At 39.8% G+C, this 123,541-nt stretch overlaps 4 protein-coding genes across 6 annotated transcripts; 2 read left to right on the forward strand and 2 right to left on the reverse strand.

Moving 5' to 3' along the window:
• Window positions 1-5,141: 5,141 nt before the first annotated feature.
• On the forward strand, window positions 5,142-9,054 carry HTR1E (5-hydroxytryptamine receptor 1E). The gene has a single exon (XM_079299083.1). The coding sequence runs from the start codon at window positions 5,144-5,146 to the stop codon at window positions 6,236-6,238; it is 1,095 nt and encodes a 364-aa protein (XP_079155209.1). The 5' UTR covers window positions 5,142-5,143; the 3' UTR covers window positions 6,239-9,054.
• Window positions 9,055-36,290: 27,236 nt separating this feature from the next.
• Window positions 36,291-39,040, reverse strand: CGA (glycoprotein hormones, alpha polypeptide; the record flags this gene model as incomplete). The annotated part of the gene is made up of 3 exons (XM_079298681.1): window positions 36,291-36,368; window positions 37,818-38,002; window positions 38,941-39,040. 3 exons carry the CDS (start codon window positions 39,038-39,040, stop codon window positions 36,291-36,293), a joined length of 363 nt encoding a protein of 120 aa, XP_079154807.1.
• Window positions 39,041-59,142: 20,102 nt separating this feature from the next.
• On the forward strand, window positions 59,143-109,389 carry ZNF292 (zinc finger protein 292). Of its 3 annotated transcripts, XM_079326632.1 has the most exons (8): window positions 59,143-59,522; window positions 85,960-86,114; window positions 86,591-86,669; window positions 88,046-88,181; window positions 95,177-95,379; window positions 98,102-98,238; window positions 99,408-99,549; window positions 101,293-109,389. In XM_079326632.1, the coding sequence occupies exons 1-8, from the start codon at window positions 59,361-59,363 to the stop codon at window positions 108,463-108,465; spliced, it is 8,187 nt and encodes a 2,728-aa protein (XP_079182758.1). In that variant the 5' UTR covers window positions 59,143-59,360; the 3' UTR covers window positions 108,466-109,389. The 3 variants fall into 3 exon arrangements, with proteins under 3 accessions (XP_079182758.1, XP_079182759.1, XP_079182760.1); XM_079326633.1 differs by lacking the exons at window positions 59,143-59,522; window positions 85,960-86,114; window positions 86,591-86,669; window positions 88,046-88,181; window positions 99,408-99,549 and having other exon boundaries at window positions 95,240-95,379; XM_079326634.1 differs by lacking the exons at window positions 59,143-59,522; window positions 85,960-86,114; window positions 86,591-86,669; ... (1 more) ...; window positions 95,177-95,379; window positions 99,408-99,549 and adding an exon at window positions 97,200-97,265.
• A 2,527-nt stretch (window positions 109,390-111,916) lies between these two features.
• Window positions 111,917-121,109, reverse strand: GJB7 (gap junction protein beta 7). Its single transcript, XM_079327269.1, is given in 4 exon segments — window positions 111,917-115,156; window positions 115,158-115,239; window positions 115,242-115,908; window positions 121,056-121,109. Coding segments are annotated over 3 exon segments (789 nt in total). The 5' UTR covers window positions 115,882-115,908; window positions 121,056-121,109; the 3' UTR covers window positions 111,917-115,089.
• Between the last annotated feature and the right edge of the window lie 2,432 nt (window positions 121,110-123,541).

A 123,541-nucleotide genomic window follows, 5' to 3' on the forward strand; every position in this document is an offset into this window, starting at 1 on the left:
AGGACTGAAGCACAGATATCCCTGTGTCCCTAGAAATCTGTGTTACACAAAGACAGGCTCCAGACCATTATATCCTTGATTAGAACATACAGTGCTTTGGTTATTTATGACAAGGTCACTACATGTATGAGTGATAGTAGGATGTCCACAGATGCAAACACACAGCTATGCCTCCACACACCTTGCTTACTGCTCAGTCCTTCCAACCTGTCTTTCCATCATGCTGCTTGTTTCACTGGTGTGTACAGGATAAATCTTAACTTGAAGGTCAATTTTATAGGTCAATTCATGCAAATTTCATAGTAATTTAATTCCTGGCCTCATTCAGTCTGTGCAGGAAAAGGTTGCATCCCTAAATCTATGGTCCCATAATGCAGCTGGGAATTCCTCAGACAGCTTCTTGTAAAATTTTGGTTTTCACACAAAAATAGGGATTTCCTTTACTGTCCTACCCCAGTTTGCGGTTCTGTAAGACGACTCCAATGCACCTTTTGATAGTTTGCTTTCATTTTGCCTACAGCTGGCATCAAAATTTCATGTTGTGAGCTGTCTGGTGACAAGAATATTTTCTTTTGCTGACAATCTTTCCACAGGTTGGTGTGATTCTGACTATCTCCACTTTCTCAGCTTTTTCATGCTGCTTTTCCAGATATGACATGTTACAAACAGCATCAATGCCTACATGGATCCATAATGTGACCTCTGCAGCACTGACATCCTTAGAAATCCAAAGCAACACCACCATGCCAGAGTATAATACTTATTATTTGGAAAGATATGACTTTCAGTTAAACTCAGTTGTATCATTTGATTACCAAGGAGCCATGAAGTCCAAGATTTGTTGACTTTGCAAAAGCAACACTAGAAAGTTGCAAGTGTAAGGCCTGCATTTCAGGGCTTTGTACATAAACTTGGAAGAGAAAACCTCTTTGAAGGAAGAGGAGGATCACTGAAAGCTTAGTTTGAAATAGTAGCATCACCATAAATGTACTAAGTCATATTTTCCATAAACTGTCTCACAAATCATGGCACAGATTCTTGCCCTTCAGAGCTCCAATTGTGGAAATATTAAAAGTAAAAAGCACTCAGACCAATTCAGAGTTTAACAAAGTTAAACTGATTCATTGCTATCAAGGGCACAAAGATGTAGCAGTGCAATAATTGCTTAGAGAAAAGGTAAAACCATGGATGTAAAGGAACTAACCTGCCTGGTACATACACATGTGCAACGCCAGTTCCACTTGTTTGTTCCAACTGATATTATTTAATTTGTTATGAAATGGTGGTGGTTATGAAAGTTCAGTGGCCAAGGAGTGGGAGTCAATCTGTCCAGCAGATTCTGCTACACTGTGGTCCTCTGAGAAGAGGGAGATATTTTTTTTTTGGCAAGAGCAAATATGGACATTGCTATCTCACAACCTAAAGTCATCCAGTTCCTTTTAAGGAACAATGAATCAAACTCTTTCCTCTTTCTTCCTCCTAAACAGCACTCAAAGCCATTAACAATAATCAGCTAATATGAAGCATGATTGATTCCCATTTGGAGGAAGCCAGATGAGTTTCTTGCACCAAATGTGAGAAATTAGTCTGTGTGTGTAAAATTCTCTCTGTAGGAAGTGACTGACAGCCTAAAGCTATACAGCTGCAAAACATAAACACAGCAGTGCTTTTAGTGAGAGCACTTTAAATAACTGTTATTAATGTCCCTTCCAAGATGTCACTTAGAAAACCACAATCAATTACTGTAGTGATAGCAATACTATATATAACAATTGTATGCAAGTGATAGAGATGCTGGAAACCAGCTATTATTGCTTAGACATATTAAAATTCTCCTTGTTAATACTCATGTCATGACCACAAACACACCTGCATTTTTGAAAGATTGATGATAAGTAGCATTAAAATCCCTTTACTAATAAGCAAAGTCAATTGCTGGCATCTCTTTGTAAATCATTTCCCAGTTTAAAACATCATTTCTTTCCTGGGCCAAAGATACTCTCTATCTGTGTCTTCTAACCCAGAAGTAGAGAGAAGATAGCTGGACAAGAAAGGACAATGGGAGAGTGGCTGGGGAGGAGGCACTGGAGGAGGGTGGCATGAGCCTGGCTGAGCCCTTGGAGGCTGTGCTGAGATGGCAGCAGCAGCTCAGGAGAGTCTCAGGCTGCTCTGGCACAGGAGGTGATCTGGGAGGTGAACAGCCAGGGCTGCAGTCTAATAATAATAATAATAACAACAATACTACTACTAATAATAATAGTTATGATGCCAGTGTGTATCCTCATCATGTGGGTAAGGGCAGACAAGAGGCACAAACTCCAGCTATAGAAGACACCTTCAGCTCTCCAAAGCTGAAATGATTTTCCAGCTTTTAAACATGCTTCCTTAATAATACAGGTTTAATGCCATTTTCTTGTGTGGTATTTATGTTGTATGAATTGCTAAGGCTCACTTCCTATAAGGAACATAGGAATTATGACCGAATTAACTCTCCAATGATGGGTTTGGACATGAAAAGATGGGCTTGTGGGGTCTGAGGTACCTGCAGGCAGGGATGATGCTTTGTTTATATTTTTCCCTGTTTTCAATTATTGCAGTGTTTTCCAGGAAAAAAAAAAATGTTGGCTTGTAAAGCCAAACTCTCCTATGTTATCAGCAGTATCCTTTGTCCTAAAGGAAACCTGATATTTGGATCTAAGTTTGTTTGAATACTGAATTAAACATGTATATAGTGCTCAGCAGAGAAAAAGGTGGGTACCACCCAGGGTGGGGAGATGTCCCAGGGCCATGAAACTTCAGGGCCCCAGAGGAGTGAAGGATGAGCAGAAAGAAGTGCTGCTTCCATCAAGAAGCATCACAAAATCTCCTGTGTGTGCACTGGATCAATAAGTGGCTGTGGAGGAGGTGTGAATTCCATGGTGCCTTCCAGTGTCTTTGGGTGAGCTTGTGGGCCAGGGTACCCTCACTAAATGAGAGTGCTGAAGGAAGGATGTGGATTACAATTGGGTTTGCTCTGTGCTCCAGGAGTGTGAGACAGGGGAGAGGGAGAGAAAACCTCTTTGCTTTATGCTCTGATCAAAACATCAGACATAATAAGAGTGCAAACTAAGGAAATCAGAATCTGGCTTGACAGAAAAGACTCCCATGAACAATTTATGAAGAAGGTTTGAGCTGATGTTTTGGCTTTAGGCCTAAACAACCGAATTGACATTTCCCTGTGCCATAACCACATGAAGACTTGATGGATAGATTTCCATCTGACTTCTCCAGTCAATTTTCTATATGCAGGCCTAATATTTCTTCCAAGGTTATTCATACTTTAAAGCTGTTTAAAGTAGTTTCTTATGAGTAGAGTATGTTTTGGAGGGAAGGCAGTTCTGCTGCTCCTTGGGCAGAATTAAAACTCACATTTTGCTCACCCAGAGGCTAAGGAAGTATGGATCTGCTTTCCTAGAGCCTATCCACAAATAGAAGTTTTTATCTAAAGTTTCTATTTTTAATTTTTCCTCATTCAGCTCATTCTGAAGATGGCACTCCAATTTCTGAAGAAGAGCATATGTACACAGAGCTAAGCTGCCAACTAACTAGCTTTAAATGCATAATTCCTCATTCAATTTCTTAATTCCTCATTAGCTTGCATGTGCAAACCCAGAGCCTAATCCAAGTCCCACTGGTGTCAATGAGAATTGGTTTTACTTCTCAGATTTAGCCATCTAAAAATCAGGCATTTATTCTAAATGCAACTGTGGAGGAGCCACTTGTAGTGAAAATAGAGAAAAATCAGCATTTCCAGGATATAATTCATAACACCTTCCTTAAGGCTTGTCCTGAGAGGGGACAAGTGTATTTCCAGCAGCCATTATCCTTTTCCCCTGCTTGTGAAGGGAGCCTGTACAACTAACCTAGAAACTTCCTTCTCTGATAAATGAAGCCAGGGGAAGGAATCTTTCTGTTTATTTCAATAGAAAAGGAGTCAGACTTTCAGTTTTCCACATTCTTTATGCCAAGATAAATTACAAATGAGTAAGCAAGGTCCCAGAGGTTATCCTAATCTGCATCTCATGGACTGTTAACTCTGGCTTCAGCTATCTCTTGGGATGAATGGAAAAGACATGTGAACTTCTGAAACAAAATCAATTTTTTTAAAAAAAAATTATTGTTCCTTGCATCACACTGGACTCCCTGACAAGGAGCACAATTAGATGGAAATCTCAAAGCAATGGCAGAGCTTTTTGTCTGTCTCCTCTAAAGACATTCACTCAGTGGGATATGTGAAATGTCAGGAATAATTAGACAAAACTATATGAGCTCCTAGCAACACTGATGTGCTGTGTAAAACCAAGCATTTGCCATAAAGCTTTAAACATTGTTGAAAACCTGCATGATAAAAGTAGCCTGAGAAATTTTTAAGTTCAGTTTCTAATATATTAATATAGACATGGATATGAAAAAAGCAGAATAGAAAGCTATGAAATCCTGGCATGACTTTGCTGAGATAGGCTGCTCTGCTGCTTTTTGTTCCAAAGGTGGTATATAAAAGTAATTGATGCCTCTCATATAGCAATTAAAATGAAAAGGCAAATTCCCTCAGCTCTTCATCTGCTGGAGTGTATTTTAACAAGCAGAAAAAGGACTAGCTGCTGGTATCAGTATCACAGAGATTATAGACATGTTTGTGAAAAGGGACCTCTGGAGGTCTCTTAGTCCAGCCTCCTACTTTAAGTAAAATCTCCGAAACCAAAGAAGGAATACCCATTTCACATCAGCAGGAAATCTGGCCCAAATTGCCCTTTAGAGAAGAAAAAAATTGATGATAAATGCAGAGAAAATGGAAGAGAAAATGGGAGAGAAAATGCAAGAGTAGAGAAGGGAAAACAGACCAACATTTTATTTGAGATAATAGTATTTGAAATGTGAAACTTTTTTACCAAAAGGTGGAATTATTCTAGATTGACTAACAGATGTGTTTTTATCTTCTAGGAAAACAATGAGCAGGAAGAAAACCTGGATGGTTTTTTGCCGCTCTGTTGAATATCGGATTATAAACTACTTTTTAAAATTGCACATAGGGCATCTCTTTCAAATGGATAACTTGTGAACCTGGAACTCTTCCTTATCAACTCCTTGCATCCTGGAGGGGAAAATGAATTTCACAAACTGCACCACTGAAGCCAGTGTGGCTGCCAAGCCAAAAACAGTAACTGAAAAGATGCTCATTACCCTGACCTTGGCCACAATCACAACCTTGACAATGCTGCTGAATTCTGCTGTAATTGCAGCAATCTCCACAACCAAGAAGCTCCACCAGCCAGCAAATTATCTCATATGTTCACTGGCTGTGACAGATCTCCTGGTTGCTGTTCTCGTCATGCCCTTGAGCATCACTTACATAATGATAGATAAATGGACTTTGGGGTACTTCATCTGTGAGATCTGGCTCAGCGTGGACATGACGTGCTGCACGTGCTCCATCCTTCACCTGTGTGTCATCGCCCTGGACAGGTACTGGGCCATCACGGACGCTATCGAATACGCCAGGAAAAGAACGGCTAAAAGGGCTGGGCTGATGATAGCCACCGTCTGGACCATCTCTGTTTTCATATCAATGCCCCCCTTGTTTTGGAGAAACCACCACAGCATCAGCATTCCCAGCGAGTGCCGCATTCAGCACGACCATGTCATCTACACCATTTATTCCACATTTGGGGCGTTTTACATCCCCTTGACTTTGATCCTGATCCTGTACTACAGGATCTACCACGCTGCAAAGAGCCTTTACCAGAAGCGGGGCTCCAGCCGCCACCTCAGCAACAGGAGCACCGACAGCCAGAACTCCTTTGCCAGCTGCAAGCTCACACAGACATTCTGCGTCTCGGACTTCTCCACATCTGACCCGACCACAGAGTTTGATAAAATCAACGTGTCCGTGAGGATCCCTCCTTTTGAGAACGACTTGGACCCGGCTGGCGACCGGCAGCAGATCTCCACGACACGAGAGCGAAAGGCTGCTCGCATTTTGGGGCTGATTTTAGGTGCTTTCATTTTGTCCTGGCTGCCCTTTTTCATCAAGGAACTGCTTGTGGGCCTCCACATTTGCACTGTCTCTCCAGAAGTAGCAGACTTCTTGACCTGGCTTGGGTATGTCAACTCGCTCATCAACCCTCTGCTGTACACGAGCTTTAACGAGGATTTCAAGCTGGCCTTTCGAAAGCTCATCAGGTGTCGAGAGCATACTTAAAAGGACTGAGAGATGATGATGCTGGCATGACTCCTGGCCTTAAAAATGAGCAAAATGATTTGACTCTGCCACCGTTTCCCTTGATAAAGGGGATTTTTGTGTTTGCCTATTTCCTTGACTGTTCTTCAGCCTGCAATTCATTATGCCATTTTTTAATCTCTAGTGTTACTCGTGGTAAAGGGTTTGAAATAAATTTATTCCACAAAGGAAAAGATTTTTTAGAAATGAAACAACAAAAAATACATTATTAGTATTAGGTATTCATGTCTAAGACATTTTGTGTAATCAATGATTCAAGAAGCAAACAACAATATTAACTTTTATACTTTTTCCATTTAAGAATCAAACATCTAAACTATGTACTGTATAAACTGAACCCCATAAATACATATTCAAAAATGAATAAACACTTCATGGTCATGACAGCTAAACAACACCTCTTTACTGTGGCATTGAGAAAGCTGTTACAGCCATTTAGGAGAAAAATTACCACCATTTCCACCTTGGGTTGAGGCAGAATAAACTATTCCTTTCTTCAGGAATACACTCCCAAAACAGAAAGGCAAGTTCAGTTCATTGTATCTAGAAATGATCCCATTTTGTAACCCAGAGGAATTATTTAAGTGGCTCTCTTTATGCAATATTCCAGATTTACATTCAAGGTGTTGGGCAGGCACCTGTGCAAATCATTTGGCAATTGAAAGATGCAGCTAATAAGTGTCATACCTGTGAAACTAACTGCACATCTGAATGGTCACATTTTCAATATCTCTAACCCTATTTCTTCAGGCCTTGTGCCTTAGTCAGTTCTGGGGTGGCATTATTCACTTTTGCCACACTTCATCTGAATCTTGTGGTGCACAACCCCAAGGTTCTATGGATCTTACCCCCAACAATTTAGACAAATGGATATCTTCTCAGCAGGCCAACAATATACAGAAATTCAAAAACATCAGTTAAAACCTAATTATTTCTGAGTGCCAGAAAAAAAAATCAGTAAAACTATTTATTTTAAATAGCCATCTGCACATATGCCTTGTTGTCATCTCACAGTTTGCTATGGCAATCTTGCCCACTTAACCTATGGTCAGGTGCTCTGGTAGGATTTCTTGTTCTGGGAGTCCTTCACAGACCCACTTCCCCTGTCCTGAGAGACAAAGAGTCCTTTGTATCCTGTCTTTTGTGTTTATGAAAGTTTAAATTTTCTGATTCAAATATTGTGGAAATCAGTCTGGGAAGGGACAAAAATCAAAGCTGAGAATTTGGTATTGTCCATTAGCAACTTTTAAGCACCATTTAAATATTTATTACTCGCCTTGCACCCTAATTTTCTCCCCTGTCCATTTTTCTGGACAAATTCTTTTTGAGTTACACTGATACACAACAGAGGAAATACCACATATGTCAACCTGACGTGCAATAGCAGTGAAAACTGTAGTATGGCAGCTCCAAATCCATCAAAACAAATACTAGAGGTAGCAAAAGTGGTAACAGCACTGGAAGCCATCTCTTAAAAATGTTTTTAAAATTTACAAGATGACAATCATTTTTCTTATCAAGAGTCAAGGAAGTGTAAGTAATGTGTGAGTAATAAACTGCAAATGGAACTGAGAAATGACATCCTTATTGGTGAGAGGAAGCATTTGGCTGGAAAGATGCAGTGCCATAAGCTGAGCTTAAACCAAGTCTGAAAGTGACAAAAGCATGACCTGGGGCTTACCCACATGCAGTGGGATTCTTCTTTCAGGATTCCCTGCCCGAGTCTGGTTCATCTCCAGCTGCCCTTCTGAAGCTACTGTTGCTGTTGCCTTCTCCAGATGCCCTTGGGTTTCCTACTAGCAAACATTAATACCTAAAAAGAGAGGGAAATTATCTCAGCCACTGAAAATTTCTTTTAGTGAGGAAGCACAGGCATCCATTATGGTTTTACATTTTTGCAGCCTGTTGGAGGTGGAAATTTTTGACTGAAGTCAGGGAGGTGTGTTCTGACCCTGCCTATCAATAAAACTTCCAAAGCAGCTCCCTAGAGTACATATGCTATTAAGGGAAAAAAAAACCAAACAAACAAAAAAAAAAAACTGGAAACTAAAATAAAAATGTGGTATTTGCAGGAAGTGCTGCAGAATATTTTTTTTTCCTTTCAAAAAACACAATAGAATTTATTATTAAAGAACAAAGATTCAGCACAATTTCTGAAACAAGTTGACTGTGGCACAGAAAACAGGACACACAAGCAGTTATAGCTAGAAGAGAGTAGGTTTTGGTGTCTCTTAGGTACACAAGGGTGCTCAGCTGCTGTGGTGACCAGAAAGGGAAGAGTGAATGTGCAATATTGCCACAGCAGCCTGTCTGAGCCATCCAAGGGAACTCAGCTGAGGCAGAATCTGCACCCCAGCCAGGTGCTTTGGGGCTGTCTCTGGGGCTCTGGCTCAGCCATGGGGTGGGCTGCTCAGTCCTGTTTCTCATGGAGTAAAACCAGCTCAGTTAACTCTGTTGCCAAGACTGATGCTCATTTAAAGCCATAAGAGTGGCTGAAGGGCTGGAAATGTTGAGTGTGACCTCCACAGCAGCTGTCACAGGCAGGTAGCAGTGCTTCAGAAACATGGATGAAAGCTGTAAAATACAGGAGCTGCATCATCTTTTTTTCTGCTAATGGCTTCTTGTTAGTATGTGAATATTGTTATTACCACTCAAACTACCAATCAGGTTGAAGGCTATATTCAATTTTAATATTTAGGGGTAATTAACAGGAAAAAACAGATGGATGGTTAATTTCCTTGCTTTCCTGTTAAATAAAGACTCACCATTCTCTGCCAGCTGACTACTGATTTTCTAATTAAGTCATTAGCTAAACACAGAGAATGTTTTCCAACAAATGTCACTAGATTGATGAAGATGTATGTTTTCCCCATGCTCAGAGTCAAAGTCAGGAACAATATAAAGGATTGGCTACTTAAAACAACTCAACTTGATCAGAAATTACTGGTCTCATGAAAATAAAACCTTTTGCTAGTCTGACACCACTGTTTGATGACATCATTTTATTTTCTATGTTAAGTTTTTGCTGCTTTTACAATGGATTGGGAGACATTTCTTGACCTGTCCGTGGCAACTCCCCATTTACACCTATGAATCAGGTGTTAATTCTGAATCAGGCCCACCCACACCGTGTTCTGCAATACCAGGTCCTCCCAACAGTGAAGTATTTAAGACCTACAGACTACCTCCATCTCCCTTAACCTCTCTAAACCATCCTGTGACATGCAAGCCTTATTTTCTCCAATGGTGCCCTTGCAAAGTTGCCTTGCTTCACAACCCTAACTCCCTGCTTGTCCTGCCTTTGGGTTTCTGACTGTCTCTAATCCCTAAATTTATTGTGGTCCTACTAAAATGAGCCCCTGTTCTCTCTCCATCTCTCAGCAGTTACCCGAATTCCCATAATTGTGATTGTTCAAGTTTGCAAGATGCCTTACATGTATCCAGGCCCTATCCAGAAGTTTTTGCTCTCTGTAAGCAGCCAGTGCTTTGGAGTGAGTTCATACATCCCTGAAAATTGCACCAATCAACAAATTGTCCTCCCCAAAAGACAACTCTTCAGATGCTATTTTATCTACTTTTTTATCTTGTTGTCTTTCTTCTGTACCCTCTCCTTTTGTTCCCTTTCTTCCACATCAAAATTGACCCTAGAATTATTACTTTATGGACCTGTATCTTTGTATTTAGGGACCTGTCCCTGCACAGGTTACTCAGGTTTCACTCAGTTCCTGCTCTTCTGCCTGTGCCAACCACATCTCTCTTCTCTGCAAGCTTTGTCCTCACCACCTCCAGGATCTTTCCACATCTCCCCATTCCTTGCAGCTGATGGGTTTTTTTCCTTCTCAAAACCATTTTTGATATGGTAAAACTCCTGAATGAAGAGCAGTCTTTGTGGACAGTGGAGGAATTGGTCTGTGTGTATTGCCCGTCTTCTTTTCTCCACCTTTCCCTTACAGACCACATCCTCTTCTGAGGTGAGCTCTCTGTAGTGCACAGCATGCACAGGCACAGCAAAACACATTAAGAGTTGCCTGTGCCCTGAGCCACCTGGATTTAGCTCATATACAGTAATTTAAAGTTGTGGGTTCCTCACCACTATGATGTAGCAAGTCATTCACAACAGGAGATTAATTTTGATCATCCTTCTTGTATGGAGAAAGATGATGGGATTGAATTTACCAAAAGGTTTAAAATAAAGCCCCCACCTCACCAATTTTACATAAAAGGCTGTCACTATTCAGACTTCACTGCCATGCACCTGAGCTGTCCAGTTTTCCAGAGTTATCACTCCTTATTTCTTTGTCCTTTGCATGTGTGAGAAGGAACAAAAAAAAAAACCAAAAAAAATCACAAAACAAAACAAAACAAAACAAAAAAAACCCCAAACAAATGAAAAACCAACTTAAAAATTTTGACTTATCCAAGACAAGATGCTAAAAGAATAAAGGAATTTTTTCTAAGGACTTTATTTTCACTCCTCTGTTTTGAATTCCAGCTATCAAAAGGTAAAGAGCATTAGAGTGTTGAGGTGAAATACAAGCTTCCAGCTTAGGTGAGGTAGTCCTTGTGCCTGGGTACTGTTTAACCATTGCAAATATCAATAAGAGACAAGCTGGTTTATATTCATCCTTTAAACACCCAGATGATTTCTATGAAGAATTATCTCAATTTGCTTTATTGCTTAAGTAGACACAGTAAATCTTGTGATAACTTTAATTGTTCAAGTAGTATTTTATAAGAGTCCTACGCAATATATAGTCACCTTTTCTAATTGCTATCTGTTTTTCACTTGGGGCCAAATTTTCTTTTCATTATCTGTCTTTGGATAAATTCCAGGTTTATCAGCTGTAAAATTACTCTTCAGCATTCTCTATTTTACTCTATGTACATTTGCAAACATTGCTCCTTTCTTCTCTTACACTGCCAGGAGATCTTTACTTTTTCATTAATCCCATGCAGGTGATCACCTCTAGATGATGTTATATGATTAAATTACTCCTTCCTACTCAACAAATTTCTATGCTTCTATGAATCAGTGCTTAAATATAAATTTTTGATGTTTCTGCTGTGAGTAGAAGATGTAACCATAAATGAGCTGTGTGGAAAAAAAAAAACTATTAGAAAATTATATAAACATCTCAAAGACCTAAGGGAGAGAGACTAATTTCAACTTTTTACCATCTTAATCGCTTTTCTTTCCTGCTCATTTCACTATTTCCTGGTCTGTGAATCCTGTTCATTAATTTTTCCCCCTGTTTACCTTTTTCTCCTTCTTTTCCTTGGCAGCCTTCCTCAGCACCACAGCGGCATCTAGTTACTTTTAGCAAGAAGCAAGGCCACTTTGTGCTATGTTGATCACATCACCTAAGCATCTCTTGTTTCAGGAAACCAGGTTGCAGGCTCTGTTCCATGACACTGTTGTGTACAGCCTCTACTTCAGCTTTATTACAGTTTTCCTACAAATCACATTTCTAATGTGCATCCAGGTGAAAGACGCTTGCATTAACCCATGGTTTCTTCCCGTGTGCCATGATTTTTGAAGCTATCTTTTTAATAATTCCCCCTCTCTTCTCCTCACTCATGGGGTTTCTATGAATAAAAACTAAAGCCACAGCTAGTATGGTCTCCAGATGCAATAAATGGTGCTGGAAATGCTCACTCCACTCCTCCCACTGCCCCTCATATTTCACGGTCTTCCAATTGCTCCCACTGCATACTTAAGAGCACATTAGCATATAGAGCAGCTTTCTGAAGTTTTTGTGGGTTAATTTCCTGCATGACAAGTTCTAAGCCTCATTTCTACCTGGTGCAAGATCCCTTGTCACTGAGATACTCAAACCTTCTAATGTGCTGCATCTCCCATATTCATTTTGTACACTGCATGACTGCAAATGGCACACATATCTATGAGGAGAGGCATAAAGCACTTCCCCTTGCAAAAACACTTCATAAAAGACACACGTTTTGCCAATCAAGAAACAAAACATAACTATAGGGAAAGGGGGGGACAGAATTCCCATCCCTTTGTAAATTGTTCTGCGCACAATTTAAAATTAGTTCCAGGTATTAATTTTAAAAGAGCACTAAGAAACAAAACATAAAATCGCATGTGCATGCCTGAACAACTTGCAACAAGCAGAGTGACCAGCAGATTTTACAATAAAAAATTGTTTCTATCGAAATCTTTCTACAGCGACTTTTCCAAGAGAATAGCAAGTTCCACACAAATGACTTCCACCTTTGTGATCCACTGGAAATATTATCTCAGTCCTTTATAGCAGGAACAGCTTGCCAAGCTGCTAGACTTCTGGATTGAGCCTCAACAAGCTTGTTTCTATAATAAATAAAATATGAGGCTAACACCTCCAGCTTGAGAGTTTTAAATTGAATTGACCACTAAAATAACGTCTATCAGCTAGATTTTTCCTTTTGTTCATACATATTTCAGTGCAATTCCTCATTTTTTTATTGCCAAGCCTGCATATGAAAACTTAAAATAATCACTTTTAAAATTTAGAATAATAATGAAATACTCTCTCTCTTATTTTTCTGATTTCAGAACATTTCTGTATTATGACTGGACAGTCATTTTGAAGATGCCAGATAGAAAAAAAATAATCCAATTAGATTCACAGAAGTTGATCTAGGATTGCAAAATTAAGTGTGGTTGTTTTGGTCTGCTGCTTGCATATACATGCAAGCCACAGATCAAAATCCTTTAATTTTTCAGCACAGCAGTTTCTCTACTTGCTGAGGAGCAGGTTATCTGTGGTTTTAATTAGGATGGGTAGGAGGCTGTACCTTTTCTACCATGCTTGCAGAGCCCATGGGCAGGAAGGGGACTGAGACCCAGGCTCTGTGGCTGGCACAGACTGTGCACTGGGGACACGGTGTCACTGCTGCTCCCTGCCTTCCTCAGAGTCCAGATTTCCCCACACAAACCATGCTTCCACCTTCACCCAGAGGACTCAGGGCACCTCTGACCAAATAAAGGTGAGAAGTGTGAAGGACTGACCCACAATTCCTCCTGGGCCCTGCACTAAGCACTTGGCTGGAATTGGGTTCCTCACCACCGTGGCAACAACAGAGCAACTCATGGGGTAAAACAGTCACATGAGGGACAGTTTCTAAACCTCCTCATTCCCTAAAGCAGACTAACAAGTTCTGACAGTCTACAGATCAAAACAGTCCCAAGCAGAAGATTCAACTCTCCTGTAAAAGGAAGCGTTGCTGTCCTCCACACCCAGAGGTCCTGGCTGGAAACAAGCCATGTCACTCCTAGAGACACTGCAGTGACTCTTCTGGCTGACAGGTGCTGACAGTGCTACTGAGACCAAGCCTAGCTCCCACACAAAGCCAAGGCACACAGAGACACAGCTGAAAGGTTGTGTGGGCAAAACCCAGCATCCAGTGACAGCATTAATCCCCAAGCTCCACAGCTGGGATTCCTAACACCTCTCAATGTTCCCAACATCAGCCTTTGCTGAGGCTTTACCAGCCTTGAAGTGCCTGTTGAGGTGGCAGCAACTTCTCAGTTTGGTAGCCAGCTTGAACAGCTGAGAAACACAATGGAAGACATCAAATGCTTTTTTTTTTTTTTGCCCCAGGCTAGGGAACAGCAAGCTGCTGTCACTGCAGCTCCAGAGCAACCACGAACTTGTGGCTTTGCTGCTCCTTACCCTCAGGATGGGCACAAGCATGGAATAAGACAGTTTTGGTCCCTAAACTGATAGCTTACCTGTGCCACATGGCATCCACCAAGGGCAGCCTTGGCACTCAGCAGCAGTCAGGCACGAAAAGCTCATGGGGCACAGAGAGCACTGAGCAGCTCCCTCTGACTCTCCTGGCCAGTTGCCATCCTCTCCTCCTTCCACATCTAAGTTTGCTCCTTCTCCTTTCCCTCTTTTGAAACTCAGTCATTATTGATGGATCCTGATAGAGTCAGCACAGTCTGACACTGACACATAACTCTGATAGTCTTCATATCAAACCCCTCAAGGTTTGAATCAAACTTTGTAGGTTTTTTTTAAATAGCTATAGCAGGACAGTTGTGATTAAGCAACTGCATTGTGAACATTGTATGCTTGGTTAATCTTTTGTTTTAAGGAAGATGGAAGACAATCCCAAGATGAATGGGATGTCTGGGAGCCTCCAGGAATGAAGTCAGCAGAACTGGGCATTAACTGAGGGAAAGGTAATTCTGGCAATGGGACATTGCAATCCCTGACTCGTTGGCCACCTACTCAAAACAGACCCCAGACTCAAATGGAGGGGGAAACTCCACACACGGCTAATTAGCATGTGAAACGAGATTTAACTGGCAAATAGGGATTTGAGTGTTATTTTTTTTTTAATGTAATCTCTATGATTTGGTAATTTCAAAAAAATATGTAATCTCTAATGAATACTGAGGCCTTTGTTATTAAAAGGTAATAGTGTAAAGTTTTGATGACCAGTGAGTCAGCCTTTTGTGGGTTACCACCTAGCTCCCTACTTTGACAAACTAGAATGGAAAATGGAAATACCTCACCTTGGTGTGTGAATTGGTGCATCAGGTAACGAGCCTACATTTGGATCAACAGTTTGACACTGACACACCAAGTCAATGGAAATGACTAACAGCACACAAAGTGTGGAGGTCTCTGGCCCAGCTGCACTCCCTTTGGAGATTACAGCTATTTCCATACTAAAGAAACAGCCTGTAAGGTATCTTCTAAAGGAGAATTCTTCTGAGAGGACAAAGTACTGAGTTCTGCAGTGTGGTGATGTGCTTGTCATATTTATGTTTTATATATTGTACACCCATAACATTTTGGAAACTGGATCCAAAGTCAAAAAAGTCAGTGTTAGACTTAGTATTGTCTCAATTACCTTTGAATAAGTCTCTTGGTGTGAAAATTTAGAGCTATTTTTGAAGGCTGTTTGAAAACTTGCTTTATAATCTCCATTTTGGAGTTACAATAACCAATTATGTCTGAATGCTGATTACCTTAGATGAGTGGCTTTTTCTTGGTCCTCTCTATTTTCTCCGTCTTCCACACATTCCTTTGTTGTGATGTGGGATTAATATTTTACTGGGAATTATTATCTTCTATCCAGTGGGTCAGTTTGACTTTGGCAGCAGCACAGAGATTAGAATGTGCATTTCTCAAACTTTAACCAAAAGCCACAAGAAACCTGAGAAGCAGGATGTTAAACAGCAGCAGAGGGAGAGGTGAGGGCTGATGTGCCCTCTGATATGCTCCTTACATGTCCACATTGTATTTCTCAGCAATTTTGTATCTCTGCAAGGCACTCCGCAGTTGGTGGCACCCTGAGATCAACTCTTCTGTCATCATAATGACAGGGGAAAACACCAAGCAAACTGGAGAAGTGACAAGTGAAATGTATTATGCTTTCATATATATATTATATATGCACCATGAGGGACAGAAGTGCCATCACCAGCATGAAACCCACAGGCTGCTGTCATCTGAGCTAAAAGGAGTGCTTTCCTAATAAAAAGTTCTGCCTCCTTGGCAGGCCATCATCTGGAGGCAGAGGGAATGCCATGCCCCACACAGAGCCTCGGTGCAGGAGGCAGGGAGGGCTGCCCAGCCCTGTGCTGGGCTGTCACTGCTCTGCCACCCCACAGCACTCACCAGGGCTGGGTGCTCTGAACAGTGGCACAGCTCACTGGATTTGGTTCACAGTCACTGAGTATTGTCTTCCCCTGCACAGGAGTGTGATTGCAGGGTGGAGAAAACACATTGCAGAGAAAGTAAAGGTATGGAAGGGAACCTGCTGCCAAGGACTGTTCCACATTCATCCAGCTGCAATAGACTTTGCCGTGAGGCTGTGGATCCTAAGGAAGCTGGATAAAGTCTGTGCATCCTGGTGTACCATGTGCTATAAGCTAGAGAAAAAGAACTTTTACCTGTACTGGGTTTGACTTCGCTTCTGCCATTGCAACTGATGTCACATATTTTTAACACATCACTCAAGAGTTTGATTTGAAGAGGCAGCCAGTGACCAACCCCACCAGGCACAATCCCTGGGTTCAAAAGCACAGCTGCTAGCCCCTGGTGCACATCTGTGTCATGGATGTCACCCCTCTGAGCTGGGGCAGGCAGTGGGAAGGCAGCAGCTTCATGCCTGGCACTCACACTTGAAATTCCATTTCTTAGGATGGCCATGAACCAGCCATCCTCAGAAACACTCCCAAGTTACAAGTTTATTAAGTTAACTAGTAAGTTCTGTTTATTAGGAGGATGTATTTCACAAACAGGCTTCAAACATCATTTGTTAGATATGTAACTTGCCAAAATGTTATCAAAAATGAACATGCACAAGTCTAAAAATCATACAGATCCCAACAATTGTTATTTTTAAGGGAATTTTGAGCTAAGTAGAAGGAAATAGCCAGGGGGGCTCTGGAGATGGATCTTTCCTACAGTCTTTCACTTTGGTTGATGAACTGTCTCCATGCTCTATTGTTCCCTGCTACTTTACACTGAATACTTTCCAATGGTAGTTTTCTGGCTTCCAACCAACTTAAAATACATGTTATCTGCACAGCCCATCAGGTCTGCTAGTCACACAGTTCTTTACTTATGTCTTTCCATTTTTCCTGGTAATCCATCATTTCATGATCTTTTTAACCTATCTACCATCATATGTAAGGTGATTGGCAAGTAAGCATCTCAAGAAGCTATGTTAATTTAAAGCAAAAATCAAATACTTCCATGGATGTAAGACCTCTGTCTGGCTCTAAAGTAGCTTTTCCACTTATCTTTCGAATTCCTGCCAATGTAATTACTACATTTTGCCTTACAATAAGCTAATTTTCTTGCTAGCACAGGAAATGTGGTACTTGACTTTCTTGGGTTTCTAAGCTTTTTGGTGTCCAATTCATGAATGCTTTGTTTTCTAAAGGCAAAAAGAAAGTTATGATCATTTCACTTACTCTTCTGCCTAAAAAGAAGAAAGCTCAGTTGTTCTTTGCCAGTGATACAAAATGTATTATCAAAGCTGCATCATATGCACAGCTTGATGAGGCTGAGATTGGGAGCACAAGAGGGATACCAGAGACTGTCTGGAATGGAGACAGATGGCTCAGGATATGGCTGCTTATGAAAACACAAAATGTATATGTATAGAAACACCTTTGTGAGCTGGGTTTATCTGCTCCCTTTACATCCAAGAGTGTTCACATTCAGTGTTCACTTGAAAACTGAAACAGGTCATGCAAGAATAAGTTTTCTACTTTGACCTTTTAAAAATAAAGTCTTTTTAAAATACCCCACACTCCCTGTGAAAAGCTTTTTTCTTAGGGAAGAAGAGCTCTCTTCTTTTTCCAACTAAGCACTTGATTTGGTCTTTGAATCACATAAAAGAATTTTCTACTGCACATTTTCAAGTTTGTCATGTGTAGATCAACAGGATGCTAGAAACAGCAAGGCTATCCAAGGAAATAAAGGTGAAAAAATAAAGATAAAGGAAATAGCCACATTTTTGTAATGAATACATAAACATGCTAGAGGAAAGGGATGCAAACAAGGCCAGTATTTTAGGTCACTTCAGATTTCAAAACCTGGAGACAAAAATAAGTTTCTGCACACACACACACAAAAAGAGAGGGTTAAAAGTAATTGTGGAAAGGTAAGAAGTACAACTTTTCTACTCACAAGCTCAGGTGATGCATGTGAGGCTGTGTTAACACTGGTCTTATGGAGGGTGGGTTTTTAATCTGGTAGAGTATCTGTGTTGGTGAAATATTTGTTAATGATCTTTTGGTCTACAGGTAGGGGCAGGAAATGCAAACATGGTGGAAGCTCCTTGTCTTGCCAAGGCATGAATCCATGTGTGAGCTCCAGCCTGCTGCCCTCCAGGGCAGCCCAGTTCCACAGCTGCACAAAGAGAAGCACCAGTGCTTTGGGGAGCAGCACAGTTTGGGGATTGGTCTCCACAGGTCCATGGCTTCACCTGGCTTTGTCAGGACTTTAGGACCACATCAACACCAATGTGTGACCATGCACTTCCACAGACAGGGTAATATCAGTCACAGAAGAACTCCCACAGATGTTTTTAACATTCCACTTAATTCCCATCCTTGTCTAACCCCCAGTCAGAGGCTTGTGCCTGCCCACATACTCCTTATCTTGCTGTGTTGGCCTCCCTATCTGCTAAAAAAAGAAGAGAAAAGGAGCAGGTGATCCTTGCATATCCCAGGCACGGGAGCATGTCACAATTCTCTGTCATCTGCACTGCAGATATCCCAGAGCTATTTTAGGAGCTGGAGCTCCAGCACCAGCCAGTCTTGCACACACCAGAAGTATGGCCTGTTGATGAGAGCTGTTGCCATCAAGAGTAAATCTACTATGTCCTGACCACAGTGGACAGCACAAGCACCCTGTTGGGACTACCCTGTACTCCTGATTCAGGAGAGTGCCAGGCTGCTCACCAGAAGATGTGGATCTTCATGGAACTGGGCTCAGAGTAGAGTAGCCAGCAGCTTTGGGGTGGCAGTTCACCAATGCCCAGCCTCAATCCCCATACAGATACAGGTAACTGCTGTCTTCTGAAAGCTCACAGCAGTAATCTATCCCCACTGCCTCATGCAGGTGCTGACCATCTGCATCCTTACCACAGAAGCTACAAGCCATGCTGTCATCTGCTGCTCTGCTCCCCCTGTCCCAGCCCAGGTCCCACCAGGCCCCCTTCCCAGGTAAGCAGCATGTCTGTTTTGGAGCTGGTGGCACTGGACATCCCTCCCAGTGAAGCAGTGGTTATCACAATCACAATTTCTTCTTAGACTGAGGCTTCACCAGTCACTGCCAAATTCACTCAAAATCTTTGACAGATATGGTGCTGGCATACTCTGGAACCCTGTTCTTCCTCCAACACATGTTCCTATAGTGACACCTAGGGTGTAGTGATGATGACACTTGCCAATTTTACACCACTTCTGTCATCCCAGCAATCCTCATGCTCCCTGGGAGACCAACCTTGTTGTCATTTCCCAGCTGATGCTGTCAAGCACAGATTTTGGTGGCCAAAGGCCATCTGGCACTAACTACAAAACCACAGAGAACTGAGGAGGCTGCCTAGATCACTGTGACCAAACTGCAGCACACACACCACGGGAAACTGTGGGGAGCAGATGCTGAGTGGGTGGAAGCTGACTGGATCCTGGGGATGGTACTTGCCCAGCCAGCTGATCACCCTGGACACAGCTTTGATCCAGGTGGCTTCTGTAAAAGTTATACATCATGTCACCTTAGGCTCTGTTCAAAAATCTGGTGAGAGAAGGAGAGACAGAAAGGGAAGCACAGGGAGCATGCAGGGAAGAGGCATCGTGCACCAGCAGGATCAGGAAGATGTAATTCTCACAGGTCTGTTGTACACTCCTCAGGTCCTGAATCAATAATAAGTCATACTTGAAAATAACCAACCCTCCCCTCTCCTGCTCAGCTCTTTAAAAACTGCAGTGCTGTATGAGCCAGTCTGTAATATTAGAAGCAGCAAGTATTACACTCAGACTTTTTAGAATAGACTTCCTAAATAGATTCCTCCATCCTTTGTTTCATTTTAGGAAATTAACTTCAGTTAAATGTGAAGCACTGAACTCATGTCTGTTAGGCTGACTGTTTGTACTCAGAGTGGTCCAACAGTCTGACAAACACATTGTCGTGGTGTTTATTAAAACAGACTTGTCTGAATTAGATAATCCATCTCAGAAGGAGCAGATCATAAGGCTGGAAGGTCCTCATCCTTCCCTAGCTTCAAGGCAGGGTCACCTACAGCTGTGTCACTTCTGACAAATATTTGTTCAATCTGTTCTCAGAGTTATTCAGTGATAGAGATACCTCATCTTCCTCAGACAGCCAATTTCCCTGCTTCATTTCCTTCAGCAACAGAAAGCTTTATTCACTATCTAACCTGAATCTCCTCATTTGCTACAACTGGCATCCCATCTCCCACCAACAAAGAGAAAAAAAATGCTCTATTCTTTGCAACAGCTTCTGAACCCTTACCATCTGACAAATCCAGCTTCACATTGGGGTATGTCTTGCCCATAAACAGATTGCAGCTATTTGGACTTTGCAATCTGAAAAATTTCCCTCAAAATGTCATGCATTTTAAAAGCTTCCACTGTGCAAACTGCTGGTCTGCTGCATTTGCTTCACAGACCTCCTGAGACCCCTTCTTCTCAGCTCAGCCATGGAAGGAAGCACTGACACTCCAGTCTCTGCTGAGAGTGTTTGCTGACAGCAAACTTCAAATTTGCTTAGTATCAGTAATTGCTGAGTAAACTTTGTCTGCACAAAAGTATATGAAAAGTGAACCAGAAAAGTTGGCTGTAGACAGATATTTGCTGTTCACTGGGGGAAACCATGCACTGCAAAAGAAGGTATTTAAGAACAGTCACTTCCTATTGCACCTCATCCAGGGTCTGCCTCCTGAGATTCTCAGTAATCTCCTGACCCATCAGCCTTCTCCTTGAGGCATCAACCTCATCTTCTTCCATGACCCTTTCTCTGCCTCAGCCCCAGCAGTGCCACTGCACAGGCCAAGCTAGCAGGTTTGGCACTGCTTAGCAGGGCAGGTGCTGCTCTACCATCATGATACATAATGGTGACAGCACTTCCAGGTTCATCTCACCAGTTAGCCAACACTCAGCTGGGATTTATTTCACCTAGTTTTAGCCACACAGAAAAGAGACACCTGAGTTACTCATGTGATCTTGTTCACAAGACAAGGGTACAAATGACCCCTTGTACTGGGACATGTCTCTCTGTACTGCTTATAGAGGCAATTAAAAAAATTTCCCTCCTAGTGAAGAGAAATAGTTTCTTTCATCAGTGCCAAAGTCATTGGACTTCACACAGTTTCTAGAAAAATTCAAACAAGAAGCAGTGTTTGAAGAAAATACTAGTATCTCACACCTAACAATGGAAAGGGCAAGGTCAGCATCAAAGCCTCACTGCATAGACAATTACTTTTTATTCAGATGTCTGTTTTTCTGTGGCTCTCAGTGCACAGGGAGCCTGAGGCCCATGAATTGCAAGTGAAAAAGATCATCAACTTCACCTCAGGTCAGGAGGAATAGAAGACAAGAAACCAGCCTACATTCAGCAAATAGTTCAGAATGGCACACTTTTTTATTATTCCTCTGCAGCTGGGTGCCTATTACAAGAAGTACTTACAAGTTTGAAATACCCCACATAGCCTACATTTAACTATCAGAGCACTCTTCAGCAACCCTTATTCCTGGAGATAAGTATTATGGGAAGCACACAGCTTAAGAAAGGACGTGTTTACCAGAAAAGAAAAAAAAAAAAAAGAATTACCTTTAGCAGCAGGAGAAATCTCTGATGCATACATCTGAGCTCCAGGCTTAACAGCCAATTATTTTTCATATGCCTCATATATATGCATGAAATAGTTTCTTTTTGATAAAGTACATAAGCCCTGCACATAAAATAACCACTTATCCTCAGGTGGCATTCTCAAATATCCCTGGCAGGCACTGACTAGGAAAGGAGAGCACAAGTGACTCCCTGCTCAGCTGGCAGATGGGTGGCAATCCAGGAGTACAGCAGGTCTAGGACTAATTGTACAATAGTGACAGCCCTTCTCATTTGAGGTAGTTGTTAGTTACACAGAGGTGGCTTTGATTAGTTCTCCCCATACTTGTTCAATCAGATGTGTCCAGCCTGACATCAAACTTACACATTCTTTACCCATTCTTTCAATTATTTTTAGTTTATCCTTGATCAGTCCTTGCCCTGTCACACCTTGATGTGCAGAAAAGCAGGGAAAGTGCAAAAGAATCAGGACTGTCCTCCCCTCACAAATATGTGCTTCCTCATGAGGGGAAGAGGAGGGGCAGGCAGTGATCTCCTCTCTCTGGTGATCAGTGACAAGGACATGAGGCAATGAAGTTGTGTCAGGAGAGGTTCAGGCTGGGTATTAGGAAAAGATTCGTCACCCAGAGGGTGGTTGGGCACTGGAACAGGCTCTCCAGAGAAGTGGCCACAGCACCAAGCCTGACAGAGCTCAGGAAACATTTGGAGAATGTTCTCAGGTATAGGGTGTGACTCTTTGGGATGGTCCTGTGCTGGGACAGGACATTGATAATTCTTGTGGGTCCCTTCCAAGAGAGGGTATTCTATGATTCAATGTAGCTTCTGATGTTTGATTAGTTTTGATGGCACCTGCTGGCAGACACAGGCTATGCCACTGCAAGCAGAGAGGAGCCAGCAGACAGACACAGACTATCAACTGGAATACTTGCACCCCCATGTCAGAAAGCAAAGGCAGAACTGAAAGGATGGGTCCTGGCAAAAATCGTGATGTCTTGTAAGGAAATTATCTCCACCCAGCACCCAAACTTGTTTCTGTGCTGCTGGAGACAAGATTTTAACTGTACTACACACAAATAGAGAGGAACACTTCAAGCAGCACAACACTACCCAGAGTGAGAAATCCAAGGAGTGGCTCTAGGCTGAAGCCCAGCTGAAAGGCAGAAAACACACCTGTGGCAATAGAATAGCATGGGTCTTGATACAGCTGTACAATGTGTCTGTCAGCTTCTTCAGACATGAGAACCACAGCCTCTGATTGTGCAGGACTGACAGGAAAAGGCCATCTTTGGCACCAGCTGCTAGGCCCTGAGGTCTGTGCTGCCTGCTGGTATTGGCACCATCCTGAGCACCAGCAGGACATGTGACAATGGCTGCAGGCACTGTCCAGGCAGGAACAAACATCACACACATGGTACCTGGGTCAGGATTAACTCAGTGTAGCAGTTACATTCCCTCCCTGCTTCCTGAATCACCTCCCTTTACCCTTCTGCTTGGATTAGTGGCTAACCCCAAAATTGAGTGAGTGAGGTACTGAACTCCCTGGACAGCCTGAAGTGAGGAGCCAAGTGAGAAGGTGGAAGGACCACAGGCAGCCCTGCCAGCCTCTGCTTGTCTCTCTGCACAAGGGTACCATTAAGGGTTGTAAAACTAGCAAGCAAACAAACTTACAAACTATTGTTGTGAAGAATGAAATTATTTTTACACTATGTTCTTAAATGTTGAAGCTTGATCTGTACTTATTTTTCAGCACTTGGAGAGCTGCTATGAATTCTGGTTTCTAAGAACACTTTGTTGCTTGAGAGATGTGGCAGATAAAAGAGAGATGCAATTTGTCTCATCAAGAGAATTGTATGCAAGATCCTAATGGAAAAGGCATTGGGAATATCTCTGTCAGAGCAAAGAGTAAAGAAAAGTAGCAACAACAAAGCTGAATGATAGCTCCTTCCTGGGATTAGTGTTCAGTGACAGGCATACTTGGAGTGTGAATCCCAAAATGTATGTCACTGCTGCAATAGTTTCCCTGAAAATTTTACCTAGGGAATTCAGTGGCATTTCTGACCCCCAACCCATAGCAGTCCTCACAAACATGCAAATTGTTTTAAACACTCAGGATGAAATTAAAATTTATTTTGTGCCTCACTGTAACAGCTAAGGAGTAAGTAGCCATTAAGGCCAATGCCAGACACAACTATAAATAGTGTCTGGGATTCAGGAGATATTTGGGTACTGTATTCTAGAAGATCAGGACCTGCACACCAAAAGTACAGACACTCAGCCCACTAACACCACTAATCCTTGCTTCCAGCTCCTGAGGAGATCTCAGGAGTTCTCTGCCCCTCTCCAAACTTTCCTTCCAAAACATGAACCATGCTGGAACAGTCCCAGGTGTTCTCTGTTGAACCGGATCTGGGATTTGTGATATATGGCATAAACTGGCACAGTGTCCTGGGTGTGCCAGCAGGCCAACAGTATGAATGTCCAAGTAGCTGGAATCTGCTCTGGTGTTGTCAGATAGTAGCCAGGGACAAGGGAATTGTTAGGTGGAAGACCATGAATATACATTCATCTCTGCACTCCAAATCCTTGCAAAGCAGTCCCTGAGGAAGATAGAGTTAAAAGCCTGAGGCTTCAGGACAAGGGCTGACCTTCATTGTTGAATTGGTGGTTTAGCACCAGGCACCATAACTGGTCACACCTCGGGCACAAATGGGGAATTCCACTGGAGGGCAAGAAATCTGGGCAATAATCACTGAAAATCAAGTAACTGGGCAGAGAGTGTTTTAAATAAAAAAAAATACCCAAATGTAATGAATTTTAAAGGAATGAAAATTCAGTTTTACATAGATAGAAAAAAGAAGATGCTCTTCCATGTCAGAAGAAATAAGAAAATGATGCTTCGGTGGGATTTTGTTGTTTTAGAGTGGCTTTTTGAAACTTTTTTCTTTTGTTTTTCCAGCCACTTCCTCGTTGTTCATTCTACATTGTCATCATTAAATGGCAGTGGTGGGACAAAGCAGAAACTGTGTGAGGAGAGAAAACAGTGAAAAGTGACTTTAAAGCGTGATTTAAAAACTGAGTCATATAACTATTTGAAGAATTGCACTTATTCTATATGTTTGTTATTTCGTGGTTTTGGTTTTTTTTTTTTTTAATTTTAAAAACCCTTCAAAATATATTCTTGACTTCTAAACAAACCTGGTGTTTATTTAACAGGCTGAACTGTCTTTGTTGTCATCTGCAGTCTGTGTTTCTGTAAGTGCATAGTATCAAATACTTACTGAATCCAAACCATAGGAAGGGCAGAAAATGCTGTCACTAAATTAACAATGTACTCTCAACAAGGCACATCTTGCAATCTCTGCACGTTAACTTTCCAAAACACCCAGCTGTTCCAAAGCCCTGAATGGAAATAGTTAACAAAGCTGTGTCCCTCCACAGCAGCTCACATTTTAGCTCTCTTGAGCAAGCAAATCCCAAGAGAAAATTCTGCCTTAAAAAATCATGATGAAGATGAAAAAGTCAGCCCTTGCAGTTGTTTGAAGCTTGAGCTTTAAAGCCAATTATAATACAAATTATAAATACAGTCTATTTCTGTCTCACATTTTAAAGAGCTGTGAAACGCCAGATGGCTTTTCTGTCACTGTGCCCTGCCATACAAAAATATATTTTTATGGTTTCTGATCTCACTACAAATAGGGCATGAGAATGATAAGCTGTGAATGTAAAAATAATTTTCCGTGTGAACTTGTCGTGTCTGGAGGCAGTTTCTCAGCAGGCTGGGAGATGCCCTGCTTTTCCACCACTGGATGGCATTCAAGGGCCATAGATACTCACACTGGGAACCGCAGCAAAAGAAAATTAAACCACAAAGCGTCCAAAGCCTTTGGATTTTTGGTAATGCTTCTGTAATATATTCACGCTTTCAAGGTTCCTAGGAAATAAATCTGGAAAGATTAAAAAACGGTTTCGAAGTAGAAAGGAGCTTTCCTCTGAGACAAAACTGAATATGCATGTAGGATGTGGGACAGGAGATCTGAAAGCAGCATTCCAATTAGGAGAATCCAACAGTCATATCTCAGCATCTCAGCCTGCATCAACATTAATACAGGTTGGCAGGAAACAATCCGATGTGTCTTGTGTTTTTCCTACCCAATATAGACCCAACAGGGAGAGAAAAAGCGAAATGTATTAATTTGACCTTGGTCTACACAGGCACAACGCTGTGGTCGCGCAACACCCGCACACACAGAAAGCTCTTTGAAGCATTTCTGCCTTTGTATCCCCTCTTTAATAGCTCGGCGCCGTCCTAGCGGCAGAGGATGATTAAATCCACCCCATCCCGCAGCTGAGCGGCGGAGGCTGGGCTGGAGACCCCCGGGGCTCTCCGCACCTGAGCGCCCCGCGCTGCCAGCGCTCATTAGGAACCGGACAGATCGGCATTGCCCACGGGTGAGAGGAGCCCCCGGAGCGGCAGCTGCGTTTGTGGGGCTGCAGCCGAGAGGGTCGCGTTCGTTGGAGGCTCTGACACCCCAGCTGGTGTGCCCGGGGACACGGGAATCTCGGCAGGACGGGAAGAGCGCAGCTCGCTGCGGGCACCCGGCGTTTGCTCCGTCTCACCTGCTAACACCTTGAAAGGAACACACTCCGCACCTCTGCGGTACAGAGGAAAGTTTGGGAGAGGAGAGATGACAGAGCCATGGCCTCTGCTGTGTGAAGACGGAATACAAGCAACAAAAAACTCATCAGGAAAAGCTGTGATATTCTGGGCAGCCAGCGCTGCTGCAAAGTCTGTAGTTTTCGCTGTGAAGTCTAGCTATGAATTTTATTTCCTCTTTAATTTTTGAAGTCTGCCTTGGGAAACCAGTGTTGCTGCCACTTGCTGAGAGTGTGGCTGCTGGTGGTGTTCTGGTCTCGCTTTTCCAAAGGTGTTTGTGTTTCTCAAGCTGTGCTGCCTGGAGTGTTGGTCACGGTGTTTGTGGTGATGTGCTCTTTGCTGCAGGTTAGCTCAGTTTGGGGTATGATGGCAAATGGATATGTTTCCTTCTGGTGAAGACTTAATTCAGGGGACAGGTGCCTGTCAGGGGGGAGGTCTGAGAATACCGAAGTTAAAATGTGATCTTCTCCAGCTTCACAGCAAAAAGAAGCTGATGTGGCTTAATCTTCCTGTTGCAGTGAATGAGTCTGCAGTATTCCAATACCTCATTAGAAATATATATACTCTATAATAAATATATTATAGAGTATTTAATAAACATATAAACATATATGATGATATATTTTTATAAATATTCATGTCCCTAGAGATGTATCCTTTGTTCAGAGAAGATCCCCAGCGGTATGTGGGGTACAGTCCTCACAACAGCCTGGTGGAATATTAGCACCCAGCTAAAGACAGCTTTCAGGGGTGCTTGACTGCTGGAGCTCACATGGGTCCCTGGACCTAATATAATAACGTGTAATTATCTCTCTAATGTAGCTTATGGGGCCTAAAAAGAAAATAGAGGAGTTACAACAGTCCTGTATGTAGTCCATACTCCATGTACAACCTTGTTCTCCCAGCCTGGGCACTGTTGTTCAAACCAGGACTTGAGGGCAGGGAGAGGCTCCCAGGGAGCAATCTTCTGGTCTTCTTTCTTAGCAGTCTGCTCAGAAGACTCACATCAGATACAGACCTTGTCCAAACCCTCTTCCTGTCAGGCCTATTATATCTTAACTGAAGGGGGGGAAGGGGTGGAGTGGTTATCAGCTGCTGTCAACCATTCACAAGATTTTCTACCCAGCCCATTGAAACAGCTTTTAAAATAACAGAAGCAGAGCAATTTTTTTTTTTTTTTTTCTTCATGTGGAAGAAAACAGTAACAATGTTTTTGACACTTTGTAGTACGGTGTAATGTAAAACAGAAGAAATAGGAAATATCAAGGGCGGAGTTTTAACTCTAAGTATCAAAACACTGACTTTGAATTGTGTTTTGGAAACTACAAAGCACAGTTCAAATACAGAATAATTTCTCAACAGAGATTATGTGTACAACAAAGGCATTGTGTTTTTTCTCTCTCACATTCCTCATGTGAGAATGCCAGCATTATCTATGCCCCATGGCCATTCTCTAATCAAGCAGCTAAAAAGGAACAAATCTCCATTAGCTGCTCTACCACTCACAGCCGTACGGACACCCAGAATCACATCGGCCCCTGAGATGTGTGGTTCTGTGCTCATCACCTTACGCCTGCAGAGCCAAATTCGTTCTTGAGGTGATCTGCAACACAGTTGCTGGATGGAACCAGAGCATAACACCTGGACTGGTGTTGTCACCATCTTTCTCTTCCCAAGCACTTCACAGAAATCTACTGCATCCATGGCACCAGCAAACAGCCCCTGGGCTGATGCTGCCCAAGGATGGAGAAAATGAAGAGCTCAGAAAGGCGATTTGCTGCAGTAAATAGCGCCATGCTGTCTCTGTGTTTATTATTCTGAACACTCTGCTGGTTTTCAGTCTCCCCACTGCTAGACCACACGTCTAGAGCAGAATTATATTTTCTCTTCTGCTTAGGACAGAAAGTATTCAGTAATGCTAAGAAACTAGAAGAGATCCTTATCAGGAATACTGTTGCACTATGAAATCCTGTATCATTGCCTCAGCAATGGTTAATGCCTCATGCTCAAAAAAAGGAAAAAAAATTAATAACACCTATCACAAACAAATATTTGATCTGACAAAAAAACATTCCTTCTAATGCCTACAGGGCCAACATCTTGAGCAATGGATTTGTTTACGCTTCCCATTATCTTTGCATTTATGGCTGTAAATGTTACTAATGGCTATGCAATTACCCATCTCTTTTAAACATTAACTTAGAGCTCTTTCAGATTTCTACCTCCAGCTCTGTGCTTGGAGACCCCATCAGCTGGAGCTGCTTCCCCTGGGCTCTCAGGCAACTGTGCACCCTTATATCTTCCAATAATACATGGCTCAGTTTTTTGCCCTTTTATTTATTTTGTGACTTTTCAGAATTGTTTTGCTGTTGTATCCTCCTCTGGGAGTATATTGACATGAAAGGAACATTACGAACCACTTAGTATAAAGACTTAAAAGAAGTGAAATGACAAACACATGTAAAAACACAGTTATTCCAAATCAAGATAACTCAAAAAACTCAAAAACCTGCATTGGAAAGAAAAAACATTCTCTCTTCATGCCTTCACCTGGCCTTACCTTACTTAAATTAATAAGAATACTCTTGTGTTAAGGAGTGAGAACAAGGAAAAACATTCTCTATCCCTGTCTGCTTAGGATGACACCTGATGGGCCTTTGTACTCACTAGAGTATCACTATGAAGAAGATGAGCAGAAAATAATGATGGGGAATAAAATGGAAATTTATAAAACCAACAACAAACAGAGAAATGGAGCATGTTGGCTTTTCCTCTTTGAACACTGATTCCCTTAGCTGTGACTGTGTGGTAAAAGTTACCATGTTCATACAGGCCAGCAGTGACTTACCATATTAATTTCTGGAAGCAGGAGGAACAGGGATAGGAGCTGTGACTGGAGTGGTAGTTCTCTTTCTGGACTGACACTTTCTCCAGGCTGTTTCCATGCAAAGCTGTAGGAGGTTCAAACCTTGCTGTCTCTGAGCCATACTATAGCTAGGCTTGCTCCAAAAGAAAATACCCTAACAAAATTTTCAAGAAATGAAAACTGACTCTGCTGTAAGGAGGCCTGATTCCAAACCCTGTAGTAGGGTAAAGGCAGTCTTTGCAATCACCAGGGGGTTGTTCAATCTCTGCCAAGCAGCAGCTTGAGACAACTAGAACTGGACACTAAGACTTGGGGTAGTTTACTATAATAATACTGCAGAAAATGGAGATATGCCAAAATAATACCTAAAGAGTGTTTTAGAAAACCTTAAGTTGCCATAAGGTTAGAGAAAAAGTTTCTTTTACAAAGTAAAAGCTAGCTAAATGTTAGGAAACAAGGGGTAGGGCTACCTTGTACCTTTTACTTTCAAGAATCAATTTTATTCAGCATAACAATCAGAAAACTAGAGAAGGAAATCCTCTGTGACATTTCCAAATTCATAGATTGTACTAAACCCTTGTTCAGGCAGCCAACACATGCTGATGGTGAAGAACCCCAGAAAGACCAGACAAACCAAAATGATCTAACAGGTGTCAAATAAACTTCAGAGCATATAAATATAAGTAAATGCATTTAGGGAAAAATAAGCCAAACCATAGATAATGCTGAATGTAAAACTGGATAGAGACAACAACACTAAGAACAGGAACAATTGACTATTACAAAATAATTAAGGGAATATCTAGGGAATTATTTTAAAATAGATTAATAATTGTTATACTTCTCTAACTTACTAGACAGGAAGTTGTGAAAGCACATAATATCAGCAGGTTCAAACCAGAGTGGATAAACTAATGCAAAAGAAGTGCATGGGTAGATACTAAAAGAACAAGGCAGGCATGCAATCCCTAGCAGCCTCCAGTAAACCAGTATGGATACTGGCACATGTGGGAGTGATTCTGTGACACTGTGGGAGTGGCACAAGGGAACCCAAATGCAAGAATTGGGTAGAGTCTTGTGATCCCATAAACAGCATCTGATACTGCCAGAGTCAGAAACTGAGTGCTTGGGCTAGAAGGATGATTGATCTGACCTGAAAGATGTTTCTCATGCCTTTAGACCATCAGAAAGACCGATTATTTTTTAAACAAATTATAACACCCATAAACCCCAAATTTTGAAGGAATTAACACTGAGCTGAAGTCCTCTCCCAAGGTAAATTTTCTGGCCTTTTGTTTTCCTCAACTAAAATAATAGTGGTTTCTTTCATACCCCCAGACCCAGAATGGTTTGGCAGAGCAGTAACTGTTAGATTTACTGCTTATACATGTGCAGATAATGAGATGGCATCTTACTCCAACCTGACAGCAGGCCAAGTGCTGGGCTAACATATGTCAGAGACATGGAAACTGCAGAGCAGCAGGGAAATCCCTTAAATGATGAAATCCTCCAGACACCTGTTATAACAGACACCTGATTAACTGTTAGTTTTATTTCATCACCAAATGAGTTTACAAGTTTCCTGGCATCATCTTCAAATCAATCATTTTTCATGGCAATCTTCATTGATGCCCATCCCTCCACTGCAAGACACTCCTGCTATATATGATTATATTCAAGTGAATTCCAAGTTAGTAATGAACTTTTTACCCAGCTGTAAAAGGGGGACACATAGCCTCTGCTTTTCCAAAACAAGCCCTGGGATAACATCTTTCCTCCTCACCACTGTTTAAAAACACTGTTTTTAGGTGGGGTGAAAGGGAGGGGAAAGGACTCCTGCTCACTTGAACTTCACAGTCCTGCTGGGAGTAAGAGGTCTGGTCTGAAATGTGAATTCATTAAAATCTCTACAGCTCAAGAGCTTTATCTTTCTGCCAAGACCCTTCCTGCTTTCAGCTGTGGACTGAAAATCTCAGTACCCAAGAATCACTGAAAAGTTTTCCAGCCTGGCACCTGGAAGCAGTGAGGCACTCACACTGTGTCTGTCCACACAGGGGTCTGACAGCTGCCCCTCAGCAAATCTTTAACCCTCTGGTCAGCTTTGAGTATCTTTGGATAAAGGGTAATGACCTCAGCCCTTGGGAGATCTTAGCAGCTCTGTGAAAATCAACACCTACTAATGCCAAAATATAAAAATTGGGATCTGACCAAAAAGAAATTGGGAGCACCCCTAAGAAAACAGGCTGCATGGACAAACAGCAGCCCTGGCTCTGGCTAATGACTCTGCAGTAGCTCAGGAGGGCACCTGATGGGACCACCAGGCAGGAGGAAGAGGGGTTTGCTGAGGACGTGGCAAAATGGATTTTAAATGAGACATGGCATAGATAGGAAATCAAGCTTCACTAGTCCCTCTGCTCACAGAATGAATTTGTTATTAGGACTGTGGTGATGTAAGTTTATATAGGTCACTGTGACAGCAAAAATGCATCATTTTTATCTTCAGTCTGCTTGATCTTCAGCATTTTTAAACCACAGGATCAGTCTGATTGATTCATTGTTACTTATAAATCACACTGACATGTATGGTTACTTATAAACCACACTCCATGCACAAATACCCTCTACCCAAAATATAGGAGGTGTACATTGGCTATCTATGCAAACAAGGGATTAGTTTTTCTTCTGATTTTATGACATTGTCTGTCTGTGCCCTCTTGAGTATATATGACCAACTGAGCCTCTATTTCAGCCATTTTATAATGCAAGGAAACTGTATAGTGATTTTTTTCTGTTTTTCTTTTTTACTGCAAATATGGTATTTAATGCCTACAAATATGAATCTAGATAGTCTTCCAGTGTTCCTATTTGTATCCCATCTCTATTGTGGTTAACTATATCAGCTTCCATGTAGCATGCAGCATTGTTTTTCCTACTCCTGATTGTAAGTGGGGCCACTGATCTACCATTACTGCTCTTCCAACCACAGCCTGGGTTTTCACACTCACTTGAAAATATAAACAAACACACTCTGAGAGCGACAATGACCAAAAAATGTATTTGTATAATATATATTAGAGATATGCAGGTAGGCTGCTGAATCCTGTGGACTCCAGGACCCAGGGATCTCTCTGGGTTGACTGCTGCAGCCCAGCTGAGGGCACACAGGGACTCTGCATCCCAGTCTGTTGGATGGAGCTCCTGTCTGTGTGCAGGTTTGTCAGCAGCAGAGCTGAGCATCTGTCCCAGACAGGCACACAGACAGCACCAAGCAACTGCACACAGAGGTTTCCCAAAAGACCTCTACCTTCAGCCACACTGGCATAAACACCAACAACCCCTCCTCCTCTTCAACTAATAAGGATTGAAATCCTCTGTAGGTGTCCTCACTTGTGAGATTCACAAGTGCAGTTACATTCACAGATCCTTGAGTATCAGCCCAGCTTATAAAGCCCTCTAAAACCTATGCCTGGGCTCCCTTACCAGTAAAGGGGTCTCCTCCTAGTCCCCAGACAGTCCAGTTCGCTAGCAAGAAAATGTGTGGACAACACACCCGTCTCACAGTCTCTCCACAGTCATGGACTCCTTGTATTTATCAGTTTCTCTGTCCATCCATGCCCAGACCCTTATTCAGCACTTATGTCCATTTATTCAGCATCACCTCAGACCTTGAGTCCTTCCACATTCTGGCTTCCTCCTGCTCATCAATTAGTCCAGGTTAAAATTTGTCATACAATTGCATGTACACATGCATACAAGATTAGGTTAACTGGAAGAAAGATAAGCATATTTTGTTATTTACATGTGCTAGTATTTAAACCTCTCCATATAAATATACACCCTGGTCCCTCTAGTTTCTGACAACTTGACCTACCCATTCTCCCTCCAACTGGGACAATCCTGGTGTCTAGAAGAAAATAATTTCATCCCAGATGATGGGATATTCTTTTTTAGAATAATAGAATCATTTCAGATGGAATAGACCTATAAGATCATCTAGTCTAACCATTAACTCAGCCCTGCCAAGTTCTCTACTTAATCATGTCCCTAAGTGCCACATTTACACATCTTTTAAATACCTCCAGGGTATTTAAATACCTCCACCACTCCCTGGGCAGGTTGTTCCAGAGCTCTATGTGAAGAAATATTTCCTAGTATTCAATCTAGACCTCTCCTGCTGCAACTTGAGGCCACTACCACATGCCCTATCATCTGTTACTTGAGGAAAGAGACAGACCCTCACCTGGCTGCAGCTCCACCTAGGCAGTGTCAGAGGTTGATAAGGTCTGACCTTATCATGCTGATCTCTGGCATATTGGTCTTGCAGTTTCTGTCACCAAGATCTATGGGTTATTTCTCCAGTTTCTAGCACTTTGACATTGCAGCCACACATGGGATACAAAGCTTTGCCCAGTCCCCAAGCAGCCACGGCACCGACTGCAGGCTCATTCCCCCTTCCCACTGCTTAGGGAGCCCAGGATCCCCCCCACCACCTTCCCGACGACCGTCTCTAATGGCCCATCAACCAGGGGCAGAAGGGGCCAGGTCTGTCTTCTTGTTTTCTTTACCACCCGCTGGTAAATTTGTGTATCTGCATGCTTATTCCATCCCTTTCTTTGTTATGTGTTGCTACTTCTAAACTGCCAAGTTAGAGCCAGGTAACTTAAAGAAGTTAATGCTCCCCCATTCCACACAATACTCGCAATACACATTTTGCAAATTCTTGTTGACAGAGGTCGCCTGAGGGGGGAGAGGGATCCATGTGTTGAGGGGTTCACGTCTAAAAAGGTTTGGTAAAAGCAAGAGGGGAAAAGCCGCTGAAAAAATGCCAGGCATCCTCGCAGGACACAGGGCTAGAGCATCTCTGTTTTTTTGTTGTTGTTGTTGAGGTTTTTGTTGGTTTGTTGTTTTTTGTTTTTTGTTTTTTTTTTTTTTTTTTTAAGCATGGATTTCACTCTAATTGGCATTTATACGGTTTTACAAAGCGCAATATGGAAGTTGACTCAGAAATTCCAAGCAAAGTTTTATTGTGCTGCAATTGCGGGCAGAACAGAAGTAGGCAAGCAAGTGCTCAGTGCTGCCGGCGGAGATTATTTGAGTAAGATGTTATCCAAGAAGGCTGGCAGCACAAAAAGGCACATTGCTCCTGCAAGCCAGCTTCAGGGAAGGTATCCCTGTTCTCCTTTTCATTCCTGTAAAAGTTATGAGAAAACGCAATACCATTCCCGAAGGTAATCATTCTGCAGCTTCAAATCAGTCCTCTCTCGTCGCCCAGGAATCCCAGGCAGGACCTGGCTTTCCTGCAAAAGTAGCCACATCCATCACGTTTAATAAAATTGTACAGCAGCTTGGAATTGTGAGTCAGCTACAGCAGCTGCTTGGCATGTATTCCCATAATGTTTGAGTGATGATCCGGAATGAGAAATTAGACTTCTCATGCTGAAGCCCCGTGCTGCTGGCGCTACTAACCCTAAATCTAATCTTAAAGAGCATCCTATTGAACTGTCCCTCCTTTGACCAAAAGTAACATGGAAGCAAATGAGATTTAGATAAGGGAAAACTTTCCAGAATATTGAATTTTTCTAGAATAGTAAGAATAATGAAGCAACGAGGTCAGTCTCCTTCACAAAATCCGGTTTTTTTCAAGACCAAGTCAGGCAAAACCTCTCCTAGGAATGGCACGGTGAAGCTAAGACATAAGAGGGGGTTAAGGGGTTAAGACGTAGAGATCGGGTTAGTAAAGTTTATTGAATACACACTGGAAAATGCTTCTCTAAGAACCTAATCTCCTCTACATACAAAAAGTATTTTCTTCTCCACAAAGACCCATGTGTATTCTTAGCAAATAGCACAGAATTTGCACTCCAATAGGCAGGAGGGTGGGTGATGATGGATTTAAACGATCATTAGGAGCTTATCTTCAGCTCCTCAAGTTCCCCATCACAGCTTAGCCCCGGGGCTCTGTCTGAACCACTTTCAGCCATGGCCATGGCCCGGGACAGACCAGCCACCCCCGCAGACTCACTCCGGGAAATCTTCCCTATCCCCACTGGAATCTCTCTCTGCTGTCCTCACAGCTCCAACTGCAGGGAAATCCTTCACAAATACATCTGAGGCTTTTTGAGTCAGCACATTTAAACTCCTGCAGCCAGTGACCAATGCAAGGACAGTGTTGTCACCCCAGAAATTAGGATGAAAAGCAAGGAACTTCATTCACTTCAGTTCCCATGGGCAGGCTGCATACCTGTGAGCAGTTCCTCCAGAGACCCCGATGAAACCCACCACAATTAAACTAGTTTTTGACACTAATGTCGGATGTTATGAATACATATTCTGTGGTCCTCTTCTCATCTAACACATTCCCTCCCTTTTCCACTTGTATACCTGTGTCTAGCACAAGGCATTTGGGAATTACTAAAGCCCAATGCCTAGATGAAGACAAGCAAAAGGTAAGCAGCTTAAACAGCTAATACTGTTGTATGACTACTCTATTCCACCATTGTTACATGAAAACGTACAAAAATTCATTATAATGTTTGATTTAGCATCATTTGCCCATCTATATGGAAGGAGGTTAAATTCAGAGAAATATAAAAGATGGCATAGAAAGACAGAGTACTGTGCATAGATGATATACTGTTATAGTTTCTGCCCCATTAAGTAAAATAAAAATGGAAGGAAAGAAGGAGAAACAATACATTGCATCTTCAAAAAAATCTAATCACTAAGTGAATAAGGGGAAAATAATTCTTCTTCTAACAGTTTACCATGCTTCTCTTCCTTTCCCCTCTCTCCCCATAAAAAAAAAAGTCTAGAAATTTTAATTGCATCAGAATCTATTTTTGTCTGTTAAGCTAATAAATCACTATTTCTCCTCAATAAACATTGATGATTTAACTGACAGTTTATTTTAAAAATAGATCAAGCATTTGGTCATGCAAGTGCTGTATTTTATCCCTAATGGAAATAATTACACTTACTTAAATGCTTGAAGAAGCAAGGAGGAAATAAAATAGCCATCTATTTTATCCAGAGGTCTACCCAGAGTCTTTACCAGAAAACAAAAGGCTTTACACTGTGGTGCTATAAAAGCTGAAAAACAAATGTTCCATTCACCGTTGTCCTTGACCATTAACAAAGGGACAGGTTTTAGGATTTATGGTAGTAGCAGGTACTGCAGTGACAATCTGTATGGTTCTCTATCTTCACATTGTCCTTAAGGGTAATCTTAAAAAAAGAAAACACACACATATAACAAATAATTAGGATTAGCTGCACAGTAAAAACAACATTGTCAAGTAAAATGTATCTGAAAACTTTTTAACTACAAAGTACACAGGCCCTTTGGGGTACATGTACTAGAATGACCTCAACATCAACCCATGAAGCTGCACCATTGCTGTTTCTGGAGCTGTAATGTGAAGGTTTTCAGTAGAGACATGCATAGTGAATAATTTGCTGTTCTTTAACATGGACACTCCTTAAATTGTCTAATTTTCCAAAAGTGTCAAGTAACCAATCTATAAAAAATGAAAAAATATCCTTGAAATAGATTGCATGAGAATTATAAAAACAAAGGCAGCAAACACAAGAATCACCTTTATATTTAATTACCACCAAATTCTAGCTGCTGCCTCAGGGCAAGTATAGCATTGTCAATGTAGACTAAGATCTATGTTCTCCTCAGGTGAAGAGCCAGGACTGGTTCAGCATAAAGTCAGGTATCTGGCTCTCATCACAACCAGTGGAGACTTCACTGCACCCCCTGAGCTGTCACTTGCCATTTAAGGGGTCAGAGGGGATCTCACCAAGCCTCCAGCTGTCACTCTAGAAACACTTTCATGGTTCCTATGTCTGCCAGCCATATCCATATGGCTTAAGTACCCTAAGGTATTTCAAATGCACCAAATCTGTGAGTGGGTCACTCAGCTGAACCTCTAGTTGACACATTGAATGAGCTTGGTTTAGGTCACTATAGGATAGATACCTTAGCTTGCTTCAGCTAGCTCACCATTTATTACATAAAATGTAAGGTTTCTTCACTTGGACTAAAATCATTCCCAAAATAATCAGATTTAGAAGAATCTCTAAAAGAACCTTCCACATAATGTTAAATGGCCACAGTACTTGTACACATTTACAGTTTCATCTTGGTTATACTATTAAAAAGTAGAACACCATCTCAATTAATCTAACGAGCACAGATGGTTTCTTTGGTCCATCATTCCCACATATGCAATTGATAGTATCGATCAGACACCTTCCTGGAGAACTCCTGTCTATGCAGGAAAGACACAAGGCAATTGACTTATTAAAATCAAATACACACTGCCTAGCATTTTAGGGGAGGGTGCACACCCAGGAGAGTTGAAAATAGTGGGACAAGTCCATCACCAGAGCTGCAGGTGTCATGAGGAAAAGCAGTTTCATAGAATTCAGTGGAACTGCACCAGTTTCCTCATCCCAGCTGAATATCACACTTCCTACTGGTTGTTGCTTTAATTTCTTCTTAAGAAATAAGAAAGAACCAAGGTACAAAGGGCATAAATACTGAGGATTCTTCCCTTAAACTGTTCTGCAATATCCTCCAGTAAAACCATATTCTTTACTATTCACTGCTTCAGCTTAATATTGCATTCTAAAAGAAGGTTAATTAGACCTCATTCTCACCCTCACCTTGGTAAAAGCCTTTGCTACGCAGCATGTTGCCTCTGATGTAATGTTCTTTGGAACCAGCATGGTCTTCTTGGACCTCATTGGAGTGGGATAGGCACGGGAGAAACAGCACCCAGTGCACTGGTAAATGGGTGCTCCTGGCTTGGAAAAGAATCTGTTCTCCCCTAGTTTGCACTCAGGACAACCTGCAAGAGAAATAAGAAGAAGAGAATTTAACTTGGTTTCCAGCTGCATTTTCATTTTCAAAAAGAAAGGGAAAGTGCAGGCCATAAGAGGAAGCACAAGCCACATTCTGCTGCTTGATGTCTGCAGAACAGATAAGCACAGCCACCAAAGTTCTCCTCTACAGGTTTTTTCAACTCTTCAACATAAACCAGCTGTAAAACTAGGCTGTGGCTTTTTAGGTAAACCACAAGCACTACTGGATCTTTTCTTTCTGGTTTTCTTTTCAATTTTGTTGATAATTGTGGAGGTTTGTTTCTGTCTACAGCACTAGCTAGCCCTAGAAAACTTCCTACTAGCTGTAGAAAGTTAAAAGCACCAGCAGGATTTCTAGTGCTTCTTAAACATTGCCTGTTTTCAGGTAAGATTCTGTTATTGAGAGCTTTTAAAATGTTTGGTGGCACTGAGATTTTTGTACATCACAATTTTTTGTGTTTTATTTGAGGCTAAATAAAAAACTCTGCAACTTCCAAAGTACCCTTAAAATCTGTGTCTTTCATAGAATGCTACACCACTGGCATCCCATATTCTGGGATCTACACAGGAAAAATATTCTCCATATTATGAGGAGAAGCTGTGGTTCTGCTGTTCCTAATGTTACATTGACATTTAGATTGCAGGAGTACAAAAACCAAATATTTCTGTTTAATAGTGTTTCAAGGATTAAGGTTACCCACATCAACTTGAGAACATAGTCATCTGGGACATGGTTGACCTGGAGCAATTAAATTTAGGGAAGAAATAGGAAGCATGCTCATAGTGAAATGATCTTGATTTATTATACCCTCATTGTCAATATAGGCAACTGAATGATAAAATTTATGACTACATTTATAAAATGTAAACATTTAATTAATACTCTCTATAATTGTTCTATTTCTGAATGCTGAATGCAGCTTACCCTGCATGAGAAATTCTCCATCTGGGAAAGTATGAAGAAGATGTAGAAATACAGACAAAATAGTCAACGTGACAGCTGCATACTTCCCATAGCAATCCATGATCTGTCTAGAAATACAAATACACACATTTTTGAAGGCTGAGACCAAGGCCAAGAACATGGCCCCTGCTTGATGGGGGACACTAAAGTGGAAAGAAACAAAGTTTATGAGCAAAGCTGATATGCAGTGCTTTCCAGTGTAATGAAGGCAGTGGAAACAAACATCTTCCTAATTAAGACAGAAAAAAAAAAAAAAAACCAACAGAAGAAAGAGAATGAAGCCCAGCTAAGCAGGCTGAGAGGCTGATAATGTGGTAATTGCCAGGTGGCAAGGCTGAGTGCTGAGTACAAGTAACTTCACCTTCTCCCACCTGCCCAGTGAGTCAGTTTATGCTGGCAGGAAACAGAAGATAAAGGAAGTAAAAGCAGCCAATAACGATCAGGAAGAAAAAACATTGGCAGCAATTTTGGAAGCACTAGAAATAAGCATTTACAAGAGGTATCCAAAAGCCAGCTCAGTGTGGGCATGTAGGTATGTATGCATATGGGCTCCATGCAACCTGTGGGGTTTTTGTCTCTGCTTGGACTTTTCCTGAAAGTTTTGGAAGCATTGAACATGGTTGTCAGGTTCCTGAGAAGCAGCTGCCAGTCCTGTTCCTTCAACGAGAGTAAGCTGTGTCTGCAGGAGAAACATGGTCCTTCACACTGTTTAGATCCACCACCTCTTATGGTCCTGCCAAATATTTTGGGAACTGAACTGAGCTCAACAGCATCTAAGGAGCCACACAGAGCGGATTAGCTGGAACTCTCCCTCTGGAAAATAATGCGCTTTTTTAAGGGTTGTTTTCTCTATATCCTCTTTCCAATCCCTTAGAGGGAGTCACTGTTGGCAGACTTGCCTGCACTGGAACACAATTCCACTGCTCAGTGTTAAACTCTGCTCCATCCAAGTGAACATTCCCCAGAGTGCAAGAAGAAGCTGGAGGGTTTCATGCACCAGCAGAAGACAGACTTTTCCAAATGATTTGTTTATACATCATCCTGAGCCTTTTGATACTCTGGATGGTTCAATGGCTCCAATAAGAGAAGCCAGCCACAGGAATAAAACCACAGCCCTAGACAGATTATGTTTAATGGTTTTTGTTGAAGGCACTGTGGCACCTTTCACCCTAATTTTTCCGAGAAGACATAATGTTATAATTTGATACCTTGTAATGGCTCGAGGGAATCCCAGAGGGATGTTTTTTACATTATATTAACCAAAAGGGGAATTGAAATTGCAGTTTTGAACTTCCTCTATTGAGTCAGATTGTCAGGCTCATACCAAAACCACCAGAGAGACCTGTCAATAAACCACAGATGTGATCCTCTCTACTTTTCCAGAGCTATGGCTGTTCTGTCTGATGGTCTTACTTAAATTTTCTGACTGTGCCCATTCTGTTCACCCAGTTAATGTTCTCATCACTCATTTCATCTCACCATCAAATCTAAGGAAGCTTCTACTTTGTTCTCTTAAATATTATCTTTCTTAAGCTACTGGAACAATATAAAACGCTTAAATTTCAGGAGCTCTTTGGAAAGATGGCAATTTTGAATCTTTCCCAGCAGGTAAGTTCTCACCTCGCTATTTACAGTATCTTGTTTTTTTCTGTTAAAGACCCTAAAAGATGTGCTAATACCGCAGGTTGTGTAATGTTTGATATTTAACAGCAATTGCCACCATTGAGCAGGAGATAAACACAAAGTTACTAGTGAAGAAGTTTGGGACCCAATCCAAAATCAAAAATTATCAATGTATAGCTGCAATCTAATTCTAGAACTTCATTTTCTCTTAATTACAAAGTAAGCTTAACGCTAAGCATTGATGTTTTAGTCCCAAAGCAACTTTAAGTCAATGTTCAAAGCAAAAAACTTTGACAGAGTGGAAGGAGAAGGAAATTTTTGGAAAAGAAGAGAAAGAGAATGTCAAAGCATATGCAGTTGCTCCTCTATAACAGTAATGAAACAATAAAAATATATTACCTCCCTTGTTCGACAAGAATAAATCAGAGAAACTGCAGGATGGTGTTTGAAGATGAGCTGTCCTTAACACTTGGAGATAAGTTCCCAAAACTGATGTATGGAAAAGTTGCATCTTTCTTTTATACCAGTAAAAGCTAGATCATATTCCTCGCCCACATCTAAGCCATTGGATCAACTGTACATTTTCTCTAATGACTGAACATCACTTTATGTAATTACCAGCCCACCATGCTGATCTTATCTTCAACCTGACTTTCATAAGGATTATTTTTTTTCTTCTTATATAATGAAAAAAGGTCAGATTGAGAGCACAGAGTCAGTGCTGTATCAGTTTCCTGGGGAACTCAAACACCATTTTTTGCTGCAGTTTTGAGTGAACAGAAGCTGATTTTCAAAAAACAGAAAGTTACTAATGGTTTCTAAAACTTCATTTTAAACTGGGGAATATTATTTAAAAAAAAAATCCTATAGAAATGGCATTGGTTTAGCAGAGAATAAAAAATAGAGCAACAGTGATCAATACAAATATTTAGAAAAAATGTTAGTTTGTAAATTCACCATTGAATGTAATGCCCAGACAATGAATAAGCATAGAAGGAAGAAGATCAGCTTTAGAAGGATGTAGAAGGATCACCTTTATTAAGGTAAAATTTCTGGTAGGATCTTAGGGTTTTTTTAGAATAAAGCTAATGCAATGGAAGCACCTCTGCAAACTGCATCAGAGTGCAGCTTAGAGACTTGTAAGTCCTCAATTTCAAGTGAGAGAGTGCGTCGATGCCGGGTCCTACCCTGCCTTCTGGCACCGAGGCCAAGCGGTCCAGCAGAGCCCGCACCCATTGGGTGTTTCCCTTCCTCTTCTCCAGGGGGAGGCCAGCATTCTAACACCTTTTGGGAACAGCCCCTGGCAAGGCAGACAGCTTTGAGTGGGTGCTCAGGACTCTGCTGGCTTTCCAAGTCCTGGAGAGTTGAGGGACGCTCACTTCAGAAGTAAAACTGCAGAAGTTAAGTGCCTAAACCCCTGTTACCCACTCTGGATTGCCCTTACAGACAATGGAGAGAAATAGTTCTAAACATCTATTTCAGTACAAGATTATGCCACTTTCACCGTGTGTTTATTTTTCATCATTGAGAGCCCAGGGTAGATACCTTGGACTGCTCACTGTCCTACCCAGAGAGATTTACAAACGCTTTATAGCTTCAAAAGAATTCTTAAACATACAAAGGCTTTAAACGACCTTTTAAGTGCCTGCTTTGTGTCACACACTGATGGAGATGGGATATTGAAAGAGACCCCCTGCAGCTTCTTGTGTTCTTATGAAAATGAGGCTTTTATCAGCAAAACAGTCTCTCACAAAATGTTTATTGTATAGTTGGATTTGGTGAATTGCACCTCTGTAGATTTCTGCTCCTCCGTATCCTTCTCCCTTGCCCTGACTCTCTTTTTAATAACAGCAACACCCCCAAACTCCATTTGCTATTTCAGACACATTTATCGCAACCTTTATCACCTCTGCCTTCACTAACAACCTCATCTGCTCCAAGGTGTCAGACACCTCTTTCTCTTCCATTTGTTCAACTCATCACTGTAACCAAGTTAAACTCAAAACAATTGTCCCCAGCCTACACTTGGCTTGAAATTGGCTCCTGTTTCACAACTGAAGACGGATTTCTGCACCTGGAAGTCTGTCTGTTTTTTTCAAAAATGTGTGCTGGTCAAATAAAAGATAAATTAAAAAAAAAAAAAAAAAAGTCTGTCTCCCGCAATTTTTGCTTCATTTAATAACAAAAGCATACCATTGAAATCTGAGAGCTATTGGTAAACATAGTTTATTGAGAAGCACTTCCCTGGAAGACATGAGCTTAATATTTCTTGTCATTCAGAGCAAATTGATGAAAATTGCTGAAGTTTATAGACTGCCTCTGCCTTGCCCATCTCATACTCACCTCAGCTTGCAGTCCTTTGGGAAAGCCAGGATGGCTTGCAATGCTTCACAAAAGCTAGAAAACAGTCTTCATAACAATAAAAAAAAGAGTAAACTTTGTATATTTGATACTTACTTACTATGTATTTGTAGCAAATAACCTGCTAGTAAAAAGCTATGCAAAACGTTTATTTTATTAGAAGGATTCAAGCACAGTGACAATGTTATCCCCACAGCGAAAAAGAAAAATAAAAGTGCCCACAACCTGCTATTCTTTTCCTATCAGAATGAATTAGGAAAAAAAATCTTCTGAAATCAATGGAATTACATTGGTATAAAAGATAGTTTAAAAAAAGCTCCTATATTTATTAAGAGGATTTCTGACTTCAGCTGCTCCAAAGCTCCAACTAAAAATACTTGGTCAAATCTGTCTTAATGTGTGACTGAATGAGAAATGAGAGAATGTGGCTCACTGTTTTGGAAAGGGAGAGGGCGCCTTTTAGTTTATTAAATCTCACAAGTATTTTTGCCACATTGATATAATGATTTTATGGTCTGTACAAGCATATGGATGAAAATATAGATAAATATGATGGTTCCCAAACTGGACCATAAAATAGGCTTAACCAAGATCAGGATTTTGCCATTTTGTGCTGGAAAAACGCAATAAATTGCTAAAATTTTCGTGTTTCTTTGAGGTCAGTGTATTCCTAAATCAGACTGGGACTCTATCAAGGAACATATGTGACACTAAAAGTAGCACTCGTTAAGGCTGACATCAGTGTGAGCTCAGAACCTAAACATTGTGGAGTTTCACAGTTTTTGGCTGTTTTCTAGGAGCTGGGTCCCTACAGCTCCTTCTCTGGCTTCCTCTGGAAAGGAGAGCTCAGTCTCTTCCCTTGCTCTGCCAGATGCTGTCTCAGGGCATCTGTCCTACTTCCCTACTTAGAGATATCTGCTTATCTGCAGGCTGCCTCCCGATGCTGCCTCCCTCTTCCGTGCTAGTGGAAAGCTTTTCTGCCACTCAGCAGCGTCTGCAAAACACTGGGGAAGGGCTCTCTTGCTTCAGAAAACAAATCCTTCTATTCAAAAATAAGTGTCCACCCTCCAAGTGTGGTTACATATTAGCACTATTAAACAGAATCTGCCTATTTTAGTAAGGGCAATAGAAGGTTTACTACACCATACCCCAGCAGAAAAGACTGTACACCTAACTTTTGTTTTTTAATTACTGCTGTGTTCATCCCTGCCTTCTTTATTCATCTTCCTAATCCTTGCAGACAAGCAAATGAGAAGGAAAAACCTTTAAAATGAAGTTTTGATAGCCTTTTTGGCTAGGATGGATGAGCAGTTTAAGCTTTTGATCATTTTTTTCAATAATAATTAAACTACATTTCAGAACTTCCTCTAAATCCAGCCAAAATCCACCCCTCACTTATCATTTTTGCAAAATCACTAAAGAGCAGTCCTCCATCTGAGAGAATGGAATGCTCACCAAATGCCAGAAACTCCTCTTTTTTTTCTCCCTTGAAATCTTTAAATACCTGCTTGATATCTTTGTCCAGCCCTTCCCTACAGGCTGACACAGCTCCCACGAGTGACAGCCTGCACCAGAAGGCATCCTGAAGCACTGGTACTGCCTCTTGCATTTCAGGTGTCACTTCCATTTCTTATGCTATCTTCCAGATGTTCCTAGGAGGAGAGAGGATCCTCATATCCCAAGTCACTCTGTACTGACCCAAGCAAATTATCAGGATGGCTGAAGAGAGAGAACAACCAGAATGAGTGACAGCACATCCTGGAGAGAAAAAAATTGCTGGGAATCCAAGGAACAAAAGAAGTAACTTGAGTGTTAAATACAAAGATATGCAGGCATTTTAGTATTTCACTGAGTCTCTCTACTCCCTCTCAGTTTGGTCCTAATTTTTTCAGCTGCCATCTGTTTATTCCCAGAGACAGTAACACCAGCTCAGTGCATATATATATATATATGTGTGTGTGTGTGTCTCTCTCTCTATATATATATAGACACACACATTTATGTATGTATAAAATGCCCCCAAGGCAACAGAAAATACACACAGTTAGGAGCTCCCCTCTGCTGAAATACTTCATATTGTATTATGCAGAGTGAAAGTCAAATTTTCTGTTCTTTTACAGATGCTTTCAACCGATTATCTAAAATTATCTCTCAAAGCAATACTTCTTGGCCTCAGCCTCCTTTGTTTAAAATTGACAGGAGTTCTGCCACTATTTCAAATGACACTGGATCAAGATTTTTAAGATTAGCTATTAGCGTTCTCAAGCTTCAGCCAAACATTGATTATTTTGAGATAATAAGTCTTTCAGTACCTATTGCACATAAATAATTGACTGAAAAGCTTCTCCTATCCTAAAAACCACAGTGTAAAGTGGGTTTGCTAATACATTTTTTGTTTGTTTTTAATGCAATTCATATTACAGACTATGGCACTTCAGAAATATATGCAATAAACACTACTTCATGCAAGCTAAGTAAAAACTGTGCTGCTGAAGAAAATCAGAAAAAATATAAGGAATAGATATATTTTCCCCCTTTCCTAATGCAATTTTCAAGGTCAAAATGTTTAATCATTGCTTGTTATTAGGCAACTTACAGTACTAATAGGATCATGACTCCTGTTTTCATGCTTCTTTTGTGAATAGGTTTATTTGAAATCCAAATCCTTTGAGCAAATTTAGAATAGATAATATTAAAATTCTCACAGCATTGTGGGACAGCAAACAAGATGTCATTAACATGTAGGTTTAACTTCAAGGGCTTTAGAGACTGCATTTCAATATTCTTATTCTCTATTTTTAATTAATAAAATAATTACACCTCATATGATGACTAAATGAGATTACAAAGTCAGGAAGGTCCATTCTTGTGATGTATAATGATGCTGAGTTGAAGTAACTGGTTTATTAGTTTGAAACAGTAATTATTATTAATTAGTTTATAATCAGACAGAGGTAAAGCACTGAACTACATAGACTCCTGATCAAACTGATTATGTCAATAAATATGTTCCTGTACCACAAGGGTGGGCCCACAAGGGTAGCCCATGAGAGATGGATAATGCTACCTTACTTCAAATATATTTCAACATTTATCCCTTTTCTTGGAAAAAAAAAAAAAAAAAAACCCACAAAAGACACACTCACTCCCCAAACCATATGAGTGCATCATTGCATGTGAGGTTTAGACTTGATAAATAGCCATGTTGAAGTGAAATGTATACCTCTGGTGCAGCTAAAACAAAGAAGCCTGATCAATAATGCAGTATGTCTCATTTATACAACTAGCTATTTCAGCAACTCTCATTATCTTATACAGTAATAACTGCTCAGACAATTAGCTATTTTCCTTTTCTTGCCCCAAATCTGAATGCTTTCATATGCTCACTGTATCACCTCTTCTATTAGTAGAGGTTTAGATTATTAATGGCTTTCACATTTAATAGAATTGTATTTCTTGATTTTTTACAAACGAAAGCAGAAAAAATGCTCAAGTTCCTCAAATTCCCATCAAATTGCAGCAAGCAAGAAGTAGCCTACATTGCTGATAATAAAAAAAAATGCACTGACACAGAAACTTAGCTGGGAAAAGGTTTCTGAAGAAAACAGGTTATTTCTACCACATTACCAAGAGGGTCGTTACCAGGTTGCTGTTACCCTCTATTACTGACACTGCACAGAGAAAATTGGCTGCCAGGTAATCTGGCTGAATAAAAAATTCACCATACTTAAGTTCCATATTGCAGCAGCACCTAAGAAACCCACACAGAGAACAAGCAGATAATGGTCCCCTACCCTGGAGAGCTCACCATCTCATCCTGTCTTTGGGGGACTAAAGTCATTCCCCTAAACTCCTTCTGTTCAAACCACTTGGGCATTTTTCTTAAGATAGCAGATGTCAAACTGATGTTGTGGTCTTCACCAAAATTTTCAGGTGAGGCCTTAGGTCTACATAGTGCAGCAGGTAATTTCCCTCACTCACACTGCTCTCTTCTGATCATGTGGAAGCAATCCCTTCATACAGCCACCTGCCCTTTGGAGGAACTGTGCACAGCACTTGTTTCACACTTCCAGAGACTATCAGAGGGACTACTAAAGGAAATCAGACATAGTATTTGGCTATTGGTGTGAGTCAGCACATGTAAAATGGGCTAGAATTTATATAACTAATGCCATGTTGGAAAGAAAAGTGGGCCAGTGTTGCCCACTCCGCACAGTTGTCTATCAGAAATAAAAAGGGCTTACATTTATATAATAACACTTCAAAATAGAACTTACAGGGCTTTGAAAGCTGGATGTTTAGAGTTTATTTCCCACGTTGTTGAAATTTAGCCATTCTCACACAGCAAAACAGTAACCATTTGCTGCCAACAATATTACATGGGTGTCCTCAGGGGCTGGCAATCCATTACATCTACACCTCAAATTTAGACTAAATGTCTATCTAAGTCGACTACAAAGGTCTAAGCCGTAAATTTTGGAGGAGGGACACGGCAATCTGAAAACTGGAAAAAAATTTAAAGCTGCTATTTTGTATTATTTTGTGATCCATACTATTTCTTGAGGTAAATTTAGAACATGAAATGGAAGAGCTGAGAAATGACTGAATAAAGTCTTGCGTTCGGATGGTCTAGATGATGTGTGTGTCCCCTTTTCAGACATGAGAAATACAGTAGGAGATGCTTCAGGGGATCACTCCCTGCTTCAACACTCAGGAATTACTTTGTTCAAGCAACATTCTGTGTGCACTTCAGTAGTAACCTGTCAAGAAGTATAGATTATTGATATTTTACCCTTGCACAAGTGCACAGAAGGAATAAAGCTACCACAGTGGGATTCAAATCCCCTCAACTCTAGATATCTGCAGTTCATATGGCCAATGTCCATACTGGTTGCTCTGGCAGTCAGTAGAAAGACATGGGCATTTTCAGGGTGCCATTCAACTACTACGTCTTAGCTCTCATCTTAGAATAAAATGGGTGATACCCTACAATTGCCTGTTTCTCTCCACTGGTTATAGACAGAAAGCTGACTTAGACAGTCATATCCATTTTTTAAGATACTCACAATGAACCAAATGAATCCAGTGCAAAGCATCTTTAATGTTTTGACTAATATGCTGGAATGAATATAATCACGCTTTTTCTTTTTCATTTAGACAATCTAAGAGATATGTTAAAAGTGGAAGTTCTCTGTAACTTCCTACAACATATCCAGGAGGTTAGAAAGGGGAGGAAAGTGAGGATTGATTTTTTTTCTGCTAATTGCCTCCTAGATTCTTTCTCTTTGTCTGTACTCTTTGTAATCTCTTGTTTTAGTGTTATTTAGCTTGAAAATTCTCTGAGGCAAAGGCTATACTTTTACTCAAATTATTTTTATCCATGATGTATGGTCCTAGACAGTATAACAACTACAGACCAACACTCTGCTTGCTTGACACTGAGAAGGGAATGCTCTATATCCTTTGAAAGGATGGTGCTGCAAGTGCAGCAGACTTTCAGGAGCACAACCTTCACAGGCAGGAGTAACTTCACCAGGACCTAGAGTCTGATAGGCACAGAGAAGTCCACAGACTAACACAAAATGCATTTAACAGTATTAGGTTTGAACTCATAGAAATATGTATTGAGGACTGTCAGCTTGTAGAGTCTTTGGTAGAGGCAGAATCTTACAGACTGGCAAAAAAATCATGTGGTAAGTGCCACACAAAACCTTTAAAGTAAATCCAGATACAGCTTCATGATGTTCATATCTGAGAGTGCACTACATGCTAGTCTGAGAAGGCAATCAGACATTTGGCTAGCAAGCTAATAAAAACACTTAAATGTCACTACTTGTTAATTGATTGCATTTTTTTTCCCTGATAATATCCTTTACAGCTGTTCTGGTAGTTTTTAAAAAACATTTTAAAAGCCACATCTAGATATTAGGTGGGAAATTCTGAGATACTACAGCTTTGCCACTTCTACTGGCTAGGACCAAATACTACCAAGCAAAGTATGACTAGGGAACAAATGTTAACATTTGGTATGCTTTGTCAAGCTGAAATGTGCATTTTAAATTTAAACAGAGCTTCACTGCAGCACTGAACCAGGCAGAGTGCACTGGCCAGTGAAACCAGATTTGCTGCTGTCTGATAAGCTGCAGAACATGGCAATATAAGTGATTCATTACAGCAAATAAGGTCACAAGTTTACCATTGATTTATTGGTTTAAAGGGTCGTGTGTGTGAAATCAGCTTACTCTGACAGGGAAAAGTAAAGCACAGTGCCAATATCTTTGTGTTTTAACAGTTTCCTGGCTGTCTGCAGTGAAAACAGAGAAAGAAACATTTTTGGGAACTTTTTCAGACTGACATCCATAGCAGTATGCTTTAAAAACCTGTCTTAGTAAATCATGAATTAGTACTCACAAACATATGATTACTATTCCTCAAAACACAATTGTTTGCAGAATTGCTCAGTGCAAACAGTGAGTGATGGGCTCAGTTTCCTGGGGTGTACAAAAGGGTCCTCTGTGATTACCATCAGTTTATGTTGAAGCTACTCATCTTGCTGTCTGTGAACCAGTACTGGGTCACAAGTTTCTGGGTGGTGGTCTAGCAAATGTTTCCAAGAAGAAATATGAATCCTATGCACATGCTTTCCCTCCCACTCAACCAAATCCTACATACAAAGTTGTGATCAGTGCCAGCTACAAATGAGGAATGAGCAAGCACTAACCATGGAGTAAATGATTCATCAGTCTAGCAAATCAAAGTCTAACAAAGCAAAATTGAATGCAGAGGAAAGAGTGGGGAAGGAAATTAGCAGGGGGGGAAAGCGTGCACGGATATGAACAGATACTTTCATTATTTACCATACTTGGAATGTATCTTTGAAGGTATGGCTACGCATAATCTGCAAAGTTTACTTGAATGAGTCTGAGATTTGTCTCATGAGACAGAGGCAACTGCAGTGCCAGACAGGCAGCTGAACTGACTTTCTAGCTTCCCTCAGAATCAAAAGCAGGGGAAAAGGTACTTTTAGACATCTTTTTTGACAACTATCTCAGGCCAAGAGAAGTTGGTCACTCTCCTTGGCTATAAGGGAAACCTAGATATCTATCTCAGATGTAAGCATGGACAGCTACACTTCAGATTTTTACACTCGGCCAGAAAAGGCTCACAACAAGGCCCAAAATACCTAACCCTCATCTTTTAGCAGACCACCTAAATTTACTCTATCTACTCCCTATTTCAACCACTACAGTTTTTCTCAGAGCATCACTACAGACACCAAGGTTATGAAAGCAGGTTTAAAAACTCCAAGGTGGGCATCAGGCAGAGGATCCAGAGGCATTCTGCAGGCACCTAATGGCCCCAGGACCACTGCTGTGATACGGCCCCATATCAACCAGTGACAAAAGAAGTGGCGTGCTGCCACATGAAGATGAGGAGCAGGCTTGTCATCGGAGTCACAGCTACCCCCGGTGCCGCTGGATTGCTGCTGCGCTCGGGATCAGCGCGTTCCAGCGCCTCTGCCCGCGTTTCCCTGCAGGGGTGGAGCTCACACGATGGATGTCCCGCGGCCAAAGCCAAGGCTCGCTGCTCGGGGCAAGGCTGGCACACGCCCGGGGTTCAGCACTCCAGCACCCAGCCGTGACTCGCTCACCCGCACTGCCGCCCGACCAGCACGCCCTTCCCAGCCAGCCCGGAGTGCTGAGATAAAACCCCACAGCAAGCAGCGTTCAAACACCCCTCAGGGCAGGGCATCACCCCAGGTCTCCAAGCCGCCTGCAGCTATTTGCAGAGCAGGCGCTGCTGAGAAGTCTCATTAACTTGGATAATGTCGCAAGTCCCAGCGATTTCAGAGGCATTTAATCATGTACTTACACGTCGGCTGAGCGGGGCGTACACAAGCACACACGCTCTGCTGATTGCAATAATTTTTTGACACTAAGTGCACGTGTTGCAGAATGGTATTGGGATTGTCAAATACCAGCTTAGAGAGTCCAACTCTTGATCCCACAAAAGCTTGGGGGCAAAAAAGTTAGAAATGGCCTGTGATAAAATTAACCGTGAATGTCCAGAGAACTAACTGAAATAGTGTTTGAATCATCAATGATGATTTTCAAGAAATAACAGCAAACGATAGAAAAAGTATAAATACAATGCTTATTTTTAAAGAAGACAATAAAGAACATAGAGCACTTTATATCGTCAACCCGACTTTTATCCCCTGAAATGGAACAAATTATTAAATAAAAATTATGTAAATACCTGGAAGATTATGGTAATCATTAAAAAACAGTTGAAATGGGTTAGTCATGAGAAAAATTGTATCAATTGATGCTAATCTCATTCTCTGACAGGATAATTGCTTTAACAAATAAGTGCAAATAGCAGATATGATGCATCATGACAATGACAAGCTCTTGACATTGTTCCACACAGCATTTCACTAAGTGAGCCACGTCAGTGCATTCCAGAGGTAAGTAGCAACCCTGTAGGTGCACAACATTTGTAAAATTGTTCTCAAAGTGCAGTAATTGATGGTTTGTTGTCATTCTGGGAAGCTTTCTCAGGAGGAGTCCCACAGTTCGTCACCCTGGGAACAGTTTTATACCCCACATCCATTAACAGCCTGGGTGATGGCATGTGAGTGCACTGACACAGTTTGGCAGTGACATCAGCTTGGGTAAAGTGGCAAAGTGCTTTGAAGGATGGAAATAGCACTAAAAAATGGGTCTTGAAGAATCAGCCTAAAATCAATCAGACAAAATACAAACCAGACAACACTTTGGAAAGAGAAATCTAATGAGGGCAGAAAGTTAAATATAGAATAGGAAACAACTGTGTAGGCAGAAAACAATGGGGGAGATAACAAACTGGAGCCAGCAATGTAATAGATGACACAAAGAGTAATCATTCCACTTAGCCCTGGCAAAACCCCAGCAAATGCAGAACTGAGTTGGACACTGGACACTGTGCTCCAAGAAATAAAAATTGCAGTCCATCACTGAGGGTGAGGGACACATATGACAGCAAGGAAAGTAGGAAATACCAGCAGTGAAGAAAGCTGAAGGAATGAGGTTTTTTGTGGCTTAGAAATAGGGCAGTAAGTTGTGAAATAAAGAGCTCAAGTAAAGGTATTATAGTGGCACTCAAAAATGTAGTAAACTGCCATAAAAGATTTGGCAGCTATTGTTCCACCATGACAACTAGAGGAAGAACAAAGATCAGATGAATTTCCAGCAGGGATTTAAGTCGAATACTATGAATCCAATCAAACAGTTCAGACTGCGAAGCATTTAAACAAGCTAATTTAGAGGCTGTGAAATCTTCCCTCCAGAAGTCCCGAGCTGCTTCTTTTGAAATGCCACAAAACAACTTTGTTTGCATGATTAATAAAAACACTAAAGGTGTACATGGTCATCAGTGAGTCTGAAAGCCTGTTTGGTCTCTGTAAGCCAAAAGTTACCCAGCATTGCTACATCATTGCAAGACCAATGCAAAACAATGATCTGCTGTTTCTGTAAGTATGGGCTTGAACGGCAACAGGATCAGACCCACATTTCTCTTTGCACAATGGTGCCTAAGTAATGGCATGCACTTCTCAGATCTTTTAATGTACCATAATTTAATGCAGGTTTTTGTATTTGAATAGTATGCATAAATCACTGCAAAAGAATTGTTATCTCACTATAGGAAAGGAGCTACTAAACTGTATGTACTAGACAAAGGAAATATTTTTCAAGAGGTTTGCCTGAGGGAAGATTTAACAGAAGAAGTTAATGCATTCCAGCAAGAATCTCCATCACTATACCAGTGGATTAATTGTAAGTAAATCTAAGGCTCTGAGCGAGGAAAATCTGTAGCATAAGGAATGTAGATGAGAAGTGTGGGATGGCTGTTGAAGATAAATACATAGTTTGAAACAATTTTTTAACTGGTTATATTTCTTCAGCATTTTGTTATTTCCATGACTAACTCTCAGCTATGAGAATGAGGTTTTGATTTAATTCCAAGAAATCATTTTTTAATCAAGAATTCATTAAATTTCCATCTTTTCCTTTTCACTGCAGTAGTTTCTTTTTCTGTGCAATGATTTTATCATCTGATTGCAATCAATATTCCTGTAACAGGCAGTATATGTAGTTCACCATCAGTCAGAAAATGGTAAGGGATTACAGAACAATTATACTACCCCTTCTTAAAGTTCATCTCTCTACCTCCTCCTTCTGCCATTTGCAGGTTGTACCATTTTTTCCTTCTGTTGACAAAAGGATCTATATTTTATCAGGAGTTTTCAATAATAATTTGCTGAAAAAAATTGATGAAATATTTTATATGTTTTAATATTTTTTTAAATAAATGTGTTGCTGTAAAACATGCTCTTGAGAAGCAGATTTATGCTTTATCATAGCAAAGAGTTGGGTGTCACTACTAAGTAATTAACTGGTTACAAAACAGCTAAATCATGAAGAATCAGGAATGCAGAATTCTGATCAAAATGAAAAATGCTCTTTTAGCTGACTTTACACCTACAAGTAAATTCTTCCTTTACCCATTAGCAGGATAATCAGTTTTTATTTAAAATATACTCTCTCTTCTCCCTCCCCAACTTGTTCACTAGAACTTTCCCATCCCTTTCTACCACCCTCATGAGAAAGATTCAGTTTTCAGACACAAAATTAAAGTAACCACAAAAAAAAAAAAAAAAAAAAAAAAAAAAAGAAGTTCTGTGGAATCCTCCTAATTGAAAAGTCAAATCTTGCCAAATGGGGAAGAGAATGAACAAAAGAATGCAATGATGGGAAAACACACCCATCTCCAGGATACTCTTTCTTTCTCTTAATAATTTTTTATAGTATTGCTAGAATTCTGCTAGATTCACTTAATGAGAATTAAACTATTGAGGATTCAGGCAATGTGTACTGGGAAGTGAATAAAGGAAAATGATAAACAGAAAACACAATTGGAAAGGTAAAAAGGCACCATTAATTACAGGTATTAGCATTGTGGTTTGTGTTAGATTATGTAAAATGAGAACATAGCCACTCCCTTGCTTTTAAAATAGCTCTGAAAATATTTTGTAGGATATCCTTCTGAAAAAAACAGCTGAAGCCATAACCCAGGCTGCATTTTCAAATGTGCTGTCCTCCCTCATAATTAATTTGCTCCTTTCTGCAACCTGAAAATGTATATTGCAAAAACTTCTTCTATTTCTTCCCCCAGCTTATGCAAAAACAACCTAAGACCAGGCTCTGCTCAGCTGTTTTTTTTCCTTGCTGTCAGACATACAGGTTATGTTGATTACTGAGTCATACATAGACCTGTATCAGTGATTTTGAATAGAGGTGAATGTGGGTCCAGCCTTGACAGAAGGCAGCAGCATCATTAAGGAAGATGTGACTACACAAGATACATTTTCTTGTCTCTTTTGGAGTTTATGTTTTATTTGCAATTAATTTTCATGATCAGATTCCTTTGTGCAAATCTACCATTCTACCATTTTCATGAAGCTTTTTTTGTGACCTTGTGAAGGAACATTTACATGCCTCAGAAACAGCACTGTTTATTGTCTAACATGATAGCTATGTCTGTTTCAACATATTCAATAATCAGTTAACCCATTTTTCTTCACACACTACTATCCTTCAGCTTGAAAACCTTTTGTCCTAACTAATGCTTACTTTTCCTGTCTCCAGGCTGAAATTACACCTCTTTTCACCTTTTGTTTCACTAAGCTAAATGAAGCATTTTTATTCTCCTCTCATGAAGCAGATTCTCCATTTTACTGATCTTTCTTTGAGTCCTTCTCTGTACCTCCTGCGGTGCGACCTCATCTTTTCTGAATAATAGTGACCAGAATCGCATAAATCGTTTCAGATGAGATGAGACCAATGTTTTTATCTGCAGTATCTAATGGAAATAGCTGACCTGGTATGTCATGCGAATTCAGTGACTTTTTTTTGCAGCAGGATTGCATCTATGAGTTGGTCATCTTCAACTAACACAATGAGAATTTCCTACCCACTGTTGTGTCCAACTAATGAGGTTCTTCTCCTGCAGAAAGTATTGCTATCAGTCTCCTTGCATGTTGTGTTATTAAAATTAATCCATTCTGTTATTAATGTTCTGAAGGTCATCTAGTCTTGATCCTTCTCATATTGAAGTTGTCTCACTATTTTGTATCATCAGCACATTTCATTATTATAGCTCATTTTTTTCCCTTACATCATTAATGGAAATTTCTGGATGAATAATGATCTTGTGATGTTTCAGATGGGTATGTGATAGGTTTTTTGCTTTCATCTCAAATGTGGAAACATTCGTTTTCATATCTTCTTTCTCATTAGCCCCTGCTTTAATTTCCTTTGTAAAGGAAGCTGAGCTTCTCAAGATTCTCACTTTATTCTTACCCTTCTCAATATTTTTCAAGTAATCATTTTGTTCCATTCCTTTCAAGCTTTTGATTGTTCCCAATAACCCTCTTGAAGTGGCTATTTATCAAGCTGGGACTGACTGTCACTCTTGTTTGAGATTTGAATTACAGATATGCTTTTTCAGAGAGATTTGGCAGCCATCAAACTTTTTCCACATCCAAGTCCTCAACCACCTAGATGTATTTGTCATCACCAGCTCATTCTCTTAATTTCTCCAAGTCCAACCTTTGATATTAAGAACCTTAATTATCAAACTACTTTTTTTCCTAGTGTTTTTCCTAATTAGTCTTCCAAAAACTATTTCTCTCCAGACTTGAAGCCAAACATCTCCAGCACATCTTCATGCTCTCTGACACATTTTCCCAATACCAACTCAAACAAGTTCTACTTTCTTTATCCTGTCACTGCTTGTTTCTTTAATATCTATCACACTGCACATTCTAATCCTCCATTAATCCCCTTAGCTTCCCAAACACCAGGAGTGTTTTAATATTTGTGTGATGCCATCCTAATCTTTATTCTGTCATATCTTCGGTTATCCCTAAAAGATCTAGTTTTGTTGCCAGGGCTCCAGCAACATACAAGTATTACAGTTGTTTCTTGCCAACATGACATTCTTCCTGGAAGAGTTAGTCTTCCTCCCAACTAATTTTTTTCTATATTTAAAGCTATTTCAAAAAACTGATAGGTAAATAACCCACATACAGAGGTCATGAAGGTCATGAAGACTCCTTTAGCTCTTATGCATTTCTAACCAAGCCCTGCATCCCAAAACATAAAGAGTATCTGATAAGCCTCCTCCAAATGACAGCTTCATTTGAGACATGAGCATCGAAGTATGGAACTAGGAAAACACCACACAGTGGAAATAATGAATGAGTCAAGGAGGCAGCAAGAATAAGAGAACAGGGAAGAGTGTAATTGAACCCCAAAGAAATTTCTGACGGTGAGGAATACGTAAGTACACAATATATACAAGCCCTTATCTTAAATCTTTATTTCTAGCACAGCCAAGTGATTTCGGGTCCTCTGAACAAAAAAATTCTGTCTTTGAATTGGTGTAAAAGTCAGGTCCTTTCCCTTCCAATCTTCCATCCTTTTTTTGTTCTTTCTCACCATCTTCATTGCCTTTGTTCCTTGGACTGTTTTGGTTGGGTTCATTTCCTCCACCCCTCCTTTTAATTGTCCTTCCTAATACATGCATCTTCCTCATTTGCTTCTCTCTTCTCTGTATTTTACATTTTAACAGCAAGTGGGTTACTTGACTACATTTACAATTATAGTTAACGTTTCTTCTTCTTCAATGGAAGCCACTTTTATATTTACATTCTTCTACTGTCACATAGTATGCCCCTGTTCATGAAGAAAACAGGTATCTGAAAAGAACTTCTTCTCTGCACAATCTTTTTCTTGTCACCAACAAGCACCAGCTCTTCTCTTCCATGAGTTCTCTCCACCACAGTGTAGCTTCTGTCAGGAGTCAAATACAGGATGAATAACATAGCCTTGTAGTTGCTCTTTATTCTTTTCCTCTTTCTCAGGCCATTGTCATGATTGACTCAGCTGCTGTCATCACATTCTCACTGTTGTCAAGAAAAAAATAACTCCTTTGTTATTCATCACTGTTTGTGGTCATTCCTTCTACTTAATAATTCTTTTCTGGGTTTCTTAGATATTAGCTTTGCAATGAACTGACCATGAGTCATGCCTAAAGACAGGAGACCCCCCTTGCACAAGGCCCCTGGAGGCTTAAGTGCAAGTCCTCTTCAGGGCAACACAACTGAAGGATGGGCTACTTTCCGCTTGACCTTGAGGAGAGAAAAACCAACAACACTTACTCTACCCTCTCCAAGTGCTAACCTTTGGCATGAGCAAGAAACCCCACTCCCTTTCTTCCTTCCTGGCCTGGGCTCAATTCAGAACACCCCCAGTCAAGGCAGAAACAATACAGCAAGCTGAAGCAAGGACACACTATCAGTTGGGCTACTCTGGTTCACCCTTATGTTAAAATAATTGCAAACAGCACAGTATAGGACAGAGTTATCCAGAGAAGGTATTTTAGATCCTGCAGATATATTAAGTGATTGAGAAAGAATTAATAGGTTTTCATGCCATCTTTTCTACCATTTGCATGACTGACTAGTACTGGTGTTATAGGTGATTTGGTGGCGAGGAATACATGCAAACCAGATTTTCTTGGTACTACATTAAGCTTTAAATGGAAAAACCAAAAGTTTTCTCCTCTTCTGCTTGTAACAGAATGGATTTCCTGTGCAACGAAGTAAAGAACCTTAAAATGTTTCAGGCTTACAAGTCACAAATAAAATATCTACTTGGATGCTTGTATGGAAAACTAGAAACACACCACTTTGGGTTTACTGCTATGACCCAAAATGTTGTCATTTTTGGACCAGATCCCCCAGCCTGTCTCCAAATTTTGCATATTCAGTGCTATCACTGAGAATGTTTATGCTTGCAGACTAACATTTCCACAGTCCTGGAGGAACATCTTTTCTTCCCAGCTCTGATTGAGTGTTCATTTTACCACACAGCTCAGCTTTCAACTGTATGCAAGAAGTAGATACAGCGATTTCTCTTCTGTGAGCAAAAATAGAAAAAGGGAACATCAAATCAATCCCACGGTCATCCAAGATAAGGTAGCAGGCATGGGATATTGAGTTACCCCTGGGTCAGTGCAAGACTGAAAAGCGCATTTAGGGGTCTCCTTGTAGTATCTTCCAATTAAAGGACTGTTACATCCAATTTAAGTTTGTGTAAAGTACCAATGTTCATCGTTTTTCAGATGATGTGAAATGCCCAGCTTAAGACAGTGCTGGCTGGTGATGAGAAATTACTCAGTTCAGTTCAGGCAGGGCTCTTGCTGCTGTAACACATTTCCTCCTCAATTCCTCAATGAGGGTTGGCAACGTGAGGAGTGTGAAGCCATCAACACTCATCAACCTGTGCAACCTAGAAGACTACAAAACATGTATCCATGCCAATCCAGTGTCCCTCAGGTGCACGTTTTCCTTCTCACCAGAATCAATGCCTCATGCCCATCTCCAGTACTTCCAGCACCTGTGACAGGTAGATGGAGTCTCCTCAGCTAATTTAGCAGATGCAGGGAAGGGCAGTGTCCATCACTGGAGCTTGGCACTGTTGTGATACACCACCAGTGTGTGAGAAGGTGTTTGGCCTAGCATGCAAGGGCAACAAAGCCCTCCAGAACCTCCAGATCTCAACTGCTTCGTGTGGAGAGCCAAGCCGCATTTCCCATTTCCAACTATAAACACAGGATGATCTAGGTGTGAAGACAACTCAGTAGCATCCTTGAGGCTAGCACACTTCCCACAGAGGAAGAAAGGCGAGGTAAACAAGAAGCCACAAAACCTCAGTGGTATCGGCCACGCCCGTCCAGCAGCGGTTCGTGCCACACGGTGCTCTAAGGTGGGAGGAAAGACTGGATGTGACCCTTAGTGCCACGGTCTAGTTGACGTCATGGTGTTCACTCACAGGTTGGCTTCCATGACCAGAGAGGTCTTTTCCAACCCAATTGATTCCGTGATTCTGAACTCGAGGCACGGCCGGCGCTCACCCTCCCCGCCCGGCCGCCGCCATTTGCGGCCGCTTTGCCGCCAAAACGCGTCGCCGCGCGGGCGGGGGAGGGCCCCGTCACGTGGCCGCACGGGGGCGCGGCCCGACGCGCGTGGCGTCGCGTCACGTGAGGCGCGGAGGCCCCGCCCCCTCCCCGGCCCCAGTCCTTTGCGCCGCGGGGGGACGGCGGGCGGTGCGCGCGCGCGCGCGCCGCGCGCTCCCGCGCGTCTCCATCTCCTCCGCACGTGACCCCCCGTCCCTGGAACGTGGCATTGTGTAATCACGTGACCCGGAGCGGAGCGGGGGGGGCCGGGGAGGCAGGAGGGAGGAAAGGGGGGCGGGGGGGCTGCGTACGCGACGGAGCGGGGTGCGAAGATGGCGGACGAGGAGGCCGAGCGGGAGAGCGGCGGCCCGGGCGGCGACCTCCTGGAGCTGCGGCGCCTGCGGGAGCGGCTGGTGGAGCTGGAGACGGGGCTGCGGGAGAGCCGCGAGCCGGCCGTGCAGGCGGCCACCGAGTACTGCAAGCAGCTCTGCCAGGTCAGGCCGCCTCTTCCCTTTTCCCTTCCCTTCCTCCGTGCCCTGCCCCCGCCCGCTCCCTCCCCTCCCCGGCGGGATGTGTGTGTGTGTGTGTGTGAGCTCGGCCGGGCCGGAGCGCGGGGGCCGGGCGGGAGCAGCGCCGCCCCCGCCGCGGGGAGCCCGCAGCCGGCGGCCCGGTGCGGCGGCCGGCCCGGGAGGGGGCAGCGGGGGCTCGGGGCTCGGGACCGGGCCGGCCGATCGCCGCCGCCGCTCGTTGAGGGCTGGGGCGGAGCGGCCCCCGCGCCCGTTGCCGCTCCGGCCCGGCCCGTAATCCCCATCCCCCGCTTCGCCTCCCCCCGCCCCGGTTCTCGCGGTCTCCAGGCCCCTTTGTTGTGCTCTGCGGCTCGGCTTATCGAAGGGCCCTTTGTTCCTGGCGGTGGCGGACCGGGGGCCCCCCCGTCCGTCCGACACCCCTCCTCCCCTGGGGCGAAGGGAGGGAGGCGGCGGTCCGGGAGGTGGGGGCTGCGCCGCTCCTCCGAGGGGCCGGGCGGGAGCTGGAGCTCCGTCCCGCAGCGCAGCGCGGGGCTCCTGCTCCGTGCCCCCTCCCTGCCCCGCTCCCGTCCCTATCTCATGCCCTGGGGGGATAGCGGAGTTTCTGCATCCTGGGAGGGTGAAGGTGGCGGTGGGCTATACAAAGTCGCCGGTGGTGATGGCAGGTCTGTGGTGCTGCTCCCCGTTTTCTCGCCCTGTCAAGGGAGCGCAATCCCACCTCGGGAGAACCAGCACTGTTTGAAGCACCATTGTGTGTAATTATTCTGCCGTCGGGAAAAGGCCCGCTTCCCGGAGCTTGGACTGGTCCTAAGACAGGGTTTGTTCGCAGGTGTTTCTTCTGAGCTGGTGACCCTGCTGGGTATTCGTTCCTAAACAAACTTTTGTGGTACTAGCTCCACAGACTGCTAAAAAAGCAGACCATTTTAGTCATGTCTATGTCTATATATAGCCTTGATTTCTCTTGGATACCTTTTCTTGGACAGCATTGGATGTATCTCAATGTATAAAACAAGTTCTCAAATATTTTAAGCCACAGATACCGCTACTTCTGTAGCTTTACTTTGGTTAACAGTCTGGCTGATACAAGTGATAGCATTTGTTTACACATTACTGTCACCTATTCATGGACGGTCAGGCAAATTGTTATAAGGTGCAATGGATAAGAGTGAATTCACATGGTTAGTTTGAGGTGTGTTTTATTTATGATTTTGTATCTGGTTTCTTAAAGAGTTGGTTCTTGGTGGCCATTATAGCATGCTAATTTCACATCTGTCACTTCTAGATTTAGCTGGGCTCTACTTTCTACTAAGCAGGAAGATTTGTTACTAAATATTTTAAGTTTAATTTTATTTTGTATGTACAGGATTCATATATCAGGCTTGTTTTTCTCTGGTCAAAATTTATCTTACTGTGCCTGGTTAGAATGTCCATGCTGATGCACAGAAACATTGACTTAAGCACAGAGAGATTGGTTTATGTTGGTTCAGATCAGTGTGTTCCTGGTCTATTTATCTTTGTGCCTACTTTCTTAACTTTATACACTGAGAGGTGGAAATCTGCCTTTCCTGGCTGCAGCTCAACTTATGAATGAGCTGTTCATTGAACTGAAGTAGTGTTGGGTAGGTGGCAATGAAGACACCATCCTTGACGTGTACAGAATAGATTGCTGATGTCTAAAGCAGATTTATCTCTGAAATTGTGGTTACGTGTTCTTAGCGAGTGGCTTCAAGAGTCGATTGATTGATTTAAAGTTTTCTTATTACTTTAATTAATTATTTCTTATTACTTTAATTTCTTATTACTTTAATTTTCTTATTACTTTAATTTTTTCTTATTACTTTAATGACTGTTTGCAAAAGTCTGCTGTAAGGCCCAAGTTTACTAGGTTTCTTAACCATGCACCTTTAGAAAACAAGTCTCACTGAACAAATCAGTTGTGTAGAAACTGACTTAGAAATCATGCTGTTTTGAAATGAGTTAGTGTTCCTTCCATACCAAGATTTATAGTACGGCTGTATGTTTTTCCAGGCTGAAAGCTGATGTGTAACACTGAGGGTTGAGACATGCCATTCAATGCTGAAAGATCCTGCTTTTCAGATTTTGAACAGAGGACTAAACAGATGCTTAATGTATTCAAAAGTGTTGTTACACAAGTATTTTTGTACTGGTTCAGCAGGCGTCTTTTTAAATCTGTTCACCTGTGCTTGTGGTGCCAGAATACTTGTCCAGCCTCTTCTGCAGTTTTAATCCTCTATTTGGGCTAACACAAAACAGTATTAATGATTTAAAGTGTAGGCTTAGCTACTTAGTTTGCACAGCATGATACAAGTTGTAGAAAAACCACATAATATAAAAGCCATCTCAGAAATCTCTTTTCAAATAAGAGTTTAAAGGTATCTGCCATGCTTTCTAGAATAAAGTCTCTGAAAATATATGATGAAAGAAGGATTTAGTCAACTATATGAGAGTTGCTATTTATTATAAGTTGAATGTATCTCACTTATATCTTAGGTCTAGAAGCTCAGTAATGAAGAAATATTGTAGTATTACTCTCAGTATGATTTCACCTGTTTTTTGTTGGTTTTTTTTTTTTCTTTCTTCATACTTAGTTTCTAGCATGTCATATCTGCATAGATCTTGGAAGGTCTGGTGTCCTTGTCTTGTTTTGCCAGGTAGTCACTCTGGAGCTCAGCAACCTCCTAGTTGGTTGCCTTAAATTAACTTTTATTTTTTTTAATGGAGTGGGTAATAGTGTTCAAGAAATGAGCTTATTTTCAAACAGATGGAAGCTAAAGAATGTGCAGTAAAGCATGGAAAGATCCTTAGGTTCAAAGGCAAATAGAGGATTTAAGTATTCTCTGCTTATTAAATGAAGTGGGAGTTGTACAGCCAAGTCCTTTATCTGGTTTTGAAATACCTCAGTTTGAAATATTTTACTGATTATAACCCAACAGTGTGGAACAATTGTTAAAACCATGGAAAAACAAGATCCTTGTATCTTGATAGAAAATGTTATAGACCTGTTTTCTTGTCTTGTAAGAATAAAGTTTACTTTGATGTATTTTGTATGCAGCATTTCATTAAATACCTTTGTGTGTTGCTGCTGATTGCTCTGTGAAATGGTGCAATTATTCTTAAATTTTAAGGGGATTATAGACTGGACCTTAATCCTGTACCAGATCTGTGTGATTGTAGTTCTGTTCTCCATTGTCAGCATGCACTAGAGAGCATTATTTTTATTGTTATCAGGTGGAATTCACATCCATATGGGTATATGTAAAATGATTTTTAAATTGTGATTTGTGCTCTTCTGCTGCAATTCGATAATGAGCAAATCCTTGACAAACTGTTATGTTTTCACAAACTATATGAGTGCAGACTGTGGCAGACAAAACAAGTGTCTTCAGCTGTAGTGACTAAAAATTGCAAGTATAAATTTTGCCAGAATTCAGAATGGTCCGAAGATTTCTGTTCTTGTCTACATGTGGTGGCTGATTAGATTATTTTCAGACTTGGCTCTTAAAGGTGACTAGTTGTTTATATTCAGTTGGAGAAGACGAAAGTGTACGTTGGGGTTTTTGTGCTTGAGAGCTGGATGGATGTGCTGCTGGTGGGTATATCAGAGCTCCTCACTGTGGGCTGTATTCCCTTCCAATTCTCATTATGCAGTATACCCTTAAAAAAAAAAAAAAAAAGTATAAATAAAAGAATACAGTTTGCAGGCTGGTAACAGATTTTCTGTAGTCACTAGGTGGTTGTTGAAATCTCTATAGTGCTTTTACTTTTTCTGACTGTTTTTCTGTAGTTGACGTGTCCCGAGTCTTCCCTCCTTTGTTATTTTGACACTTCTACTCTTTGCTGAATCTGCTTCTAAATGTTTTTTTTCTCTCCTGCTGTACTTGGTGGTACAAATTCTACAAAACTGTAAGGTGGTTAGGTTTGTTCTACTAATGTACAAGTTGTCAGCATAAAGTGGTCTATATTATAAGCATAAGATACTATTTGTGTGGCCGTGTGGCCTTTCCTCAATAACCTTGTCTGCACTTTTGGTTCATTTCTTGGTTGTCATGTCTGCCTGTTACAAGAAGGATCATGTGTTAAAGTGTGTTTAAAGTGTGCTTAGTTGTTAGTAGACACACTAGTATCCTTCTAGTGTTGGCAGTTTACCCAGTAGTAACCTAGAATCTTCTTAACACTAGTAGCAGAAAAGGTGTAATGATGATAGAAAAATGGGGTAATGCAATTTTTTTTGGCATTTCAAAAGACATCCCAGAACTTTTTTTTTAAAGAAAAATTGTTTTTACCTGCTGTGGCTGCATAGTTTGTTCTTACTGTCTTAAGCTGGTTTTTACTGTATGTTGAGGTTATAGTGAAGTATTAGGACTTTAAGGTCCTACTATATTTTTTGAGTGTGATGTCATACTACAGGAGATCTTGGTAATATGTGGGGATATATAATTTAAGATGACCCTCCTAAAATCAGACTTTCATGTCTGTACATAAAAAACATTTTTATATTATTATTACTATTACATATTTGTAATCACTGTGTAGTACAAGTTCTTGCTAATTATTTGTTTCTATTCAAGGTTAGTCTTATGTTTTTTGTTATAAATTCTTCTATTAATCTTAATATTTGGCATTCAGTTTTAATACCTCATAGACTTGACAACTTTCCGGTGCTGTCACCCTCTTCAACTGTCATTGTCTTCCTCACTTTTAGTTTCTGTATTCTCAACTTTGTCTTCAGATCCAAGATGACAGAAATAATCTTCAGTTCTATAAAATTTGAAATAAAGCCTTTCTTAAACCTTTTACTTACATGCTCTAGATTTATCTAAACCTAGAGTCTGTCTTAATCTAATGACAAGGAAGTATTTCAGTAGGCCGCTATTTTTTCCTGGAGGAGTTAGAGTGTGATCCCTTGCCAAGAGTAATTCTGTGTATAAAGACCTCAAAAGCCTTTGAAGGATGTTTTTTTGTTATTTCATTGAGCACCTGCAGTTGTGATGTGACCATAAGATTAGTGTTCGCTGGTGGTGAGAAAAACCACCAGCAAAACGTCAGGTGGCTTTTTAATATAAGTGTGAAGACATTTTTTCATAATGTCACACCTGATTTCTTACTCCAGACAACTTTAATCGAACTCTTCACTGAGTGGATAGGTAGATGTCCACCTTAGATTATTGGCTCAACAGCTAACAGTGATGTTTACATATACAGGCACCAACTGGTGGAATGTAATTGTTGGTAAGTGGATGGTTTTTGAGCTTTCAGTTCAATTATGCCCTGTCTAATCAAGCCTGTGTCTCTTCTTTTGGGTTTGCATGGATTCCATAGCTTCCACTTCTTAAGTAAGAAGTGTTTTTTGTTGAGGCCAATGAGCAATTTTTACACTGAGGTAACACTTAGTTTCTGTTATGATGTGTCTGTCTTCACGCATTTGCCACTACCATACTGTGTTGCTTCTGGTCTCACAGTTAATGTAGGTAACTGCATTACCATGAGTGCATGATTCCCATCATAACTTCTAATACTTTTAATTTTACTTTCATACCTGTGATGTCCAGATGTTCTGCTATTCAGGGAGAGATGTACAGCTGCCAGAAATTGCAAGGAATCTGCTGAAATATAGTACACCACACAGATTCCCAAGTGCACGAAGAGAAACACCTGTCACCACTGTGTCAAGTCATGCAGACTTTCAGCTGCCTCAGGCATTTTTGTGCTTCTTCATCACTGTGAGACCTGCCACATCTCAAAACAGTCACATTATCTCGTTGGCTGGGGAGGTGGATAGAAGCAAAACCCCCTGATTGTTATTTTTTTTTTTTTTAAGCTAAAGTACATGGAATTAGGGAATTTCTCTTGCCTTCAAATAAAACAGTATGTGTTCCTATCCAGTTAAAATGTGTGTAAAAAATATTTAAAAGAAGTCACCCTCGCTGCTTGGGGTAAATCTAATCAATGAGCATAAATGTTCTAATCCTTGTCCTTAATAATGGCATCAAGCCCCAGCATCATACTAGATTGGAGCTGGTCTTTGTTAGAACTTCTGAGATCTGTACTATAAGGTTTTATTAGTAAATTTTCCTGTATTGAAGTAAACCAGGTAGACCATGATTCCAGAGCAGCATTGATTATTGGTAAGCCATAGCTACACATGCTTGTTTAATTTATTCTCAAAACTATCCATTAAAAAAAATTCAAAAACACTCCCTACACCATGCATTTCAATTCAGTGTTCTTTGGCCTTCAGTAATTTCTTCTGCCCACCTTTGCAGTATAACTTAATATCTTGTTGCAGCTTAAGACTATTGTGATTTATTGTATCCCATGAAGATAATAAAAAGTAGCATATTCTCTTTCTGTTGAAAGCACCTCTTATATTTTTATTGCTATTTTCAGTTCTTTTCTACTTTTTACTTTTGTCACGGTCCGCCCAATTCAAGAGCGAGTCGCGACTGGTTCTTTTATGAATCTCAGAGCACGAAAGACACAGCAGGGGACAAAACCAGTTTACTTCTACAGAAATGCACTTTATTTAGTGCCAACCAAAATGCGATAGTGGGACAGAGAGAGAGAGAGAGAAAGGGGGGTCGGGGTTATAGCTACCAAGACAGGCAGACGAATCCTCGTGGAGCAGCCAATAGATGTCTGTTGCCGTCTGGGGAGATCTCAGGGGTCTCCTCTGAGAAAGTCACTTTTATAGTCCTTTCCCAAAGCGAGTGGCTTCTGGCCAAAAGGTGGGAAGATTTATGGACTATTGTATGTGGAGCTCGTTACGCTGAGGAACAGGTGGAAACAGGACGCTTCAAGGCACATCAGACCATCTTTGTCGTCATGAACACACGCGGGGCAGCCCATACTGACCAGTACATTGTTCTTCCATCTGTGGGAACTTGTTAACTCCCCGTGACTAGTTGTCATGAGAAACCAGTTCTGTTAGGCATCACCTTTGGAACAGTCACTTGGCATTCCTCCCATCCCTGGCCAGCGCAGGCCTCAGGCGAGGGTCGTTGGGCAGAAACAGACGAGAGGCTCAGACAGACTCTCACAACTTTTGAGAACAGTTTTTGAAGTTCTTGATGTTAAATTTTTCCTATTTCCCCCTTTCCTTTTGCTTTGTTGTTATATCCTCGGAATGTATGGGATTTTTGAAGTTCTTACTTGCAGGGAAAGTAGCAGTCTAATAAGAATTTGGTAAGAAGGTGACAGTCTATCTAAGACTTAGGATATAAGTTAAAGCATTTCTCCTTCCAAGTACAAATATTCAAGAGTGATAGTTCTCTCAGATGTAGCAAATTAAGGTAGTTAAGAAGATGATAAAACATAGATGGATAAAATGATTTTAACTTCAGCATGTTGATGAAAAGCTCATTCTTCCCTGTATGGTTAACAAATAGATACTTAGTTTCATAGTTACCCTGATACAGTGTTTTGCCGAGTTAAGTTACTTGATGCTTTTACTGAAGTTTTGGAGAAAATCCCATCAGCGAACCACCATTTCTGTAGGAAACACTTCAATGACTCGTGGATACAGTTCTGCACAATATCCTGATTCTTGTTGCCTGTTCAAAGACTGAACAGTTCTGCTTTACAAAGTCCTTCATCCCTCTGCAAGCCTCTCTGAAGATCCCTCTCTAGATTCAAGTTTACTTGTAGTAGTTGGCTGTAAACAGCAGCTGCACATCTATGCTGGCATAACTTTCTGTACTGACACATACATTTCTACCTTTGCCTTTTCCCAGAAATCCAAACTTTATTCCCCACTTTTGAACAATGTATATCAATAAAGCCCAGGTTGCTTTCTAAAACGGAATTAGTGAAGATTCACTGTTCTAAAAACATGGAATATTGACTGTAGAAAGCATTGTGCAGGGCCTTATGAGTAGTGTATGTATGCTAATATTAACATCCAGTAGAGCATCTCATTCTGTAGAAATATCTATGTTGTATGTCTTGAATGTTCAGTCCATTGAAAGTTATTATTTTGATAGAGAATGAATCCTTCATAAACCACAGGTCTGGAGGGAAGGAAGCAAAAAAAAAAGTGTTCTTCTGGGAGATCTTTGCTTCCATCATAAGTAAGAATTAGGGAGTTTGTTATAGCCTTTTCCATTTGCTCTGCCATTTAAATGTCATAATTTTCTTATACTCTAGGCTTGTTGGAGATGTACTATATTTGTACATTGTTTCTATTAAGGCTTCTTCAAGTTATAAATTCAACTACAGCAGTTATGAGACATCAGCATACTGTTTCTTTTATGTGATATATTACCTGAACTGACATACAAGGCAAAAAATCTATTTAAAATTCACATGTTTAGGGAGTATATCTTCAAGAATTAGTGTTCCAGGCATTGATTTATACCTGTCAAAAATGTTTAATTAGTGTTTTTTAAAGGCCTCCATGCATATCCTTGTGCCATTATAGTACAGTGTGCTTATTGCTGTAGTTTTCATGAGAGAAACTAGCATGAAGTTCTTAGGCTACCAGCTTTTTACAATGATGATGTATAACAGTTTGCAAATTTTAGTTTAAATAATAGGTAAACAGTATGGCTTGAAACTGGCCTTTGAGATAGCATTTCCCATTTTATTAGGTCTGTGCTTTTGAATTGGTTAACAATTTAATGTCTTGTTTTGGGAAGTATGCAAGCTTATTTTCTTTTTTTTTTTTTTTTTCAGGTATGAAATATTTTTTTCTGTTTATCTTTCCAAATATTCTTTAAATACAACTCCATAGTATTGTTTCTCAGATCTTCAGTCTCTAAGGATGGAGTACACTACTTTCTTTTAAGAAGAGTTAATCTAGTAACACCTAGTACTTGGCAGAACAAAGACTTTTGGAAAGAAGGATATGTAATGTCAAAAAGGCAGTGGAGCTTTATAAAATTATTCTCTGAAAACAGACCTGATTAGTAGGAAATTGGACCAAACTTGCAAAAATGTGTGCCTGTTTTTGGTAAAAATATTTGATGAAATGTCTTTTCCATCTCCTCTTCTGTAACTGCAGTACAGTCTTACAGTATACAATATTTCTAGCTTTATAATTTCCTGTATTAAGGTAAAGTAAATAAAATATTCGTCAGAGAAATAGGAAAATCCAGCTCTAACTTGATTGTTAAGTCATTCTGAACTGGTCATGTAGGTCTTTGTTCTTATAGGAACTCGTGCAACATGGACAGCTACTAAAGCTTCATCCATCTTCAAACACTGACTCCTAGTGTTCATTCTCTCCTAACTGCTGGACAGGTGCATTTCTAGCTTTGAGCACCTTAACTCCCTGAAGTAAAATTCTTAGGATAAATACCAGTCTTTATTTGTAACAGTCTGTTGTCTTTTGGGATGAATAGAGCAGTTTTCATTTGAGTTGGTGTAGCATTCTCAGAGTCCTGTATATAAAAAAAACCCCAGAATCTGGAAGGGTTCCTCTTCTGTTTTTCAAAATTATGAAGAGAATGGGTTCTGTTGAATAGGCAACTCCTGTTTGGTATTTGTGTATCTAACAGACAAAATACTGTTTTGGTGAATTGATAAAGTACATTCAGTGACCAGGCATTAAATCAAATAATGAATTAGGAGTTCTTTAGTCTGTGAGTCATAGAATCATAGGATGTTAAGGGGTTGGAATGAAACTTAATGATCATCCTTTCCGTGGGCAGGGACACCTCCTACTACACCAGGCTGCTCAAGCCCTTATTCAGCATGGCTTTGAACACTGCCAGGTTTGGAGTGTCCACAGCCTTACTGGGCAGCCTGATCCAGTGTCTCATTACCTTCACAGTAAGAGGATATTGAAAAAATTAAGGTGTATATATAAAAGAAGATATATATATATATATTTAAAAGAATTTCTTCCTAATATTTAACCTAAACTTCCCTGATTTCAATTTGTACTCATTACTCCTTGTGCTATTGCTACATTCCCTGAGGATGAGTTTCTCTCTGGCTTCCTTGTAGGATCCTTCAGATACTGGAAAGTTGCTCTGGGGTTTCCACACAACCTTCTCCAGGCTGAACAGCCCCAACTTTTTCAGCCTTGTTCATAGGGAAGGTGCTCCAGTCCTCTTGTCAACTTCATGGCTCTGCTCTGAACTTGCTCTAATAATTCCATGTCCTTATGGGAGCCCAGGATTGTATGCAGTACTGTGGATGGGGTCCCACAAGAGCAGAATAAAAGGGGGGAAGAATCACCTTCTTTGACCTGTTGGCCATGTTCCTTTTGATGCAGCCCAGGATTCTGTCTGGGTTTCTGGGCTGTGAGCACACACTGCTGGCTCATGCTTTCTTCAGCCATCACCTCCCAATCTTTCTCTGCAGAGCTGCTCCCAGTCACTTTTCTGCCCAGCCTGCCAGTGTGTCTGGGGTTGCCTTGACCCAGATGTAGAACCTTGCACCTCTTTGAGCTCTGAGAGGTTTGCACAGCCCACATCTCCATCCTGCCAGGGTCCCTCTGGGTGGCATCCCTTCCCTCCAGCATGTTGACTGCATCACACAGCTTGGTGTTGCCAGCAAATTTGCTGATGGTGCACTTGGTCCTACTTTCCATGTCACCAGCAAAGATACTAAATCAGCCCCAGTACTCATCCCTGAGGAGCACCACTGGTCTCTGTGTGGACAATGAGCCATTGACCACAACTCTTTGTATGTGGCTGTCCAGCCAGTTCTTTATCCATAGTGTAGTCCATCCATCAAATCCATGTCTCTTCAATTTGGAGACAAGCATGTCAATGCAGAGCATTAAACATTACTTAAGTTCAGGTTGCTCTGCCACTATCCACCAATGCTGGTCCTGTCACAAAGTGCTTGTTTCAGGGACATGTTATAATATACTGTTTTATAACACAATGAATGCAAGGATGGGTTCAACAAGAGAGTAAATGTTCAGACTTGTAAAAGACACAATCTGTTTTTTTTTTTTTTTTTTTAATCATTGGAGGGTTGCTCTTATGAAGAGAATTGCAGGGTTAAAAAGTAACTTCTGTTTATGAATTCCTTATAGTGAAGATGATGAAACTGCTGAGTAGAAAAGTTTAAAATAGCAATTGAACAATCTTTCTATTGAGGATGAAGCTTATCAATTAAGTTACCATCAGAATTGAAAGGGTTTGAAGTAGCAGTGGGAGAAGTTGCATTCTTCTGATAAAGACAGCTAACACAAAAATGTAATGCGGTTGAACTGTATTACTATCGTAATGTCTCATTTCACTTGATGAGTGAGCAGGTTTAAGTCACCTATGCTGCAGGAAATGTACATATTTCCAGATGAGACACAGTTATTTCTGGCTATCTTCCTATTTTTAATCTGCCCATATGCCAGTCTGATAATTAAAAGAATAGGTAAATTAGATTTCCTGGCAGTGGATGAAAGTTTACTGTAATGAACATCCCGCCACATTCGTGAAATGCTTGTTTAATAGCCAACTGCTGAATGCTCTTTTTAAATAAACAAACTAAAATATGAATGTTGGGATGACAACATTGAATTGAGACATAATTGAATATCTGAATAGAGAGAAATGTAGCCTATGTTAGCATGTTAGGATGCAAGAGAGAAATTATATACCAATGACCAAATCAGAAAGATCCTGTTAAATTCAAAATGTTGAAATATTAAAGCTGAAAGAATGGTAATGTCTGTTACTATATGTGACAAAGCACGAGGCTTAATGAAATTATTTACTGGCATTTTAAATAAATTATTTTTTCTAAAATAGTTTATGGATGTAACCAGGGAGTCTCCATTAATTTTCTAGGTTTTTCTAGGTCTTTTTCTAAAATTAGCTCGGTTTGAATTCTAAGCAAAATAGTGCCTAAAAAAATAATGGGACAAATAGCACCAAGGTAATTTCACTTTTGGTTTGGCTCTTTCAGTTTAATAATTAGCAAACTGAACTCATTCAGTATGTGTTCTGTATGCCCAGATGAAAAGCATGCAAATTGCTTGTGCCTTTTAACTTATATGTTGGAGAGAAATATCTCTGTGTCAATTAAAAGAAGGTTCTGTGTTTATTAATAAACATTCAGTTGTCTCCTTCCTGTGGGTTTTTTTAAAAAACTTTCTTGGTGATGGTATATGACGTAATGAATGTGGAGACCACAAGCTATTTTTCTGTTTCTGCTTCTGTATCTGCTGAGGTGCTTTGTTTCAAACTTTCCTCCAGCACAGACTTTGCCTTAAAAATACAAATATATTTTCTAACAGTCTGGTTACATCTCATGTTTTTTGTCTGTAAATTGAGGGTAGTGGTACTTCTCTGCTACTGGGTTATATGCATTAGAGAAAACTGAGGTTTTTGTTGTTGTTGTTACCTTATCTGCTTAGTGAAGTATAAATAGTTGGATTAGAGGCATAGTTAACTTTGTATGTTTGTGTGCCAAAGGGTTGGGGTGCTAATATTGTTAAATTGAATTTAACAATAGTTAAAAAAAATCCTCAAGAAGTTGATAAAGAAACTTATGCTTAAGATTTTGGTATGGATTCTTCCCACAATTAGTCATAACTCTGCTAGAGAGTGTACATCCCTGAGTTACAGCAAGTAGTTTTAAGTTGTTACCAAGGTCATTAATGCCTTAGGTGGTGTAAATATGTGTAGGGAGAGGAGAGGGGAGTTCAAATACTCAGTGTGCTCTTGCATTTTCAGAATTATTGAAATGTTTAGTAATTACATGTTAATGGTAACTAGAGCTGCAATGAGTTTTATTTTAAAAAAATAACCACAAGAGAGGCCTAAGTAGATGTGGTTATTTAAGGAGAACCTCTTTAGGCAAGAGTTTAAAAGTAGCTAATGGTAGTTCTTACTAACTTTCTATCTTTGTTAAACTTTCATCTTCTCTAATTTTTGTGGAATGGTGCTCAACTTATTTTGCATAATAAACCACAAAATATGTAGTTACACTATAAGCTACTGAATATATGTATGAATGTGTAGTGGTTGAACAGACTGAGAAAATGAATCATTCATTGCAGGGTAGTTGGTTCTGTTTACTGGATTTCAAAAATATTCTAATTCTTTCTAACGAATCAAAATTAGTCAGCAAGTAGTATCAGTTCTTTAACAATTATCTGTTCTCGCTGTGTGTTCTGAATTTATTTGTTGTCTCTAAAAAGTCCCCAGGGAGGACAGCTTTCCTTAAGTATGAACAGAGGAATGAGTTACTTGATTTTTTATTTTTTTTTTTGCTGTTTTTGTGAAGCTCCTTTTCTGGTGAAGCTTGAGCATAAAATCTAGATGTGTATGGTTAATTTTTTCCAGTTTTGCCACCAAAAAAAAAAAAAGGTGCAGTTACAGATCAGATATTTCTTTGTATTCTGGTTTGATAGGCAAGATTTTAGATCTACTTGGTTACTCTGAGAATAAAAAAAAATAAGAGGATGGCAGGGGAAGAACATTAAAATAAAGACTTGTAAATGGATAGAGTTTTGCAACACTTTTATGGATTACCTTTAAAACTGTTCAGGAAAGTAGTACTTGAAGGTATTTGAACTCATGTTTTCTTTGTTTAGATAACAGCAAAACGGTTCTTAGTAAGTGATGAGTATCTATATCATGGGGTGCAATTGTGTGTTTCTGGGTTCTGAAGGTACCAGTAATACCAAACAGTTCTAGGTGGTACTTCAAATACTTGGGTGAGCAGAACTTGGTGGGCTTTTTTTTTTTTTTTTTTTTGCCTGTAGAAGCAGAAACACTGTTATACAGATGAGTATGAAATCACACCTGCTCATACAGTCTGACTTGGTGTCCTGAAATTCTCTCTTCAGTAGATGAATGAGGCAGTGGTTGAAAGAACAGTTTTAGAAGATATATGTGAACCAAAAGAGTGAGTTCCTGTATGTTAATATTCTGCATCAGACACAGATTGCTTTGAAAGTGATCTGATCATCCCTGTTACCACACTTCTTTTTACATTGTGGAACAGCTTTGTAGTGTGGAAGTTTTAATGTCCTTTGGATTAAACTAAACCAGAAGCTGTGCTCCAGAAGCAGTTGCAGACAGTTTACTTCAGCTGCTAATGGGTATCCAATTAATGGAACCAGCTGAGTGCCAGTCTGAAATACGACCACTTGTGATGGGTTTACTGGAGACTTGGGCTCTCAGAACTCTCTTTTCTGCTGTATTATCCACTCCTTGTGCATTACACTGGAATAGTATAGTCATTGTGAGCTTTTTGTGGACCAGAACCTAATTGGCAAACTCAGATTGTGGTTTTGAACTTTGTTTCTGAATGAGTCTGTCTTGACTCGCTGATTCAGTACTTGCTAATCTTGACATGACTTTCCCTTGCTTTCAGCTGCAGGGTAGAGAAGCCAGTTAGGATGGCTTTGCAAAGTGTGAAAGCAGCTGGAGTTTTCTGTTAGAAGGGAAAGGAAAAAAAACCAGCAAAGATTGGAACTGCAGCCTGTCAGTAGAGGAGTTGTAATGGGAAAAAAATTGGATAGCTCTGCACCATGCCTGCAGAACTTGAGAGTGAAAACAATTGCTTAAATACAATCTTGTAGTAAGTGATGGAATTAAGAGTCTGGCTTCAGTCCTCTCTTCTGGGCACAAGTCAATATCTCCATTAGAATTAAAGCGTCATCATCTGTTTCTTCAGCCAAAGGAGTCTTGGCTTTCTAGAGTTATATTTTGCTTAACAACTTTATTGTGAAACAATTCAGAAGACACATTCAAGTAAAAACAGCATATCAACAACTTAAAATCTTGATAGGTGTTTAAAATGAAAATTGAGTACAAATTAAGATTGATGCTCTTTGATCGTGACCATAATTTAAATCATACTTGTCCTGTAGAAAATACAATTGCGTTAGATTGTCATCCATAGTTTTGTATATGCAGTCTGACACTGTGTGCCTATTGGAGTTTTGCTGTTGGATTCTGCACTGTTTTGTGTTATAATAACAAACATGTAAGAGCTAACATTCTTGCAGCACTTTTGTTGCTACAAGATCAAGATGAGAGTGCTGAGTCTTGGTAAACAAATACTGAATCAGTTAAGTAGTGCCAGTTTTAATTTGCATCATTAAACTGCTTTGGAAATTATTTAGAAGTAGAGTGCTCTGTTGTTTTGATGTAAAATGACCTCTCTGTGTACAGTTCTAAATAAATAAAAACTGGTTTTGTTGATTTTATTATGGCACATCTGTGATAGCAGCAGTACTTCGTACGATGGGCGCTGTTCTGTCTGATGCTTTTGGACAGGTCTGAAACATCTGTGTTTTTCTATGTGAGTGTTCTAACCCAAAAATCTGTAAAATTGCCTGTAGGGTATCCCAACTGTAAACCAAAATGGAAACAGGTCATTTATGTTTGAGCTTTTCTGTGAAAGGAAAATAAAAGTTGATTATGATCATAGTGATATGGAGAATGTCATGATCAGAAGGTTATCATACCACAGCAAAAGCAATAGATACTCATATTTTTTTCCTCCCTCCTTTTCCCCTGAACTTTTTTAAATGGGCAAGAGATGGGGTTTATATTATATAACCATTTAATTTCCTCTTAAATGCTTTAAAAATCATCTGTTCTAGTATTTGCTTCTAATGACTAATGGTGAACTCTCATGTGTAATCTGAGGTAGACTTGGTTTAAATTAGACATAGAAGTAAGATTTTCTTGACATACAGAACTGATTCAAGAACTGTTCAAATTTTTGCTTGAATACTCCGTTCATTTGACATCTTAGTTGGGTAGTTTGTCCTTGTACAAAGTGAGTGTAAATGCTGGTTGCATCCCAGCAATTCCTCAGCTGCCTCCACTTTCCTTGAAGTGGGAACCTTAACCTCACAGTTCTTAAAAAAAAGTTGCAGCAGTTGGCTTTTTATGTGATGAAGGGCTTGTTCTCCATCTTCTGGTAAAACACTGAACAACAAGGAGGAGAGAAAGGCAAGGAGAGAAATCACAAAATTAAAAGATAGTTTTCATCTCTAGAAGCTTTAGGTCATCAAGGCTGAGGATAATTGTAGTTTAACACACTAAATATTTTTTTTTGGTGTCCCTTTAGAATGTAACTTTGCTGTGAGACTTCAGAGACATAATCTGGTACTAATGTATTGGTATGAAATCTTTTTGAGTCCAGATATGTCTGAATTTGGATTTCTAATTTATTTTTTGTGTCTCAAATACTTTGTTAAAAAAAAAAGTGTTATAAAACTATTCTGAACCAGTCTGTTAGTTTTCCTTACCAGGAGCAAGGAGGGAGGCATCACAGGCAATGTTACTGTGTTCACTTAAGCTGTGATGGTCTGGAAATGCTTCTTGAAGGAACTCCTTTTTAGAAGCTATAAGGATGATTGCCCGGTGCATGGTCTTGTGCTCGTTGGTCATGCCTGCTATCATCCTAGTCATCTTCTAATTCAGTTCTTTAATACTGAATTCTTGAGGTGGAGATGATTTTGCTATTGCAAACCAGGACTGTTGCTCCACGTGAAAGGGAGAAATCTTTCACTTACTTACAGGTTTATTTCTATTTTGCCAGTTTGGTTCTGTGGCTTTTCATGTGATTTGGTAATGATGCTAGCACAGGGCTGGAATTGCACATAAGACTCAAGGCCAGAAGCCCAGTTTAGTTTGTAAACTGTCATAAATTGACCTTAAAAGTAGGCTAGTATCAGCTTTCCAGGAATTTGAACAATGCTTTCTTCTTCATGTGCTCAGTTCTTTAATGGTTGTAGTAGTCAGTGAGATTATGCTTCAGGCTCACAATTTTACTCTGAAAAATACAGCTTTCAAAAATGAATTTGTCTTGAATGAGGTGAATGTTTAGCCTCAGCCCAAGAATCCGTGTAATAGGTTTGTTTCCCAGAAAACAAACTAAAATCTTTTATTCTGCTATTGTTAAGTCAGAAGATAGTGTCAACATCATGACTATACCTAGCTACTTAATCAAGAATCCACATTAAGTCAGCATGTTCTTTGTGCTTCCTCTTTTAGGCTTCAGGGCCTTTGTCAGGGACTAAGATGTCTTGCAATTTCTAGCACTTTCTCCAGTATCTGTGCTCTGTTGCCATTCAAGGGCTTGTCACCTCTGCATGCAATTTGAGAATTTTTTTCCTGGCTATCCTAAAAAGAGTAGAGAGCATTGCATTCAGTTGTCTTTATGCCTGGAAAAGTGTTCCAGTGGCCATTCAGGATTTTTTTACTCCTTTGTTAAAGATGTTTTATTTCTCACTATATTGTTCTTGTTCTGAGGAACTTATGCATGTACAATAAATTTATTTGTTAAAAAAACCTTTTTGTTCACCTACATTTCAGCAGTGAATTTATTGGTATTAAATAAAAAGCACAAGTATATCCATTATTTAAAAGAAATGTGTTCATCTTAGATATCTCAAAGCAACTGCATAAACATATATATTTATGAAATGTATTTAGAAGTTTCTATATCTGATGGTCTAGCTACCCAAATTGTAGTGAGACCTCAAATGACTTGATTAGCCTAGTATCAGGATGTGTGCACACCCTTAATGTGGCACCAATTGCCTGTGCACAGTTGCCTTGGATGCTTCTGCATTGGGTGTGCTGCACATCTGAGATTCCTCAATATTTCCTCAAAGATATTGGTCCTGCATGCAAGAGTTGTCAGTGAACTTATCTACTGGCAAGGTGTGACTGCTGGAGACTTCTCAAGTTCAAGCAGAGAGTTATGTCTGTGTGGCATTCCAGTACTGATGAACTGTCCTTGTGGAACCATGGATACTGCAAGAACTTTATTGAATATTTCATGGTGCTCTTAACTCCCCTAGGAAAGGAAAGTTTAACCAGCAGTTTCAAATCTTGTTCTGTTTTCTTCTGAGTAATAGTTAAACAAGCAGTTAGTTGTAGCTCGTGACTACCATACCTGGAAGGTCAACAATGTGAAGTACATGCATGGGAAATACTTTTTCAGGGAGAAGCAGATAGGTTGCAATTTTGGAAGTGATTAAGTGGCTAAGATTATAGATCCTTGGAGTTAGTATTTGGGGGAGTGTCTTTAATCTTACTAATTGGGTTATATTTGGTAATTGAATAGTAGACAGCTCCTTTGTTGGAGAAGGAATTATCTGGGCCTACTAGATACACTTTTAAATCCATGTCTTCATTTAGTGATGATCTGCAAGGTGAGGAGATCGGTACAAAAGGTGACAAAAATGAAGTACAGAATCATGAAGGGGAAAATACTTTTCACTAGAAATATAGTAAATCTCACTTTTCTAAGCTTCAGTAAAATTACTTTTAGTGTCAAAAGCAGAAAGATGGCAGTTCAGGAACAAGTAATTGCATAGGGTGCAGAATATTGGGATACATTTCCATTTTAATTTCAGTTTAGGTTTAAATGGTATGAGTCTTATAGCTTACCTTCAGGGCTACACTTGAGTTTTGTAATACAAAGAGAGGATTGTGCTGGTAATACAAAACCAGGAGATTTTGTTTTCTGTTCTGTTTTTTTCACAGGTCAGTGTGGCTGCATTGTCAGTATTCTTCACATTCAGCAGCACTCCAATAGCATAGGAAGACTTTCAATAGACACAGTCAGTATTTTCATACCCTTGCTGCTCCTGCATCTTGCTTTCCCTACTTCCCATGGTTCATCATTGCATGTTTTAGTAGCTTGCACATTGACAAGCAAGAGTGAGACTATTATGGTGCATTACATTCTTAAAATACAGCTGTCTATATTTGAAAGGTAGTTCTTGCTGAACTGTAATATCACACAAGAAATTTGAGGAAACAAGAGTTGAAATACTTGCAAGCAATAATAGCATGTAGCTTTTAAAGGTCATTATTAGAATTGCCATTTTCTTTTTGTGCTTTTCTTTAGCTGACCACAGATGATATATTTAATGACCTGAGGCAAATACATACAGCCTTGTTTTTCCTCAGTTTGCATGGAAAAAGAAAACATCTTTTAGGTGATGAGTATGTGTGTGGTAGAAACAGTATGTGGTACTGTAAAATATTTTCTTTCACTTTTGTTGTTGCATTTTAAAGGCACTGTCTGGCAGTTGATCTGATTTTCTAACATGATCTAATGTAGAAGACAACTGTTTACAAAGAACATCTGTTTAAATCATATCTCACTCCCCATGTCTTATTGTCAGATAATAGTATTGCCATGGTAAAGTGATTTATTCCTTCAAAAAAAAATAAATCCTTGTCTTTCAGGTTATGGCTGACCATTGAATTAATTAATTGTGATGTGTGTATCTCTGTCATTACAAACTAAATTAAGATAATTGTATGCTTTTCAGAGTGTCTGAAAAATGACATGATTTTGACAAGAAACACTTTTTCATGCACTTTTTGGAAAAGGGGAAGTTTTTGGCAGCTGATGTTTTTGAGCTAGCTTTGGGAATAATAATTTTGTGAGATCTTTCCTTATTAGTCCAGTAAACTTGCAGACTTAAACACACAAACTTCAGATAATCAAATAATGAAAGAAATCATGGTTGTATCTCTTCTGTAGGGAGGAAGAAGATAGCACAAAACATTTTCATGTATTGTCTCACCATAAGTCAGGGACTGGGAGATCAAAATCACTCTTAAGTGAAGATCAGGTTTATGACCACCTGAGGAACCTAATTGTACAAAATTCATGGAATCATAGAATGGTTTGGGTTGGAAGGGACCTTAAAGATCATCTAGTTCCAGGCCATGGACAGAGATGCTTTTCACTAGATCAGGTTGCACAGGACCAATCCAGCCCAGCCTTGAGCAGTTCCTGGGATAAGACATCTGACTTCACCACCGTATTGGCTTACATTCAGCTTTTTATCCATAAGAACAACCAAGTCCTTTTCCTCAGGGCTGCTCTCAGTGAGTTCTCCTTGTTTATACTCACATGTGGGGTTACCCTGACCCAGGTGCAGCACCTTGCACTTGGACTTGTTGAACTTCATGATGTTCTCATAGATGCAGTTCTCAGGCTTGTCCAAGTCCCTCTGGGTAGTATCCTCTTCTGTTGTGTCAGCTACACCATTCTGCAAACTTGCTGAGGGTACACTTGTTCTCAATGTCTGGGTCATGGATGAAGATATTTAAAAGCACTGGTCCCAAGATAAAGTCCTGAGGATCAAATTATGCTGTATGTCTTTTCAGACCCTTTAATCCTAAGCGTCCAGTTCTAAGCCAGTCCAAAGCAGTCAGTGGAATTTGATTTGACTCCTGTGGTGATGTTATCAGGCTCGTTACAGTGTACAGCATCCCTGCATCTTCCTCTGTATAATGATACCAAACTCAGGATCTCCAATTTGTTTTCATTTCCTCATGGTCCATCATCTAGTGATACAAACTGTGAGTGGCTCTGGTTATTAGAACATACCTGTTGCCTTTTACAGGGGAGAATCTTAAGCCAAGAAAAGTATTCTTACATCATGTGCGTGGTTCATTTGGGAGACTTGCTTCACTGGTTTTCTTCAGTTGCCCTTTCTTGACTGGGATCCTCACTTTCCTTTGAAATTTCTGTTGGTGATAGCAGAACCGTAGCCATTCTTCACCAGCTTTGAAGGAAGCTGGAGGTGTTTTCTTGAATCAGGCTATTGGTGGTTCATCTGAAAGCTCCTTTGTATCAGTTGGTTGTTGGCGGGTACTGGAGGAGTGAGAGACATTGTGTCGAGGGGAGCCCTGCCTCTGTGGGAATGCTCTATGTGAACACCAAGTGGCAGAGTGATCTCACTGAGAAGCGCTGTAGCTCCTGCCCGTGTGCATGGAGCTCGCTCATTGCTTTGCTACCTCTGCCACTGTCGAGTTTATTTTGTGCAGGGAGTTCCTTCAGCCACTCTTTGTGTGCAGCTGCCTAAGACTCATCTCCACATAATACACTTGTGTCAAGCTTCTTGTTTGGACTTTTCTCCTGTGTGCATGTGCTTTGAGAAAGTCACTGAAATAAAGGTTTTGCCATTTACTGGAGTTGTTTGAGAGATGCATCTTACCAGTGTGAACACTGTCTGTCACTTTCCCAGTCTCTTAGTCCTTTGGGTGTAGCAGGGAATGAAAATGACAGTGGCATGTCCTTACATAAATTTAAGTAAACTTACCCTTATTCAGATGTGTTCAGAGTGAGAATCTGTTTTTCAGAGCTGAAGAAGCATGTAAATGTGGACCATACTTTTGTGTAACTCCTGTTAACAGCAAATAATGCTGCCTTTTAATATGAAAGATATTATACCACTGCTTTGGTGTTGTAGGGCTAGTTTTAGCAAAGATGATTTTTCAGTAAAGCATCCTCATGGTGGGTGGGTTGCTGCAGCAACATTCTTGTCAGGGTTCTGATAAAGATTGAGAATTGTCTGGATATTTCCAGTGGCTGTACATTTTTCACAGTTTAAATCACAGTTATAGTACATATTTATTTTTGTTGTACAGGTCAAGATTATTCCACTCCTGAAGGATTCTTGACTGTGTAAGCTGCTGCATTAAATGAAATGCCTTTTCAGTCTCACTGTGGAACAAAACTTTTGCTGCTGTGCTCAGAATACAGTACTTGGCTTGATTAACAAGCATGTCCTGACTAGGGAGATAAATAACTGAATGAGGCCCAGGGCTGGGGGTAAAATTCTTTCTTTTTATGGTCGTAAGCAGAGCACAACACTGATTCATTAAGCAAAGCAGAATGAATTTGATTTTCTTTGTATAATGGCCGTGCTGTATAGTCAAGAAATACCCAGACAAGGAAATCTGTCATACTATGAATATTTTTGAAGGGTGTGGTGGGTGTAAATACTTAATATAGTTCACGTAGTTGCTTGGAAGTGGCTGATCTGTGTATGTGAGATAAAAATAGCACTATTTAATGCTGAAATTAGTGCCAGTATGTTATAGTGCAAACTTCTCTTCTTTTTACAGTGTGTTTGCCACTTTTAAAGGATAGTAGTAACAGGTCACCAACACTCTGAATGCTCTCAGAATACTCTGATGGTGTATTCTGAGAATTTGTCAATCTGTTGATTATATTTATTTTGACTAACTGCTACTGAACTTCATATCTTAAAAATGAGATTTTATTTGCTTCCGTTTATTCTTAGTAATCTGAATGTGGATTGTAGTACTCTCTGTTGGACTGTGATAGTTTCTGCAGACACTTTTAGAATTCTTCTCTCATCCAATTTTCTGGTATTAATGGCCACGTGGTATATTTCTGTGAAGTTCCTATTTATCTGGGAGAATTGGGTTCTGGCACTATGGGTCCAGCAGTCTTCAGTATTCCCCCATGTGCTTACTGGATGGTGATCCTGCCTAATGGAAGTTTTTTAGCATGCTGACCATCTACTGTGAAACTTGAGGTCTCCTGGTCTTCTTGTTACAGGTCTCAGTGGTCGCTTGTCGTGTTATGAATTAGTGTCTCTTGACTGACACTGTCAGTTTCTTCCTTAGGTTCTCATCTTTGCAATGGCAAGTGAGACTGTTCTTGACACTCGTCAGTCACACTTCTTAGGTGACCAATAGCTTCCTGCCTCCTCCTTTTTTCTTACACCTTCTTATTTCTTCTAGTCCTCGACAATTCCAGGATATGTTGTCCTGGCTTGGTAGATAAGTAGCATTTATCTTGTTTGCTGTGGTCTTTTGAAGAGGAGATGAGTAAAAGTAGGTGGGCCAAATTAAAAATGAAATTTACATCTACTAATAACATGGTGTTTCAAGTATTAAGCAGAATTCATTACTTCATAGATCAGCTTTCTAAATATCAACTTAACTTACCTTACAGACAGAAGTTACTTGATCAGATTTGGCTATTTGGCTTCCAGGCCAGCTGCAGCAAGTTTGGGCAATCTGGATAAAAGCTGGGTGAAACTGGTAGTTTATGCTGTTACTACCTTGGTCTTATATGTTAGCTACCACTTGGGAGGTTGGTTATTGTTGTGGTTTGGTTTGGGGTTTTTTTAATATATATTTAGACTAAAAAGAGAAGTACTTTTTTTTTTTTTTTTTTTTCAAATTAATCAGAAAGGAAAGTAATTTTGGGTGTCATTGTTAGTTTTAACTATTTATGTCCAATTATAAAGCTAATTGTCTGAGCTATGTAGCATTCCAAACTAATGCAAAGAATTTTCCCAGCATATCTATGAATCAATATTAACAGTAAGCTGTCCTGAATCTCAGATTACCATGTTTGTCCCTCTTTTATTCAGTTTCCCCAGCAATTTGTTTTCACATTTTCCCTTTACAGGGAGAGTTGTCTTCTAAGCAAGTGTGAAATTGATTAAGCTGTAATACTCCTAACAAAAAGCAGTTGTGTGGTGTTTTCTCCAGTACAAAAATACAAGTCATTCCAAAACACTTAAAAGAAGTTTACTCCATTAGTAAAAAGGATTATATCACTGTGCTTTTTATTTTAAATTTTCTGCAAGTACTGTACTGTGAAAGGTGCAGTATTGATTGCTCTAGTGAATTCCTAACAAGAAATAACATCAATTTGAGGAGACAGGGTTACTTTTACAGGTCTGTGGCATTCATGTAGACTGAAGCATATGCTGTTCACTCATTTAATGTGACTACTTGTATCATCTGGACAAAGGGAAGAAGGTATTGCCTTCTCCATCCAAAACATTGCTCCAAGACCCAAAAAGTGAAGAAGTATAGAAAGTATACTTTCTTGGGCTGGTTTTTGTTCAGCTTTGCTGTTTTGTCACTAGCATCTTTAAACATGTTACATGTGACAAATCAGTGATGGAAATCATAGAATTTCTGGTTGTGAGAGTGTTAGGACAAAGGGAGGCTTTTTGCTGGAGTTTCTTTCAAGATCCTTTGAAAGCACCTACTTTGTTCTAGTCTGATTATTTTGCATTGAGCAAAATTGCCAGGTGGTACTGAAATAGTGTTTGCTAATATTGTTAGCTTGTTTATCCAGTCCTCCTCTGTTTTTTCTTTCATGCTTCAGCTGTTTTGCTCTTCGTTTATTTCTCTGCCATCATTTGTGGTGCTTTTGTGCTGCTCTTAGGAGAGCATCAAATTGAGTGTTACAGTAAAGCAGACAATGTTCCAGTCAGGTTCCAGTAGAAAGCACTAGATGCTCAGAAGCATCTTCTGCTGCAGGGGAGAGATAGAGTATGTAACTTCTTTACATATTGATTGTATAGTAATATCTCCTTTAAAACCAAAACCAACTTTAATGCAGCAATTTACCAAAACTTGCATATTTCTTAAGTGTTACATCCTTTAATGAGAAACCTTTGGGTCTTTGTTTTGGGTGAAAAATATAAGGTGATGGTATTGTAATTGCAAATGACAATGTGAAACAGATTTCTGATTTGCTTCAGTATAGTTGACATTTTTTTATTGAGAGGATTTATTTGGGTATTGCTAAGCTTAGTTTAGCTTGGCTGATTTGAAAACAGAAATAAACCTAGTTTTGTTTTGTCTTATTTTTTAATGTGACAGCTTGCCTTTCCAGAATAGTTAACATTTGATTTTCTTACTTGCACCAAGTTCAATTCTATCATTCTAGTTACATTGTATCCCAAATATAGCAAGTTCTTTTAGATAGTTGTACTAACATGTTAAAAATTAAACAAAATTTCAACATTTGATGTTAAATGAATCGAGAACCATTTCGTTCTGTTTCTTGTTCAGGTATGTAGGGGACTCTGTAGCAGAAGAACTTTGTTGCTCTGAGGGCTCTGATTTTCTTTATCAGAACAAACCTTGTCAGAATTGAAACAATGTTGTCAAAATTAGTTGAATTAGAGCTGACCTTAATGGCAGGGAGAGCTGTGACTTTTGCTAAATGTCCTTGACAGAATGAGCTCTGTAACATGCTTTCACATGGACAGATATTATTTCCTTCTGTGAAGGAGGTGGTTCTGCAAACAATGGGATAGCAGCAGATATTTTTCTGCCAGATATCAGAGGGTCCTAGTATTTCATTTCCCACAGTATTCTTATAAACAAATCTATTAAATAGTCCACTGGCTGAAGTGTGGGCTCCAAAGACTTAGTAATACAAAGTCCAGATGGCAGCCAGCTACTTGTGGCTTCCTATCAAAGCTCCATACTGGAGCAAATATTCTCTTAACTTCTTTATCAGTTACTGAATGAGGGGACAGAGCACATCTTCTGCACTTTTGTGGATGATAGTGATTTGATGGGAGCGAGCAAGGTAAGGGAAGTCAGAGAGACTTGGGAGGGAGCCCAGCATCCGGGGGAATGCACTGACACATAGTTCAGCTATGGTGAACACAAAGCTGGGGGAGTGGGAGAGAGTAGCCCCATGTACCAGTAGAGGTTTGGGACCATCTGGGGCACCAGCCCAGCTGTTGTCCTGGCCAGCTCCAGTGTGCCCTTGCTGAGCACCTGTACACCCTCAACTATGCTAGTACCAGTTGGAGGGGGATTAATCCCTCTGTTGAGAGCCTGTGGGACTGCTTCTTTAGGTACCAGTGGAGGGAAATCCTAATAAATGTGATTCTAAACACTCAGGAACAGGTTGTCCAGAAAGGCTGTAGAGTATCCCTGATCTTCAGGATACACACAGCTCCACCAACATATTACTCCAAACAGTATATTAATAATGACCCTGCTTTTAGCAGAGCATCAGACAATCACAATTACTCTCTTACTCTCAGCTTTCTGCATGTTATGTCCCTCAAGAAGCAAACAGCAAAATTGGTCATTGTAACATGACAGACTCCATGCAACCTGCTATGCTGTAGGAGTTAGTTTGCAATCCATCAAGTTACCCTAGGCATGATAGATCTGTGGGGGTTGTGGTTGGGGTGCTGGCTGGAGAGCCTTACTTTCCATTCTGCCTAAATATGTGTCTGAGTCCCCTGGCCTTGACTGAAATGAACAGAAGTCTTCAGCACTTTGGTGGGTGGTATTTATTTCATGACACTTAGGAATTTTCATTTGAAATCGGTGTCTCTAGGTGTTCATGTGGCAAGTAGGAAAACAATTTTTTTACTAATGAGTTTTGATGTACAAATTGTGTCTTTGAAATGTATGGAATATATTCCTTTCAGAGCCATGTAAAAAACAATGTCCTGAAGATACTGTGTCTTCAAGGTGGCAAGGCAGGGGAAAAGTAGAACTGTTCCTGGAAGTAGAGAAGTTAAAATAAAGACTAATACTTGAAAATTTACTTGCTTTAGAAGCTGATTTGTAGAAATGAATTTCTAAAAATGAGTTTTCAGCCCTTAACTATGACATGCTCTTCAGGCTTCTGTACTTGGAAAATAGGAATGTACAATGAATCATATGTTAGCACAGGGAGGAAGTGTCATTCATAACCTTTTTATTTGATCAGAGAATTATTGTGTGTGAAGTCTTAAGTGTCAGTTGTTAATGAAACAGTAAATTTTAAGGGGGAAAAAGCATGCTTTGAGAATACGTAATTCATATTAAAGAGATCTACTAGTGAGAAATACAAAATTTTAAACTTATATTTGTTCCTGATTTTTGGATTTTTTTTGGTTCCTTTTCCTAAATAGACTTTGTTGGAATATGCAGAAAAGTGGAAGACATCAGAAGATCCTCTGCCTCTGTTGGAAGTGTACACGGTGGCGATCCGAAGTTATGTTAAAGCACGACCTTACCTTACCTCTGAGTGTGAAAACGTAGCCTTTGTGCTTGAGCGTTTAGCACTGTGAGTATGGTTTATTGGTTACTAAAACAGTCCCTATGGTCTTCACTTTTCATTGCCTAAATGTTTTCCCAATCCAGTTCTCAGTTACCTTCTTCATGGTGGATGCTGTATGTAAGGTGGAATAGCTGGTTGTTGGAATTGAGACAGGAAGGATTCCTGACCTAGGATAAGTCAACATTCCTGGCTTGAAGCACTTTGCTATTATTGATCTACATACTGTCTGAAAGTGCATCAATTTGCAAAGGCTTTTACAGGGTTGGATTGAAGGATAATTTTTGTTTTAATAGTATCTTTTAGAGAACTTGCTTTTACAGTTCTGCAGGAGTGTTCATGACCTCTACTTATGTGTTCAAGGAAGCAAACTGTTTCATGGCTGGTATTTCAAATAACTATTTTGATTCTAGAATAAAGAATTGTTGATTATACAATTTCAACATCAAAAATAGCCTCAAATAATATTCTTTCTTGATTTCTAGAAGCTGTATTGAACTTCTGCTGTGTCTGCCTCTGGACCTACCTGAAAATAAATGGGAAGAATTTCAGGCTTTTGTACAGGTGAGTTTAGTTCATGAACTGAAGACTGAATAGCTTTTCAGAATGGTTTGGAAACCTAGGGATATTGGGTATGTCTGTAAGGAGCAAGGCCTTCAGCTGGAAATCCTACATACTCTGCAGTAATTGATGGAGGCGATATAATTTGTCTGCATGCAGCAGCTGTAGGGAAAAAATAATAACAGATTATTGAAAGAAAATTCACTTTTGAAAATATAGTTGACTATAAACACTCTTAGGAATGAAATATTATCATATAACTCACTCTTTGCTATATATGGTTGTATGTTTAAAACATATGAATGAGAGCCAGTTGATACTGATAGGTTGTTAGATCTCTCACAGAGCACTGCTGGTTAAGGTTAGAGCACTGCATTAAAGGAGGGTGTTGGAACAAGTTCTGCTTCTCAGTATTTGTCAGAAGTACATAGTGGGAGGTCTAGTCTGCAGTTTTAAAGAAAAAAAAGGAGGGAGGGAGGAGAAAAGAATAATAATGAAAAACCAGATACTGTTACCTCTGAATTCACAGCCTAAATAACATAGGAAGATTAAAGACTGATTATTTTAGAGTGAATTTTTACTAGCAATTGCCTTATATAAATCAATTCTGAAGAGATGTGTTTGATGCTAAGGGGTTCCACAGCCCTGAGAGCAGGTGGAAAAGTAAAACAAGCCATTTCTTGAGTTTGTGTTTGGTTTTTTTTGTTGTTGTTTTGGGGGATTTTTGTTTGTTTGATTTTTTTTTTCTGTAAAGGACCAGTGTAAATTGTGTGTTGCTACTTAAGCCACAGATTTTTGCAGGTATTTGATTTGCTGCCAAGTGTACATCTGCTCACAGAATTTATTCTAGGATATAAGTGCAGTAGAAGATGTTTTAATTAATTTTAATATTCCAGCCTGTTTCATCATATTTGCATAGAGCCATGCAGTGAGATTTTAACAGCTAATATATTTTGACATTATAAAAATATTTTTTCACTGTCTCCAGAAACTGAGCTGCTGAAGAGTTTGAGAAGATAAAATTTAGGCACCTGGTACCAGAACAATATGTGGACTAGAGAAATTGTTCATCCATTTTTAAAAGAGAGGCCTATTTCAAAATTAGTTTCAGAAATTTCAGAAGTAGCCCTGTTAATAAATCTCATGGTGAGTGTGAGGCATTCAGTTGTTTTGGTTTCTCAGCTTATATTTTAGGCAACAGAAGCATAAGTAAAGCCTGTGTAGGCTGAATGTTAAGATTGTTTTGTTATACATTAAACTCTCTATTTGGTAAGGTGTTTATTTGATAACACAAAGTGTAAAGGAGTATGAAAGACACATTAAGATATATTATTTATGTCTTTTTTAAACAATACCTTGTTTTATAAAATATTATTCAGGTGGCTCATAAAAACTTGATGGAAAATGGCAGCCGGGAACTGCACATTTTAACAGCACTTACACAAGAGAAGGGAGTGTGGAAGAATCCAGTATTGTGTGGGATTCTGTCCCAGGAACAGTTGGAACCAGATAAAGGTAAAATTTTAAGTTATGGTTGGGATAAAATATACTTCACATTGAATTGATACATTGACACATTGAAATATTATGTACTATGGAAGTTTTTTGTTCAATATAGTTTGTGATAATTTATAAGCTATATAGTATGTGATAATTTATAAGCTAATTATATAATTATAATTTATAATGCATGTAGCATTTTCTGAACTATTAAGACAATATGTTCATGGTAGCATACAAATAATTTAATGTTGGTGTTTTGCAAAACACATAATCATGCCTCAGATTCTCTTGCCATTTTATTTATAAGCCATGTGAAGGAAGTTTACATACAGGCTAATTTATGATGGGGTAAGTTAAATACTAATATGCAAAATTTATTTGACATAAACCCAAAAAATAAAAACTGCATAAATCTTTTTAGTGAGAATGTCATTTATTCAGTTATGAAATGCCAAGAGGACCTTTACTGAAGATTCATTTAGACCTGAGTTCTGAGAATTGCTAACAGCTGCATGGGGAAGAGTATATGATCAGCAGAGGCTTACAAGGATAGTGCCCTGATAATGTTATTTTTGTTTTGGTGATTGCAGTTCAGAAGTGGTATCCCCGTGTGAATAAGTCTTAGTTGTTTTTTTGATTCCTTGCCTAATGGTTTTAGAATCTGTATAAAGCATCACGTGTAAGCATCTGTGGCAGTTGCACAGTTCTTACATCAACTGAAGTAGTTCTTCTTACTGTCTGCCTCCTTTTAGCCTGGTCCCTGCTTATTTCATATGATATTTTCTATCTATCAGTAAGTTAACTATTCTCACATCTTTCAATGAATGCATCACAAGACCTGATTTGATAGACTGCTATCATATCTTTTCTCTTCTGTAGTGTCTTACATGTCTTCCAACTTTACTGTCCTATTCCTTGTATGAAGAACTAAGGGTTTATTCCGCAGTCAGTATGGTTTTCTGCTTCCTTCAGCATTCCTTTAACATTTCCTCACCTTACCCATGCTTCTTGACTGAACATTGAACCAATGTTTCCTTAAATCAGGACTAAACAAGCCATTTTCTTGAGGACTAGTACCTATTTCAGTGTTAGGATTTCCCTCTATCATGCCTGTATTTACAGTTAGGCTTGTATTTTTTTTCCCCTATGAAAATAATTTTGGGGGGTTTATTAACACTTTAATTATATCTGTTATGTGGTGTTATGTACTGTTGGCATGTTTTTTACTTACCCTGCTTTTGTCAGCATATTTTGTCACGGTTCTCTGACATTTTCTGAATGTTTATAGAAGTACTGGACATAGGCTGTCCTGATACAGAAACCCACTGAGAGTTTGGGTTATTATTTTTTTTTTTTCTTTTTCTATTAACTGATAATTTATCTATACAAGGATCTTTTTACTGCCAAGAGAGCTTGGTACTTTTAGAGATTTGATGGACTTCTTTTTATGCCTTCAGAAAATAAATTGGATCTCCTTTTATTCCAATTACCTCAGCTCTCTTGGATATGTCCAATAAATGTATCTCATTATTTTTATTTATTTTTTTAACAGAAGTTGGGTTTACTCTTCCACAAGATTTGCATTTTGTTGCTTCTTTTATTTGCTAATTATACACCTAATGCAGACTTTGGATTTGTGTGTGGTCCTCAGAGTCCCACAGAGTACTCCTTTACTAGTTTCCTCTTAACCACCCCACAGCCATTGTAACAGTAAGGTACTTGTTAGAGAGAGATTTAAACAATATTTAATTGCCTTATATTTGAGTCTTTTGAAGAACTTGCTCATGAGTTCAGTATTGGATGAGGAGAATAAGTAAGATTGTGACCATTGACTACAAGAGGGCTAATTTTAACAGCTTTAAGGAATTTCTTGTAAGAATCTCATAGGAGCAGGTCCTGCACTGCTATCAGTTATTGCACTGTGTTACATTTGCATGGTGACTGGACCTGTTATTGCTTCAGGTTTCACCTGCATGACTTCTTTTTTTCTCAAGATTGCATATGATAGACAAGAAGCACTTATATTTGGAGAGTGGAATTTTCCACATTTCTCTATTGATTGGTTAAGGAAGGAAACCTTAGTAATGTTGTCTTAAATTTCTCACATCATAGTGGGTCTTTTGCCTTACTGGCCTCCTCCTGAACTACCAGATAGCTTAATGTGAGATCAGGACTGATATTAATGTAGAATTGAAGCTGATCTGAATCAATGACAACTGAAAATCAGGTTTCATGAAGTCGTGTGGCTGTCTGTGCAGCCTTATTGCTCTTTGTGCCAAAGACTGAAAGTTGAAGTACACCAAACTGTTTGGGGTTATGCCATTGCCTGTGCAGTGTTAAAACACTGCATTTCCATCCTCAGTTTCTGTCAGTGTGGCATGAACCTGCTTTTCCATCCTCGAGGTTATTATTTTCTTGTAGTGATGGTATAATCCTTCAAAGCTGTCACTGGGATCTCCTCAGCTGATACTGAGGATGAGTGGAGGAACTGTCTAGAGGAAAAGGATCTTTGATAACCTTATGAAAAGCCAGGCTGCTGATGATTTTTGGTATCTAATTCTAATTATCCTTAGAGACTCAAGACTGGATGCCAAGAGTTAAGTTCTTGAATTTTTCATAAGTTTCAATGTAGTAGGGAGGCAGCTAAAGAATATCTCACTGAAAAGAGAATCTGGATACAACCATCACTATCCAAGAGATTGTCAAGGTGAATAACAGGCAGAATGTAACAGCCAATGTGGAACTATTTTCAGTAATTAGAGTAGCTGTCATCAGATGTTGAATGATACCAGCAGCCTCAGTTTTGAGAGAAGGAAAAGAAAAATAGAGTTTTCATCCTGGGTATATTCAAAGCAGTCATCTGGAACTTTTTACCCTTTCTCCAGAACTATGTGTGCAGAAACATGCAGGATTGATGGTGCATTCAGCAGAATTGTGCTGAGATGATGTTTCCATGAAGGGTTCTGAGTCCCAGCTTCTGATAGATATGGAAAGCATCAAGTCATTTCAGAATCACCCATAGTATGGTGGAAATATGTGGACTAACACTTGAAAATGATTAAAGAAGTGTGGTGGCTCAACCCCAGCAGCAGCCAAGCCCCGCTCAGCCACTCTCTCATTCCCCCATCAGCAGCATCAGGGAGACAATTGGAAAGGTAAAGGTGGGAAACTCATTAGTTGAGATAGTTCCATACGGAAAGCAGAAGCTGTGCACAAAGCAAAGCAAGGGATGAATTCCCTGCTTCCCATGGGCAGGGGGGTGTTCAGCCATCCCCAGGAGAGCAGGAACCCACCACACCCAGCAGTGACTGGGGCAGACAAACACGATCACTGCAAACATCCTCCCCTTCCTCCTTCTGCCCCTGCCTTTCAAACTGAGCACGGTGTTCCATGGTCTGCAATGTCCCTTTGGCCAGCTGGGGTCACCTGTCCCGGCTGTGTCTCCTCCCAATCTCCCCCAGCCTCCCCACCAGCCTGGCAGTACAAAAATCAGGAAAGGCCTTGGCTCTGTGTAAGCCCTGCTCAGCAATAACAAAAACATCTCCACATCACTGTCACTGTGTTCAGCACAAATTCAAAACACAGCCCTGTACTAGCCAATGGGAAGGTGATTAACCCTACCCCTGCCAGACCCAGTACATTAGTTTCCTGACTAGCCACTGAAGTTCTTGGAGGTAGATTGTCCATGTGTATATTCACTTCCTGTCTTCATCCTCTGTGGCCAAAGCAAGGTTGATAAGATGTAAAGGTGATAGATTAATCTCTACCTATCCTACATCTGATGAGGGGTCTAGAAGTAGGATTATGAGTGCTTTGTAAGGCAAATATTCTTTGTGCTCTCTAAGTCTTCTAGTCAGCTAAAACATGGCATTAATCTGGACTATCTTCCACAGAGAACCTGTTAGTGCCTGGAGCTTATTCCTGTTCTTGTGTGCTGCTAATCTGTGGATTACGTTTTCTCTGGATTTAATCTATCTATGGTATGAGCAATACCTGTAATAAAAGTTCATAGTCCTTATGAACTTGGTGTGGAATCACTTGGCAGTAGAAACTGACATGCCAGCTGTGGGATTCAAGGGTATAAAGAGGGAAACTGCCTAAAAGGTTAGATCCCGGTCTGTCCAAGTTAGTTTGCTAAACTTAGTCAATTGTAGTACTACCTGGCAGATGTTTTCTGCACATCTTCATTTTCCCTCATGTTCTGTAATTTTATATGAATTTTGCACATGCCTTGCACAAACGTGTGTGAATTTTAATGGATGAGATAGCATTGCACAAAAATGACTATTATTTTTCCAGTAGTTGTACCCATTAAATATGTCAGGGTTTACACTCATAGAGGTTAAGTGATTTGTTCTAGAAAAGCACTTGTATTTCAAAGCTTTTTTATGAATTATAATTCTTATGGTATACTAGCAATTTGCCCACAATAACTTTTGAAATTGACACCGCATGATAAAATATATTAATCAAATATTTTAAAAAAATTTACAAAACTTTCCTCAATAGCCTCAAAATATTATCCTTAAGACTGTTCCCCACCACAAACTTAGTCCTGTAACCCCAGCACTGGATTTTGTCTTAAAATGTCAGCTTTAGTTCAGTTACAAAACAAACGTAATTAAAATTCATGTTTTGAATGAGCCTGCAGATGTTAAACGTAATGGTTAGAATCACTGGGATTAGAATAAAGGCTTAAGAGCTAATATGTAACTCTAACCCTGAGGTCTTCCTGTGTCTTGTTGAGAAGATAACAGAAAATGTGCTGATGCTTATGCAAGGTAGGCTGGCTGACACAGTAAAAGCTAAAGGAAGAGGATTACTGAGAACTAGCAGATAGAACACAATGTTTACAATATTAAATGCAGCAATTTTAGTAATAGGTTAGAGTGAAACATCTTGGGTTACCAATATATCTTGAAGTCTAAGGTTTTCCTGTATCTTGTTACAGAAATAAGGTAAAATGTTCCAGTATTATTCCAGGCAGACTATCCAGGACTAAATGTTGTGGGTGAAGGGATTATTGGTACCTGGTAGAGGAAGAGCAAGGCTACACTATTGAATGTGGTTAGTCACAGGGTCATTTGTGGGTTGTCAGGAGTATGAACATTTTTTTATAATGCATCAGTAATGACATTAAAGGAACGTTTGTCTGCTGCATAGAATGTCCTCTAATTAATACAGAAAATGTTTACTGTCTACCCATTGTCTGTTAGTGTGCTCTGGTTTTCCTTTGTTCCTGCATGAATACAAATCTGGTCATAGCTTCATCGCCAAGGGGAGGGAAGAAGGAGCTCTCTTGATTTGAATATTCTTACACATCAGTTAGCCATTGCTGATCATTTGTAACAGGGTAAAAGGATATGAACAAATAACTGAGAAGTTGGTTGAAATGATAATTCAGCCATAAATCTGAAAATGCGTGAAAGATAATGATGGGGTCCAACAGGCCTGATTTCTGCAAAAGGCAGTATTTTCTGCCTTAAGGTCTTGTGCACTAAAGTGGTAAAGAAAATGGTTGACCTGATTTTGATGTCAAGATGAACTTTTAGTAATGTTCCATGTAAGCAGCTAGAAGAAGGAGAAATCATGAAATAAAGGCAGTAGTGAATCAAACTAAATAGGATGGGAAGAGGCAAAGAATAAAATGAGATGAGGGTTTTTTTAGCAAACCATATTCTATATTCTAATAGTTCAGGTATTACAGAAATAATTCATTTTTTGCATGTTGAAAGTAATTACTTCATAAAGTTGAAACAGAACTTGAAAAGTCAAGAAAATATAAATTATGTGAATAGGCAACATGATTCAGGTAAAATTTAGGACAAGGAAATTAAAAAGAATATGATGAAAGTTCCTATCAAGATGTGTCAGAAAGTGAGCACTGCAGATGCCCAGAAGGTTTTGGGAAGGTTTTGGGAATATTCAAAGGCTGGAAAAAAATCTCATTTAGGAAAGATCAAGATTTTACTCCTAATACTGAAAGCATAATGTGCTGGTTTTCACAAAAGAAACAACAGTATAAAAAGTCTGTTTTTAGAGATATGAGAATGTGTTATAAAATTGAAGTGAGGGCAATAGAAAACCAAGGAGTTTTTAATGCGATGTGTATCTGCCCTGTGGAAACAGGGAGGGGTTGACATCAAAAGGATTAAAGAAAATTGTTTGTCTATGTGTCTGACTTTAATAATTGACTTTAAATGTTCTAGAAGTAGTACTAAACCTCATTCTTCAAAGCTGAAACAATTTTGATCTTGAAGATTTGGATGAGACCTGAGATGTATATTTAAGAATCAGGACATCAGCCTGTGTTCCCCCTTTTTGTAGGATACTTATGCCTTCCACTGAGGCACCTAGAGTTAGGCTGTTAGTGTAGACTACAGAGTTTAGCTCTGGTGGGAGCATATCTGAAAAATTCAGTTCAATACCCATCCCATTTGAGTTTTAGACTATGCACAGTCAAATGTATACACAATAAGCCTCATTTTTTCAAATAAGGAAACTTTTTTGGTTGAAGACCTGTAAGGTGTTTGACTATATTCAGTGGGTGTATAATATGAAACATTTCACATCAATAAAAATGGGTACTTGTCACATAGATCCTTCAATAGTAAGATCTTTAAAAGGCAAAGGTGTAGAATGCAAGTACAAAGGATGCAAGAGTAGTGGCATTGTGTTGTCTTTCTGTAGAACAATAATTAAATGGTATCTAAATATTTTAATTTTTATATGGTCTCTCAATCTGTTTTGTATGCAAAACATACATGTGGCTGTTTTAGCCAAAAATTAGAATTAATTAAAACCTGCAAGTATATGAAAGGTCAGTGGCAGGGAATTTTTATGATGAAGTGCAGATCATCAAGAAGCTTTTTCCTCAACTTTGCTTCATATCTTTTGTATCTATTTTGACTTGTGTAAATTTTAGAGGTCAGCTATGATTGAGTAAATGCAGTCTGTTAACTCTGTAATGTGTATGTAATGTTTTGGCTTATTTTTTTTTTTTTAAGTGAATGAATTTTTAGTGTCAGAAGGCCCTGTCCTGCTGGATATGCGTATTAAGCACCTAATGAAAACAAAGCAATTAACGCAAGCTACTGCCCTGGCAAAACTCTGCTCTGACCATCCAGAAATCAGTGCAAAAGGCAATTTCAAACAAACCTACCTGGTCTGTCTTTGTTCAGGATCACCAAATGAAAGGCTAATGGAAGAAGTAAGTAAATAATGAAGAATTTTTTTTTCTTGGACTTATTTCTTTAATGATAGTAAAGTCACTAATCATAAGCTGGTGTTCTGTAGAAGAGGTTTTTCTTTTAAAATATGATCCAAAATATTTTTTTGTCATGTTTTTTCTTTTCATTCAACTCACTTTTACATTGAGTAGTAATGACTCAAAACACTCATGGAAGTGTTTTATCAGGTCATTAATAGGCATTATCTGTCTGTGCCACAACTTTGTGTATGATTTTGCTCGAAGTATTTTAAAACTCTGCCTCAGATCTCACGAGTAAAGTGAAGTTAATAATTTTCCCACTCTTATTATTTAAACTATATATTTTTGTGTATATATAATACATAGAATGGGGCCCTTTAGATGCTGCTTGCAGTTCAGAGAATAAATGTAACTTCACCCAAATGCCTGGGTACAACTGAAGGTGAAATCAGATCTTTGATCTGGTTTGTAATATAAAATCTTTCTAATTTAAATACAGAGGTCAGAGAGGAGATGACAGTTTTGCTCTTTTGTGTTCTTTCAGGTGGCATCTTCATTTCTCATCCCAGTCCAAAGTTCTAGCTGAGCCTTTTTCCTTCTTGAAGGAAAACTAACTATAGCTGTCACTTTTCTTGTCTTCCAATGTCTCTGCTGTCTTTTTGTTGCTGTCATCTTTTTATGTTAAATATTGAGCATATTGCAATTGAACCTAAAAGGATAAGCATTGTGCACTGATTAGAGCTGGAAAACTTTCCAACCTAGATACTGATGAAATTCTAAGATGACAGCTTCTCACTAAGCATGTTCTTCAGATACTCAGTAGAATTGTATCAGTCTTGCTCGCTTTCCATCTATGGCTGCTGCAAAGCCTGTCAGAACAGGCTCAGGAGGGGCTGTGACAGGGCTGTGCAATCTTATCTTTGCTGGAGACATGCAATGGAACTTGGAATTTATGACCCTGCAAACAAACAGGCTTCCTTCATTACTCAGCCCCAGCACAGAATGGGCTGGTTCAATGAATGAACCATGAATCCCCTGGATGAAAGGAATGGGTTAGCCTTCTTTCTTTGGATGCCATAACATAAGGATAAGTTCAAACTGAGTTATCAGAGAGAACCTAATTCAGGTGTTTCTGAGCTTTGGATTGCTTAGAATAGCAGCTTCAGCTGCAACACTGTTTGCAGTATTGCTAACCAGTTTGGAAAGATCATGTATTACCAAGAGAAGGCAGATAAGCTTTAACATGTCAATGTAGACTTAGGAACTGAGAAGAATGGTCATTTTGTAGTGTGAGAACAGTAATAAAATAGCTAAAAAGTGTATTATTGGTATGGACATTTTTATATCCATTCAGACTAGGCAGGAAAGTAACATTTAAGCAAATTTTCAGCTTGGATTAGTCTACTAGTTTCCTTCAATAATGTGAAGAATTCAGACCTGCAGTATGTGAAATGCTAGACTGACAAACTTGATGGCTGAACCTGTGCAAACCTTTGCACCTTTCCCTTAGGAAGTGTGAGGGGCTGAAAAAATGTTTAAAGAAAAATCTTAAGCTCAGTTTGCCATATTCTTCTCTAAGCTTTCAATTGATAGTCTCTGTCTGAGATGGAGCCCTGAGCAAAGCAAACCTTCAGTCTAAATTGCTATTACATTTATACTGTTCCATGTTAAGAAATGCCGCTTTCTTTAGAGGATGACTTTGACGTTATTAAACCTCAAATAACATTCAGTGAAGGGCTGTTAGTATATTTACAAAGTGTCAATTTAGAGGTGTGAAAATAAGTAGTTGTACTATTCGAAATTGTAGTTTGATTGCTGGATACCGTGGTGCCCAACCCAGCTGTGCTGCTGCCTTACCCAGAGTGCCGGACCAGCTGGGTGTTTGGGTGAGCACTTCTGTTTCTTGCTTTGGGTGGTCTTGTGATTTCTCAAGAGAGACTTCCAACAGTGCTGTTGTCATAGTCAAGCTATTCTTCAACTGCTGGTGTCTAAGAATAAATACCAGCATGTCCTGCCAGATGCACTAATTGATGTAATCAAACCAGTCCACAGAGAATCAAATTGGACAGTAGTTGCTGCAGTACTGATACAGATGTTTAGTAGTACTGGGCAACTGGGATTTTTCCTTTGATTTGCCACAAAACTAAGTACTTCTATTGGTACTTGACAAATAATTTATATTGTACAGAGTGTTCTTCTAGAACAGCATTCAAATGACCTACTTATTAGTGTACAGCTTTCCTTTTCTTTGTATCTTAGATTTTTTTCAAAATGTACTAGGACATTCATGTTAAACCTCAGATTCATTAACCACCCAGCTCATTGTATTAAAGCAGTAGTGAATTCAGTGACAAGTAAACTGGATTAGAATTACACGTACTTTTCTTTTTTGTGTTAAGCTGCAATTTAAAGTTTTAAGTCTTCATATCACTATTATCATTTGTATGTGATATGTATGAATAATTAATGTACTTTAAAATTCTTAGGTGACTGGGTCACTAGATAAAAATAAGTCATAGGTCTAAGAAACAAGTTTTTATTTACTTTAGTAAAACAGTTTTTCTGGTGACATAGTGAGTTTTGACACTGTCTAGAAATGTGCTGGTTTGCTTTCAAGCTCATCTCTATCAGTTCTGAATGATTGTCTTGCAGAGACTAATGTGACTCTGTCTGAAAATGCAACCACTTTCTTAGTCTTGTTCTTCTCTTTTTTCCCTTCTAGATTGCAGAAGTAGATTGCAAAGATGCTCTAGAAATGATCTGTAACCTCGAATCTGATGGAGATGAAAAAAGTGCTCTAATTCTATGTGCAGCATTTCTATCTCGCCAGCTGCAGCAAGGGGAGATGTACTGTGCCTGGTGAGTTTGAACCTTGTTTTCTAAGAACAAAAACTTAGTCTGGGGAAGATACATAAGCTGTAAGTTAACCTTCTTCAGCTGATAAAATCAGTGAGCTAAACAGGAAGGAGATAAGACTCATGGAAAGCTAAAGAAAATAAATGCATTTGCAAGATAAGCATCCACTACAGGAATTTGAAAGCTGTCTGTATGATGAGGCAAATACCAATAGCTGGTTAATAATTTTTCCATAGAAATAAGAAATTTAATATCTGCAGACAATTGGTCAGCATTATGTCAGCATTTAATAAGTTCTGTTCTTTCTGTCCTGTAATAACACAGTGTTTCTTTTTCTAACAAACTTAGGAAGAAGCTCTTCACTACTACTATAACCATAATAACAAGCTAGATGAAAATACTTATATTTTAGGGCTTGCTTTAATTAATGTGGGAACAAATAACTGGTCTTTGTTGGCAGATATTTGAGCTGTTAGAATTCAAATTTCTTTCTGCTAATTAGCAAATCTGTATAATTCCTGAAAAATTTGCTTTGTTTGTGTATCTCCATTTTATGTGCAGCAACACAGGAGAAAACTGCTAATGCAGGATTTTGCTTTAAGAGATTCTGCTAAAGTTTTGGGGGTTACAGCATTCCACAAGGTACCAGGTACTCTTGGCTATTTGTACCTGAGGAGGAATGAACAAGTGAGACAATGCAGATACCGTGATACTGTTTTGCTTTGGGAGCTAATTTCTTGCTAAATCACAGTCACATTCAGCTCTCAAAGCAGAGCAGCTTTAGGAAAAATGTATCTACCTCAGAGAAAAGCTAATCTTCTGTAGGTGTTCATAATTACTAAGAGTTCAGAAATATACAGTTCTAGTCTGTGAATAGTAAACTACTATTAAGTGCAAGACTTTTCTCTTTTTCAAGACCACATAATGAGTAAATTATGTAGCATAAATTATGGTAATGCTGGTTTTATTCTGAACTCTCCTTCCGGTATTGAGTCATTGTCATAATTTAGATATTTAATAGTGTGGGCATTTTAATAAAAGATAAAGTGTGAATAAATTTCAGACTTTTTTCTTTCCCAAAGACAAAATGGAGACTGTTCTTACCCCTGCATTTCTTGTTATCAGAATAGTGGTTGTGTTGATGGCCCTGAAATATTGTTCTCTTGTTCTAGGGAACTGACTCTTTTCTGGAGTAAACTGCAGCAAAGGGTAGAGCCTTCTATTCAAGTGTATCTAGAGAGATGTCGTCAACTTTCTGTGTTAACTAAGACTGTTTATCACATTTTCTTCCTGATTAAAGTAATTAATTCAGAGGTAAGGATACTCCTGAAAGAATATTTTTGGCACATTCAATTGAACTGTGATCAGGAAAATTCATGAAAATTTCTTTGACATCTTGCCTTTCCATGTAGGGTTAGTTTCAGGACAATCTTAATAGGTTTTAGCAAAGGCCATAGCAACTTCCTTCTGCAGGTAAATTATAAATTTATTCATTTTGAATCATTAAAACTTTGCTTCCTTTGGAAAAAAAGAGTAGAGTTAAACAGAAAAGCTGGATGCCACAGCTGAGATGAAGAAAACACTAAAGGTGAGGTTATAGCCTCCAGGTTTGCCTGTGTCCTTTAAATGTGGAATTTTCTGTAATCAGGCCCTAACATTCCTCACCAGTGTTTTCCATATTTCAAAAATTACAGAAAATGGAGAGGACCAGCTTATGAAGAAAGGAAATGAAGGATGTCTACTAATATATAAGAAAAGGAAAATTACAGGAAATTTAGAAAGAAAAGAAGAAACTACACAAAAACCCCCAAAACTACAACTTAAAATCTTTGGAATTGCCACTTATGGATGCAGTTTATTTGATAAATGAAATACTTGTCATTTGTGGGCTTAGACCCAATGTTGTTTTAAAACCCTGCTTATCTTTCTCAGCTAACCTTGTAATCTAATTTGCTTAGTTTCTTTAGTAGTTGCAATATTTAATATTGGTAGCTAAACTGAACTCTTATGATGTTTTCTGAATGTTGGGATAATAATTCTAAGCATAAAAATACCTGGTTTTGGTTTTCAGTGTTCTGGTATGGCTAATCATGGGCTTCTAAATTTAAAGATTTCCTTGCCACCCCCCCCCATCCTTCCTGAAAGATGTGAAATAAATTTGAATTATAGAAGGGGAGGAAAATGACTTTCAGAGTCTTGTGATATTAATATCTCTGCCTGCTCCATGCATATTGATTTTTCTCCAGTGAGCATTTGATAATTTACTTGTTGGCAGAAATTAGAGACCATGTAGGTAGTAGACTTGTACATTCATAAACTTGCTGAACTTCATTCTCATGTATGCCACAGCCTCTTTTATGCATCCTTAGCAGCATAAAGAGCTTTTAAAATCAATGTAAATGTAAATGGAGTTGCCTTAGGGTATGAATGAGTAAAGACCACATGACCTTTAGAACATTCAAATGATGGAGCATTTAACAAAATTTAACTATGCTTACTGCTTCAAATTGGACTGAAGCCATGTGCTCAGTTGAGGTCAAGTGACTTTGAAGTGACTTAATTTTTAATATTGATAGCAAATCTTTCACCTTAAATGATCTCCAAATTTTAGATTTTTCTGAACATGTGTTTTTCTTTAACTGCAGCAATTTTTACCATTTGAATCCTACCCAATGTTAAATTGGTATTTCATAGAAGCTCAGTCTCAAATATCTGTGGCACAACTGACAGGCTTTATTCGAAGGAAAAGGCTCAATATTCTCTAATATAAACTGAACACCTCTAACATATAGTCCAAAAGTCCACAAATTAGACAGAACATACAATTAATTGGTTTTTTAGTTGTATGTAAACTTCAACTTTTTAGTAGCATGAAGACAAGTTATGCAACTTAAGGAATAACATCTGAAGACAGTCCATTCTTTTCCTTGGGGTAAAAAGTGTTACTGTGAACCTCTGGTGCATTTTTTTTGACATGATTGAATGATGACATCTTTTACTTACAAGTATAGAAAGAGCTAGATAAAGTGATGTACTAAAATTAGTCTTGCTTTACAGATCGATGGTGCTGGACTTGCAACCTGCATTGAGCTGTGTGTGAAAGCGTTGCGCTTGGAATCCAGTGAAAATGCAGATGTCAAGATATCTATTTGCAAGACTATCTCTTGCCTACTTCCAGATGATTTGGAGGTGAAACGTGCTTGTCAGCTGAGTGAATTTCTTCTGGAACCCACTGTGGATGCATATTATGCTGTTGAAATGCTATATAATCAGCCTGACCAGAAGTATGATGAAGAGAATCTTCCAATACCAAATTCTTTGCGCTGTGAGCTCTTACTTGTGCTGAAAACTCAGTGGCCTTTTGATCCAGAGTTCTGGGACTGGAAAACTCTAAAACGTCAGTGTCTGGCACTTATGGGAGAGGAGGCATCCATCGTGTCATCCATAGATGAACTAAACGATAGTGAAGTTTATGAGAAGGTTGAGGATGGCCAAGAAGATAGTAAAGAAACTTCTCTGAATGGACTCACTGGCATTGATGAGGCTAACAGCCTTCTTAGGGGTATCCGAGATGAAAAGCAGAAAAAGAGAGAAATAAAAAAACTCAGAGAGAGGGGGTTTATATCAGCTAGATTTAGGAACTGGCAAGCTTACATGCAGTATTGTGTGTTATGTGACAAGGAATTCCTAGGTCACAGAATAGTTAGACACGCACAGAAACATTATAAAGATGGAATTTACAGTTGCCCTATTTGTGCCCAGAATTTTAATTCTAAAGAAAACTTTGTTCCCCATGTAACTTTACATGTGAAAAAATCCAGCAAAGAGAGATTGGCTGCTATGAAACCACTGAGGCGACTGGGAAGACCTCCTAAAATAGCAACTACCAATGAGAATCAGAAAACTAATTCTGTATCCAAACAGGAGCAGCGACCCATTAAGAAGAACAGCCTCTATTCAACAGACTTCATTGTGTTTAATGATAATGATGGCTCAGATGATGAAAATGATGACAAAGATAAACCTTACATACCAGAGATAGTGCCAGTTCAAAAACCACCCCCTGTTAATGAGTTCACCTGCCCTGTAACACTTTGTAAAAAAGGCTTTAAATATTTTAAAAATCTAATAGCACATGCAAAGGGCCATAAAGATAATGAAGAAGCTAAACGTTTTCTTGAAATGCAGAGCAAAAAAGTGATTTGCCAGTATTGTAGGCGACATTTTGTAAGTGTTACTCACCTGAATGATCATTTACAAATGCACTGTGGTAGCAAGCCTTATATCTGCATACAGATGAAATGTAAGGCTGGCTTTAATAGTTATGCTGAGCTGTTGACCCATAGGAGAGAGCATCAAGTCTTCAGAGCCAAATGTATGTTTCCCAAATGTGGCAGAGTGTTTTCTGAAGCATATTTACTGTATGATCATGAAGCACAGCACTATAATACCTACACCTGCAGAGTCACAGGCTGTGGGAAGGTGTACCGCTCTCAGAACGAGCTGGAGAAGCACATTGAGGATCACAACAAGCAGCCTGAAAAAGAAGAGCAGCCTGAAAACCAAACTAATCAGCCTGATCCTAGTCAGCCTTCTAAAGCTCATGACAGTACTGATGGAGTTGCCGTTAAAGAGGAATTGACATCTCCTCCAGCTGAAAGCCAAAGCAGTTTCACTGAAGGAGAAAACGTCTGGAACCAAATCAAAGCAGAACCAGTAGGGAATGAAAGTGTAAATGCATCAGTGAGTGTACTGCAGCAAAGCAATTCCTTGCCTAATGCTGGTTTAGAGCAGTCTCCTGTGGGTTCAATAAAGACAGAAGAAACAGTTCCAGCAGGCAGCATTAAGCTGTCTGTTAACCAGAAGATCCGAGATAATTTTGTAAAAAGAGGTAAATTGGCTGCTACAGCCAGTAAAGTAGATACTACTAAGCCTGGAGTCCAGCAGTTGTGCCCACCAGTTGACTCTTGTCTTCCAGTTTTCCAAGAGAGAAAGGAGGAAGGCTGTCTCAGTCAGACTCAAAATATTCAAACTGTTTCTGTGACCTCAGACACATTAAAACCAGAAGCCCTTGAATCAAAAAACTTAGAAAGACAAGTGAGCATTGTAAATCCATTCAGCATGCAGAATCAGACAGGGTATCGAAACAGTGTACCCATTTCCAAACTTGAAATTGAAGACAGTATTAAAGCTGCAGCTAATCTGTATAACCTACCTTTAAAAACTTTAGAAAGTATTACATTTATTCCATCACAGCCTAACCTAAGTAGCTCTTTAGTTCCAGCTGTGTCACCAGCAGCCCCAATTCAGAAATTTAATTGCCAGGTTGAGGGGTGTACTCGAACGTACAATTCATCACAGAGCATTGGCAAACACATGAAGGCAGCACACCCTGATGAATATGCTGCTTTTAAAATGCAGCGTAAAAATAAGAAACCGCGAAAATCCAGCAGTCTGCAAAATGTGCCGAATGATGGGAAGATTGTATATCTTATGCCATCACAAGTGGGCAATCCCAATGGTGCTGCTTTTACTGCACAGAACAAATCAAATTTGAATCCCACCTGTTCCAGTCAAGTGCAGCATGTCTCAAGTACTCTTTTCCCAACCCACCTAGAAAATCTGGCAAATCCTATGTTGCCTCTTGTGGAAAGTGTCATAAATCCAAATTTGTCTACTCGTATTAAAAGTGAGCCTGAGAGTGTTTTGTGTTCACAAATGGAAAATTTGTCTGCTGCAACCTTACCTTCTCAGTTGGATGATCTGGCAAAAACAGTTATGCCTCTGAATATTGATGGTGGTTCAGATCCTTTTCTTCCTTTGCCTGCAGAAAATGGTCCAATGTCTCTCTTTCCTTCATCAGCAGAGAATCCTCCAAATTCAGTCTTCTCACAACTGGAAAATAACACCAATAGCTTTTCTTTGCAACTAGAAGGAAACACTAGTTCTACCTTCCCAAAAGAGGAAAGTGTTGATCAGATATTTCCCTCACAATTGAGAAATGAAAATAACTTCAGTGAAGCTAGTTCTCAACATGCAGCTTCAGAAAAGGTGAAAAAAGATCGTGGCAGGGGCTCAAATGGGAAAGAAAGGAAGCCAAAACATAACAAGAGGGCAAAGTGGCCAGCAATAATTAGAGATGGCAAATTTATCTGTAGCAGGTGCTTCAGAGTGTTTACTAATCCTAGATCACTTGGTGGTCACTTATCTAAGAGGTCTTACTGTAAGCCTCTTGAAGGATCAGAAATTTCTTCAGAAGCTCTGCAGGCTAACGGACAATCTTTGCTTGCCAGCATGATTCTTTCTTCAAATTCATTAAACTTGCAGCAACCTCAGGAGTCTGCCTTCAACCCAGAGACGTGTTTTAAAGATCCATCATTCCTCCAGTTACTTGCAGCAGAAAATCGTTCCGCACTGCAGACTATGTTTCCACGGGCCAGTGTGACTAACTTTAATACCAGTGGGAATGAGGAAGGTAATCAAATTATAAAACAAGCCTTGGAAACTGCAGGCATCCCCGGTAGCTTTGATAACACAGAAGTACTTCCACGTGTGGTTACAACCAGTTGTGTCTCTGGTACGACTCAGATAAATGCAGCTGTTCTGCCCAGCTCAGCCGCGCCGTCTCTGTTGCAGACAGTCTGTAACCCCAGCACCCTGCTGACAGACCAAAACAGGACCCTCAATGCCAAAATTCCTCCACTAAACGAATGCAAGAGTTTGCCAGTTTTTGCAACAGAGGACTTGATGCTAAAGACTATTGAAAATGGCTTATGTCCTAGCTCATATTCTAACACTGTTGCAGCAACGGGAAACATTGCAGGGAACAGTTCACGAGTTTCAGTTATAAGTAGTCCCAAGAATTCAGGGTCAAACAGCTTGAATAAGAAGGGAACCAGCTCTTCAAAGAGGAAGAGAAAAACACCTACACCCCTGCTTATGCCCAATGCATCACAGAAATTAGCAGTAAATAATGCAACAGTAATGGGACTTTTAACCAAAAGCACTGAAGGAAACATGCAAATACAGGGAGAAAGTTTTCAGTCCAACTTGCTGGCAAACTGTGGCTCTCAAGCAGTGGTGGAAAACCTTGCACAGAAACTCAGTAATGCTGACAATCAATTATTCATGGCCAGTATCAAAGAGAATTTCAAAACAAATCTTGAGGCTCATACAGTTCTGCCCCCTTTAACAGTAAAAACTGAAAATGGGGATTCCCAAATGATGGCTGCAAATTCTTGTGTGCAGGCAAATTTGGAAGAACAGATTTCACAGGACAGTGTTATGCAGAACTTTGAAAAAACCCTGGAAATAATTAAAACTGCTATGAATTCACAGACGCTTGAGGTAAAAACTGAAATTCAGGATACTGTTGCTGCTTCAGGACAGAACTTGCAAGTAAATAATGCCCAGGCTGCTTCAGAAAGTTCTGCACACAGTGTAAAACCACCCACTTCTACACAGTTTGCTGTGCACACAGGGAATGTTACTGCTGCAAAGAGTACCTCTGCTCAGTCCGAGATATCTCAAAAGGATGATACTCAAATGTCAGAAATTTTGGAAGGCTTGCAGAAACTGAAGCTAGAAGATGATTCTCCCATTCCCATCTCTGAGATTGTTTCTCAGTGTCCTCTAGCAGATAAGCCAGCACCAGCAGTTCCTGTTACATCAATTGAGAATAAACCTCTTATCCAGCTATCTCCAGAGGCAAGTAACATTCAATTTAGTGATAGAGTTAACAAACCTTTTGTATGTCAGAATCCTGGCTGCAATTACAGTGCTATGACAAAAGATGCATTGTTTAAACACTATGGCAAGATCCATCAGTATACTGCAGAAATGATTCTAGAAATAAAGAAACATCAATTGAAGTATGCCCCGTTCAAATGCGTTGTAGCTACCTGTCCAAAAACATTCACAAGAAACTCTAATCTCCGAGCACACTGTCAGCTTGTACATCATTTTACAACAGAAGAGATGGTAAAGTTAAAAATTAAGAGACCTTATGGCAGAAGATCTCAAAATGAAACTGTAAACACAGCCCCACAACCTGTTGAAATAAAAACTGTGCAGACAGTAGTAATAGAAAACAAAACTGTAGCTCCGTTGGTCAAAGAAACTCAGATAAAGGAAGTTATAGAGCCTGTAAAAGTATTGGAAAAACTTTTACCAGAAAATAGTATTCCTGAAAGACTGGAAAAACCTCCCCAGGTGGTTTCTGTTCCAGTGGAGCAGCACAATCCAGCATCTTTTGATAGTGTGCAGGAACAAGCCAAAGTACGCAAAGTTAGGAAGCACAGGAAGGAGAAAGAGGAGAGGAACGGCAGGAAGCCTGTAACAAAATCTCTGGAGTTTCCCCCTAGATACAGCCCTTACAGACCATACCGGTGTGTCCATCAGGGCTGCTTTGCAGCCTTCACAATACAACAAAACCTAATTCTTCATTACCAAGCTGTGCACAAATCAGACCTCCCTGCTTTCGCTGCTGAAGTGGAGGAGGAGAATGAGCAAGGCAAAGAGGAACAGGAGGAGGTGGAAACCAAACCTGCTGTCAGGGAGTTCAGGTGTGAGGTGAGTGACTGCTCTCGCATATTCCAGGAAGTTACCAGCTTGATACAGCATTATATGAAGCTTCATGACATGACCCCAGAGCAAATTGGAAACATGAAATCAGCCCCCGAGGTGGGAAGGTTTTTTTGTGACCAGTCTCAGTGTAAGTCTTCATTTACAGCGTATATTAACTATGTTGTGCATCTTGAGACGGATCACAGTGTTGAGATAAAGCCAAACAAAGTAGAAGATGATGGCATGTTCAAGTGTGACTGTGAAGGCTGTGACCGTATTTATGCTACTAGGTCTAACCTCTTGAGGCATATTTTTAACAAACATAATGATAGGCATAAAGATCATCTAATAAGACCCAGGAGACTGACACCAGGCCAGGAAAACATTTCAAGCAAAGCAAATCAGGAGAAACCGTTGAAGTCTAAACAGAGAGGACTCAAAAACAGATCAGGAAAAGAAGGTAACAGGCTGTCAGTGAAAACTAAACGAAAGAAAAATGTGAACTTGGAAAACAAAAACTCAAAAGGAATTCAGGTTCAGGAAAATAAGGCTTATTCACTGAAACGTGGCAAGTACGTGTATTTTATAAAGGCCAGAAATGATGCCTTATCAGAATGTACAAGCAGGTTCATAACTCAGTATCCATGTATGATAAAGGGATGTTCATCCGTAGTCACGAGTGAAAGTAACATAATAAGACATTATAAATGTCACAAACTGTCTAAAGCTTTTACTTCACAACACAGGAATCTTCTTATTGTGTCTAAAAAACATCCTGTTTCCCAAATAAAGGAAGCCTCTTGTGAGCAGGAGGAAACTGATAAAAAAACTGATGTGAAAGAGCCTGAACTAAGTTTGATAGCAAGCAATAATGATTCAAGCACAACTACCTTACCGCAAAAGGAAACTGAAAAAGGTGAGAAGGATGAAGTGGATGAACTGACAGAACTATTCATTACTAAACTAATTAATGAGGATTGTTCAGCTGCTGAAAATCAAGCAAAAATCTCTTCGAGTGTAAATAGTGACTTGCAGGAGACCAGCTCCTGCCCCTCAGAGAAGCAAAAATCAAACAACTTGAAAAGAGCAAATAAAGAAAAAAATGTATCTCAAAGTAAGAGAAAGAGAGCTGAGAAAACAGAAGAAGCACTGCCCAGTGGCGTGAGTAGCCTGCACAAGGAGGAGGAGACCGCTGTCGCCATTCAAACTGCCGAAGAGCAACCTGCGGCTTTTGACTGGAGCTCGTTCAAGCCAATGGGTTTTGAAGTGTCGTTCCTCAAGTTCCTTGAAGAATCTGCTGTGAAGCAAAAGAAAAACTCTGAAAGAGAATACCATAGCAGCGGAACCAAAAAAGGATCCCACTCAAACTCGCGGAAAGCCAGTGAGAAGGCCCCTGCAGCAAGTGACAACGTCACTTGGTCGTGTTCTGAAACTGAAACCCTTGTACCGTTTGCCAACCCATCACGGCTTCCATGTGGTGATAATGTAAAGATAGTGTTAGACAAGACTCTTAAAGACTGCACTGAGCGTGTGTTGAAGCAGCTGCAGGAAATGAAACCTGTTGTCAGTTTGAGAAAGCTCGAAGGACCTTGGGAGGATAATCCAGAGGTTATAGCTGCAAAAGTAATTGTTGTGGGTACTGAGGAAGGGGAATCAAAATACTGAAAACCTAATGTGTTTAACCATGACCTGTAATAGAATTTATTTTGAATAGGAAGCCATCAAGCATGCCTAGTAACTGTGGAGCTCTTTTATTTTGAAGTGATTTAATCTAGCAAAAAACATGACACAAGTCATGTAAATGTCTTATTTGTTTTTATCCCTATGGGACTTGAAGAAAGTAATTGCTTCATTTTTGTAAATACTTGATCAAGACCTCAACTTTCTATCAGATTGTTCTTTCCATAAACTAAATCTTTGTGAGTTGTCTGTGATTGGTATCTTTCACCAGGTTACTTCTCGTGTATAACGGTTTTCTTTATTTGTAGATACATTTTTTTTGTATATATTTATTATTGTAAATCATTTGCTGCCACCAGCAGTCTGTAAGTCTAAACTATTAAATGACACATTTATATTCGGAATTTTAATTTGTAACTAAGTGAGCAAGTTTTTAAAACTGTCCTTTAATCATTTTAAATTAAGAACTTTTGAACTAAAGCTATCTAAGTCTGCCATATCCAGTTTATTTTGCATAAAGCATTTATTTACCGAAGAAAAGCTGGATAAAATCACATTTCATAGGTTAAACATACTGACACACTCTCATTTTTGTAAATTTTAACATCCAGTATCTATGGATGGTATTCATATGTAGTTAAACATAAATATAATAGTTTTCTTATAGCTACATTTTTCATTGCTTTTAATTGGTTACAAAGCATTTATGATTCCATAATAAAAATGGAAATGTGAATAAAAATAGTTTGCTACATTGAAGATTTAAAACAATATTTGGTATTAAAGAATCCGTTGTGAATGTGATAGAAAATTAGTAGTGTGGAGCAGTGTATATATTTGAGGTGGTGATTTGTGAAGTAGCCCAGTATTGCCTTAAATAAAAACACATTTCATTTCTTGTTTTATACATGTGATCTTATAAAGGTTATTTTTGTTTCTGTAACTTAGATTGGTGTATAGTTTAATTTTTGTTAAAAAAACAAAGCAAAACAAAAAAACTTCAGAAACCATTTTTGTAAATAATGGGTTTATAAAACAGATGGGTTTATTTTGATAATACCAGTTTGGTATCTATCTATAAAATACACGAGTCCTTATGCCATACCATTAAAAACTAAATAAACAAGGCACTTTCTGAAAGGGAAGTGAGATGGTGGTCTTACAGATGAACTCGGTGGTTGTGCTCTGTGTTGGTGGCATAGGCTCCCTTTGCGCTCCTCTGCCTCTCGCTGACTGTACGTGGCACCACTCACAACCTCTCTTTTCCACACTGGAACGAGCCTCAGAATTGGTGCTGCTTGTAGCGCCCGGGATTGGAGCAATTCCTCTCTATGCTGCTAACTGAAATGACAGGTATCCCGTTTGTTGAGTAACCAAAAGTGTGAGTGCATTGGTGGGAGCTGTCAGTACCCAGGAATCTTCAGTGTTGGTTTTCATGCGTGGTTATGTTTGACTCAGCCAGCTGGATTGTGTGGTACCAAAAACTTTTCTTGGATTATTCTCGTTACTGGATGTGACCTACCTTCAGTAATATAAAACAGTCTTTATCTTGGGTGAGATTGGCTTGATTTTTATTTTTTTTCTATAAACTTGTCTTGCTGTGTAAAGCTTTTGCATTAAATGCTAGATTTGATTGCCTGTAAGCTATTCACCTCGAATCTCTTGACAGTTTTCCTGAATATCAGTGCAGAGGGCACCTTCCTACAACCAAATGAAGTGACTTGTTGCGAGAGTGAGGATTATGTGTGAACAGAAACAGCATTTCACCTCGGGCATAGCCCTTGGTTTGCTACATGGTGCTAAATTGCTTACCTTCGCAGAAAGCCCGTGCTTCCATTTGAACAGAGCCCGTCGGCTCCTCTCACTTTCCATCCCTCCCAAGTGACCAAACTCTTATTATGCCTCGTTAGTAAATGAAAGGCGCAGTCCGAGAATGATAAAACCAAAAGAAACCCTTGCATTTTTGACTCTTAAGAGTGATCATTGTAATCATTACAAGTACACAGTGCCATTTTCTACCTGCCAGAGGCCGCTGGTCCCTCAGGATGGAGCTTCTGCTGGATACCAGCCACGGTGACTGTAGAGGGAACTTCTGCAGGGGAGAAGAGGGCAGAGATCCCCTGGAGAGGATCCTCCAAGTTCTGAATTCTCGTGTTTGCAGCAGTAACTAACCACTTCAGTCACTGTCAACAGACCTCGCAACTGTTAGTCTTCAGAAGAATATTTGTGTTGTGAAGTTGAATAGTTTCAACATTCCCGATGATTGATACTGTGGACTGAGGATAGCATACAACTATTTAGCTACACAGTGCTATACTAGAATGCTGTTTTTAAAAAAGAGAAAAGAATAAAAAAAAATCCAATGTCATAAATATCCAGGAAGTAAATTTCTGAATTTGGATTTGAATTTCTGAGAATAAAATATTTAATACTGTCTCATCCCAATCTATCAAATTCAAGTAGATGCTGTACCCATTACTTAGTACATTCCATGGCACACTCCCTTTTAGGTGATTACTGACAGCCTGACTAACAGGTAAGCTAGTGTGGGGTTTGTTATTTCCTTTTTAAAAACAAACAGGAGTATTTTGAATTTAAAATGGGGTACCAAAGGCAGGGTCTGATTTGAAGTGTCACAGACTGCAGAGGGCACTCTCGTTTGTAAAGCTACCTATAGAAACTCCCAAGGAACTAAATTTGGTGGTTGCATTTTGTTGTTTTCTCTTGAGTAATACAGAAAATCTCCCTCCCCAGCCTGAACGGGCAGCTTCTCTGGGGCCTGAAGCCACACCCCTGCTCTTGGGTGGGATGGGGCTCCGAGCCAGCTGCACCAGCAGCACTGCCCAGCCCTCTGTCTTTCGCCTTTTCTGTCTCCTTCCTCTTTGTCTCTGCCTTCCAGAATTGTCACCCGTTAGCTGTGAATCATTCAAGCAGAGGTGCTTTCTTTGAAGCTCCTTGTTGCTATCAAGGGCGTGCTGACTAATGCAGCAGGTGTTGCTGATGGGGAAACAACCAAATTGAGGAGTCTTGTCTGAATGCAGAGCATGGACTGTTTTGGGATTGAAAAACACCTTTAAACTGACAGTCGGCCTCTCTGGTGCTCAACTATGTCTATAAAGAAATCTGCTATTACCTGAGCCCTAATTCAGTGTAAATAAGAGTAGTGGGTTTGTTCCCACATATTTCAGGGTGGTCCTTCTCAGCAGGATGGGGGGACTGTGGGTTCTAGAGCATTGCACTGGGACATTTGATTTGTGGATGTTGGATAGTAGGCGAGCAATGCTTGTACAAATAACACTGGAATCAGTTGCTGGGTCAGGTGAGGGGCAAGTAGTTGGCTAATTGTTGCAATTAGTTTCTGTGCCAAAGAATTGGTTGGGGCTCCTGTCTGTGTGAGAAGAGAGAGGGAAGGGACAGGGACAGGCTATGCTGGGGTTTAGTCCCCAAGTTGGAGAAGCTCATGCACTGCTCAGGCCTGCCTGGAGCCTTGATGTGGTGATGATACAATTAAAGGGGTGGGAAATGGGGCCACTTTTACTGGAGAAGGGAGTAGAGGGAAGAAACTTTCAGAAAACAGGGAAATCTTATGTCATTGTCTTTTTTTCAAACCTCTTCTGTCCCAAGGCAAGAAGTGTACTTGGATTTAAAAAAAAAAAAAAAAAGGAGAGTCTGTGTAAGACACAGGTATTTTGATGTTTGCAGGGATGTTTTGAAATACTAATGAGGTAAATATTTTTGTATGAATGTGCATGCAGTGATTACGTTATTTCTCCATTACAGTATGGGCTCAGATCAGCTTCCTATCAGTTGCTTATGTCCTTGCAGAACATAGTACTTGGGTTCAGTTTTTAAAAATGTTAGTCTGAATGACCCAGAAGTTTAGGGACCAAACCTGTAAACTCATTTGAACCAAAAATGTAACAGCAAATGCCTTCAGGGGTGCATGGATGAGTGAAACTTAAACTAAAGAACAAAGGCAGGGAAAGGGAAGGAGCCAGTAAAAGAGCAAATGGTTGTCAAGAGCAAGGGTTCAGAAAGCAGATTAATTTGTTTCTTTTCTCTCAGGTTAAATGATGCTTGTTTCCTTTTCATTAGTAGCCCTGTCAAACACTCAAAATGTGCAGCACATGATGTGAAGGCTTCTTGGTGATTTTCTGCGAGTGAGTTGGATTATATGGAGTTGGTCCATAACAATTTTTCAGAATATTTCTCATGTAAGGTACTGGCTTTGTCAAAACTGAAGTATCCTCCAAGACTCAAAACACTGATTTTGGAATTTATTTATCATTTCTTGGCTGTTGGAAGATAGAATTAAAAATAAAACTTTGAATATACATTCCAAAGAATTTGAGTTCATGTTTGACGGGAAAATTTTTGGTCTAAGTGGTAATCTCTGACCAGCTACAGAGCTTTAGGGGATGCTCTGAACCCCTTCAAGCCCTGACTTAATATACTTTTTTATTAGAGAGCAGCTAATGCACTAATTTTATCAGAAACCTGTGTTGGCTGAACTGTGCTTCTCTTAAGTTTCTCTCAAATAAACCTTACTTTAAAAACAATGAATAAATACTTTTTCATTAATGTGCTCTTAAAAATCTGTCCTAAGTTATTAAAACTCAGATATTTCAAAGCATTTTTTTTCTTTGATTGTGTTGCCCTTGTCTTAATAAAATGATGCATGAGGGTCCAGATGAGTCAAGATAATTTAGGGGTTTGTTCTCAGTTACTTAGGCTGTGGCAGTTGTGGTCTCACAGGGTTGAGGGGTAGTGGTTTTGCTTTCAGGTACTCTTGATGGGTTTTGCCCAGGGTCTGCAAAATATCTTCTAAGTGTATTTTTATCATGAGCCACATTCTGTGTATGTAGAGGTTTAGCAGAAAGTGTTCTGAATTGTATAAAGTGCCCTGTCTCTATATAAGCACTGATTCAGCATCAGTCAGTATTTCAAACTGGCCACAAACTGGGAAGCTGGTATCTGAGGGACTGCTGTTGCTGTTAAATTCAGCAGCAGCAGATGTCTTTCTATATTTTATAAAAGTAGGCTTATTTTAGGGGGGAAAAAACCAAACAATGAATCCTACCTTAAAAATTAGCATCAAAAGTTCATACTTGTTCATTTGTTGCTAAATTTTGCTCTGTAACTGCTACTCATTAAATGTAATGCTTTGTAAACAAAGCCAAGGGGCTGGAGGAAGCCTCAGTGAAAAAAAAGTTAACCTGCTTTTGCTACTGTTTCTTCCTCCTTATCCTGGCACGCCCAATAAAATTAGTTCAGCATTCAGGCAGCTCCATTTCAGTTGGTGTTTTTCTCTAAACAGTGCATTTTGATCAGGCTCAGTACTAGATGTATGTCCAAAAGTCTTTCCAGCAACAGAAAGAGTACACTACCGTGCAGGAAGTTTATAAAGGTGCTACTTTCCGTTGTCTTAGTAGCCTAGGTTCAACAGAAGACGTCTTAACTAATTTCTGTCCCTTTCTGTTAACCCAAACAGCACACATAACAAATAGCAGGGGTGTGTGCTGTTTAAGAGATACTTTGAAATTTGAGGAGGGAACAGATGATTCTTTTTTACTTTGTTCCTACTGGAGGCTTTTCATATTTTTAGATTTCACATGTTCTTCTGCAGCAGAGAAATCTGCTGAAGTAGTAGCATATTTTCAGCCTTACTAAAGTACCAGATTCTAGACTACTTAATACTAGGGGTTATTGGCTACTGTTCTGCCTTGCTGTGTGGTCTCAATTTCTCTGTTCAGATTCTAGGGAAGTGGGAATGATCTGTTCACTTAAATACCACTACCACAGAGCAGAAGACAAGTGTGATGACATGGGAGCTGCTTGGTGCAGGTCACCAGGAGTTAACTCTATACCCTGGTACATGCTGCTTGCACAAGTTTGAGCAAGTGCCTTTCTTAAAGGATGCTTTTTGATGATGAACAACCTAACAGCTGTAAGGGCTCAAATAATTCCAGAAAGAGGTGCTCCACAAACAGCTAAATAACCAAATCTGTTTTTATCACATGGGCTAAACTAGATGTCTACCTCTTCTTGGTTTTTTCTTTTTTTGAGATGTTTTATAGTGGTCCAATAGAATGAACTCGTGACAATCCAACTCACTTCAAGGCACAGCAATCACTCTATGCCAGCACTTTCCCATTGCCATTTTAGCAGTTACCAGGTCTGATCCACCCACCTGACAAATCCTATACACCCCCTTGCTGTTCTTCTTTATCAATCCCAGGTTCTTCCTATCTCTGCATATAAAAAGCCTATTTTTGCTTGTACCAAAGCAATTCTGTGTAATATTCAGTACACAACTGTTTGAGCAATTGTTTCTGAATGATTTATCATAAGCATCTGTGTTTATATTAAAGCTTCATGGAATTCTCAGAACTTCTACATTTCTTGTTTCAACATGAAAAGGTTTCAGTGATTCTATGCATGACATACATAATGCAACCAAATTTATCAGCTCAAGTAATGGGGCACTAGCAGAGAAACAGCATTTCCTATGTAACTATCCTTTCAAAGGATAGTTCTGCAAAGCACTGATTGGAAAAGCAATTTGTCAAAAACAGCTTGTGTAATGGGAGGGTGGTCTCCAGCCTTCTTTCAAGTCAGCAGGGAATGTTTTTCATATTCATCTTGCATATTCAGAGGCAAAGATGATGAGATGTTGGAGTTGTCCTGCAGCTGCTGCTCTGTTGTACCTGATGAGTTCTGATTCGCAGCAATCACTTTTTGAGTCTTGCTGTTTCTCTTTTGTCTCTTCAGATAACATTTTATGGAGTATTTGAAAATCAGATAACTCAGTTCACTTAGATTTAATATGATGCACAGGCATGAAGTTCCCACCAGAAAATAGAGGAAAATCATCTTCTCTGTGGGTTTGGAAATATAACAGTCTACGGTGTTGGGACATGGTTTTATGTCACATTTCACAAGACGTGGTATTTTGAATCCATTGTACAATTTATAAAACAGAACAAGAAAAACTATTTCAAGTCCTGTCTTTAAAATGAGGCTGATTAGGTAAGTGCACAGCAATCCCCCATCTATCTTTCCTGGATTTTTGTAAAGTTTCTGGTTGTGGTGTTTCTCTCTGTTCTCTCTGTAAGCAACATGAAAGACAACCAAGAGTGAAGGGGTGGAGACGATGATTAATTGCAAAGCCCAAAGTCTGATGTGAGAGACAGGGAAAAAATGGTCAAAGCAGACATTTTCACAACCAGGCTGCTTGATATTGCACTCAAATTCATCATGTTCATGTTTCCAGATGTTTTCTGCAGCAGCAACATAAACCAGTAAGCGGAACATGAACACAACAGCTACCCAAATTCTTCCAATTCCTGTTGAGTATTTATTCACTCCACTCAGCAGATCACGTAGGAACGCCCAGCTCATTTTTCTCTTCAGGGAAAGAAGGAAATGCTATATCAAAGAAACACAGGATCAGAGAGGTGCATCCTCTTGGGTAAAGACAAATGAGACATTCATTCAACATTAAATATAACAAGTAGCTGAAGCAATTTAAAATCGTTAAACATTTAGAAATTATTTAACATTACTAAGTATTTAAATAAGAACAAGCTGTTCTTATTTCTGTTTTAATTTAATTTATTATTATTTTAATTTAAATTATTTATTAATTTAATGATTCCAAGGCTATTTAACAGAATTTATTTTCTATTTAAATACATTTTGTCAGGCTGAAGTCTAATAATTTTGTTAAGCTATCCTCTGTGAGAAATGTGCTTGTTCTCCCTGACGGTCTCCTGAGTGTCAGGCAGGGCTTTCTCTGGCAAGTTCATGCCAACACTACCACTGAATTACACTCAACTCAGCCCTGTCAGTTATGCTAATACTACACATGGTCAAGTCAGATTTCACTTTCAAATATATGCACAGCAGCCAAGTCCCCCATACCAAGTTGACTACAAAAAATGCAAATTGATTTCTTTTTGTCTGTGATGTACCTTTTGGGTAAACTTGTGCATTATTTTAAATATTTTCCTGCTTCATAGGATTTCATTTGTTCTATTTCTTATCAGGACTCCAAAATACATGTGCATGTCTGTGTGTGTGTGTGTGTTACAGTTTCTTATCTGCACAAGTCTTCCCCTGTCCTAATACTATAGCACTTCCTTTGACACAGCTGCCTGAGGAGCCACTGGCAATGAGACTCATCAGAGTCAAATGAAGACCTGAAGTATCCACCAAGAATATACAGTCATCTTGGCACCTGGCCCCATCTCCAGGTCTGGGTGATCTTCAGGGGTATCCAGCTCCTTTGTTCTGTAAGAGCAAAAAGTGGATGTGTTCCCAGAACACAGAGTGACTGGGAGATGTGAGGAGGGAAATCAGAAGTTTCCAGATCTTTGTTTTATGTCATTTAATGTCCTCATCCCATCTTCTGCTTCTGCAAGCTCTGCCTAGCAGGAGAGAAAACGTACCCCTCTGTGGCTGCAGCAGCACATGCAAATCCCACTGACACTGATGGAGCTTCTGTGGCTGCCCCTCAGTTCTGCAGCCCTTCATGACCTCTGCCTATGGTCAGGCTTTCACTGGCAAGCAAGGTTGTTTGGATATTCCTGCATTGCTACCATTAGAGATCAGCACTAGCTTGAGGAGCTGAGGGACAGCTGTAGAAATTAATATATTTATACTGATTTATACTGATTTACACTGCCAAGAATGGTTACCAAGCTATTCCTTTATGCTTCAGATTAAAAAAGATAACAGGGAAATTCCAGCTTATATCCTTTCAGACATATGCTCCTATCTTTAAAATGGTTGGCAGTGTGGTTACTTTTTCATTAAAGAGCTATTCCTGTCTTCTACATCTGCAGAGTTCAAGCAGAAGTTTAAATCAAGACATGAGCTTCAGGGCTTTAATACTTTCTAAATAAGTTACACACAGTCACAACAGTCTCAAAGGAGCTGAACAGCAAACATGAGCACACCACTATGTAATAAATCACAGGCAAGAAAACAAAGCATTCACTGAGCAAGAGTGAATGTTAGCACATGGAGCATCTTGTGGATGAGTTGTCCTCTGGAGATTTGAAAGAAAACCTCAAGGGGCTCTCCCAAGGCTTTAAGATGTGCACAAGGACTGTTGAAGGGAATTTTGAATTTTTTTATTCCATGGAAAACAAGTACAGCTTGCAAGGGGGCTCTTGCTGACGTCCACTGTAAGTGCACAATCCCTTTTTAATATAAAAAGCCTGATTTCACCTATCAATCCATGGCTGGAGTTACACCAGTTCTGAGCCTCCACGTGAACAGAAATTAAAGATATGCTGGGTCACCAGCAAGGCACAAGAATCAGTGGGAACCAACACTGGTGGAAATCAGGCCATGGTTGTACCTAAATATAGATTGAGACCTTGCCTTGAGGTCTCCTTTTCCTAAAGCTGAGCAGCAGCTTCTTTAATTTAGCAGCAAGAGGGATTAGAAAAGAACAACTTTACACTTTCTTTGCCAATTCCACACTGAGAAGAACAATATAAAGGAGAATAAGAAGTCCTGACCAAAGAAAATAGGGATCAAGAATTTTACTAAAATCAACAGACCCTGAGTAAGGGGCAAATTCTAATCAGATAGAAGATTGGATGGATGAAATTCCTGCAAAGCTAATTTGAAAGAGAGCAAAACATTCTTTTACCTAGATGTTTAGTAATGAGGCATCAGGGATCCCACAGAACTGAAGGTGGTTCCTGGTCTGTGTGCTCTGTTGAAGAGAAACTGAAATTTATTGAAGGACTGCAGGGCAGGTCCACAGTGGCCCACAGTGCTTCTGCAGCCAGAGGTCTGCAGAATTTTGGTTATGCTCTTTCCAGTGGCAGCCTTTACTCGATAATGAGAAATGGCTGTAGAGAACAACCTTCAGCTTCAAACCTAAAGGGCCACAGAGCCTGAATTGTAGTATTGTTTGGGTTGTAGCACAGCTTCACTGTTCAAAAAAGCTGCAAATGTGCTTTGGAAAGGTTATGTTTGCTTTATGACCACTGTTGCTATAGATGTGGATGTTAACTGATGCTTTTGCATTCTTTGAAAATACAATTAATTCACTGAAGCATTGCAAAGAATATATGGAATGGAAAAAATAAAACAGACTTCAAAGACAAGTAGTTACTCAACGGGCAAACAAGAGAAAATTGATTTATGGGACAGCACAGGCACAAGACTGATGAAGCATCAAGTTATCTCAGGCTGGAGAAGACAAATACATTTAGTGGGCTGTATGAAATTCACAGCAAGGTGAGGATTCAGGCAAGAAAAAGGAGAAATCATCTAATGAGCACATAGCTGGGCAGTAGGAAAAATAGGCAGTGGTATGAGGTTTTGAAACACTTCAAGAAGTGGCAGTACACATGGCAGCAGATGGTGAGTAGTGTCAGGGCATGATGCTTTAGCAAAATTATAATCAGGCTAACCTAAGGACAAGAGAGGAAAAATATCATCCAAATCCTTGTTGCCAAGGAGGGATTTCAGCCTTTGAAGCTGGAGAAATTTCATTTTGTGCAGAAAGAAACAAAGGGAGTCAAGAAGGGAAGTTAGCTAAAGAAATTGAGTAGATTGTGGGAAATGTGATGTGTAAACGACATCAAATTGTGTTGGGTAATGTCCAATGTTGAGACTAAAAATGAAATGACTCAAAGTTTTAGAAAAGTCACAAAAGCATTAAAGGGGGATCTCTTTGGCACCCTGGATAGAAAGACGACAAAAGAGATTTGGCCTCTACTGGAAATTACCAAGGAGGCATTAGAGAGACTTAAACAGTAGAAGACAGATTATTTGCACCAACTACTCAAGGCAACACTAAATGGAGCAAAAAGTGAAAAGCAGGGATTTGTGGTTAGATTTACTTCAACCCTCTGCTCAATACAAACATAAATCCACAGTATGAACAAAAGCTGAAGATTAGAAATATGTTGCTTTTCTCATTTCTAGCTGAAGTATGAGGGATAGACATGAAAACAAGATCTGCCAGTCAGGAAACAGAGCAAGTAATCTCTCTTCCTCATCACATACATCCTTTATTCCCTATATGGGATTTAAACACACCCCCTTCCCCCAACATACACATACACTGTGTCCTGCTCATGAGAGGCACAAATGAGCAGAAGAGGCTTCCCACCCCCTTTTCCCTCATATGTATCAGTAACTTGATTTTCCCTCTTGGGGTTGGGCACGTGTTCTGCTGAGCAAACAGAGTAACCTGAATGCTCCATTAGCTTTTGAGTGTGCTGAATGTACTTTATTGAGTAAAGTGTTTGAATAATGCTATTGTTGTTGAATATATTCATCAAATATTCATTTCTGTCATTCACAGAGGCCTACAGGAGGTTGGCTAATGTGCACTGAGTAATGCATCCATTGAAAAACACAGTGCTCAGAGAATTACTTCACCTACATTTCAATCAACTCTGCTAATTTAATTACTTTAAAAGCAGAAAAGGTATTTTTGTGTGGAGGAAAATAGCAGGCAGTAGGCAGTGACAGGGAAGGAAGAAAATATAAGAACAAACTGAATAACTGGAGAGGAAGTGGGGAAGCATCCTAAGTGTTAGAGGCACAAAGGGCAGGCAACTTGGAGCTCAAAGAGCTGGCAAATTACAGGAAAGAGTCACAGTATATTGGGAAATGGAGATGGAACAGTGAGAAATAAGAGAAAGAACACAAGCCTTTGAACAGTGGATCTATCAATTCTGTACAAGCAAGCTAAATTATCCTCACAGTTTGAGAGATGGAAGAGCTCCTTTTTCTGATCTAAACATTGCTGGGGAGTATTTGCTGCACCTACAACTTATATATATATATATATATATATGTTTGTTTTTGGTTTTGTTTTTTTTTTTTTAATAACAGAAAGAAAGAGAACCATAAATAATGGCAAAAAATTATAAAGGAGAACAGAAGTAGAAATCACAGAGGATACAGGACCATAAAAAAGCAGAGCTGGTAACAATCTTTAGAGTCCATTCTCTCCTCTTTTTTTACACTTTAATCAAAACATCATCGCAGCACTTTTTCCCAAACACCAAGGATCCACCCAGTGTTATGAGGAAAAGAAAAAAGAAGTACTGGCACAATGGTTTCCATAAATAACCAAACAAATAATGAAGCTTAACTTCATGTGTTTATTTACTAACTGCATTTTGCCCTTTTCTGTTTGTTGATATAAGTAGGTGTGCATTCATTTCATGGTTGCTGAGCCTGTTTCATGGACTGTCTACTGCTTTCTTACTGACTACCAGAGGTGTGAGGTCTACAGACTGAGAAACACTGATTTGCTTTGTTCTCTGGCCCTAAAAAGGTTTAGTTGTGCAGAAACTGTTCCTGGCAGTTCAGTCTATTCTTAAGTTGATGGAAACTCCACTAGTCCCCTCAGCATGCTGCATCTATTCCAGTGCTCTGCTAGAGAAGAGAAGGGATCAGGAGACCTCCTGGGAGCACCAAGGAACAGTATCACTTGATTCAAAGTCACATTACCAAGCTGCACATGCATCAGCTGTTCAAACTGTTGAACATCTGCAATAGGAGCTGAAAAATTCTTGCTACGAGTCACTAACCTTGAAATGACTTTGCTTCTTGTTCAATGGTGAGAGTGCCACAGTGATCTCCAGGTCTTTATGAGAGAGTCAGCAAGAGAAAACAAAGGGCTTAAAAATTAACTTTGCCTTCTTCAGACAACTCACCTCTTTTCATAAAATAAGTAAAGCTGTAACATTAATGTAGTATTGGCACTTTTCTTTTAAGGCTCTTCAAAAACAAGTCAGGTGGAGTGACATGACAACCCATGAACAAACAGAGTCCTCCTGGGTCTGTGCCTTGGCCAAGTTGTTCACTTCTGCCATGACCACTGCTACTCTTTGGCAGTGCAGCAAATGGTTTTAAGGCTGATGTGAGCCAAAAGTTTCTCACCTATTTCATCCTTCAGATGCTTCTGAAGGGGAAAAGGGTAAGGGGAGGCCCTCAAATAGCAGAAGCAAACATACTGGCAATAGCTTGCTCTTCTCTCATGTGCAGACAAAAAGTAGACACTGTAGATGCTTTAGAATGAAATTCACTGATATGAACCCTTCATTAGTATGTAATGGGAAAGAGCATCCTCTTCTACAAACATCGTCAATCTAGACAGAGAAAACGTGCTGTCAAGGGGCAGATGTGGTTCATCCAGCATCACTCAGCACATCAGAGGCAGAGCTAAGAAAAGAACCATGGTCTCTCATAGCCCAGTCCCTTGCTTTCACCTGCCTTAGCTTGCTGATTCTACCCTCTCACTGTTCTATGCCTATTATTAACTTTTAACTCCTTGAAGCAAGAAATAAGCCCTTCAGTCCATTGGGAGATGGACTCTAACTACTGTGCTATTAAAAGCAGAAATAAATAGGGCTTAAAATAGACATGTGGTATGTAAAGACATTAGCCTAGATACTTATTTGTCAACCAGCTACAGGAAGGAAAAGGAAACACTAGATGGAAGAGGGCTCAGCTGGTCTTTTAGCACAATACTGGAGCTGGTTGATTTGGGTTTTACATCTGACTTTCACATGGGTTTCTGTAGTGGCTTGGGACAAATCTCCTTTCCTTCTGTGCTTCAGGACCTTAGTTGCCAAACATTCACTTTCCTGAAAATACGAAGTCTAAACTGTGGCAAAATCCCATCTTGTTTTGTATTTAGGGAAACCACAAACACCATTTAAAAAACCAACAGCTGCTGAGTGTGATGCTTTGCCAGCTGCTAATTGCTGTGGTCTCTTCTTCGCAGCAATGAATGGGTTTTGAGAGGGCAGAAACAGTTCAGTTTTCTTTGTCACTTGGTAAATGATTATTTTTAAAAAATTAAGCTTAGAAGTAGTGAAAATTACTTAATTCTTTTAAAGTCATAATATCCATATCTCACCTACATTACTACAACTGCATTTCTCCTCACCTTTGTGCCAAACAGAGATAACCCATTTCTACCATGCCTTCCTGATGTAAACAAAAATCTCCCTCTGCAGCAAATGATCTTCAACATTAATGAATATTATTATTCCATTCAGACTATTGTTACTATTGTCATAATTTAGTTAACATGTAAAATAAAAAAAAAAATTGACAAAGTCAATTTCCACTTGAACAAGCAATTGTAACTGGCCACATCACAGAAATTTTGACTCTGTAATATTATGAAGTACTGCAATAATGCACAAAAAAGAAATTTACGTCCATGGTGTAAGTTGGCTGATGGGCTCTTGCATGAGGCTACTATCAAACCTATTTAATGCTAGAAAATCAACTTCTCATTCAGTGAAACTGTATTTTATAAGATAATCTAACTTACCTGTGTCTCAGTGAATGATTTCAGCTGGATCTCAGCTCTCTAGTGGAACTAACAATCAACAGTTCATTTCTGAGTAAAGGAGTTACTGCTCTATGCTTGGAAAATGGGAACTGCTTATCTCCTAGGTAATGCAAACTAAATGAGTGCAACCTGATCATCTCTGCTGGCACACAGTTCAAACCAGAACCATAAAGTGTCTTGCATCATCAGAAAAATATGAGGAAACTGTGGCATTTATTTGAAGTTGTAGGATTTATCTGCATCTTTTGAGCACTCATCAGCATCAGCTCAAGTGCTGCACTCTGTGTTTTCACAGGAGCACAGCCTGAAGACACGAGTGCTGTGAGCCTGAACTCACATCCTGTTTGCTCTTTGACATTTTACATCAAATTTCCATTTTGTGTTCTCCTGGGCAAGTTAGCTGTCCACAAAACACACATATTCTTTTAGGCACACGTGACTCCTAACAATACACAAAAGCCTTTCTCTTAGAATTTTAAAATACCGTGGTTTTCTCAAGCAAGTGCAGCCTGAGTATTGTTACTGCAATGTATTTTGTTTACTGTACATGCTAATCAGTTCCCACACTGGCCTAGGCAGCTGAACTACTCCCCACCAAGAAGCCTATAACTTTACTTTCAATAACTAACCAATGGAATAAGTATTTATGTTCTCCCTTATGCAACTCATATCAGGGCTTTAGTGACCATTTTTACCTGGGATGTGGCC

Source organism: Erithacus rubecula, assembly GCF_903797595.1.
Source record: "Erithacus rubecula genome assembly, chromosome: 2".
In the NCBI taxonomy this organism is placed as follows: domain Eukaryota; kingdom Metazoa; phylum Chordata; class Aves; order Passeriformes; family Muscicapidae; genus Erithacus; species Erithacus rubecula.

Excerpts from the sequence above, each read along its gene's own strand:
- HTR1E (XM_079299083.1), top strand. The coding sequence starts at position 5,144 with ATGAATTTCACAAACTGCACCACTGAAGCCAGTGTGGCTGCCAAGCCA.
- ZNF292 (XM_079326632.1), top strand. The coding sequence starts at position 59,361 with ATGGCGGACGAGGAGGCCGAGCGGGAGAGCGGCGGCCCGGGCGGCGAC. Across the intron at positions 86,115-86,590 it reads GTGCTTGAGCGTTTAGCACT|AAGCTGTATTGAACTTCTGC; the intron begins GTGAGTATGGTT and ends CTTGATTTCTAG. Across the intron at positions 88,182-95,176 it reads ACAGTTGGAACCAGATAAAG|TGAATGAATTTTTAGTGTCA; the intron begins GTAAAATTTTAA and ends TTTTTTTTTAAG.